The 144,179-nt window shown below is 40.2% G+C and overlaps 1 protein-coding gene across 1 annotated transcript; it reads left to right on the forward strand.

Moving 5' to 3' along the window:
- Positions 1-35,701: 35,701 nt before the first annotated feature.
- On the forward strand, positions 35,702-38,790 carry OTUD1 (OTU deubiquitinase 1). The gene has a single exon (XM_060003775.1). It carries the CDS (start codon positions 36,086-36,088, stop codon positions 37,538-37,540), a length of 1,455 nt encoding a protein of 484 aa, XP_059859758.1. The 5' UTR covers positions 35,702-36,085; the 3' UTR covers positions 37,541-38,790.
- Positions 38,791-144,179: the final 105,389 nt, after the last annotated feature.

Genomic DNA, 144,179 nt, shown 5'->3' on the forward strand with positions numbered 1-144,179 from the left:
TTTACTGGGTGTAGCTTTTATGATCCAGCTGAATCCTTTTTTTGCAAGACTTGCAACAAATTATTGAATCAACAAAGCGAAACAAGTCTGTAGCATTCCAGAAGGATCCCCTAATCTAGATATAAAATATGCAAGTTGCAACTAATCTCCACAAATGCACATAGGGAGGACTGTGCTAGACCAATTTAATAAAAAGGCTAATGCTGGCAAAGTGCATTTAATTTGGTACAGTTTCATCAATTAGTTATACTTGACAAAATCAGAACATAAAAATATTTTAAAATTTGACAGTTTGGATTAATGAGATCAACTCAATGGACAATCTGCTTAAACAAATCTTATGCGCTATTAAGGTTATTAAGAAAATTATAAGCTGTGGTCTATAGTCTGACATCTTAAAGATTAGGAACTCAAAGCATTTTTATAATTACACCCTGAAACTTTATTCACCTTTTCACTGTTGGGTATGATCACACGGGCAAACACAGATGGGATTTCTGAAAACTCAAGAATAAAAAGAATTGTGAATCATGAGAAAATGGCTCTACATTTTAACTTTTATAGTACTTATTTTCCCCCAGTTTTATTGAGATGTAATTGACACAGAGCTCTGTATAAATTTAAGGTATCCCACATAATGACTTGACATATCTATCTATATATATTGCAAAATGATTTAGTACTTTTTTTGCATTTAATTTCTGTAGCACTTAATTTCTTAGCTTTGGAAAATTTTGTACTTAAAGCAAATACTTCTTGAAAGGCAATTATTAAATTGAGAATAAGAGAGTCTACAAGAAAATAATGACACAAAAAGTTCACTTCCGTTTTTATGTCAAATATTGAAACTATATTGGTGCTTAACTATATATTGGGGTTTGTTAACTGCACTATTTTGAAACACTTCCATGCCTCCCCCGCAATTTTTATTTTGAAAACAAATAAACCAACAGCAACAACAAAAAAACTACAGAAAAGTTGAAAGGATAGTACAATGAAGACATATATTCTTTACCTAAATTCACCACTTTTTAATATTTTATCACATTTGTCTCACCTATTTATCTATCTATACACATATTCATACAAATATATATCTGAAATATTTTGACTTGATTAAATTCTTTGCTATTCATATATATACACACATACACACATGTGGAAGGAAAGAGAGAAAGGGAGAATTGTTTAAGAATAAGGATATCTTTTCTAATTTTACTCTTTTTGCCTTTTTTTTTTTTTTTTTGGCCGAGCCGAGCAGCATGTGGGATCTTAGTTCCCCAATCAGGGGTCAAACCTGCTCCCCCTGCACCGGAAGCGCTGAGAAGGATATCTTTTCTATAACCTATCCCAGTATAATGATCATACTTAAGAAAATTAACATTAGTTATATAATACCATTTAACGTACAGTCCATATTTGAATTTCCTCTGTTGTTCCAAAAAACGTCTCATAGCTGGGTTTTCTGTTTTCCTAATCTGGGTTCCAACCAAGATTGCACTTGGTTATTCTTCTTTAGTTCTAAATTTAGAGCAATTTCCCTGCCTTGAAAAACAAAATTCTACATCAGTGACTTTTCTTCCCCAAGAATCTTGAACAATGTCCCACCTTTTGGATTCCTCTAACATGTTTCTTCATTATTATATTTAGATTAATCAAATTTGGTGGATATACTTATGTTGCTGGAAAGCAGTATTTAAAAACAAATCTTGAAATTTCTTTTCTTGATATTGTTGCTCCCCTAAATTTCTGGTGTATCAATAAACAAGTTTTGTTTTTAAAAATTATTCTATATAATAAACGGCACGGTCCTACTAGCAAATGGAACATGTGTTTCTTTAGTATATGTAGTTTTTGTGAGGCCAGAAGATGTGTCTCACAGACTTTCATTTTAAACCTTCCTGGGACTGCCCTGGTGGTCCAGGGGTTAAGACTCTGCCCTTCCAATGTAAGGGCTGTGGGTTCAATCCCTGGTCGGGGAGCTAAGATCCCACATGTGGGCGGCACAGCTGAAAAAAAATTTAAAAAAAAGAAAGAAAATAAACCTTCCTAATACCAAGCAAATGCCCGGTATACATAGTTCTTTACTCTCACTCATGCAGTGAGCACTCTTGGGCACGTATACACAGCTCATCATCTGAACCTTAATGAGTCTACACAGTTGTTGAGAACACACACCATGAGAATAAACATCAAGTAAACAACACTACAGATAAAGGTACATGTTGGCTTATGACATTCTGATCTTTAACAATTGTTCTTATTAAAATTGCCATGTGCCTTTGAGTTTCTGGCCGTCACAATTAAACCTATACAATAAGCACAATTCCCTATGACTTCCCCCAAATTTACTAGAGTTTTTAATGAAGCAAGGTTGCAATAGGGGAGATTAAATCTTCTAATAATTAATGAATTGGTCTAAACATCAACAGAAGTGGATTCTCGTCTCCATCAGTATTGTCAAGATCATTACTGAATCCCATTTCCTGGGTTACCACAAGGTTTATTACTCATCCAGATTATTAGGATCTGATGGAGATCTTTGACTTAACTTTGAGGTTGGGATTTCACCAGCTAACTTAACATTAACTGTTCACTTACAGAAAGAAATAATCGTAGAATCGTGAAACTGATAGAAATTTCAAAAGGACATTGTATACATTTCTTATCATTAGGTCAAAACTCTCCTATCTGGCAGCTGAATATCTACCCTATTTGGAACAATCCTTTGCATAGTGGTTTTCTATGGCTTTTTGGGTAAAGTACTCCATTGTGAGGATATTTTATACTTACCTTAAATTCTTTCTATATGTAACCGAGCAGTACCCCATGGGAGCCTTCCTGGGACAGGCTTTCCCCCATATCTTCTGCTTTAGATCCTCTCTGAAATACCTAGATAATAGTATTTGATGCACATTACTTGAGTTGTTTTGCAGATGTAAAAAAAAACCCTCTCCAACAAATGGTAGATGTTAACTTCTTGATGACCATGAGCACACAACCCCCAGGCCTCCTGGAGCCTAAGGACTGATGATGTTAACCCCTGTGACACCCCCACCCCCCCACCTCACCATCAGCCAGTCAGAGAATGGTGCACAAGCTGATCACATCCCCTTCGACCCACCCCACCCCCATTCCCCTGGCCCCCACTTACCTGGCTTTTTTTTTTTTTAATTGTTAATGATTTATTCATATATTGCTCACAAGGGTTCTCTTTTGGTCAGTTTAATGATAAACTGTCTCCAATATTTATGAAAATCTTATGCTCAATCTTTGGGGTTTTTTTCTTATATTATCTACAGAGATAGAAATCTTATATGGGCAATAAGAGTTATAAAGAATTTCCTTGCCATGGAGTGAGTTGTATATAACAAATTGAGTTCGAAATGTACCAAAGTGAAATAAATTGGATTAGAATGAATCTATTTAGAAACTTTATTTCATTTGAATTCAGATTCACTATGAAGTCAGAACAGTGCTGGCTTGATCTATTATGGCTTCTAAGACCACAGCACCCTGTGGCCCCCCATGAGCTCAATGCCATGGCTCGGGGCTCAGTAGGGGCTGTCTCCCCTACACCCACCCCCACTGTCCCCTGCAGTCTGTGGCAAAAGACATCCACAGTTCTTTCAATTCAGTTCAACCAACCTTTATGGAGCGTCAGGCTCTATGCTTGGTGGGTTTGGGGATTTTTGTTTGTTTGTTTGTTTTGTTTTGTTTTGAACATCTTTATTGGACTATAATTGCTTTACAATTGTGTGTTAGCTTCTGCTGTATATCAAAGTGAATCAGCTCTACATATACATATATCCCCATATCTCTTCCCTCTTGCGTCTCCCTCCCTCCCACCCCTCTAGGTGGTCACAAAGCACCGAGCTGATCTCCCTGTGCTATGTTACCTGGCTTTTAAAAGTGCTTTGCCAAAACCCTTCGGGGAGTTAGGGGCTTTTAGGCCATGAGCCACCTGTCTACTTGTATGACCTTGTACTAATCCTTTCTCTGCTCCAAACTCTGACCTTTCAGTTTGTTTGGCCTCACTGTGTGTCGAGCACACGAACTTGCGTTAACATATATGGTAGCTTAGAGACAATAGCTATCCTTAAGTTGAAAGTTTTTTCTCAAGTTTGGACTCACTTTTGTGGCTGCAGACAGAATAAATAACGTCTCATTAGCCTTTCCTCATGGGTCTTGTTTCCCAAACCTTTAATCATTTTTATGGTTTTCCTTTAAACTCTCTCCAAGTTTTCCATCCCCTTTTAGATACAAAGCCGAGAATTAAATATAGTATTTGCAAGGATATGATTAGTACCAAATTTAGAGGACAATTACTGCACAGTTCTTACATTCTGTGCTCTAAGATTTGTTAATTGTTTTCAAAAATTATCAGACTTTCCATAAAAAACAACCAAGATCCCGAGGAGTAGTCTTGAATACTATATGGTCATGTTTTAAAACTCATGTGACCTTGGTCCACTTTAGTGGAACAAAAGCCGTCAAAGCCCACCTAAGGGACTTCCCTGATGCTGCAGTGGTTAAGAATCTGCCTGCCCACGCAAGTTCGAGCCCTGGTCGGGGAAGATCCCACATGCCACGGAGCAACTAAGCCCGTGTGCCACAACTACTGAGCCTGCGCTCTAGAGCCTTCGAGCCACAACTACTGAGCCTGCGTGCCTAGAGCCCGTGCTCTGCAACAAGAGAAGCCACCGCAATGAGAAACCTACACACTGCAATGAAGAGTAGCCCCTGCTCGCCACAACTAGAGAAAGCCCGTGCGTAGCAACAAAGACGCACGACGGCCAAAAATAAAAATAAATAAACAAATATATTTATTAAAAAAAAAAGCCCACCTAAGTCTCACTTTCAGTGAAAATGTTACTCAAAACTGCAGAAACATCTCAGAAAGAATTATAAGGATAATTCCTTTGAGCCACAATGCATTCATGTCTTAAGGTCTAGTTACTGCAAAATTACAGGCCCAGAAGAGCTGATGCAGATTTACATTACTGCTTACTCTGGAGTTAACCAAACAATGCACAACTGCTACACGCGTTCTGAGGCAGCTACACCGAAGTATTTTATATTTAAAAGGCAGATGACCCAACATTAAAAATCACAATGAACTCAGAACTCTGTTGATCATGACCTGATAACATGGTAACCTTCTGGAAAATTGTGGAAATTTTAATCATGTGCGAGTATGGGTTTGCAGTGAGAGCCTCTGCATCATGGCCATGCATTTCGTAGCAGGGCAAGCTCCCGGTGGATAACTGAGGACTGTCTCTGGGAAACCCTAGCAATATGTTAATTTTCCTTGCTGGTAATATTAGCCGAGCTATCATTTACTCAGTGCTTACTATGTGTCGGACAGTTTATTACACCCACTGTACACATTTTCTCCTTTGAATCATATCAGCTTTGTGAGGGACATGTTATTAGTATAGCCTATTTATAGATGAGCCAATTGAGGCCCAAATATACATGGTTGTGAATGTCAGAAAGAGGATTCAGACCCAAGTATTTCCAACCCAGTATAAGTATTGCTCTACTGCCTACGCATAGTAAATTTCAGTAATTTAATCGTTTACTAAAAGCAGAACTCATTCTTATTTTAAAATGAAGTTCTCTGAAGATGTACAGCATTCATGTGTAAAGTCAGAAGAAGGGACTAGCGTTTTTAGATGGGTTCCTGGTCCCAGGAGCATGTTTTAAAACCACTGCTCTCCAGCACTTACACATAAAATAGATAAACAAGGATTTACTGTATAGCACTGGAAACTATATTCAGCATCTGGTAATAACCTATAATGGAAAAGAATTTGAAAAAAAATGTATGTAACTGAATCACTTTGCTGTATACCTGAAACAAATACAATATTGTAAACCAACTATACTTCTACATAAATAGATAAACAAATAAATAAGAACTACTGCTGGGATTTCTGTACTGGATGACCTTTTTTTTTTTTTAATTTTTAAAAATTTTGGCCATGCTGTGTGGCTTCAGGACCCAGACCAGGGATTGAACCCAGCCCCCCTGCAGTGGAAGGGTGGAGTCCTAACTACTGGACCACCAGGGAATTCCCTGGATGACTTTTAATGTTTTAGAACCTAGGCAAGGTTAAAAGACTGGAATTCATTTTAAAAGGCAGTGTCGGCTGTTGCTTCTCTGAAAGTGGCTCTGAGGACCACAGGCAAAACCTCCTGCCCATAAGCCCCAGAAGGAGGGGCCCTATGCATGGGGGACCTTGCTCTGCTCTTCTCCAGGTGTAACCTCTAGGTGAGGAGATGGGGCCAAAGAGATGCGTCTGCCCAACACCCATGCCTTCTCCTTCTAGATTATGCGCCAAAGTGCTCGGGACCCCAGGTTGATTTACAGGGTCTGTCCTGACTTCATTTGGGGTCTCTTTCCCCAGCATCAGATTGTGCAGCCAGGACCCTGGTGGGCGATGCTTAGTGCAGAGCCCTGATCCTCTAGAAGCACAAGAGCCTTCACTGTGTGGGAAGAGGAGGGCCAGCGAGGTCCCTGTGCAGCCACCCTTGGCCTCTAATGCCAAGGAGTCAGAGACACCTCTGAGATGGAAGTCTCGCCTTCTAGGTCATCACAAAGGTCTGTTCATCAAAGCATACAGATTGAATGCAATCTGTTTAACAATGTGCTAGCTTGGTGTATAGTCAAATATTTAGTCGTATGGCATGTGGGCTACCATTTTACTCACGCCCTGGCCCACAAATAACAGGGGCAGCCATGCCCCTGACTGCATGAAACAGTGCCTCTCCCAGAATCATTATGACTGTCGTCAAACCCAAGTTCCTGTTCCCACAGTGAGGCCAAACAAACTGAAATGTCGGAGCTGGAGCAGAGAAAGGTTAGTATAGCAAGGGTCAAGTAAGGAGGACAGGAAGCTCAGGCCCCCAAAATCCAGAGTCCCCAGTGGTTTTCGGGGAAGAGTTTTTATAGCCAAACTTTGGGCGGAGGGCTACAGGGTGACTTTCTTCTGATTGGTTGGCGGTGAGGTTTGTGCTCCAAGAATCTTGTGCTCAGCCTGAAGTTACCATCCTCCAGCTTGGCTGGGGTGGGGGGGGGCCTTAGTTCCTGTAGAAGAACTCAAAGGTATATTGTTATGTATATTCCTTGAGGAGGAACTAGGACTCTGTTTTCTCACTGCACTATTGTTTCTTCACTGCTTTTCCTTTGTTTGTGCATTCTCTCCCTTCCCTGATTAGAAACTGTTTGATCCACATCTGCCCTTTGGAACTCAGGGAAGGTCTAGGAGCCTGAAGCCTTTTCCTACAAACTAGAAACGGGGGACGAGGTAAGGCTTTTGTATCAGGGAGGACCCCTCAGGGTGCTGCTTGATTTCAATTACACTTATAACAAAGGCACACATGTTAGAGTGCTAATTTTCTGATGCACTTCATCAGCATAAAAATCCATTTTGGGAAGCAGTGGAGTCTTGGACTGCCAGACCCTATTTGAACTCCCACTGTCGCATCCCTTACCCACTTGACCTTGGGGAAGCTTCTTTTGTAAGCCTGTCTGGAAACGGACTGAGTCAGGATTAAATGGGAACATCCATGAAGTACTTTTGGCACCTGCTACATAGCAGTACTCACTGCAAGTGCTGGGACTAGCGGCTTGTAAATCCACAACTTTTGTCTTTGACCTGGTTTCACGTTACCATTCACATTTAGGGCCGAAGACTGTAGAATAATTAAGCTGAAAGAATATGTAGTCGTTTTGCTGAACATAATATTTAGGAGAACAAACTTTGGGCTTAAACCGACCCGAGTTCTGGTCTCCCTCTATCCCCTGCCAGGTATATAAGTCACTGAACCTCTTTGAGACTCAGAGTCCTCAATTATAAAATGACATCAATAATAGTAACTAATTCATTGCACTATCATAAGGATTCAATGAGAAAAATTTGCAAAAATGCTTGTCACACAGAAAGTTGATTATCTTCTTTAAGTGTTATACTTCAAACCTATATTGAATTGCATTCAATATAATATTCTATTGAATTTTATTCAAGAGACAATTTCTCTAATTTACTGGGATATTCTGAATATTGGTGAGGTCTACCAGATGAAAATCAAATTTGTGTGTAATTATTTGGTAAATTCAGGACAGATACTTTTTCTAAATGTTGTTGTTGTTATGTGGTTGTTTTTGTTTTCACTGGAGAACTGTATTATCCTCTGCTTTTGATTCCATTTATACTGCTGACAGAACCTTGTCTTTCATACTTGGACCTTCAAATGAAAGATAATTATCACCCAAACAAAATCATAAAATACGGTGTCATTTCCAGCCCTTTTAAAAGCCTAAGAAAATAGCAATCATATTTGAAGTCAAAGTAAAATGGGACAGAAGAGCTGAGAAAAAGAGAGGTATGTGCTTTTTTTGAAGTCTCTGGAACTTTCCTTGACAGTCACACGCATGTCTTCCTTTCTTCCTTGTGAGCACTTTGTGAAGAGCCGTGACCTTGAATTCACTCAGAGGGACACAGAGACCCATGGCGCTTGGCTCAGCGCATGGGAATTCCGCAGACGCACAAAGTCCAAGAACCAGGGCTACCCGGACACAGGCTGACGCTACATTTGGATTGTGACTAGTACAGTTTGGAGAGATAAAGCGCCAGAGACTCGGATTCCCTTTTCTTTTCTCCTTCCTCCTCCAAAGAGATTATTTAACAGTCTGTTTACACACCTAGCACTTGCTCACTCTAATAATAGCCCCTGAGCCTGAGTCCTCCTGCGTCACTGCCTGTCATACAGCGTCCTCAGCTGTTTCCACAACGTGCGTGGTTGGCTTTTGGTGCTATCTGGAAACGTCCAGGAATGTGCAGGGTAATCGGTGATTTTAATTTTAACCATGCATGACGTGAGGGATCTTCTATTTATCTCCAGTGACCTGTCTTTAAAATACAGAGTGTAAGGATGAAAGAAAATCAGGAGAAAACTTTGGTGTGAACCCCTGTGCAATAATATATGTAGGTACGTACAAATGTATTTTAAATATATTCACACAAAATGCACATTACTACTATTACTACAACATGTAGTAGTATCAATTTGCTTACACAATTGGGACAAATACCTGTATAGATTAAAACTGTTATTCCATGGGCTTCTGGGGTGCTGAGAGTGTCCAGTTTCTTGATCCTGTGCTTGTTACATGAGTGATTTCAGTTTGTGAAAATCCATTGAACAAAAGACTTACTGTGTGTGCATTTTTCTGTATTACATTTCAGTAAACAGTTTTATTTATTTATTAATTTACTTGGCCACGCCCTGCTGGCATGCAGGGTCTCCCCTCCCGACCAGGGATCGAACCTGAGCCCCCTGTAGTGGAAGGGCAGAGTCTTAACCACTGGACTGCCAGGGAAGTCCTCAACAAACAGTTTTAAACATTTACTATTTAATCTCAGTTTTTTGAGGAAAAATGTGATCAAGTGTGACAGCACACCATATACACAAGACAATACATATCTGAACTGTATCAAAGACCAAATAATGTTTGAAAATTTTACAAAGTCCAATAGACCTAAATCTCTCATTTAAAGGGGGTTCTATTTTATCTTTGAGAAATTTCCCTCCCCAAAACCAAAATAACATTTCTTATCTCCTCACAATTATAGTGATGTAATGAATTGAATTTTAAAATAACTCCTCCCTTTGGTCTAACATATTTTTGTTGTAAAAAAGTCTTAAAAACTAAACTGGTACGTATTCTCTGCAGGGCAATATCTATAAAAATACAAGATGTTCATGAATTTGATGAAGAAACTTTGCTTTAGGAATTATTCTAGAAATACACTGCGAAGTCTGTGGCAATTTTGATATTTAGTCATTCATACAGTCAACATGCAATTGACATATTTATTGAGTATCTACTCCATAGTAGGTATGAGGCTGGGTTCTGGGGATACATTAGTGAACAGGACAGCTGTAGTCCAGCTTTTTTTTTTTTTCCAAATTTATTAGTAACTTATTACATTATAGAGTATATGCTCCAAGTAAAAGAAAAGAATTTTAAGATTGGTTAGTAAATACTTAGGTATTTTAAAACTTCACATAGTGTCTGTGTATAAAGAGATTTAAAAAGTAAGGGTAGTATAAGATTGAGAAATTAAGGAAAAGCAAGCTGATATAAGTACTGATACACTTACTGATGAGCCTCATTAAGAAGTTGGACAGTAGGGATCCTTGTTCCCCTCTTCTTGTCCCAAACATGGGCAAATGTCTAGGGGAAGAGCTTTCATTACTGCACTGCAGATGCGTTTCTGTCTTTCCATCCAGCCTGGCCACTACTGTTCTGCCTCTTCCAGGAAGGCACTTCTCCATCACCAAAACTGTTGGACCTGGGATTCGATAATTCCTTTCTTAGCCTGTTTGTATGGGTTCCCTTTGTCCCTGAGTCTCTCAGGGGTGACACAGAGGGTCCACGTGGAGTCTGCACATAGGTTGGGTTGTCTTTGTGGTCCAGCTTTGATGGAGGACTCCCACAAATTTTATATGTCAGAAGAGAACACAGATATCAAACAAGTCACATAATTCATGATTTGGTTACACATTTAATTTAAAATTACAAAAAAAAACCCCAAACCCCACAACATCTAAAACATGACAAATTATTCAAATTATATTTAATCAAATATTATTTAATCCCAAATGAAGGAGAAGTACAGGCCATTATGATTATGAAAACATGCAATTAAAAGATGTGGACCAGTCTGGAGAAGTGAAATAGGAAAAAAAAATTTGGAATGAACTAAAGATCACGAAAGTTGAAAACCATTTTGACAAATCTGTAAATAGAATCATATTCAGCTGTCTTAGAGAATTAGACAGCTGAAAAGCATGTAAATATGCCCAAGATAAATTATAAATTTGAAAAAGCAAGTTGCAAAATAGTGTGTGCTGTGGTGTTGTCCTATACTTGTAAATGAAAACAGTTATAACGTACAGTTTTATGTATCTAATACATAATGAAAATATAAAATATGAATATTTGTGTGTGTGTGTGTGTGTGTGTGTTTGTGGCTGGATGTTCACCATAATCTGCTTTTAACTTTTGCCTGGGCATCTGTGTAGACATTTCCCAGCTTTCTTTGCAGTGAGGTGTGGTCAAGTGACTACAGTCTCACAATAGAATATGGCTTTGAGTAGTGGGTGGGTGTAGGGTCTTGCACTCTACTTTCTCTTCTTCCTTTCCACCAACTGGAACGTGGACTTGATGGTGGCCTATCTCTAACTATGACAATATCATGGGGATGGCAGAGCAATGACTTGGAAGGAACCTGGGTCCTTAAATGACCATATGGAGTAGAATTTCCCTAACAGCTGGAAATTTCCCTAACAGGTGGAATTCTCACCTTAACATTTTTAAAAAGACTTTACTTTCTTGAGCAGTTTTAGGTTTACAGAAAAATTGAACAGAAAGTCTGTACTCATCATCCCCCCAACCCCCCTCTCAGTTTCTCCTATTATCAACATCACGCATTAATGTAGTATATTTGTTGCAGGGGATGATTATTATTAACTAAAGTTCATAATATTCATTAGGGTTCGCTCTTTGTGTTGTAGACTCTATAAGTTTTGACAGATGTAAAATGACAAGTATCTACCATTATGATATCACACAGAGTAGTTTCATTTCCCTAAAAATGCCCCGTGCCCCACCTATTCATCCTTTCCCTGCCCCCCTCCTCCAGGGAAGCCTAAATGTGTTTTTAAAGTCATTTATTCCCTTTGTTATAACAGCTTAATCTTTATCCTAATGTAAATCTTTGTAATTTACAAAGTCTTTACTTTATCCTAATGTAAAGACTTTGTCCCCAGGTGGGGTTTTAGGAAATTATCACTTTAGGATATTTATTTTACTGACAGGGGCTCTCCCTGGCTTAACTTGAATTGGACTCCTAAGCTTGATCTTGGGTTTCGCTCTCTGTCCTCGAGGAATCCAGTTTGAGCCTGAACACTGCTAAATCAGTTTAGAGAAAATACCCCACCCTTGGTATCTGATCAAATTCCTCATTCCCCACCCTCCACATTTTACCATTCTGGCCTGCCTTCAGCAAGAATTCTGTTGGGTCTAGTAAGAATTCCTTACCGTCGATGTTTCCTCTTAGTAATTTTTTGTCCACTGCCACCCCAGCCTGTTCCTTGCATGTGAATTCCCACTCGTTCTCGTTGGAGTGGAGTCTCTCCCTCTATGAAGCCCCTCCCCACCCCTTGAAAAAAGTCTGTCTTACCATCTTTAATAAGTGTCATGAATCATTTTTAACGCTGTAATGTTTGAATTTTTAATGATTACTTATGATTTTGTGACTGGAAAAATAATATATATACACATGTAGATTTACAAATTGTCTTAAATTCAGAGGGATCAAAAGTAATCACGAGGGCTTCCCTGGTGGCGCAGTGGTTGAGAGTCCGCCTGCCGATGCAGGGGACACGGGTTCGTGCCCCGGTCCGGGAAGATCCCACATGCCACGGAGCGGCTGGGCCCGTGAGCCATGGCCGCTGAGCCTGCGCGTCCGGAGCCTGTGCTCCGCAACGGGAGAGGCCACAACAGTGAGAGGCCCGCGTACCGGAAAAAAAAAAAAAAAAAGTAATCACGATATTAATATGAGTTTAATCTACCTACAGTGCTGTTATAACCGATTGACAGGTGTTATACAACTGAGGCCAAAACATGCAAATATGACTCCGCCCATGTGCAGGTAACAGCGCAGGGGAGTAATACAAAGAGAAGGCTGCTTTTAAAGAAACTACACAGTGAGATAAAGATATAGAGTAAAAGCCGGAGAGCCTGGCAGCTAAACATTCGTTGACCAGAGGCGAATCAGCTTGGAAAGGCTTAGATCTGGGACACTATCACATAGAGCGATGTTTTTCGAAGGCTGTGCAGAAGCCATTTCACCCTGGAACGCAGGGTTGAATAATCCCACTGGTAAGGGTCAGTGGTATGAACCAGTAAGCTTTAGGAGAGGGATGTAAAATTGTTTCAAGATAGTTTAAGAAATGTGAATACGCACCACTATTCTGCAAATACTTTGTATCAAGACTTTCTTACTTTTCGCCTAAAAGTTTTGTTTGTTTGTGTATTTTTAATTCAACACACCTGGCTGACTGTGCCTTAAGGACACTCTGAAAGGAAAGTTGCCTTTCAAGGCTGTTATTGGTATTTGTTCATGCTTATTGGCTGCTTTTGATGGGTCCAGTACAGAACTAAGCAAGTCTATGTGTATGGTCTCATGTCATCTGCACAACATCTGACGTAGATATTAATATTAAACTCATGCCAGCTCTCCCAACAACCCTATGAGGCGGTTACTATTATTAGAAGATCCATTTCACAAATAAAGACCCTTCCCAAGGACGCATAGCAAGTAAGTGGGCAGAGCCAGTGTTTGAAGTCAGGTTTGTTTCCATTCCAGGCTTGAACTCTTACTCACATTGCTTTGTCTAAGAAGAAATACAGGGGAAACGTTCTTGAGAGGATGGCCTCAAGAAGGAAAACCCCCTAATGGCAGACGCGTGAAGCTGGTGGACCTTCACTGTCCAGATGGGGAGGCTAAGTCATGTGGCTCTCAGTCACATGCCTGTGGCTGAGCCAGTGTGTGGAACCAGGGCCTCCAGATGCAGAGGCCTTTGCCATTTCTCTCTGTACTTGCAGACGTTTGTGTGGTGGTGATGGGAAGCTTATCTGCCTACCGGAGAATGTCTGTTAAGTCCTCCATTGTTGGTGAAAGACACCAGTCAGGTCCATGTCTTCCATGCTCCTGTTACTTAACATTGAACTATGTGTCTCTCTGAGCAAGAATTCCATGTCTAAAGTTATTACTGTGCTACACCCATCATTTTAAGCATCATTTTAAAATTTTGCTAAATGTATAATCTAGACAAAACGCTTGATTAAGAGCAGGTGGTTGCCAGGGGACGCGAGACGGCATTCACAGAGCACAAACGTCTTCCTAATATAGTTTTTCTAATAAAAAATAGAAAGCTGAGAAAGCAGTAAATTTAACTAGGGTGAGGGAATTGAAAAAATAAACCATGTTTCATGGACTTTTTTTTTTTTTACCATGTTCAATACCATTATTTAAACTCCAGTCAGTATCACAGCCATCTTCTGATGGAGTCAAACTCTTAGAACTTGCCTCTGTGTATGTGGAGTGTCTTACACCTGTGTTACTGTTAACTATAAATAGATGATCTTCAAAACTACTTACTGATCAGGTGTGCAGGATAACTGCTCTGTCACTAAACATGCCTGTGGTGTCTTGTCAGGGACACAGGACAGAATACCACAGAAAGGCTGAGAGAAATGGACTCTAAACTCACCTGGCCCAGAACGTTCTACACACACACACACACGTGTCTCTTTCTACATGAGACAAAGTGATACCTAGTTGCGTTACCAATTAACGTATCTTTCTAGAAGCCCCTCTAAGCATTCCTCATCATACAGTTTGGGGGAAGACACTAGTAATCCCTGAACACCCTCACCCAATACAGACTTCTCCCCTGTGGTTTGCTGTTGCAGCCCCTCATCTGTTTCCCTTGAGAAAGAAAAAAAAAAAAAAATGAGGAGCCACCACAATTCAGAAGTCCAGGCATTCACAGCTGGGCCATGTTTTTCTGCTCTTAGACGTAAACAGTCTCACGGCACATCAAGCTCAGACCAGGCTACTCTGAGACCAGGATAAAATGAGACAAAGCCAGGCCACTATACAAGCCAGAGAATAGCAAACATTCGCTCCCTTAATGAATGTGTAATGGCTGCGTCTGTACCTTGGCAGAGAAACACCCCCGCTTCCTGGCAGCATCCAACGTGGTGCGAAGCCCCACTTCCTTAGACCCTCCCCCAAGTCACCCAACTGGGTTCTTCCAACCAGATTTTTTCTAACACCCTCTCATGGAGATGCTCTGCAACTCCACATGGTGTGTGTTCTCTTTGCTGTGACGAGTAATAAACCAACGTGTTCAGCCACAGATGGGCTTTGGCTGCAGGGAACTGACCCCTCACAGAGTGGACTAAATGTTTTAATGATTTTATCTGTTTACTTTTTCTCCCATTTCCTCAACTAGACCGCAGGCTTCCAGAGGTCAGAAACCATGCCTATTCTGTCCTCTATTATATTCAAAGTACCGAGGCCTTATCTGGACTGTAGTAGATGCTCAGTATTTGCTGACTTAATAAAAGAAGGTTGGCACGGGGCGGGGGGGGGGGGTAAGGGGGTGGGAATCGGGAGTAGATTCATATTCCCTGCATTCCTCACATCTCTCCTATAAGAGGAATTCAGCAATTAGGTAGTTGTCAGCCCGTGGGGAGGAAGTACTATCAACATACACTGGAAAATGTACATAAAACCACATTATAAACCATACTTACTCTTATCCTAACATTACTGTTAGCGGTAACAAAAGCCATTCCCTTCAAGTTTGGATTTCAACTGTTCCCATCAATAGCTGTGAAGATGTTTTCTTAGTTCCCCCTCCTATATTCTTTATTGTTTTGCTCTCTAATTACAAAAGCAATACCTATCCATTTCAGTATTTGGAAACTGTGGAAAATGTAGACATAGGAAGTACAGAAAATAAACCCATGTCCTGTTCTCAAAGCAGGCTCCTTTTCCCCAAATTCAAGTTTACGTAACCTCGTGGTTTGGAAATTGAGACTCAATATTTAAGTATTTAGAGATTTAAAGAGCAATGCAGATTATGTGAGGTGTTTAAGAAAGGAATTTTCGAAGGTATTAATGAGAGGACTCAGGAATGCCAGCATCCTGCCCCGTCAATCAGCCAATCACCTTCCTGCCTCTAAGGCTTGCTCATCCCACCCTGAATAATGGCCACAGGAAACAAAGTTTCCCTTTATTATCTGTGCCTGAGCTTCAGAGAACCTGGGTAAAACTAGGCTGGCATTGGTAGTTAGGCATAGAGCAATAGGACAGGTAGGGATGGGACAGGAATGGTGGTGGAGAAGTGGTGGTGTGTGCGGGGTGCTTCCTATCTCTGACTGCAGTCCAAGTCTTGTGGCCAGCCTTACATACAGTTCAGGAACTGTTAGCCCTGACCAGCAGGCTCAGAAATACATATCTATATCTATATCTATATCATCTGTCTTTTCCATTCCCTTTCCATCCATGATAATTCCTTTTATTATCTTCCTAGATGGATTGCAATCCTTTGAACGAGTTCATCTGACCAAATTGCATATATTGGGAGAGCATCCGTTGCAATTGTGTAACTCCTTTCTTCTCTTACAAAATCGAGTCATATATTTACCAGACAAAAATCATTATCAAAAAGTTGATAATATAAAAACCGCACAGACCAGTGCTGTGGTTCTGATGTCAATAAGCAAAAACGTTAGTTGATACCAACAAACAATATTGTAAGTAATTCACAGACACTTTAGCACTATTTACTCATTACTGCTCACTACAATTTAGCGGTCACTCTGTACTTATGCATGACGCTAATTATGTGTTAGGTTGATGAAACTGGGGTTGTTAAAACTCTAGCATGTTGGAACACACTAGTAACCATCTGCTCCATCTAATACATCTCAGGAATCCCTATGATGTCATCAGCAGCCAATCAGAGCTTCTGTTGGCATGTAGTCACTCGACTAAATAACTGTTTACTCCCTACCATGTGCCAGGCATGTACTGAGTACTGTCCCAAAGTAGATGAATGAAACAGTCCCTTTGTGGAGAGCTCATAGTGAATTACCAGTGTAATAACCACACTGTCAGTGTATTACAATAAAAAGCAAAGAAATTGATATTTAACTGGTTTGTGTAACCTTATGAAATTATGATTTTTACTCATCTTTTAAAAATATTAGAAATAGTGCTAATTCCCCACTATTAGGTTCCTGGACTCCTGGTGGGGACCACTGATAATGTCACAAATTTCAGAAAATAACACCAATGTCTCAGTAGGTCAGAATCTCTATTCTCAGTTTTATTATTATTAGCCTATGGTTTTAAAAAGTCTTAAATATGAAAAGCTCTTAGTTACCAGTTATAAAATGAGGAGAAACATAATACTTTGAAGTTGTGAAACATATCTGAATTAAGTGGTATCGCTTCCAACTGGATCCCAAGGTGCTGAAGTTCTTACAGTTTTTATCAGGATGGTCTTGGATGCAAAACTCCAGTCATCGCTGTCATAAACTTAAAGTCACTCTTTAAAATAAGATATTATTTAAAAACTTTATATATTAGGAACCCCCTTTCTATTCCTGTCAAAGATCATCACTCCCTTTACTCAATTAATTGCTGATCTGACTCAACTAGATAAACACAACACTTACAGAGTAACACACTCCATTTCAGTTTCATAAGGTTTTCAGATGGGTCTTAGAAATTTCATTCCAAAAAGCACCCAAAGATCTTCAGAGTCTGCTCTAATTAGACTCATCTTCGTCATAAAGATCTACTCATGAGACTGAATGGAATTTCCTTTCTCCCCAGGAAAGACCTTGGACCTGGGAGTTGTATGGTGCAACAATAGAGTGTTTGCTCTGGAGTGGCCCTGCCTAGGGTTCAACCCCTCTCTTGCCACTTACTGTATATTCTGTATTTTAATTTTCTCACCTGTAAAGTGGTATAAATAATAGTGCTTATCTCATAAAATGATTGTGAGGGTGAGCTGAGCTAATATATGGAAAATTCTTAAACAGTGCCTGGAACATACTGAGGGTTCAATAATGTTAGTCATTAGTATGTGGTTTTACTCAAAATTGTTCTGTTAAAAATGGTATTTCCTGATGTGAAGGTAATCAGAAAATTTCTCAAGTAGAGGCTTGAGGAGAGGTGGACTCCCCAAATAAGTGTTTTTTTAAATTTAAAAAATTTTTTAATTTTTTATTTTTATTTTTTTGCTGTACGCGGGCCTCTCACTGTTGTGGCCTCTCCCGTTGCGGAGCAACAGGCTCTGGACGCGCAGGCTCAGCGGCCATGGCTCACGGGCCCAGCCGCTCCACGGCATGTGGGATCTTCCCGGACCAGGGCGCGAACCCGAGTCCCCTGAATCGGCAGGCGGACTCTCAACCACTGCGCCACCAGGGAAGCCCTTTAATTTGTTTTTTAATAAAGGTCCTTTGATCTTGGCTTATTAATGAGTAAACAGAGATCCAACAGAGAGTGCCTTTCTTCCTAGATGGCTGTTCAGTAGTAATGCAAAAATTGCTATGTACTTAAAAGTTTGCTTCCTGAGGCTAGTGGGTTTTTTCCCCAAGTATCAAATAAAGACTGATAGAATTTACTGACGTAGTAAGAATATTCTGCCTACGTCTAGCTATCATACTCATAAGGAATCCATTAAATGAATCAATATATGTTCATGGTAGCCAAGACGCAAAGAAATTCAATATCCCTAATGTTGTAGAGAAGGGACCACAGTTTTAGCAACATTTATTGACTCATCTTGCATCTCTCTGAGTCATTTGTAACCTCCCAAACTCTTAAACTTAATCCTCTTCTGAGAAAACGTCCAAGTAAGTGATACAGTGCGGTATTTTTGAGGCTCTGATCTCAGTTACAGAGCAAGAGATAGAGGAAATTTCTCTCTGGAAAAAAGAAGAAAAAAGTTCTATAGAAAAGGAGAAGTTTCTATTTTCCACCAACTATTTTGAGATTGTTTTCCTATCCTCGTTTTTTTTTAGCTCTGGAGACTCGTGAGTACCTGAATGGGAAGGAGAGATTACATTCAGATTTCTTTTAAAAAATGACTTAGCAATCCAAAAATGTTTAACCAGAAGCTATTTTAATAAGTGATAAATCTTTACATTAGTGAGATTTACAGAGTGACGGCAGTTTTGTGGTGCAAGCCAATTTAGTATAGTGTAGGTTAGAAAGTCTTATGGAACGACAAGAATAACTTTTTTCTATTTGGAGGATTTACTCAAATATCTCGGTGGAGATTTCTTCCTTTAGACTCTCAATTTCATTTTTTTAAAAATAAATTATTTATTTTATTTATTTTTGGCTGCATTGTGTCTTTGTTGCTGTGTGCGGGCTTTTTCTAGATGCGACGAGCGGTGGCTACTCTTAGTTGCGGTGTGCGGGCTTCTCATTGCAGTGGCTTCTCTCGTTGTGGAGCACGGGCTCTAGGCACATGGGCTTCAGTAGTTGCAGCATGTGGGCTCAGTAGTTGTGGCGCCCAGGCTTAGTTGCTCCGCGGCATGTGGGATCTTCCTGGACCAGGGCTTGAACCCGTCTCTCCCGCATTGGCAGGCAGATTCTTAACCACTGCACCACCAGGGAAGTTCTTAGACTCTCAATTTTAGAACAGTAATTCCTGACACAAGAAAGGGGAAGAAGCAAAACGCCTATTTAGTTATTTGGTTTTTAAGAGAAAAATAGAAAATGTTCAACTCAATTTACTCAGGTACAAGGGATGTATGTTTTATTCAAGAATTAATGGTCAGTTAAGGGAATGAGACACATTTTGAGGAAGGAAGTAAGAGGATAAAAACTGTGTGTTGATAAAATGCCTAGTAATTCATTCTCTTTTAGCAGCTTTATTGAGATATAATTCACATACGGTACAATTCACCAGCTTAAAGCATACACTCAATGTTTAAAAATATACTTACAAAGTTGTGCAACCATCACTGTAATCCAATTTTAGAACATTTTCACCACCTCCCAAAGAAACTTTGTACTCATTGGCGGGCACTCCCACTTCCCCATCCCCCCTCATTTCCCCGCCCAAAGACCTAGGCAACCACTAATATACTATCTGTCTCCATAGTTTTGTGTTTATTTTGGTTAAAGATTGTCCAGCGGTGAGAAGTTTATCTTTTTTTTTTTTTGGCCTCGAGGCATGTGGGATCTTATTTCCCCCACCAGGGATTGAACCCGTGCCCCCTGCTGTGGAAACGCGAACCCTAACCCCTGAACAGCCAGGGAATCCTTATATCTAATTGCGGTCTTGATTTACATTTCCCTAAAAACAATGGTGTTGAGTATCTTTTCATGTGCTTACATTTCCTTTGGAGAAATGTTTATTAAAACCCTTTGCTTATTTTTAAAATTAGTTTGTCTTTTTATTGTCGAGTATAAGAGGTCTTTTACACATTCTGGAGAAACCCCTTATCAGATATGTGATTTGCAAATATTTCTCCCAGTCTGTGGGTTGTGTTTTCACTTAGTAATTGTTCTTTTGACCACTCCTTATCCCTGGAAACTCCAAGTCTTCAATCCAGTTCAAGGCTACATCAACAGATCCGATTTTTTTTTTCAGCAGGCGTCTAATAATCCATTCCCACTTCACTATGTCTTCTTCCACGAAAACAAGTAGTTCTGGTAAATTTGCCTCCTTAATCCTTGGCTTCCTTCAGAAAATGTGATCTCAGGTCTCCGTGGGAAAGCGTACACACAGTCTAAAGACAGGTACTCTCCTTTATTTGTAACAAGAAATGTTTTCAATTTTCTGCTTGAGAAGGTGTTCCAGACATTTGGTTCAAAAAAAATTCAGAAGGCTAAAAGTCTCTCTCTCATTTTCAGGCATTAATTTTGAACTAAGTCATTATCTGAGGCTTGTCACATTGTTTTCATCAAGAATAAAGAATAGGGAATTCCCTGGCGGTCCAGCAGTTAAGACTCAGTGCTCTCACTGCTGGGGCCCAGGTTCGATCTCTGGTCCGGGAACTAAGATCCTGCAAACCTCTTGGCCTGGCCAAAAAATAAAATAAAATAAAGAAAAAGTTTTACCACTCAAGAGTAGAACTATAACCAGGTATCATGGTATATATAAGTAAATTCAAAGAAGAGTCCTAATTAAGGACTCTTCTATAATAATGAGTGCAATTAATTACACTCATTATTAGTATCTATTTTAAGGTTTAAGATTCATCTACCCCTTTTAGTTCTAAATGTATATATGAATATTTATATCCCTCTTATGACATGATAGATGTGATTAGTTTCCTTGGGTTAAAAAAAAAAAAACCTACACCAACATTAAAGATACTCTAACCATGACATATATAACTAGATGCCTATTAACCTACTATTAAAAATTAATCATAAGCATACATAGTATTTATAATTTCTTCTTTGCTCCACAGTCCTCAAAGTTTAATACAATGGAGTAAATATACTTTCCCATTTTATAGGTCATGAAATGAACGCATAGGCTGCAGTCTAAGATGTGAGAGGCATTTATATATGTACACATAGTAAATATAAGGACAGATTTGTTTTGTTTTAGTCTTTTTAGCTATATGTGAACTTCCTCAAACTGAAAAGATGTATTGTTTTCATGAGGAAAGTGCCAGTTCCTCTTTAAACATTGATTCATTCAACAAACATAGTATTTTTTTTAAACAGCAATATTGCCTTTTATTTATTTATTAATATATTTATTTATTTTTCGCTGCATTGGGTTTTCGTTGCTGCATGCGGGCTTTCTCTAGTTGTGGCGAGCGGGAGCTACTCTTCATTGCGGTGCGCGGGCTTCTCATTGTGGTGGCTTCTCTTGTTGTGGAGCACGAGCTCTAGGGCACAGGCTCAATAGTTGCAGCACAAAGACTTTGTTGCTCTGCAGCATGTGGGATCTTCCCGGACCAGGGCTCGAACCTGTGTCCCATGCATTGGCAGGTGGATTCTTAACCACTGTGCCACAAGGGGAGCCCAACAATCATCGTATTAATGGAGAGCCTAAGTGAAGATTCAACAGGGAAAAGGAACTGATCATTTCCTGATCTTTACAAAGCTTGTCTGTAATCCAAGAAATGGGCAAGTAATGAATGGTAACCAGACTTGCATGGAATAAGCATCACCTAAACTGAGACCTCATGGGTGAATCAGTTATCCAGATGAAGCGTTCAAGCAAAGGGAGCAGAACGTGCAAAAGCCTAGAGGATAGAGAGACAGGGTCCCGTTAGGGGACTTAATGTCATTTCCTATGACTGGAGGATAAAGGGGAGACAAATCATGAGTGTTGGGAGGTTGGGGCTGAAAAGGAAGCCAAGAGCCTGACAACCAAGCCCACTAATCTGTTAGGAAAAGCCATGGGGAGCCGCACAGGATCTGAAGCAGAGGAGGGTAACAGGATGAGATTTGTAGTTTAGAGATATAAGAGTAATGATAATAACAATAATGATTGCTAATATTTATTGTGTTGCTAACATACCAGACAGTATGCTATGTGTTTTATATCATACATTTTCTAATATATATATTTTTAAAAAATATTTATTTTATTTGTTTATTTTTTTGGCTGCATCAGGTCTTAGTTGTAGTGCAAGGGGTCTTCGTCGAGGCGTGCAAGATCTTTCATTGCAGCACAGGTTCTTCCTTGTGGTGCATGGGTTTCTCTCTAGCTGTGGCGTGTGAGTTTTCTCCCTCTAGCTGTGGCGCGTGGGCCTCAGGATGTGTGGGCTTTGTAGTTTGCAGCACGTGGGCTTCTCTAGTTGAGGCACACGTACAAGCTCAATAACTGTGGTGTGCAGGCTTAGTTGCCCCGTGGCATGTGGGATCTTAGTTCCCCGACCAGGGATCAAACCCGTGTCCCCTGCATTGGAAGGTGGATTCTTTACCACTGGACCACCAGGGAAGTCCCTCTAATATATTTTCAAGTAAGATGACTGTAGCTGGCACTAAAAGCTGTATACATTTTGTTATAATTGTCAGAAACTGGAAAGGAGAAACATTTCAGTTTACTTAAGTAGGGCTTTGTTCAATAATCACCAGTGCAAGTGTGACTTTATGTGAAGAATGGACCTGGCTTTAGAGAACATAATTTGAAAATGTGAACAAACAGGATACTTTTCATTTTGAGAACATAGGATTATTGGGGGAAAGTGGTTAAACTACAGAGTACTTTTAAATAAGTTTGAATTATTTTTATTTCCCTATAGTGCAGTTTTGTGTCAGTGTAATAACTGTGTGCGTGTGTGTGTGTGCGTGTGTGTGTAAGTGGTAAATCGGGATTTGGTGGAAAGGCCTTGGAAGAATGTTACAAATGTGTGCCTTGGATGGAAGTATACATAAAGTTTTGAGAAGACATAAAACTATCAGGAAGATAGCATCTTCATCCTGAGCTGTTTCTCAAAGACGTTGTTGAAATGAAGAGCTATAGAAACTATTATGAAGTAACTTTGCCAGCTATAGTCTGGACATGCTTCCAGAAATGACATAAAAATATTTAGTAACCGAAAGGATACAAGTACCAATTAATCAAAAAGTATTCAGATCGCAGAGCTGGAGGCTCCCTGCTGGTTTCTGGGTGCTGCGGATATCCAGGGGGGTTGAAGAATGCACCATAGATGTTAGAGCAGCTGGGAGACCTTGGAGGTCATAGGGAGTTGGCTGTTTCTCAAGGAATATGGAACTATTTCAATATTTTATTACCAACCAGTATGACCACAGCAGTAGGTATTGGCTTAATATTAGCTGTACATGTTCCTAGTTTTAGTATGATAGGAAGAGCTATCCAAAGACAGCAAGATGGTAAGCATCTGCACAAGGTACACGAAAAATGTGCTCAGAGAACACTGCATTTGAAAACAATCAGTAAATTTAACATCCTTCAAATAGTCTTATGTTCCAAAGAAAATGAGTCAGAACCTCAAAACAGCCTAAGCGGAACCCAACTTTTTAAAAAAAGTGTATCATTCTTCATGATGGAGATAGATTGCACTCAACATTGGAGGAAACATAGCTTCGGTTCTTCACTAAATAAGGACATAAAATTGTCAGAATGAACTCCCATTTTCAAATATTTATTGAGCTCTTAGAATACACAAGAACGTCAAGATCAAAAATAACATTCTGCATTAGTAAGGACCTTTCCCTTGTCAAAGTGTATGTCGGGAGGTGACAGAGTAGAAGTTGGAAAGCGAGGATGTTTCAGGTCTGTCACTTGCTGCTGGGTGATCGCCGACAAGTTAATGTACTAGAATACTGGTTTAACTGCTTCCATAGAGATCAAAATAACAGTGGCTTAAATAAACTACATTACTTTGTTTCTCTCTCACTGAAAAGTCCAAGCTGGTAGGCAGCTTCATGTGGTCATTGGAGGACTAGGGTTTTGCCATGCCATAAGGTGTGGTCTTACCTGCATTGTGGAAGCTGACCCAACACTACATCTGTGTTCCTGCCTACTGGGAATTGGGAATGGGGGGAATATAGGGCAGTGGAAGGTATTCCTTTAAAAGGCAGGACCTACAAAGTACACTCATCAATTCTAGTCACATTCCATTGGCTATTATTCCACTTGGCCGTACCTAGCTGCAAGGGAAGCTGAGAACCGAAATCTCTAGATGACTAGTCATGCACTCACCTAAAACTATGGAGGTTCTAGTATTAAAAGGAGAAAGAGGGAGTCCCCTGGTGGTCCAGTGGTTATGACTTGGTGCTTTCTACCATGGGCCTGGGTTCAATCCCTGGTCGGGGAATTAAGATCCCATAAGCCACGCCTCATGGCCAAAAACCAAAATAAAAATAAAAGGAGAAAGAAAAACTTGGTTATTGGGGAACAATTAGCAGACTCTGCCACCTTTAGCTACTCTGAGCCTCAGCTTCACCTTTGTGAAATGTAGACAATTGTATTGAATGATCAGTGTGTAGAAAACACCTAGCCCAGTGCCTTGCACATGCTCAACAGTAACCCTAAGTCTTGGGCCTGTGGGTGTGTTTGATGATGCAGCATAGGTCAAATCCTGGACCTGGTTTCATGGAAGGCTGGGAGAATGGACCCAGGCTTCTAGCTAGGGAGGAAATGTCAGAAAAGGCTATTTAGGGACTTCCGTGGTGGTCCAGTGGTTAAGACTCCATGCTTCCACTGTAGGGGACGTGGGTTTGCTCCCTGGTTGGGGAACCAAGATCCCGCATGAGGCACACACGTGGCCAACAAAAAAAAGGGAGGGTGTTTTCAAAGAAGATGCTGGGCAGTGAAAAACATGACAAATGCCCTCTATAGTGTATGTGTGCTGTAGCTCATTTAACTTGCACACAATTATGACTATTAGCTTATTAGGCAATTGTGATTTTAAATAGGGTGTGCTCTTTTTTTTTTTAAATTGAAGTATAGTTGACATACAATATTACATAACTGGCAGCTGTTCAATACAGTGATTCACAATTTTTAAACATTGTACTCCATTTATAGTTATAAAATATTGGCTATATTCCCTGTGTTGTACAATATATCCTTGTAGCTTGTTTTATACACAGTGATTGTACCTCTTAATCCACATAGGGTGTGCTCTTAACAAAACTGTGAAGTCGACAGTGTGTTTGACCTCGCACTTAAACTCTTAGCATCATTTTCTTCAATCACAGACTCTCTCTCTACATATATTTTTCTGTGTTTCATCTGAGAAACTTGCTCTTACCTAATCACCTTATCTTTTTTTTTTTTTTTTTTAAATTTTCGCTGGGTTGATAGAAGAAGGGAACTCTCTTGAGGCCTCCAATTCTGTTATGTATTTGGTTGCTCACAGTTTGAATCCAGCCCAGGTATTGTTACTCAGGCATTGGTATTGAAATGCTCTAAGAAATTGTATTTTGGGGGAAGGCTAGGATATTACATAATCCAGTTACCCCATTTACACTTTTTAATCTTCTTTTAAAAGCTGTTTTCGTATCATTTCTTATGGCATAAAGTCATATAATTTTAAGGTCAAAAGGAATCATGGAGATCATTAAACCCTCATCTTATAGATGAAATAATGAAGGGCCAGGGAGATGTAATGATTTGCTCCAAGTCAATCATTTAGTTTTGACATTGAGAGTAGAATTCAGAGCTCCCAATTCTAGCTTCTATTAGCAAATTATAAGACTCCTACACCAAATATCAGAGAACCTGGGTTTTCATGGATATAACAGAGGAATGAGGGCTGGGGGAGAGAGTAGGAAAACATATGAAAATAACTATTTTCTCTTCAGTCAGAATTGATGGCGTGACCACACATGCTATTTTGTCGGGGACGCTTCTGATTTACCCCTAACGTCTGGAATAATTATTAAGAGGAACCCCTTTCCCTCTCAAAAGCTTACCGGTTCAGAACATAAATTATAGGTGAGCTCACTTAATGAAAAACTTCTTTGTCCTTCAATGATTCCATTTGCTCAGCAAATGTATTGATGTAAAAGAGTTGGCTTATACTGTAATACAATGATTAATCAGAATAAAACTGAAGCTGTAATGCTGTGGTTTTCCAATTCCAAGTCACAACCATTGGTGGGCCACGAAATGAATTTGGCGTTATAATCCTTTAAAAGGAGGAAAAGAATAGTACATAAAATAGAGTGCATATACTTAGTAAAGGGAAGAGGGGTTTTTTGTTTGTTTGTTTTGAGGGGGAGGGGGACTGCACCACTCAGCTTGCAGGATCTTAGTTCCCCGACTAGGGATTGAAAGAGCCGAACCCTAACCACTGGGCCGCCAGGGAATTCCCCTTGTTATCTTTTGAAACTTGTTTTGGTTATACATACATATAGTAGTGTACTTGTCCTCAGTGGAAAACCTATTTCTTGTTGTGGGCCGCAGTAAAAAAAAAAAATGGGGAAGCCGCTGCATAGAGAAATCCAGGACTTAAAAAGAGCTCTACAAAACTAGATGCAAGCTCACGGTGGTTTATACCACTTTGCAGTCAGCTACTAGAGGAACTGGCTGTATCAACAAGGTAACTAAAACTGACACACTTTGAGACACAGTAAAGAATAAATATTAGAGTTTTCACTGAAATTATAGAGTCAGAGGAAGCAATAATCACCTTAAAGTGTATAGTTTTTAGTTGCTTTAGTTGTCTTCATATTCCAAGGTATTATTAAGCAGATGACAGAAAACAAATCCACCTGCTACAAATACTATTTGGCACTTACGGAGTGCCTTTATGTGAGACTGTTACGAGATTTCTAAAAGACTCAAGGATAACTGATTTATTAAAATGCTATTAGAGAAAAATGTTGTAGAAGTGTATTTTTAATATGAAAGATATTTTGACATATCAAGTAAAAAACAGTATACTTTTCTTTTAGTCATCATACCATAGATACGGCATGGTATCTATGGTATAATCCCATTCTTGTCAAAAATAGTGTGTGTGTTTGTGTGTGTGTGTGTGTGGTGTGTGTGTGTGTGTGTGTGTGTGTGTGTGTGGTGTGTGTGTGTGTGTGTGTGTGTGTGTGTGTGTGTGTATCAGGATTCGTCAGTCTTGGTACTGTTGACAATTTGGGCTGGATAATTATTTGTTGTAGGGCTGGCCTATACACTATAGGACACGTAGAAGCATCCTTGGCCTCTACCCACTAGATGCAAGCAGCAGTACCACCACGCCCAGCCACCAACACACACACACCAGTTTCTCCAGTTGTGACAACAAAATATGTCTCCAGACCTTGCCAAGCCACCTCAGTTGAGAACTACTGATACAGATATAACTGACTAAGGAGTTGTCTCTTGAGTGGATGGACTTTTTTTTTTTTTAATTTGCTGTCTCTTTCACTTGTTTAGATTCTGATTTTTCTATGTAATGAGCATGTATTATTTTCATAATAAAAATCCCATAAAACTGTTTTTATATTGAAAAAATGTATTGGCTTCATAGCAGTTATTTTTATAACTTTGATGACTGAGATTCTTAAGCAGAAAGATGTTCCTGGAAAATCAAGTAGGAAGCTCACATGTACAATTGCTGTGGTCAAGTATAATTTCTTTCATTTTGTTTCCATTCATTCTTTCATTCACTCATTCAGAAATGTCTACTTATTAGCACCATGTCTGTAAGTGTACATATGATACAGAGAGAGCCTTTAGAAATACAGTAAGTGCTATTTTCCGTGTCTCACAGAAAATTGGAGTTACAAAATATATTTTGTCGATACAACAATTTCCAAAACAAATCAGATTCACTGACATTCAAAACCTCCCCATGTTTTGAAGGTTAGCCTTCTCATGAATTACCTTCTAAAATGTTTATAAGAAATTGTCTCTCACATAAAGGTGCAAATGTAAGTGCAAAGATGTACTCTGTGACACTGCTTGACAAGTGACAAAGTTAAAACAATCTAAATGTCATTAAAAATATATTATCACACATCCACACTTTGGAATTTTTTTTCTAGACATTAGAAGAATGAGGTAGAGCTGTATATTGTCACATGAAAAATGCTCAGTATAGACTAGTTAAGGAAAAAGCATAAGGCAGAGAAAATATGCACAGTATTATCCTACTATGAAAAAATTTTACAGGCACATATGTATATGGATATACAATCTATATATGCTTATAAAAGTTCCAGAAATATCTAAAACAAATTGTTAACAGCGCTTCCCTCTGGAGTGTGAAATCGGGGAGATGGGATGGAAGGGAATTTCACTTTTATTTTTACACGTTTGCATTGTGTTACTTTTTTACAACATATATATACAATGGAATACTACTCAGCCGTAAGAAGAACGAAATAATGCCATTTGCAGCAACATGGATGCAACTAGAGATTATCACACTAACTGAAGTAAGTCAAAAGAGAAAGACAAATAGCATATGATATCACTTATATGTGGAATCTAAAATATGGCACTATTGAACTTGTCTACAAAACAGAAACAGACTCACAGACATAGAGAACAGACTTGTGGTTGCCAAGGGGGAGGCGGGTGGGGGAGGGAAAAGGATTGGGAGTTTGGGATGAGCAGATGCAAACTAGTATATATAGGTTGGATAAACAACAAGGTCCTACTGTATAGCACAGGGAACTGTATTCAATATCCTGTGATAAACTATAATGGAAAAGAATATTTTAAAAAAGAATGTAAGAAAGAAAGAAAGAATAATAAAACGTGATTTATTAAAACGTGAAGTAACTTCATGTCTACCCTCCATCTTTTCCTTTTCTTAAGTCTTGGCAAAATACTTACATAATGGTTGGGCATTTTTACAATTGACTTCTTAGTCGTTACGGGTGTATCACTCAGCCTGGCCTTCTACCCATATAGAGGGAGGGCAGTGTGACAAGGTACCTCCTCCCTCCCCATTTGTCTCTAAGAGGGGTAAGCCACGCTATCATGTTCATTTGCTTACAGCTATTTAACTACTATGCAAACATTGAAGATTGTGGATATTTAACATGTTGGCCTACAACTACCAGACAACTGGGTTGTAACAGAACCACCCTTGGCAACAGATTATCGCATACACTGCATTGTTATTTAACGTTGGTGAGTGTATGGTGTCGTTTTCCCTACCTTATATTAAGTCCTTTATAAACAGGAGCTGTCTTAATCCATTTGGGCTGCTATAACAAAATACCACAGACTGGGTAGCTTATAAACAACGGACATTTATTTCTCATGGTTCTGGAGGCTGGAAGCCTGAGGGCCCTCTTCTGGGTTGCAGATAATCTTGTTTTGTCCTCACAAGGTGAGAGGCGTTAGGGACCTCTGGGGCCTCTTTTATAAACACTTAGCCCATTGCTGAGCTCTCTACCCTTGTGATTTAAGCACTTTTCAAGCCCCTACTTCCTAATACCATCTTCTTTGCAGGGATTTCCACGAATGAATTCTGGGGGGATACGAACATTCAAACCATATCATTGACCAAAGGCTATATTTCTCATTCTCCCTCTGCAACTAGCAGGACTAGTTATTATTAGTAGATCTCATCATTATACTGGTTAAGGCAACCAGAAGCAGGCAACAGAGCACGGAACAAACCGTGTCTGGTCTAACTACCCCTTTCCTAACGTAATCCCAAATCTGATGAACGGAATTCAGGAAACAACTCAGTTGTGGGGCTTCTCCCCTTCGTGCTGGAATGATTCAAACACTGTGTGTGGGAACTGATGATTCTGTGCAAATGATGTGATCTGAACCTCTACGCGAATGACAGCTCTGACTTCCTTTCTCTCAATAGTCCACTGAATCCACAAGATGAAAAATGCCATTGCATAGGTAGCGACTTGAACCATATTCTAATCACCAGTGGAACTGTGGGCTATTTATCAAAAGGATCTGAACATTTTCCAAGCCTAAATATAGGAGTCAATGATATGTATACTCTCTGGCTTTTTCTCCATTCTTTGTTCTATTTTTTTTCCTACAAAAAGCAAAAACTTCTTGATTACCTGATCTAGTTATCATCAATTGATTTACATTTGCTGGAGTTATAAGATCTTTAGATAATAGGATTTTCAGCGATACTAATATAATTTCAGAAGAGCCATAAGGTTTAAATAATTGAAAGGAGCTTTCCCTTCTTCCCGAAAATTTCACTTCCAGCCAGTGACATGTCAGCAGTGGAAATATGCTAGAGAAAGAATATTGTGGTGTTTTCATGAGGTGGTGCCCTTTATTTATTTGTTCACTTTAAATTGTCAGTTCAATAGCATGAATATATATCAACCTACACAATACTTCCCAAGTTGCTTGCCTTTATTCCTTATGTTCCATTTTATTTGACAATATTCAGAGAAAACTTACTGAGGGCCTGATGTGTCTCAGGCACTTTTTGGAATCTTTCCCACACATATTATATATTTTAAGTTTGGTTGGTTCTATATATGGTTAAACTGGGACATATTCCCATATGCTTTATGCATATTAGTGCTCATTAAATGTTTATTGAAAAGAATATAAAATTATTTTTTATATCATGATGACTACATAAAAAGCTCAAGAAAAAACAAAATTATAAATTCAAGTAGCATTTCAGTAGCCCAGCTCTTCAAATATCCCTTTCACTTGGGCATAAATGATTTGGTTTCAGTAAGTTTCAACTCCTTTATATCATATAACAATTATGCTTAAGTGCTATATAGAATACTGTGCATTTGTTAGAAAAATCATTAAGATACATAAGATGCCCATGATTTAGGAAATAATGTCACAGAGTAAGTGTTGCTGCTGAGACATTTATGAATAATACGTAATCATCTTTTTATATCAAGCACTTAGCACAGTACCTTGCTCATAGTAGGTTTTTTCTTTCAAAGACAGCTTCATTTAGATGTAATTCACATGCCATAAAATTCCTCTTTTAAAAATGTTCAGGACTTCCCTGGTTGGGCAGTGGTTAAGAATCCGCCTGCCAATGCAGGAGACGTGGGTTCGATCCCTTATCTGGGAAGATCCCACATGCCATGGAGCAACTAAGCCTGTACGCCACAACTACTGAAGCCCGTGTGCCTAGAGCCCGTGCAGCAACAAAGACCCAAAGCAGCCAAAAATAAAAATAAATTAAAAAATAATAAAAAAAATATTCAGTTTAGTGGTTTCTAGTGTACTCACAGAGTTGTGCAATCATCACCATAATCTAATTTTAAACATTTTCATCACTCCAAAAAGAAATCCATTCCCATTGGTAGTGACTCCCTGTTCCCACTTCTCCCCAGTTCCTGGCAACTACTAATCTATTTCCTATCTCTATAGATTTGCCTATTCTGGACACTTCATACAAATGAAATTATACAACATGTGGCCTTTTGTGTCTGGTTTCCTTCACTTACACTAATGTTTTCAAGGTTCACCCATGTTGCAGCATGTATCAGTACTTCATTCTTTTTATGGCTGCATAGTATTTCATTGTGTGGATATACCACATTTTGTTTACCCGTTCATTAGTTGATGGAAAACTGGGTTGTTTCCACTTTTTGGCAATTATGAATAGTGCTACTATGAACACTGATATATACATTTTTGTGTGGACATACATTTTCATATCTCTTGGTTATATGCCTAGCAGTGTAATTACCAGATCATATGGTAATTCTATGTGTAAACTTCTGAAGAATCACCAAATTGTTTTTCAAATTGCTTTCAAAGTTCCATTTTAAAATTCTACAAGCAATGTATAAGGGTTCTAATTTCTCCACATTTTCACCAACACTTGCTATTGTCTGTCTTTTTTTATTTCAGCCATCCTAGTGGGTATGAGGTAGATCTCACTGTAGGTTTTTATTTGCATTTCCCTAGCGACTAACAATGTTGAGTATTTTTTCACGTGCTTATTGGCTGTTTGTATATCTTCTTTGGAGGAATGTCTGTACAAATCATGCGTCCATTTAAAAGCTGGGTTATTTGTGTTTCTACTATTGAATTATAAGACTTTTTAATACATTCTTTATATTTCAAAGTCCCTTATCAGATATATGACTTGTAAATATAGTTTCCCATTCTTCAGTTTGTCCTTTCACTTTATGGTGTCTTCTGAAGCACAAAATTTTTAGTTTTGATGAAGTCCAACTTACTATTTTTTTCTTTTGTTGTTTGTCTTTTTTGGTGTCACCTCTAAGAACAATTGCCTGATCCACGTGCACTGAGATTTCTGCCTCAAATTTCTCCTACGGATTTGATAATCTTAGCTCTTATTTTTGATCCATTTTAAGTTAATTTTTTGAAGGTCCAGCTTCATTCTTTTGTATGTAGATATCCAGTTGTCCCAGCACCATTTGTTGAAAAAACTATTCTTTCTCCCATTTAATTGTCTTGGCACCCAGTCAAAGACAATTGATCATACACATATGGCTTTATTTCTGGACTCTCAGTTCTATTCCACCAATCTATATGTTTACCTTTATGGCGGTACCACATGGTCTTGATGACTGTAGCTTTGTAGTAAGTCCTGGAATTGGGAAGCACGAGTCTTCCAACTTTATTCTTTTTCAAGATGATTTTTCATATTAGGTTTGTAAATAAATGATGATTTAATGGGTGACTAAATGAATGAATGTTAGCTTTTTTTTTTTTTTTTTTTGGCCGCACTACGCGGCAAGCAGGATTTTTAGTTCCCCAACCAAGGGATCGAATCTGTGCCCCCTGCAGTGGAAGCCTGGGATCTTAACCACTGGACCGCCAGGGAAGTCCAAATTGTTTGCATTTTTAAAAGTTTTATTTTGGTAGGAGGGGAAGAGGTTAGGAATTTTTTTTCTTTAAAGGAATGCAGCTAAGATACATACATACATGTACGTATCTTCAAAAAACATGCTGGGATTGGGTCCTATTTTACAAAGATGCCTTTAGTGGTTAGGTTTCTGCTGCCTGGGCTGCAGGACAGAATCTGTGTCTGAATTCCCTGTAATTGGCACCATGCTGGGAGCAAAGCTGGTGCTCAATAAATATTCATTGATTAAATGCCTTGTCCTTTTTGTTTTGTTTTAACCTATTGATTGTCTTGTTGCTAACTTTTGGTGGCTAGTTGCTGAAATTTTCTGTTTTTTCTAGCCTATTCAAGAAGCCTATTTTTCTAAACTTCTGCCAGTTTTCTGCATGGCACCGAAATATGCTAGACAGATGATTTTCCAGAAGACAATCACTAGGAATTCTTTTCAGATAGCACTTCAAGGAACTGAACTTGCCTCCCCCTCTTTCATACCCTAATCTCTTTGCTATCACTTGCAGGCCTTGCCTTCTCTTACGCTCCAAGGGCAGAAAACAACTCCCATTTCCAAGACTGGCAATCATCCCTGCTTTGAGTCTCTTGAAGTACCATCTCCTCTAGGAAGATTTTCCAGACCAAGATACAGAGTGGACACTCACTCTCACAGTGAATATGCATTGAGGTATAGTCTACCATCCCCACACAGACTAAACAGAAAAATTCAAAAAGAGGCTTCACGTATATTAAAGTTTTGAATCCTCACATCTTTGTTGATATTTGTTCCTGTTTTAAAAAATAAATAAAGAATAGGCCCAAAAAGGGTCCCACAACAACAAACCAAGACTTAATTGCAGTTTCAACCTTCTGCTGAAATGTAATCTTAATCATATATGGGAAAAAAATCTGAAAAAGTATATCTATGTATGTATGTATCTATCTATATTTATCTATATATCTGAATCCCTTTGCTGTACACCTGAAACTAACACAACATTGTAACTTAACTATACTCCAAAATGAATTAATTAAAAATAAATAGCTATGAAAATTTTTTTTTAAAATGTAATCTTAACCGGTTTGGAATTATTCTGATTGGCACCATTGAGCTCACCTGTCACGTAGGCCTTCTCCATTCCCCAGAGGAAGAAGCAGTCTGCATCATAAAACACACTCACACGCTGCCACCCCACACCAAAGTCCTGACCTAAAAATAATTTTCTTCTTTTTTGCTAATAACGCCCTTACCCCACCCTTCTTCCTATAAAAAATAATTTCCATTTTCTACAACAGGTGGAAGCACCCTTCTAGCTGCTGGATGGGATGTTGCCTGATGGAATTAAGCCCGAATCTCTTAATAAAGCCAATCAGATCGTCAAATTTACTCAATAGAATTTTTTTTGACATTCCTAATTTGGTACATCAGACCTAGCCTGTCTTCTGTGTACCTAGTCTTGTTTTCTTTTTTCCCCCCTGTGTTTACTCCAGTCTGTTCAAAACACATTCTTGCTTTAGGATTTGCAGTGATGAAATCTAAGTAATTTCCCTTTTCTAGTTAGCCAGTGGGGTCTACAAGCTCCCAATGGGGTGTCACCAGAAGCTGAAAAGACGGTTAGACTTTTAAGTGGTTGTTTTTCCTTCTGAGTTGATTTGCCTAACAGGTTCATGTGACCCGAGCAAACGCTGCTGGGATCCTGCAGTCACACCCACCACAGCAAATTAAAAGCCCTGGCTGAGGTCAGGAGACCGGGATCGTAATTCTGGCTTCTCCAGTGTCTTGGGAACTCCTCTTCCATTAATTCATTCATTCAGTAAATATTAATTAGTTCCAATTACGTGCCAAGCTCTGTGCTGGGGTTCGTGACTCTAACAAACCTTTGGTTTCCAAGACTAAGTCTTCCATTCATGGAATTTACGTTTCAGCGGAAGGGTCGGGGGAGGCGTATGCCACAACGTAAGCTATTTCCTCATCAGTAAAACGGTGGGACAGCTTCCTAGGTTCCCTTTGAACGTTTAGGGCCTGTTAGTTTAGCATGTGATCAAAGCTCAGAATATAGCAAGAGCTGCCTACTACTATACAGTCAGTACACGGTTGATCATGTGCGTATTACGGCTTTCCTTTAGAAACAGGGACAACTAACACAATTGGGTAGAACTATGTTCAAAATTCTATTCAATTTCAACACATTCGCGATGCATCACGACCCTCTCTACTTTGCCTCTGACCCATGGTTAGCAGCTGCCCCTAGTTTCAAAAGGCTCGGTTAGGCATTTGGTATTTCGCCCGTCTTGTATTTGCTCGTCGTCACGGGTTAGGGCTGCAGAAAAGTTGGTTTCGGTTTAGCAGGGCAGCAAGGTGCTGGGGAGAAAGGGAGGCGTCACGCTACGTTAACAATACAACCCAAGGGACTGAATGAAAAAGACGGCAGTGGTGCTATGACCAGGCAGAGGCCGTGCAGGTTTCAGAGCAGCTCTCCGTTCTCCATATCGAACCCGGAAGCTTCTTCCAAAACGCTCCCTTTCAGCATTCTAGCCCGCCCCAAGAAGTGCCCATCCCGCCACGACCGCTGCAGCAGCCCAGAAAAGCGCGGCGTCTAAAACTGCGGCTGAGGTGGGGCAGCGGCAAAGATCCCCTTCACCGTACAGAGAGCTCCGATCCTCCTCGCTCGCCCGCCCGCGCGCCCGCGCCGCGGGCCACGCCCATGACGTCGCCGAACAGGGCGGGGCGAGCCGGAGTGGCAGGACGAACCCCGGCGGTTGAATGGGGCGACGCGACGAGCCGCGCATTCCAGCGGGGGCACGTGACGCGGCCGCGCGGCCTGAGGTAAACAACCGCGGCCCCGCCCCCTGGCCCCTCAGCGAGCCGCGCGCTGCTCCTAGCCGGTGGGACGTGCTCCAGCAGGGCGGGCGGCTTCCTCCGAGAGTCCCCAGCGGCCGCCGCGGGCCGGAGCAGCTGCAGCGGGCGCACGCGTCCCGGGTCTGCGGGCCGAGCGCGCCGGCAGGGGTCGAGCGCGCGTCCCCTCCCCGCCCCCACCGCGTGCTGTGGCGCAGCAGGAATTTGGCGGGGCCCCGGGCGCTATATGCGGCTCCTGACGCGCCGGCGGCCCTTTGGTCATTGCTATTCTCGGGGCACTGGGTCACCGCGCTCGGCCGGCCCCCTCTCCCGGGCCCGGAGGGTGTGTCCCCTCACCGGGGCTCGGCGCGCCTATAAGGGGCCGAGCGGCGGGCAGGGACATGCAGCTCTACAGTAGCGTCTGCACCCACTACCCAGCCGGGGGCCCTGGTCCCACGGCCGCAGCCCCCGCTCCGCCCGCCGCAGCCGCCGCCGCCGCCGCCCAGTTCAAGGTATCGCTGCAGCCCCCGGGACCCGCCGGCGGCGCGCCGGAGCCCGATACCGGTGAGTGCCAGCCGGCCGCGGCCGCCGAGCCCCGCGAAGCCGCCGCCGCCCCCGCCGCCAAGATGCCCGCCTTTTCCTCCTGCTTCGAGATGGTGTCTGGGGCCGCCGCCCCCGCCTCGGCCGCCGCCGCCGGGCCGCCCGGCGGGTCCTGCAAGCCGCCGCTGCCGCCGCACTACACGTCCACGGCTCAGATCACCGTGCGGGCCCTGGGCGCCGACCGGCTCCTGCTGCGCGGCCCGGAGCCCGGCGCCGCGGCGCCCGCCGCCCCGCGCGGCCGCTGCCTCCTGCTGGCTCCGCCATCCGGCGCCCCGGTCCCCCCGCGGCGGGGCTCCTCGGCCTGGCTCCTGGAGGAGCTGCTGAGGCCCGACGGCCCCGAGCCCGCCGGCGTGGACGCGGCCCGCGAGGGGCCCGAAAGAAACTTCCGACTGAGCGAGCACCGCCAGGCCCTGGCCGCCGCCAAGCACCGCGGCCCCGCGCCGCCCCCGGAGAGCCCGGAAGCCGGCCCCGGCCCGTGGGCCGAGGAGCGCCCTGCGGAGAGGAGCCTCCGGGGCTGGGACAGGGCCGGCGACCGCGTCCACCCTCCTCCCAGCGCCGACGAGGCGCGGCGGCCCGACCCGGAGGCCGAGGCGCCTCCGGCGCGAAGCGGCGAGGCGGTCCCGGGTGGCGCGGCCGAGGCGGCGATCGTCTCCAGGTCGGATCCCAAGGATGAGAAGCTGGCCCTGTACCTGGCCGAGGTGGAGAGACAGGACAAGTACCTGCGGCAGAGGAGCAAGTACCGATTTCACATCATTCCCGACGGCAACTGCCTCTACCGAGCGGTCAGCAAGGCGGTGTACGGGGACCAGAGCCTGCACCGGGAGCTGCGGGAGCAAACGGTGCACTACATCGCCGACCACCTCGACCACTTTAGCCCCCTCATTGAGGGCGACGTGGGGGAGTTTATCATCGCCGCTGCTCAGGACGGGGCGTGGGCCGGGTACCCTGAACTTCTGGCCATGGGGCAGATGCTGAACGTGAATATACATCTAACTACTGGTGGGAGGCTGGAGAGCCCCACGGTGTCTACCATGATTCACTATTTGGGCCCAGAGGATTCCCTAAGGCCTAGCATTTGGCTCAGTTGGCTCAGTAACGGACATTACGACGCGGTGTTTGATCACTCCTATCCGAATCCGGAGTATGACACTTGGTGCAGGCAGACTCAAGTGCAAAGAAAACGCGACGAAGAACTCGCCAAGTCCATGGCCATATCCCTATCCAAAATGTATATTGAACAAAACGCATGCTCTTGAAGTGTCTGAACCCCTCCACCCTGGGAAAATTGCAGACCTAATTTGTGTTTGGAGAATTACATGAACTCTAATCAGGGTAATAGCACTTTTAAACTTTCAAGTAGATTTACTGTAGGTGTAATGCCTTAATCATTTTTTTGAATGTTTTCTCCTCAGAGCTGAAGGTTGCTGGGCACCGAAGTGATGTTTCATGATAGCTTTGGGTGATCCTACTGCTATTTATCATTTGCTGTATAAAGTTGGCACTACTTAATTTGCAAGCTGGTTTCTCACAGTGTAAATTTTGTTCATTCCTGGTAATCTATTTTCTATAAGAATGTATTTTTGCACAACATTTTTAACAATTGGTGTATCTTCATCTATGATGTGTTCCATTTTGACACACAGCTTTCCGGCATAAATCCAGAGAAGTGCTTTATATGAAGTTTATTATTTTGGACAGAGTTTGTGATTTAGTATTTTTTGTTGTTGAATTTGAATTTTACAGTTCCTAAGTAATTATTTAAAATGGATATTGATGCATTCATATTACCAGATGATTGGCCCGTTCCGTTTTGATGAAACAGATTTGTTGTTTGGAAAATCATTATTTTTCTAGAAATGGTCAACCTTTTAAAGAGAAAATACTTAAGGGGAGGTTATGGGAAGAATTTTTTTTTTCTTTAAAGAATAGTACCAGCTCTTACTTGAATGAAAGTCTGATATTTGCTGATGGCAGAGTGATTATTCTGTACTCTGGTTGAGGTTTAGAGTAGATTGTCTGGTGCTCTCAATTGTTTTTATTTATATTTGTCATTTTGTTGAAAAAATAATTTTAATGTGATAGAAGACTTTGTGACGAGATAAGCCTCTTGCTTTATATACAGCCTCTTGGATTCACCCGAGAGATTGAAAAACTAATGGCATAAATGCCCCCAACCAACCTTGGCAGTTATTTTCCGGCAGAAGAATACTGTCTTCATAGTCTGTTCCTTTTAAATTCTTTCACAAGGCAAAATAGGATTGCCCTGTATTATGTACAAATAAAAATGTCTGTATACAAGAGCTTGTATGGTTTGCTGGGTCAAACAATGTTTCCAACCTAAAACCTATCTCATTTCCACTTTAACTACTTTTAGTCGTATTTATTAAGTAATGCAGTTTGTACTTTTTTATTTTGTAACATTTTGTGATTTTTTTGTACAATATCGTATTTGTACAATTGAGCAATTCTCAGCTGATGGAATGAATGAATAAAATGTGTAATTTTACTTTTACGTCTTTTTGGTTAAAGTGATTTTTAAATGATAAAGTGACATCTATAGGAACCTTTCTTACATGTATGCAATTTTTTTTATGTGTAAAGATGTCAGAATTATGAGAGGTTTCTTAAGTTCTCACGTAAACAGGATAGGACAACCAGTAATTTCAGAGGATAAGTCTTAATGAAATGTAATTTAAAGGTGGAGTAACTCAGGAAATTGCTCTCATTATTTCTCAGTTTTAATTCCTATCCAAGACTATAGATGTACCAATGGCTAATGAACAGGGAAATGCAAGTATTGTGTTAACCAGCACAATGTCTAAGTATAGTTTTGTGTGCCACTCACTGTCAGCACAGATTTTAATGTTTTAAAGAGTAAACAAAGCAGTGGCCTAACTTTTATCCAGTCTGGCCTTTTGAGATCAAGGGAATGCATTAATTTTAAGATGTGTTATCGGATTTAGTTGAGAAGCATGTCTGTATACATAATGCTGGTAGTGTCTGTATACACAGTGCTGGTATGCCTGTTGCAGGATATGCACAGCTAGTTTGGATTTTTTAGTTTTCAGTTGATGTCATGGTAATAGACAACTGACTTTGAGTTCCTTGCTTGACTGTGGAAGGATGGTCAAGGACCAATGGAGGGACTTCCCTGGTGGCGCTGTGATTAAGAATCCGCTTGCCAATGCAGGGAACACGGGTTTGAGCCCTGGTCCGGGAAGATCTCACATGCCGCAGAGCAGCTAAGCCCGTGAGCCACAACTACTGAAGCCCACGCGCCTAGAGCCCGTGCTCTGCAACAAGAGAAGCCACCGCAATGAGAAGCCCGGGCACCACAACGAAGAATAGCCCCCGCTCGCCGCACCTAGAGAAAGCCTGCGCGCGGCAACGAAGACCCAACGCGGCCATAAATAAACAAGGACGAGTGGAAGGATCCCGTTGGTTATCAAGGAAAGGCAATTGGTCAAAGGTTTAAACGTTACCTTATCATGAATCTCTGGTTTTTAGGTAAGGTAAGGTTTGCTTCATGGCTTCTCTAATTATGTAACTTGGGAAGAAAGAAATACTTTTATTTGAATTACGCAGCTAAATGTTGTTTTCCCCCTTTTCTCCACCTTATTTAGAGACATATAAAATTTGGGGATGCTTAAAGTTTACAGAAGGAATGAATAGACTTAATTAGGTATAAGTTCCTAAAAGGCATCTGTAAGCCCATTACTATTTTGAGGAAACAGTTTCCTCTGTGTTGTTCTGTTTCATTTTCAAATTAGGATCCCAAGTCCTTGATTTAGATTCCCAAGGAGGGTGATACGTTTAAACAGAACTCGGTGGGTCCCAAGATTGTATTACGTGGCACCATGTTACTTTGGTTGTCTTGCCTGAAAGGTTTATGTTTTTCTCATCCTCTTTCTATAGTTTTTCATTGTCGTCGTTGTTTGGAAGAAATGTAATATTCGTCACTCCCTGTGCTACATGTTTATTTTCTACTGCCATACCAATTTTGTTCGTTAGTAGTAGCAGTTCTGGATCACCGAGGACTTGAACAGTGGAAGGTGTGGAAATGTGGTTGACTCTGATTTCCTTTTAGCAGACAGATTTATTAAACAGTTCATTCCTTCAGTTACTCATGTAGCAGCTAAGAGGCTCAAAACCGTGTGAAGGAAGCAGTTGATGCTGTGAGCTAAAGTTTCTTTAGAGTTTACTCCCCCATAAATTATGATGGGGGAGTATAGAATCTATAAGTAAGTCCAATTGTGTTTTCTGGTAAAGTAGTATGAAAATCATACTAGTAATTTAAACTTTTATTAAAGGGGTACCTAGATAAAAACTCTGAGACAAATAACTATTAGTGTGATTTTTTTTTTTTATTACTGTCATTTAAAAACTAAAATGGCCTAGTAGGTCAGGATTTTGGTGAAAACCTAAAGCCCAATTCCTTGATCCTCTTGTTCATTTTGCACTCACATTTTTCTCTTAAGCTAAAACAGACTCATGGTAGCATTTTTTAATTGAACTTAGTAAACCACTATTGATAAGCTGCATGAGGGCGCTTTATGTAGTAACATTTCATTAGGCACAAAGCCTTTTCTCAGAAGCCACATTTTATAGAGGAGAGGAAATGCATTAGCATCCTTTGAGCATCAGAATCGGTTATCTTCAGCTTGGGTAAATATAGTCATACTGCAATGTTTTCGTCATAATTTTTGTACTGAAAAAAAAAGGGATTGAGATAATCTCACTACTTTATGGGTTTTTCCTCTTTCCCAAAGAGATGAGAAAGTTTAAACTCTAAAATTTTACCGTGCTATTCAGTGTGCTCAAATGAAGGAAGAGCATTGAGAATAAAAATAGATTTCAGACCTTTGGACATCGGATAAATTCATATGTAGGTAAATGTAGTGGAATAATTCAAGAGTGTATACTTCAAATGTGTAACGTATTCAAATTTAAGGTATTTGTCACATGAGATCATAAGTCCAGACCTTATTATTTATTTATTTTTAAATTTTTATTGGCGTATAGTTGATTTACAATGTGTTAGTTTCAGGTGTACAGCAAAGTGAATCAGTTATACATATATCCACTCTTTTTTTAGTGTTTATTTCTTTTGACATCCCTAGAGTATCTATAACTATCTCAAAGAGGCACTGAGAAACTAGCTGGCATTTCATTCAGTTTCATTCCCCAAATGTACTAAGTGCAATGGGCATGGGCTCTATTATGTTCCCTCATGAGTTTCCTGGTTTCCAACCCAGTACCTAGCAGAGTAAATGTTCAGTAAATACTCACTGAATGAAGAAATTTTTTAAAAAAAATAAGGCATCTCATTATTACTTAACTTTGCATACCTTTTATTGAATGGGCCATATCTTTTTTTTAATATAAATTTATTTATTTTATTTTTGGCTGCATTGGGTTTTTGTTGCTGCATGCGGGCTTTTCTCTGGTTCCGGCAAGTGGGGGCTACACTTCGTTGCAGTGCGCGGGCTTCTCATTGTGGTGGCTTCTCTTGTTGGGGACCATGGGCTCTAGGCACATGGGCTTCAGTAGTTGTGGCACACGGGCTCAGTAGTTGTGGCTCATGGGCTCTAGGGCACAGGCTCAGTAGTTGTGGTGCACGGGCTTAGTTGCTCCATGCCATGTGGAATCTTCCTGGACCAGGGCTCGAACCCGTGTTCCCTGCATTGGCAGGTGGATTCTTGACCACTGCGCCACCAGGGAAGCCCCTGAAGGAAGAGATTGAAGGGAAGTATGAGCTTGGGAATATTTAGTTGGTGGATGTGAAAATTAAATAAAGATGATTTGACCCTACAATTACTGGGAATCATCACTGCCAAAGTAATTCTGAGCATTTTAATCTGAAGTAGTATCATAAAAAGGGTATTAAAGTATTGAATTCTATAATGGGGAAAAAAAGGTTTTGAAAGCAAAAATTAGAATTTATTGATTTTATCTTTGTGTCATCTTCCAAATCTTGAGGCCTCAGCTCAGAAAGATTATTTAAAAGTAGGACTTCAGGGCTTCCCTGGTGGCGCAGTGGTTAGGAGTCCACCTGCCGATGCAGGGGACGCGGGTTCATGCCCCGGATCTTGCCGCGGAGCGACTGGGCCCGTGAGCCATGGCTGCTGAGCCTGTGCGTCCGGAGCCTGTGCTCCGCAACGGGAGAGGCCACAACAGTGAGAGGCCCGAGTACCGGGGGAAAAAAAAAAAAAGTAGAACTTCACTAATTTGAAGTGATTTTGAAGGTGTTGCCATATCCAAAGGGAGTTGCTCTGACTTGCTTTAGGGGTAACATCCAACCCAAGTCCAGTCTACAGCAATTCCTAGTTTTGCTATGTTTTCTTTCTGTGGCTTGGTTGGGGAAGAAATGTTGCACAGATTTCAAGCATGCTTTAGGACTGTTGTGTTCAGTAGTCCTGGCTCCGTGCTTATGCCATTGGTATGGGGCCTGGGCAAGTAGCATGAATCAGATCAAAACAGATCTATTGGGAGAAAAATCAGTGTATTTCTTCCTACTGTAAATTAGGCCAGTGGCGATTATTCTATGAGTAATGTTCAGAGAGTTCACGGTCATCAGATTATTCGTAGTAAAACGTTATCTAGGCTGCTTTCTCACAAGTGAATTTTCTAAATAATTGAACAGTCCATTTATGTGTAAAATAAAAAATAGAAAGACTGCTTTTGATAAAATTCTTTAAAAAGTAATCTATGGGGCTTCCCTGGTGGCGCAGTGGTTAAGAATCCACCTGTCAATGCAGGGAACACGGGTTCGAGCCCTAGTCCGGGAAGATCTACGTGCCGTGGAGCAACTAAGCCCGTGCGCTACAACTACTGAGCCTGCGCTCTAGAGCCCATGTGCCTAGAGCCTGAGCTCTGCAACAAGAGAAGCCACCACAATGAGAAGCCTGCACACCGCAGCAAAGAGTAGCCCCTGCTCGCCGCAACTAGAGAAAAGCCTGGGTGCAGCAACAAAGACCCAGTGCAGCCAAAAATAAAGTAAATAAAATAAATAAATTTAAAAAACCACTATTCACTTTATAGCAGTATACCATATATACTCAATATTTTTTTAAAAAGGAATCTATGGTACACCTATTTGCCTTTGTAAAATAACAATACAGTTTAATCTTCCCTTAATGACTGAGGGGCCTCATGATGGCATGGGTCAATGGCCGTGAAGCCTTGGCAGATTGCTGAGATGTGACAGTCCCTTTGTACTTTAAAGGCTCTCAGAGAGTTGGGACTTTTATCTTTGTGTTTTATTCTTTCCTGTGTCCTCCCTCACTTTCTGATTGTTCCTCTCACCACTATCTCTTTCCAGCCTTAATTCTCCATCATAATTTCCTATGTTGAATTAGAGACATGATCAAACATGCTTGTCAGAAGTGACTCTAAGATAATAGGATATGGGTTTCTCATTTGCGACCAGGATGCTCTGCTATGAGTAATGTGCTTAAGCTTTAGTTTTTGGTCAACCAGAGAGCTTTTTGCCTTTGTCATCTTCTTTGCATTCTTTAGTGGTATCCTGGACATGCTGAATTTGTCTGATTAAGGGACTTGTGAATGTGTGCACTGGCACATTAAAACAAAAAAACAAAACAAAACAACATGGGTTAGTTGTCCTAATCCTCAAAATTGGAGTTGACTTGTCATTGCCTGGTTAGTATTTTGCTCCATCTCTGGCGTATGGAATCCTTTATAGCAAGTACCTGCCATTGTCTTCCTTTTGCTTATGCATTTTTATCGATAGTGTTTATGTTTCCTAATGGTGTTTTTAAAAAATATATCAAAGTTTTAACTTTTTAAATAGTCAAATGTCTTGAATTTTTGTGATTCTTTTTTGTCTTCCAGTTTTATTGAGATATAATTGACATACAGCCTTGTATAAATTTAAGGTGTACAACATAATGATTTGACTTACATACATCGTGAAGTGATTACCACAGTAAGCTTAGTGAACATCCTTCATCTGACAGATACAAAATTAAAGAAATAGAAAAAATAATTCTTTCCCCTGTGATGAGAGCTCTTAGGATTTCCTCTCAACAACTTTCTTGTATAACATACAGCAGTGTTAATTATATTTATCATGTTGTACATTACATCCCTACTACTAAGTTATAACTGGAATTTTGTACCCTTTGTCTTCATCCAATTCCTCCTCCCCTGATCCCTGACCTCTGGTAACCACAAATCTGATCACCTTCTCTGTGAGTTTGTTTGTTTGTTTGTTTTTGAAGTACAGTTGACCTACAACACTACATTAGTTACTGGTGCACAACATAGTGATTTAATATTTCTATACCTTTCAAAATGATCACCATGATTAGTCTAGTTTTGTATTTAGTTTTCCAGTCCACCAAGATGTGCTAATGATGAAGTAATTCAAATATCAGGTCTTCATCGAAGACTCCAAATCACAGTACACATAGGTCTAGTACAAATAAGAATTAAAAAAAATTTCCTCTCTCTAATACTTCTTTAATAAATGTATATTATGTCTGCATTGTGTAAATAAGTCAGTCTTCCTCATCCTGGCCTTCCCTTTCCTTGAAAGTAAAATTTTTTTCCTCATACTGATTAGAATGGTTGAACAGGTTCAGTAGGCACCTTGCATTAGTATGCTGACAAATAGAATTTAGACAATTTTTGACAATAGGCAATAGAATGACAATTTTTTAAATTAATTTTTATTTTATATTAGAGTATAGGTGATTTACAATGTTGTGTTAGTTTCAGGCATACAGCAGAGGGATTCAGTTATACATCGCTTCTCGGCCTTTTGGCTAAGATCAAGTGCAGTTATACTTATATCCATTCTTTTTCAGATTCTTCTCCCATATAAGAATCTTCTCTCATATAGGTTATTACAGAATATTGAGTAGAGTTCCCTGTGCTAGACAGTAGGTCCTTGTTGATTATCTACTTTATATATAGTAGTGGGTATGTGTTACTCCCAAACTCCCAATTTATCCCTCCCCCTCACCTTTCCCCTTTGGTTACCATAAGTTTGTTTTCAAATAGACAATGACAATTTGAAAAAAGTCCAGTGGTGTATGTGCATTTTATATTTTGAAGCAGTTAAAGTAGAACCCTCTCCCTCTCTTCCCACTCCCTGCCCTACTGCCTCCCAGCCTTTTATACTTTGAATTGGAATGATTTTAGGAAGTGTTGATGTCAAGTAGGTTGGCAATATGTAGAGAGGCAGTCTCAGTGATTTTGCTTGAAGTAATGATTGAGTCTAAACGAATGTTCCACTTAGATGAGAAGTTCTCTGAATAATTTTAGCAATGGACTATGTGGTTGCATTTCTTAGCTTATCAATGTACAACAAAGTGGTGTGCAAAATAGGTAATTGTGGAGGGAATTTATACCAATGTGTCACAGAACACCTGTGCAGCCAATGTGTGAAATAAACTCAAATAAGGCTTTCAGTTCTAATGACAAACAGGAAACATTCACGCTTTTCGTTTCTTGCAGTGAAATTTGAGCTATACTGGTGATGTAATAGGAATGAAAGAAGTAGAACACAGGAAATTCTTGGCTGTCATTTCACTGTCTTTGCCATCTTGTTGAAAAGCGCAAACCTGGGGGAGTAAACAATTATGCCTTTTACTTTAAACAATGCTCATGTCTCTGTAAACGATAGGTGCCTAAGACAGACACCCCAGTAATTCCAGGTATATACAGAATTCCTTAGTAATTCCAGCTTATACAGAATTCCAGGACAATGAAGAGAGAGACTTAAGATGTATGTTGAACTTTTCCATAGAAGATAGTTCTCTGACAGATTTTTCATTACTTTTTCATTTTATGGATTGACTGTTGGCAGATGTCACTGCTACTCAGAATTGTGGCAATTTGTAAAGAGACGGCTATACTGATTTAGAAAACAGCTTGACCCTACAGGAATAGACAGCATAATTTTAACAGTTAAGCTAAGCTGTTGTAATAAAAAGAAATTAAGAAGAAAATTCTTTAAGAAGAGAATTATAATATTGAAGTATCTGGGAATAAAGTGAATAAAATGTGCATTAACTTGTTTTGCATTACAAAGATATAAAAGTAGAATTAATAGGGCTTCCCTGGTGGCTCAGTGGTTGAGAGTCTGCCTGCCCATGCAGAGGACACGGGTTCGTACCCCGGTCCGGGAAGATCCCACATGCCGCGGAGCGGCTGGGCCCGTGAGCCATGGCCGCTGGGCCCGCGCTTCCGGAGCCTGTGCTCCGCAACGGGAGAGGCCACAACAGTGAGAGGCCCCCGTACCGCAAAAAAAAAAAAAAAAAAAAAAGTAGAATTAATAGTTGCCATAATTTAGTGTTCCTGATCAGCTCCTCAGCAATGTGTTTGCCACAGATTAAATATATACATGTTGCAAAGACTTCCATATTTTGAGAAGGCTGCTATTCTTCTATTTCTATTCTTAATTGTTCTTTAGTATATCAGAAAGATCTCAATAACCTGGCCTTCAACACAAGCCTTGGTTTTCTTCAGAAAAACAGTATATAAAACTTTTTCCTCTTTAGGTTTTTATGGATCATGCTTCTTTAAGATGTTGCTGGGTTTACTTTTCCCTCTTTCTCTATTTTTTAAAAAATTAATTTTTGGCTGCGTTGGGTCTCTTGCTGTGCACGGGCTTTTTCTAGTTGCAGTGAGCGGAGGCAACTCTTCATTGAGGTGCGTGGTCTTCTCATTGTGGAGGCCTCTCTTGTTGCAGAGCATGGGCTCTAGGTGCACGGGCTTCAGTAGTTGTGGCAGGCAGCCTCAGTAGTTGTGGCTCGCAGGCTCTAGAGCGCACGCTCAGTAGTTGTGGCACACGGGCTTAGCTGCTCCGCGGCATGTGGGATCTTCCTGGACCAGGGTTCGAACCCGTGCCCCCTGAATTGGCAGGTGCATTCTTAACTACTGCACCACCAGGGAAATCCCCCTCCTTCTCTATTTTTGAATTATTTTTCTTTTATATTGTCCTGCTTGGCTTTCTTTTAGAATAGTTTTATGTGGTCTACTCTGCTTAAAATTAGGTGGTCTTTCCTAATTTTCACTAATTTACTAAGTCTTTAAAAGAAAAAAAGGAAACTTCACCTCAGCCGCTAAAAAAGAAAATAAACAAATATACCATTAGTGGGTACTTAGTGGGCTAGAGGCTCCGTATAAGAGTCATATGTATAATTTAAGGATGAGGCTTCCCCACTCAAGGTTAATAAGAATATTCATATGCATGGGTCAGAGCAGCCAACCGCAAAGATAACTCACCCCAAGAGATGGTCACTAGAGTTCTTTTTGAGCAGGATGGGGTGGTTCTCCCAGTTAAGTCGGGGCAGCTGTACTACAAGCATATTCTTAGCAGGAGTAATCAAAAGTAATTGATATAAAGAAAGCCATAACTGACCTGAGTATCTATATCTAAATTATCTATCTATATGTCTGTCTGTCTATCCATCCTGTTGCAGGAATGTACTGTCACAAGACAAGAGTGGTGGTCTGTATGATGCCTAGAGAACAGACAGCCAAGGAACACAGATGGCAATACATGGGTCAGTGTATCTCTACTTTTATTGAGGTGAGAAGGTGCTCTGGGCAAGCCATGCTAATATGCTGAATAGAGAAGAAAAATAAAGGAAAACAGTTCTTGGAAATAGGAAGTAAATAATCATTCAACAAATTCATTCAACAAATATTGACTGCCTGGAGTAGGTACTGTGCTAAGTACTGTGTAAACTCATAGGTTATATGGTAGATTTTTAATAACTAGAGGCTATAATAATTGTATCTTGCACAAATTAGTTTGCTCATTAAGAAAGGTCTTTGGAGTCAAGTTGGCTGGGGTTCAAACTGAGGCATTTTACGTCCTATCTAAAGCAAAAGAGGGACACTGACAAATGAAAAAGAAACAGCAAGTGAAAAGAAAAAGCAAAGGAGACAGAATGCAGTGAATGGAGGAAAAGCTAAAATAAGAAAAAAGTAAATCTGTAATTGACATCTTCAGAAAAATAAGATCAAGATCCTGGAGAAGGAATTGCTATATTTAGAAAGAACCCTTGTGAATTAAAAATAGCACAGCTGAAGTTAACATAGCACAGGTAAAGTTTGGAAGATAAATTGGAGGAAATCTCTCAGAAAGTGGAACAAGGAGACATGGAATGGAAAATAGGGACAAAATAAGAAAATGAGATTAATCTTGGAGGCCCAATATTTGACTAATAGGTTTTCCAGAGGTAGAACAAAGACAATAGTTGAGAAGAAAGACTATACAAAAGATTTCCCAGAACTCAAGAATAGTCGTCTCCGGATTGTAAAGCCCCACAGAGTGTCCGGAGGGTCTTTGTGGACAGCCATACAGGTGTGTCTATGGATTAAGATGAGACTAGTGCTCCCTAAAGTGGTGCAGTGAACAACATGTACAACTGTGTGTGGCCATCAAATGAATGCAAAAAGACCCATGCCACAGCATTTCAACTAGAAATTTCAGAGTATTAGGCATAAAAAAATAACCTCAAATCCTTCAGTGAGGAAAAATAAGTCACATCCAGAACCTTAGGAACAAGAATGGCATCAGACTTCTCAAGAGAAACATCATAACAGAAGACCATGGAAAAATGCTTTGCAAATTCTGAGGGAAAATTATTTCCAAGCTATAATTCTATACCTAGCTATGTCAGTTAGTATTCTTAATTGTCAACAGCAGAATCTATATAGTTAGTTTAAGCAGATAAGAAATTTATTGACTTCAGATTGCTTAGGTGGTTTACGGAATTTTCTGGTGAGCCAGAGAATGCAGGCTTGTATACCAAGGTGCCAGGTCCACACCCAAAGACCACTGTGGGAGCTGCACTTGAGAAGACATCTCCACTACCACACCTGACACAGACAGCACAGCGGGCAGCATGATGAAGCAGCTTCACTCTTGAGCCATACCTCCCCTCCAGACTAGATGTCTCTATTTCGATCATTTGCCAAAAAGATGGTTTCTGCAAACAACTACTATCTCACATTGCTTACCTCCGAACTGAAGTCTCATAGAAGTATGTGTCATTAGAAGAGCTTAGGCTGCATACCTCCTTCTCCCAACCCCAGTAGCAAAAGAGCACATTCAAGATTCTACCTTGGAAAAGTGAGACTCAAGGTGTGGGAAATTTACCAAGGGAAGGTGATTAAAAGATCTTGGGTGGTATTGAAAATAAACAATATTTACTACACGCACCAAACTATTAAGAATGAGGGTAGAATAAACACACTTTCAGACATTCAAGTCTCAAAACAACATACCACACCCTCAACTTTTCTCAGAAATCTGCTGAAAGAAGTTCTACCTATACGAGGCTGTAAACCAAGGAAAATTAAGACACAGGATCTGGGAAACAGGCATCCATCTCAGATGAGACAAAGGGAATCCCCATAATGGTGGTGGCAAGAACCTTCAAGTTAAAGACTGGGCAGTGGGTCAGCCTGGAGCAGGAGAACTCTGGGCTTCAGGAGGCCTGGCTGTAAGAAGACAGTTTACCTAACGAATGTGAATGTTGTTGGTGGGGATTGACACTGTGTTGAATAGTTTTGGGATAGACCAGTGAGAGGAACAGAAAACTAAGCAAATGGAAGAAAAGACAATTACTACTTTTAGGGCAAACAAAAAGTTTTACAAGGAAAGGAAATATAACCAAAACCCATTAAGTATATGTATTGAACTGAGAAAGGTAATTTCATAATCATATACACCCTGAATATTGATTTAGCAAAAATGAAATATATAATTATATTGGGACCAGAGGGGGAGTATATGTATGTGTGTGGGGTGAGGTAAGAGTTAAATTCTTGTTTTCCATAGTAGAAAATTAATATATAATATCTAAGTGTAACAATCAAGAAGAATTTAAGTATTTCTATTAAACTTAATGGTACATGTGTGTATATGAATATAAATTACATTTATATTAATAATTCACATGACTATAATATAAGCACACTATTTTGTTTTATTTATTTATTTATTTATTTTTGGCCTTGCTCTGTGGCTTGTGGGATCTTAGTTCCCTGACCAGGGATCGAACCCGGGCCCTTGGCTGTAAGAGCGTGGAGTCCTAACCACTGGACCACCAGGGAATTCCCTAAGCACATTATATTAAAATATAGAGGCAGAAAAAGACCTATATGCATAAAACTATAAGATACTGATGAAAGAAATCAAAGATGACACAAACAGATAGAGAGATATACCATGTTTTTGGATTAGACAAATCAATATTGTGAAAATGACTATACTACCCAAAGCGATCTACAGACTCAGTGCAATCCCTATCAAATTACCAATGGCATTTTTCACAGAAAATTTAACAATTTGTATGGAAACACAAAAGACCCCGAATAGCCAAAGCAATCTTGAGAAAGAAAAAAGGAACTGCAGGAATCAGGCTCCCTGACTTCAGACTATACTACAAAGCTACAGTAATCAACACAATATGGTACTGGAACAAAAACATGGAACAGGATAGAAAGCCCAGAGATAAGCCCACGCATCAATGTTCACCTAATCTATGACAAAGGAGGCAAGAATATACAGTGGAGAAAAGACAGTCTCTTCAATAAGTGGTGCTGGGAAAACTGGACAGCTACATGTAAAAGAATGAAATTAGAACACTGCCTAACACCATACAAAAAATAAAATGGATTAAACACCTAAATGTAAAGCCAGACACTACAAAACTCTTAGAGGAAAACATAGGAAAAACACTCTCTGACATAAATCACAGCAACATCTTTTATGACCCACCTCCTAGAGTAATGGAAACAAAAATAAACAAGTGGGACCCAATTAAACTTAAAAGCTTTTGCACAGCAAAGAAAACCATAAATAAGATGAAAAGACAACCCTCAGAATGGGAGAAAATATTTTCAAATGAAGCAACTGACAAGGCATTAATCTCCAAAATATACAAGGAACTCATGTAGCTCAATATTAAAAAAACAAACAACCCAATCCAAAAATGGGCAGAAGACCTAAATAGACATTTCTCCAAAGAAGACATACAGATGGCCAGCAAACACATGAAAAGATGCTCAACATCACTAATTATTAGAGAAATGTAAATCAAAACTACAATGAGGTATCATCTCACACTGGTCAGAATGGCCATCATCAAAAAATCTACAAACAATAAATGCTGGAGAGGGTGTGGAGAAAAGGGAACCCTCTTACACTGTTGGTGGGAATGTAAATTGATACAGCCACTATAGAGAGCAGTATGGAGGTTCCTTAAAAAATTAAAAATAGAACTACCATATGACCCAGGAATCCCACTCCTGGGCATATACCCAGAGAAAACCATAATTCAAAAAGATACATGCACCACAGTGTTCACTGTAGCACTATTTACAATAGCCAGGACATGGAAGCTACCTAAATGTTCATCGACAGAGAGTGGATAAAGAAGATGTGGTACATATATACAATGGAATATTACTCAGCCATAAAAAGGAACGAAATTGTGTCATTTGCAATTGTGTCATTATACCTAGAGATGGTCATACACAGTGAAGTATGTCAGAAAGAGAAAAACAAATATCGTATTTTAACGCATATATGTGGAATCTAGAAAAATGGTACAGATCTTATGGTACAGATGATCTTGCAAAGCAGAAATAGAGACACAAACATAGTGAACAAATATGTGGATACCAAGGGGAAAAGGGGGCAGGGGATGAAATGAAAGATTGGGATTGACATATATACACTACTATGTATAAAATAAATAACAAATGAGAACCTATTGTACAGCACAGGGAACTCCATACTCTGTGGTGACTTAAATGGGAAGGAAATCCGAAAAAGAGGGGATATATGTATACGTATGGATGATTCAATTTGCTTTACAGCAGAAACTTACACAGCAGTGTAAAGCAACTATACTCCAATAACAATAAATAAATAAATATAAATACACACACACAGAGAAAATAAAATATAGAGGCAAATAACAGAATAAAGTTAAAAGAGCGAAACTAGTTACCTCTGGGGAGTGGGAGGGTTGTAGCAGGGACAGTTGTTTTCCATTTTAAACTACTAAACTATTTGATTAAAAAATATGTAAATAATAAAAATTACAGAGTAAATTCAGTATATTAAAGATTCTTGCAAGCTCTATGTCACAGATTCTAGCTCAGTGCTGTTTTTTTTGTTTGTTTTATTGAAATATAGTTGATTTACAATGTTGTGTTAGTTTCAGGTGTACAGCAAAGTGATTTGGCTGTAGGTATATTTTTTTCAGATTATTTACCATTATAAGTTATTACAAGATATTGAATATAGTTCCCTGTGTTATACAGTAGATCCTTGTTGCTTATCTATTTTATGTATAATAGTTTGTATCTGTTAATCCCAAACTCCTAATTTATCCCTCCTCGCATTCCCTATGGTAACCATAAGTTTGTTCTCTGCGTCTGTGAGTCTGTTTCTGTTTTGTATATAGATTCATTTGTATTATTTTTTAGATTCCACATATAAGTGGTATCATATAATATTTGTCCTTCTCTGTCTTATTTCACTTCATATGATATTCTCTAGGTCCATCCACCTTGCCACAAATGGCATTATTTCATTCTTTTTTATGGGTAATATTCCATTGTGTCTCTTAATTCCATACGCCTATCTCACTTCTCCCCTCTTCCCCCTCCTCACTGGTAACCACTAGTTTGTTTTCTGTATCCGTGAATCTATTTCTGTTTTGTTATATTCACTAGATTTATTTTTCAGATTCCACATATAAGTGATAACATAGAGTATTTGTCTTTGTGACTTATTTCACTTAGCATAATACTGTCTAGGTCCATCCATGTTGCTACAAATGGCAGTATTTTATTCTTTTTATGGCTCAGTAATATTCCATTGTTATAGCACATCTTCTTTACCCATTCATCTCTTGATGGACACTTAGTTTGCTTCCATATCTTGGCTATTGTAAATAATGCTGCTATGAGCATTGGGGTGCATGTATCTTTTCAAGTTAGTGTTCTCATGTGCTTTGGACATATACCCAGGTGTGGAATAGCTAGATCATGTGCTATTTCTATTTTTAGTTTTTAAAGGAACCTCCATACTGTTCTCCATAGTGGCTGCACCAATTTACAATCCCACCAGCAGTGTACAAGGTTTCCCTTTTCAGGGAGTGATTTTCCTTGATGTATCTTGGCTTAAGATATAATTTTGTGTTTCTTGTTATAGAATTAAACACGCTTTAACGTGTTAATTAAACACGCTTTAATTAAACACGCTAACGTGTTAATTAAACACGCTTTAATTAAACACGCTAAACATTTGTATTGAAAATACAAATATCTTAGATATGTTTTGGTAAGATCCCGTGGGATAATTCTGCTAGAAGTGAAAGGGTTTGGGATTTGAGATCAGATTTGTATTAAGACCTTGCCACTGGAAATGAGTGTGACTTTAGACAGGGAGAGAGTTCCTTATTCTCCCCGAACTTTGGTTGATGTCTTCACCTTTTAAATTGGGTGAATATGGTTGACACATTTTGGGTTTCTCAGTTCTCACCCCCTTTCTCTGGAAACTTCCCTTTGCCCTCGTCCATTGGAATCAACCACTGGCAAGACTTCTGCCCCCGCTTTCATGGCTGATTCTACCTAGGTGTACACGTCTGATTGCAGCCAGACTCAGTTTCTTTCATTAGGAAATTTGGCGCATCTGTGGGCCTGGAATAGTAACCTTTGAATTTAGGGGACCATATGTGTAATCTCTTCCACAGAGTCCTGGAAGAGCAGAGAAAGTAGGGAGTTTGCAGAAAGAGAGAAGCATGAAGTAAATGTGCAGAGAGATCTGGGTGATATATGGAGAGAGAGTCCTGAGATTTTCATTTTCTGACATTGACCCCTTTCGAAGGCCCCACTGCCTTCCTGCATCCTTGTAATAAATTAACCTTTTCCCCTTAAGCTGTTTCAAGTTAGTTTTCATAACTTACAAATTGAGTCTTATTTCACGCAGATAAAAGCAGCTGTCTGTACAGCTTATGCACTCCCCCATATTGCCTGGCCCTACCTCCACACTTGGACTTTGGTCCTTGCTCTTTGGATATTTCACCCATCACCTCGTCTCCTTGCACCACTGGCTGCCTTCACCTCCTCTGCAGTGTGGCTTCAGCATGGCACCCAGCATGGTGGGAGTTGTAGTCGTTTCAGTGACATTGGATTGGAGCCCCAGAAGTCTAATACAACTTCTTCTGGACTCCAAGGAAACACTGAAACATAGGTCAGAGGACCTGGCTTCTCCAGCACCTACTTTCCGGGCTAGGTAACCCAATCTGGAAGTGTGGTATAGTCCATCAGTTGGCTTTTGCTACAAAGCCCCAAACTTAATGCTTTTAAACAACAAACACTTATTTCTCACAATTCTAAGGATGATCGGGCCGTCCTTTTAGTCTGGGCTCATCTGGGACTGTCTGGTGTAGAATGGAGTCACAGGTCTGTTGGTTGGCAGGCTGACTGGTCTTGCCGGGTGGGGGGGCTTCACCCACATGTCTGGCAGGTGGGTCAGTGTCAGCTGAGACAATTCCGTGAATGTCTCATCACCCAGCAGATCAGCCCAGGGTCATTTTCATGGTGTCAGAAGTTCCCAGCAGTAAGAGAGGGCAAGCCCGGATGCTCAAGCACTTTTCAAGTTTTCTGTTCAGCATCGTATTTGCTAATGTCCCCTTGGCCAAAGTCACATGACCAAACCAAGGTTCAAGGGCTGGAGAAATAAATTCCTCCTCTTTTTTTTTTTTAACATCTTTATTGGAGTATAATTGCTTTACAAAAATTCCTCTTGTTAGGAATTTCTGTGCATTCACATTTCAAAGGGCCATGCAGTCAGGAATGGGAGGAATTACTGTGACCATTCTTGCAAACAATCTACCGCAGGGTGTTAATGCCTGCTTAGGGTGAACTTTGACATTAGAAGGTAGAACGACAAGCTCCACAGACCAAACCCTCTCTCTCTTCTTCCTCCTCAGTGGACTATTCTGAGGTGCACTGGTTCCACATACTCACCTTGGAGATGTCCTGGGTGACCGTGTAGCTGTCTTGGGAGATTTCCTTCCTCCCTTATTCCTCATTCCCTCCCCTTGTTGCCCTGGGGTTGTACTCGCCCACAAAGCATTGCAAAGAGGGTTTTATTCAGCTTTGTTTCATAGGTATTCTGAGTTAAGACACTATTATATCAGATTCTTGAGAAGATTAAAGGGTACATGTTTCTGGGATCTACTCTATAAATTATAACTTTTATTATTCTTATTACTAACAAAAATATTTCACAACAGTAAAATCTGAATGAACTTTAAGAGCTGAGATTATATAGGCGACATTCTCAGATCACACTGCGGCAAAATTAGAAATTAGTAAGTTTAAAGAAAACACAACCTGATGGAAATAAACAAGCAAACAAAAGACGAAACCCACAAAGGCTCCTACACAGTATCTGGTCAATAATACAAACAACAGACTATTTACAAAATAGATGGAAAAAATAATATTTAAAAATCTCCATGGGGACATCCCTGGTGGCTCAGTGGTTAAGAATCTGCTTGCCAATGCAGGGGACATGGGTTCGAGCCCTGGTCCAGGAAGATCCCACATGCCATGGAGCAACTAAGCCCCTGCACCACAACTACTGAGGTTGCGCTCTAGAGCCCACGAGCCACAACTACTGAAGCCCGCGTGCCACAACTACTGAAGCCCACGCGCCTAGAGCCTGTGCTCTGTAACAAGAGAAGCCACAGCAATGAGAAGCCCACGCACTGCAACAAAGAGTAGCCTCCGCTTGCTGCAACTAGAGAAAGCCCGTGTGCAGCAAAGAAGACCCAATGCAGCCAAAAATAAATAAATTAATTTATTTTTAAAAAGTTATATAAAAATAATCTCCATGGTATGTAGCCAGAATTATCCACATGATTAAATTCCTTATTCGTCTTGATAAACAAAAAAGAAAACAAAAAGACATAATGTATTTGACTTAAAATTTCAGAGAAAAGAACAAAAACATACCCAAGGAGAGAGACAAACAAGATAGCGGGGGTGTGTGGGAATCCGCTTTTAGTGGCTCATGAGAGCTGCTTGTCCAGTTTTCTGGAACTTGGTGAAGTGGTTGTTAAACTCAGGCATTATTTTAAATTGCATTATATAAACTTAAATCCACTGTATAAAATACAAAAGCAATAAATACTCAAGTCATCACTTCCTATTTTACTCCATTTCACTATTGTATATGGCCTTGAGTTCATTTATGTCTTCGGATATGTATGGTGGAAATACGAGGTGATAGTGTCCTGCTGAGCTGCTATTCCCAATTCTGCATTCACTGATATCCCATTGGTGGCTGAAAATCAGCCACGGTGGAAGCCAGGGTGGAAGTATTTACACCACGGTATTTGGCAGTGCTACCAATCAGTCATTGCTTTCTTCTCCTCCTCCTCCTTTTCCACAGAGCTGTTGTTAAACATTTACCAGCTTACCACTGACCAGAGGTAAATAATCTTTTTTTAAGGAACATGAATTTTCCAGCGTGAGATTAGAAGAAAAATTAAGATAAAGCATTAAGATATTTATAAAGTTTGCACTCATTTCAGTGCTCTGGGATGCTCTAAATCTCAAGGATACATTTCTTTGGTTGGGATGCTTGCAGTTAAATCAGTTCTAATTAATGCAAGATGGACCTTAATACTCAAGAGTGACCCAGATCCCAGACTGTTTCTCTGGATTGCTGATGAGTAAGGACTGGTAATGAGTAAGTAACTATAGATGTTTCTAGCCAAGTCTCTGGATGCCTCTGGGCTACCCAGGATCTAGAAATGGGGGAAACGTACAGCTGTATAAATATGGATTTTGGTCAAATGAAATACTCTTATACATTTTTTTTTCTATAAAGCATGAGAAAAATTTAACTAGGTTGATGAGTATTAGTGAAAAAAATAATGTATAGCAACAGTGATTAAATCTCCTTTTCAGTGTGGTGGTTATTTTCTTTGGATTTGAAATAATTCTTAGTAAAAAATTCTTTACAGCAATTTGTGTTAAAGACATTTTAACCTGTAATCTTAGTTTGAAAAATAAATTAATGTTAATTTAAAATAGAGAATTAGGTTAACAGTGTTGGCTTGAATAAAAAACAGTGTGAGGGCTTCCCTGGTGGTGCAGTGGTTGAGAGTCCGCCTGCCGATGCAGGGGACGCGGGTTCGTGCCCCGCTCTGGGAAGATCCCACACGCCGCGGAGCGGCTGGGCCCGTGAGCCATGGCCGCTGAGCCTGTGTGTCCGGAGCCTGTGCTCTGCAACAGGAGAGGCCACAACAGTGAGAGGCCCGGGTACCGCAGAAAACAAACAAACAAACAAAAAAAACAGTGTGAGCCAGCATATGTAGATACCAGTAGTTTATTCCTGTTTGTGTTTTCAAATTCAATTTGAATTAAATTTGGGAAGAAAAGGTTCTCATAATTCACTTTGTATACCTGATTAAGTTTTCTTTAAGTTTCACCATGTTAACATTTAAACGTAACACAGAAATGGATTTTGGAGGAAGAGAAATTACAGCATTATGAAAGTTAACTGACACATTTTCTCCTTTATGCCCAAGTTGTGTTATGCTCCTGTGAAGCAAAGAAAAATATATTATTAGAGCAATTTATCCCTATATGAGAAGTATTATATTTGAGCGGGCTATGCCTCAGTTTTTAAGAACTACTCAATTTATGCCCAAGTTTCTTTTGGCCTATAGTATATATTCTATCTTTTAATTTCCTCACTTGATTTTTTTTAAGTTACTATTAGACTTTAGATTTTCTGTTTTAAACCAAGACTTTTCCTTATGCTAGTGATTATTTTTAAAAATTCTCTTTAAATAATGGTAAGATTTATTTTCAAAGCAGTTAGATTTTCAACTCGAAAACGATCCATTTCCAAAGATGTCAACGAACCAAGTCTGACATCTGAACTTTCCTTTTAATTTGTTCTTGGCATTGTTGGCTCTTATGCATTCCCTGGGTTTATTAGAGCATGGGAAGCTCTTGTGACCCTCAGTTGATGTAATAAAACTCGTTAATGTAAATTTGTCTTATTGTTCTGCACATTTGCCAATTCTGCACACTCGAGTCGTTCAGATCTAAATTTAAAAGATTGTATTTTGAAAGTAACAAGCTAAATGATCCTTTCTAAATATATTAAAATATTTAAGCATCTGGATTTACTTTCAGTCTAGATTAAAGATCTCTGGGAAATGGGACTCTAGATTTTTTTCATTTGCCTTTGAGAGATAATCTAGCTGACTTATAATATATATGAAAGTGGAGTTTCGGGCTGAATGGGATCTAGTGAGAATCGGGCTACTGTAGCAAACAAAATAGGAATAAAGGAAAGACATTGTGGATCATACCTCATCCTGGATCATGAAAATATATCATTGATCTGATTAGGTAAGAGCTCAATTTGAGCCTTTAAGCATGATTTGAAGAGTCTCCTTCGAGAATCCAGATAGCTCGTTCACTTGCCTAACCAAGTATAAATAAATATTAGTTAAATAAGAGATAGGTAAGAAAATCATAATCTAGAATAATAGTCTATGTTTTCAAACTAAACTTATATTTTTTATCTGAAATCTTGTACTTTTCTAAATGTAAATTTAAGTAACAATCTGGGTTACTTTACTCTGGGATTTACCCAAGTAAAATTGAGGGCTTTATCTGCAGTCTATTTTTGTATCATGATAATTTACCCATTGGGGGACTTCCCTGGTGGTCCAGTGTTAAAGAATCTTCCTTACAATGCAGGGGGCACGGGTTCGATCCCTGGTCAGCGAACTAAGATCCCATATGCTGCGGGGCAGCTAAGCCCAGTGCGCCACACCTACTGAGCTTGCACGCCTCAACTAGAGCTGGCGTGCCACACACTACAGAGCCCACACGCTCTGGAAACTAGAGAGAGGCCTGTACACCATAGTGAAAGATCCCGCATGCCTCAGCGAAGATCCCGCGTGCCGCAACTAAGACCCAACGCAGCCAAAAAGAAAATATAAATAAGTAAATAAGTACTAAATTAAAAAATAAATTTACCCATTGGAAGCAAGTTTGACATCTTGAGGATAAAGCAGTGTCTTCTGATGAGGGTTCCCACAACAGAATCGGCACTTTAATAAGCCTGCCCATCGTCCAACTGAAATCCAGTAACTGAGTAATGTTTGTCAGCTATTCACAGCTCATGCCTGTACTGACACTTCTCAGTCTTTTAATCTAACTGCTGGCTATTGACTTCATTAAATGCACTTGTAGATCAAAAATGTAGTGAGCTTAGCAAAATGACAAGCAATGACTGTTTACTTAAATTCTAAAAGCAGATTCTTTTAAAACAACACCTTTTGTATGAATTTTAAAGAACCTCTAATTGACGTTATGATTAATTAACAATCAAATCTGTCATCACCAGAAGAACTACTACTGCTTGATTGATTTTAACTAATAGGTATCAGCCAACTGATATCCTTGGTACAAACATGATGCCCTCATAGAGTATATATTCTGGACATGATGGCAGTATTTTGCAGTCAGTTGTCAGCCAAAAAAAGAAAAACTAAGAGTCTTTCACAAAATACCAAAGGGGGTTGGGTGGGAGTGGAGTGAACTTTCTTTGCTTGAACACAGCAGAGATAAAGATGAATAATAGACATGTTTACCTGCACCGACGACCAACTAGTAGCCATCCAGATGAACACATGAAAATAAATTTGTTATGTTCTGGCACTATGGTTTTTGGGAAACTGATTTCTATCTGAAAAGTTAAGAAAGTGTTATTCATTCATTTATTCAACAGATATTTATGCAATGAGATATTATATGAGTGGAGATGTAGGCAGAGGACAGGCCATATAGAGTCTTGTAGGCTATGGCGAGGAGTTTGGACTTTATAATCAGCAAATCAGGAAGAAGTTGAAGGATTTTATATTTTATTTTTCCTCCATCACTCAGGGCTCCTCTCTCCCCCCCACCCCACCTCAGGGCTCCCTCCAAGAAGTTGAAGGATTTTATAAGACAGTAAAAAATAAAACCTTTGACTTAGTGTTTAGAAATATCACTGTGCTGAGTAGAGAATAAACTGCAGTAAGGTAAGAGGAAGGGGCTATTGCAATAGGCAGGGCAAGAAGGGTGGCAGCGTGAATCAGATGAGGGGCAATGACCACGGAGAGAAGCTGGCCGACTCAGGTTATATAGGTCCAGAAACTGATAGTGAGTGAACAGAGACTCTGAGCTCCACCCAATACCTAGAGATATTTTTCTTAGGTGAAAGGTGATCCTTACCCTCTTTTATTTTTCACCTGAAGTTTTGGAAGAGATCTATACATCATTGCCATCTCATCTATCTATAGTAAGGTACTGAACAGAAGTATACTACTGGGTATGCAAAACAGACAACAGAACCTATAGACTCATTAAATATTAAACATGATGTCCTGCCTTAACTTTTTAAAGTTCCAAGTGAATAATACAGGATACAGTTCCTGTGTTGCTGTCTACTGAGTGGAGCTGTATCACGCAAGGAGGTCACACAGGGTATGAAACCTCCAGGGACAAATGGTAAGATTGCCTGAGCAGCGGTCCTATATTCCGGGAACATCACCAAAGGATTTCTGATTCTGGTATAGGAATTTTGAGAAGTCAATCTGGTTGAGTTTTTTTTGTTGTTGTTGTTGTTGTTGCGGTACGCAGGCCTCTCACTGCTGTGGCCTCTCTCGTTGTGGAGCACAGGCTCCCGACGCACAGGCCCAGCAGCCATGGCTCACGGGCCCAGCCGCTCCGCGGCATGTGGGATCTTCCCGGACCGGGGCACGAACCCGTGTCCCCTGCATCGGCAGGCGGACTCTCAACCACTGCGCCACCAGGGAAGCCCGGTTGAGTTTTTCGATTTGGCGATTTCAGATGAGGTTGGTGTGGCTGAGGAGAGAAGTCATCACTTCTTGGCATTCCTGCTGCCTGCTTAGCACTCCATGTTTAAACATGTATTTTTTATCTATTTGAGGAGATAATTCATACACATGGGAAACAATGAACAAAACAGCTTGAACACTGAGTATCACAATATGGTGGTAAGAGCATGGACTTCAAAATCAGACGCAATAGCTTTCAAATCTTGCTTCTTTCTCCTACCAGGTGCATGATTTTAGATTAAATTAAAATGTAAATTCTTAACCTCATGAGTCTGTCTCTTTTAGCTTTATCTGAGGGAAGAAATGGAGATGTAGATACCTTTTTTCCCCCAGTCTGTTAAGATTAAATAGAAAAAACTGAATGGAAATTAAAAGAAAACTTGAACAATAAAAGGTACTTAAAGTACGTTTTTAAGTTTCAAGAGAGTGATTTTGATTTCAGAGCAAGGAAAGCTTCCTTACATTGAAGGAGTTAGGGTAACAGTTGATAAGGAAATAGCACACCCATTTGTTCCGATTGCCTCGAGGTTGGAGATGCATGGCACAAAGTTTAGACGTGTTAGTTTTTGCATTATTGAATAATCAGAGACTAGGAAAGCATAAAATGTGCAAATAAGGCAAGTGTAAAAGGAATTAGAAAGGGAAAGATGAGTACAAGCTTTTAGTAAATAGGAAACTATTAGTCTCAGAAGGTTGATTAGAATGTGGATAAGCCTGTGGGAGAAGGGGTGTGACAGGAAACTGGAAATATCTATTACCTTTCTCTTCTCCACTGCAATTCTCTTCCCCGGCCAGGATCCGGGCTAGGAGAGCGAGCCAAACCAGATGATCTTTCTGTTTTCCTTTTCCTGGTTCAGTTTCTGAAGGACTCTGAGTCTCAGCCAGAGTAACTCAAAAGGTCTCTGCTTTCAGCAGCGGGTTCTACTGCCAACTTCTGTCTCCACATCTGCAAAATCAAGGTAGGCTTTTCCACTGCCAAAGGCACTGGACAAAAAGCAGAATGACCCTTTGATGTCTTAGAAGCAATGCTATGTAGGGAGCTCCTATGTTATGCAAAGAAGTTTACTGTGTGCTTTCTAAAGAAAACTGAATCGGTGTTTAATCTCAAAGGCATTAGAGAGCTCGGAATCTAATCTAAGAAACTATGAATATGTAAAATGAGATCGCCCTGAGATTCAAATGGTAAAATCCACCTTTCATGGATTGGTGAAGAGGGGCACTTACTCTGCGAAATGAAGCTGAGACAATACTGCATGGAGCTGCTGTTAGGGGTAAATGAGCAAATAACACTCAAAGCCCTTAGAACTGTACCTGCACGCAGTGTGTGTTCAATAAATGCGAGCTGTTGTTGACTTCAAGCAGTGTTTCCTAATTTGCCTAGTGATAAAAATTTCTTGGAGGGATTTGTTACATTTAAAGATTACCAAGCCCCTCCCAGAAAATAACTCTATTTCAATTGTTCTGAACAGGGTGTGGGAAATGTAATCCTTACACTTAACAAATGTCTCAGAATTCTTTAGATTTCTCGAGTTTAGAAAACACCACCTTAGTCAAAAGGTACAAACTTCTAGCTATAAAGTAAATAAGACCTGGGGATGCAATGTACAACATGGTGACTATAGTTAATAATACTGTACTGTATATTTGAAAGTTGCTAAGAGAATTGTTAAGAGAGTGGATCTTAAAAGCTCTCAGCACAAGAAAAAAAAATTATAACTATTTGTGGTGATGGATGTTAACTAGACTTTGAAGGGGTTCAGAATAAGCCTCCCTAAAATGTGCCACTTTGGCATGTGGATTGTTTTGAGATGAAGACAATCAGCGTCCCCCAAAGACTCAGGAAGAGCTTTTAATCTCGCCCTTAACTACCTAAAAGAATTTAGATAGGGGGCCTGGCTCAGAGAGAGTGCTATTACCAGAGATAACTTTTATTGGAATGACCTACCTGATGGCAGAGCAAACATCTAACAACCAAACACCTGCTCTTATTGTCCTGTGAATGACCCTCCTTCCCTTTGAAGCCCCAGGCCCCTGTCCCATTCTTTAGCTCAGGATGGCATGTAAGCCTTGACTGTCTGATTTGCCTGCCCTTGGATCTCATATCTTTGGGACGCCCAAATTAAATTTGTTTTTCACCTGTTAATCTGTCTTATTCAACTTAATTATTAGACCAGCCAAAGAACCTATAATATAGATGACATTTTTTTCCTCCCCTACAATTTACTGTGGTGATCATTATGCAGTATATACAAATATTGAATCGTTATGTTGTATACCTGAAGCTAATATAATGTTATATGTCAATTATACCCCAATTTAAAAAAAAGGAAAGACTACCTTAAAGCAATGGTTCTCAAGGTTTGGGTACTTCAGAGTCACCTGGGTACTCCACCCTTAGAGTCCTGGGTAGGAGTGAAGAATCTACATGTTTACCGGAGTCCAGGGTAATTCTGATACTAATAATGATGCAAATGGGTTTTTCCCACTGAAAATAAATGTGCCCCTAAAGAGATTAACTGATGTCTTGTAAACTATTCCCAAACTTTAGTTCTTGGTGCAAATATCAAAATTATGGGGTGGGGGGCTGGGGAAAAGGGAGGTAGGTGGTGTCTTAAAATTCAGATTTCCTGCTGAGATGTTTAATCAGTAGATTTGGGGTGGGTCCCGAGCACCTGTATATTTTACGTTTCCCAGGCAAATCTGATGTGCATCCTGATTTGGGACCTATTAGACTCTACCCCAGAGCAAAGCAGCTTGATTGGTATATAATGTGCCTTATGAAAGAATATGTCGACAAGAAATGATTTGAATTACTTCAGATCCGTTATTCTCTGTGACCCCTTGGATTTCTATTTGTGTTTAATTTAAAAGAGTGGAAAAGAGTGTGAATTGCATACACACTACTATATATAAAATAATCAACAAGGACCTACTGTAATGCACAGGAAACTCTACTCAATATTCTGTAATAACCTATGTAGGAAAAGAATCTGAAAAAGAATGGATGTGTGTCTACTGTGCTGTACACCTGAAACTAACACAACATTGTAAATCAACTATACTTTGAACTGCAAAGTGTACAGGCATACCTCATTTTATTGTGCTTTGCAGATACTGTGTCTTTTACAAATTGAAGGTCTGTGGCAACCCAGCATAGAGCCTGTCTATCGGTGTATTTTTTCCAACAGCATTGGCTCACCTCAAGTCTCTGTGTCACCTTTTGGTAATCCTTGAAATATTTCAAACTTTTTCATCATTTTTATTAAGTTTGTTACAGTGATCTGTGATCAGTGATCTTTGATGTTACTATTGTAAATACTGTAATTGTTTTGGGGCACCATAAACCACACCCATGTAACATGGTGAACTTAATTGTAAATGTTATGTGCGTTCTGACTGCTCCACCAACTGGCCATTTCCCCATCTCTCTCCCTCTCCTCAGACCTCCCTATTTCCTGAGACACAACAAATATTGAAATTAAGCCAGTTAATAAGCCTACAATGACCTCTAGGTGTTCAAGTGAAAGGAAGAGTTGCACGTGTCTCACTTTATTTATTTTTTAAATAAATAAATATTTACTTATTTATTTATTTTTGGCTGCGTTGGGTCTTTGTTGCTGCACGCGGGCTTTCTCTAGTTGCAGTGAGCGGGGGCTACTCTTCGTTGCGGTGTGCAGGCTTCTCATGCGGTGGCTTCTCTTGTTGTGGCTCGCGGGCACGTGGGCTCAGTAGTTGTGGCACGTGGGCTCAGTAGTTGTGGCTCACGGGCTCAGTTGCTCCATGGCATGAGGGATCTTCCTGGACCAGGGCTCAAACCCGTGTCCCCTGCATTGGCAGGCAGATTCTCAACCACTGTGCTACTGGAGAAGTCCCCATGTCTCACTTTAAATAAAATCTAGACATGATTAAATTTAGTGAGGAAGGCATGTCAAAAGCTGAGACAGGCCAAAAGCTAGGCCTCTTGTGCCAAACAGTTAGCCAAGTTGTGCATGCAAAGGAAAAGTTCTTAAAGGAAATTGAAAGTGCTCCTCCAGTGAACACATGGATAATAAGAAAGGGCAACAGCATAACTGCTGATATGGAGAAAGTTTTATCAGTCTGAATAGATGATCAGACCAGCCATAACATTCCCTTAAGTCAAATCCTAATCCAGAGCAAGGCCCTGGCTCTCTTCAATTTTATGAAGGCTGAGAGAGGCGAGGAAGCTACAGAAGAAAAGTTTGAAGCTAGGAGAGGTTGGTTCACGAGGTCTAAGGAAAGAGGCCATCTCCATAACATAACAGTGCAAGGTGAAGCAGCAAGTGCTGACGTAGAAGCTGCCTCAAGTTATGCAGAAGATAATTAATGAAAGTGGCTACACTAAACAACAGATTTTTTTTTTTTTTCCGGTACGCGGGCCTCTCCCTGCTGTGGCCTCTCCCGTTGCGGAGCACGGGCTCCGGACGCGCAGGCTCAGCGGCCATAGCACACGGGCCCAGCCGCTCCGCAGCACGTGGGATCTTCCCAGACCGGGGCACGAACCCGTGTCCCTTGCATTGGCAGGCGGACTGTCAACCACTGCGCCACCAGGGAAGCCCTAAACAACAGATTTTTAATGTAGATGAAACAAACTTCTGTTGGAAGAAGATGCCATTTAGGACTTTCACAGTTATCGAGGAGAGGTCGGTGCCTGATTTCAAAGCTTCAAAAGGCCGGCTAACTCTCTCAGGGGCTAATGCAGCTCGTGACTTTAAGTTGAAGCCAATGCTCACTTACCATTCTGAAGATCCTAGGGCCCTTAAGAATTATGCTAAATCTACTCTGCCTGTGCTCTATAAATAGAACAACAAAGCCTGGATGTCAGCACAGCTGTTTACAGCATGGTTTATTGAATATTTTAAGCTCACTGTTGAGACCTACTACTCAGAAAAAAAGATCTTTCAAAATATTACTGCTCTTGGGCAATGCACCTAGTCACCCAAGAGCTCTGGTGGAGATAGATGTACAATGAGATTGATGTTGTTTTCATGCCTGCTAACACAACATCCATTCTGGAGCCCATGGATGAAGAAATAATTTTGACTTTCCAGTCTTATTATTTAAGAAATACATTTTGTAAGGCTACAGCTGCCATCAACAGTGATTCTTCTGATGGATCTGGACAAAGTAACTGGAAAACCTTCTGGAAAGGATTCACCATTCTAGATGCTGTTAAGACGTTTGTGATTCACAGGAAGAGGAAAAAATTTCAACGTTAACAGGAGTTTGGAAGAAGTTGATTCTAACACTCATGGAATACTTTGAGGGGCTCAAGCCTTCAGTGGAGGAAGTAACTTGCAGATGTGGTAGAAATAGCAAGAAAACTAGAATTAGAAGTGGAACCTGATGATGTGACTGAACAGCTACAATCTCTTGATAAAACTTTAACAGATGAAGAGACATAACGCTGTTGCACATTTAATAGACTACAGTGTAGTATAAACACAACTTTTTTTTTTCTTTTGCGGTACGCGGGCCTCTCACTGTTGTGGCCTCTCCCGTTGCGGAGCACAGGCTCCGGACGCGCAGGCTCAGCGGCCATGGCTCACGGGCCCAGCCGCCCCGTGGCATGTGGGATCCTCCCGGACCGGGGCACGAACCCATGTCCCCTGCATCGGCAGGCGGACTCTCAACCACTGTGCCACCAGGGAAGCCCTAAATACAACTTTTATATGCACTGGGAAACTAAAAAATTTGTGTGACTTGATTTATTGCAGTGATCTGGAACTGAACTCGTAATATCTCTGAGATATGCCTGTAATATTTTCATTTGTTAAATGCAAATTTTAGCTCATATGTGAGATATTTTATTAAATTTGAATAATATCTTCAAAATTGAAATTGCTTTTTTATTTTGAGCATAAATTATTTGTTTTAAAAGTAAAGAAGAAGAAAATAATGATTACTAGTGATTATTGCACCATTATTACTTTTTGGCATATAGAAGGGGATGTTAAAAATGATCCACTGGGCTTCCCTGGTGGTGCAGTGGTTGAGAGTCCGCCTGCCGATGCAGGGGACGTGGGTTCATGCCCCGGTCCGGGAAGATCCCACATGCCGCGGAGCGGCTGGGCCCGTGAGCCATGGCCGCTGAGCGTGAGTGTCTGAGCCTGTGCTCCGCAACGGGAGAGGCCACAGCAGTGAGAAGCCCGCGTACTGAAAAAAAAAAAAAAAAAAAAGATCCACTAAAAAATAAAATGATCCACTCTGATTGTTCAATATGCTAGATGTACTAGATATGTCACTGGTTCCCAATTACCACTGTTCATTTTAACTGAAATAGAACAGGTTAATCAGAGTAGAGAGAAAACAGACTTTATAATGTAAAGATTAATAAACCAAAAGCTCAGAAGAGTCGGGAGGCCAGGAAGGGGACCTCTCACACCCTACAACAATAGTGCAGCCCAACAGGAAAAAAGATGACTTCCTTTTCTTGCCTGGCAAGAGCTCAGCCAATGAGAGACTGCCACACTCAGCCAATGAAAAGACACTATACTTTGACCTCTCATTTCCTCCAATGGACTCTTTGTTTACTATAGCACTTCCGACTTTCTTTTCCCCTCTTTTAAAGAGTTCTCTGCTTGCACAGTGTTTCAGCGTGGTTATGGCAGTCTATTTGTTTTAGGCAATAATCAACTTTCTGTCTCCCTCCTCTCCCATAATAATTCAAGAAAAGCCAAGGAACCAATTAAGACCTCCAGGTATGCTTTGATTTGTGACCTACGAGTATCCTTCACAGACCAGAGGAGCTTGTTTCTTGAGTGTTTGGCATTTCAAAATTTGTATATGCTTGTAAAATGGTAATTTCAGCAGGAGTTGCATTTTATTTTATTTTATTATTATTATTATTTTTTGGCCATGCCACACGGCATGTGGGATCTTGTTCGATTTCCCGACAGGGATCGAACCCATTCCCCCTGCGTTGGAAGCGTGAAGTCTTAACCACTGGACCACCAGGGAAGTCCAGGAGCTGCATTTTAAATGTGGTAAACATGTTGAAGGGTATTTTAAATTTGTTGATTGTCTATCATCTTGTGGAAAAAAGGTTCCTAATTGTTCTTAAATAAGCATATTGTCTTGGCACTGAGTAGTACAATTTAGGAAGTAGTGTAAGATACTGTCACTAAGTTTAATTTAAATCGTAAAGTGTTTTGCATGTTCTAATGGCAGCACTTAGTGAAAGTTATGTTTGCAAACCGCCCAGCGGAGCGGCTGGGCCCGTGAGCCATGGCCGCTGAGCCTGCGCGTCCGGAGCCTGTGCTCCGCAACGGGAGAGGCCGCATCAGTGAGAGGCTCGCGTACCGCAAAAAAAAAAAAAAAAAAAAAAAAAAGGTAATTGCTTTAGGACCTGGCCAAAATCAGGGATAAAGAACTTCTCTTAAAAAGCATATTTTTGATTCTCTAGGGTTAACAGGGAGCGGGACTTCGCGGGCACCAAAAGTTAACGATTTAGTCAAAGGGTTTTTCAACTGTCCTCTTTGTTTTCTACCCACAACTATGTTAAGCTGTACCCAGATAGTACGCTCACTGATTTTCAGGCATCTACAAATGAGATATTTCTTCATAAAATCTTTAAACAGTCTTAGACTCTTATTTACTCCGGCAAAAGTGAATACAAAGGGATTTGCCTGCAGCACACAGAGGGGCTCTGTGACCCAGCTGAGCGAGCTTCTCCTCTAAAGAGTGGCAGTGTTCTGCCCTTACCATCTCCTCTAGAATAGAAAATGTCAGTGAGAAGACAGCCAGCCACCGCTCTCCTCCCACTGGGGGCATGTTCACTGGGCAGTTTTTCCGTAATATTTACCCTAACTGGCAAGGGTACACATATTTTGAACTGAGAGAAAATTCTTACCAGCATTTTGCAAACATAACATAGTCTTCCCTTGTTGCAATATTTGTCTTCTGGGGAAGAACTTGCAGAGCCTTGTGGTAAGTTGCTTAATAGGAGTCATGGTCTGTTAATTCCATTTTTTTTTTTTCTCCCTAAGAAAGAGGGAAAAAATAACTGGTGAATATCAGGGTTCCTAGGCTCATACAGGAGCATTGGGCCAAAGGTCTCTCAGAACAGCAGTGTTTTATCCTAAAATTTAAAAATTGGCTTACCAGAGCAAGGCTGTTGACTAGAGTCCATGGACCTTAGAGGAATCTTTGGCTGGACTGCAGGGTGCTGGAGACCCCTCTAAAAAAAGGTGGCAAAATTTTTTTTTGTGTGTGTGTACGTTTCATCAGTTTTTCTAAAGCTTCCCTGACCTTCTAAAATAATCTTCTTTTGCAGCATTCCAGCAGCTAAAGTTTGCTTCTCAAATTATGATTAAAATTAATTCTTAACTGGCATGTGAAACTTACATGCCATTGCCTAATTCCATTTTTTTGGAATGTTAAATAAAACAAACACCAAGGAAACAAGCGCAATACTAGAATATGACTGAGGCTTGCCCTGTTTTTTCTTGTTTTAATTTAGTGGAGCTATATTGATTTCAAGAGCTTTGCACTGAAGCGAATGGAAATGCCCCCAATTGAAAGAGAAAGATATCGAATTTGTTTCAGTAAATGTAGGTACTTTGTGGCTAAGGTTCTTGGTTTGTCAAATACAATCAAAATTACATACAATATTTGGTGATATGGAAGAAAAGATTGAGTTTTTAAATATGAAGAGCCTTTTCTTCTGAGTAGAGAAATTGGGATCATTTTTTCCTTTCTTTGAGTTTTTCTATATTGCTTAGATAAGTTTTAAAAGATAGGGTACTTTTCTCTATTCATATAAGGGAAACCCTGTTTTAGATACTGTTAATAAATTATAACACCATTAATAGCAACAATTTGACCACAAATAGTGATGAGAAAAATTCTGAAATACTAGGTGGACCTTTAAGTAGAAATTTTATAAGATTTGGGGAAATTGGCACCTAACATGTCAGTTTAATGGAAGTTTGCTAGCTAAGTTTTTGGGTAAGTTTACATATACCTCTTGAATACTTTCAAACAGGGTTTAACTTGGTGTTACCTCATTTTAGTTAAAAGCATTTAGTCACTCCAGGAGCTAAACGGAAGGAATGCCTATACTTAAGTACGCTGGTTTGTTTTTAATGTGGTTCCATAATGTAATATATTAAGCTCTTACTAAACTTCTGGCCCTGTGTATGCCACATGAGGCTTTATGAGGCTTTTCTCATCCAAGTTTGACAACAGCTTTTATGTGATAGGAATTAAAACTATCATCTCTGCTTTGCAGATGGAAAAACAGGACTGGAACCCAAATTCTGGGATTCAAGAGCCTGCACTCTCCACTACACAAAACTTATTTTAAGTAAAATTAAATAGTAAATAACCAAAGTAAGGAATTACTTTTTTTTTTAATTATGGAAAACTTCATGAGTTAAAGAATTGTATAGTGAACCCTCACGTACCCATCCCTCAGCTTCAAGGATCATCAACACACGGCTGATCTTAGTTTCTCTATAGCCTCTATCTTCTGCCCCATCTCTATTATAAAGCAAGTCTCAGACATCATATTACTTCATTTAAGAGAATATTTAAATTAAATAAAGATACACTTATCCAGGTGAGAATTATGATCCCATGTTACATAAATATTAACGATATCTGGGAATTTTTAAAAAGTACATTCTCTTGTATCATCTCATTTAATTCTCATCATAATCTTTGAATTGCTGATGTTTACTCCCGTATTGGAAATGAGAAAACTGTGGCTTTGAGAGAGATTGTCATCTGTACCAAGTTATAAAACAGATAATGACAGAGTTTGTACTGAAATTTAAGCTGTCAGATTCTAAGTCTCAGCCTCTTTCCTCCACACAATTGCAGCTTTACAGACTGTTATGAATGAACTTCAGCCACATCACTATGTGAGCGAGAAAGGGTTCATGCATTTTAAAACCTGATCTTCTATTCTCTGGGGGATTTCTGGAGTTCATTCTCCTTAGACCAGTAACTGTGTTTAGTCCCGTGTTGTAAAATTGAGACTATCGGAACCTTGCAGGAAATTACTCTTAGTACGAACAAGGCACTGGGTTTGGACTGGATTTATACGTAATTGGCACATTCTCTGTCCCGGTTAAGTCAGTTCACTTCTCTTTGCTACAGTTAGAATTGATACTCTGACTTAGTTCCTGAAAGCTGTGTTTTGTTTTTTTTAATCTTTTTTTATATTTTTTATTTATGAAAGCTGTGTTTATACATTTACTTTTGTGCTTAAACTTGCTGTGTTTTCATGGGATACCAAGATGAATAAAGCAGATTCTGGCCTCAAGAAACTTACAATCTAATGGTAGGGAAAAATATCTATTTACATAAATAAATATAATACGAGCAAATAAAAACATGTCACAGTCATGTACAGATAAGTTAGCAAGTTCAGAAGATAATACAAATATCCACCGTTCATGAAAGATGCCCTGTTAGGCAACAGGGATGTGGGTTATTTATTTTAATGCTTCAACACACACCTTAAAAGGGAAATACTATTAACCCAGCTATAGATGATGAAGTTGAGGCTCAGGTGGGAGGTGACAATGGAAATTGGCCTTCAGGTGTGGGGAGGGTTTGCATAGCTGGTGAGCTGGTCATCCCAGGTGAGGGAATGACCACATAGAAGCATAGAAAGAGCCAGGGATCTGGGAAGCGGAGAAACATCCCAGGTTCAAGAATCAGGGAACAGCGACTAGAATGGTCAAAAGCATATTCGATGCCTCTATTTGTAATGATAAGGAAAGACACTGAGTGGGTATGTATTGTCAAGTGTGGGCTGAACAAGGAAAGTGTTATTTCAAAGAAATTTCTGTTGATCCGTGAAATCCCCATAGACTGGAGGCATTATGTGAATGTTTTGGGGAGGCCATGCCCTTAAAATGCATGAAACTCTCTGATTTGTGCTCTTAATTTTCACCTGTGGTACTTCCTTTTTTTTTTCATTCTAAACAGTCTGAGGTCATTGCTCTGCTATAAGCAACTTGCTAGCAGCTGAACTTTAGATAAGGCCTTGTAAACCACCTACATAACTATATATTACCTACAAAGAATAATTTGATATTAGTTAAGCCAACGAAGACATTTTGATTTTATATTGTTTAACCACCTCTGTTTCATTTGGTAGTGGCCTAAGCATTTATTTTTATTATTATCCAGGTGTCTCTTCTTTTTTTTTTTTGCGGTACGCGGGCCTCTCACTGTTGTGGCCTCTCCCGTTGCGGAGCACAGGCTCCGGACGCGCAGGCTCAGCGGCCATGGCTCACAGGCCCAGCCGCTCTGCGGCATGTGGGATCTTCCTGGACCGGGGCATGAACCTGTGTCCCCTGCATCGGCAGGCGGACTCTCAACCACTGCGCCACCAGGGAAGCCCTAGGTGTCTCTTCTTTTAATTAAATTTGATTGGTAAAGTTTTCTAACTTAAGAATTAATAAAGGGACTTCCCTGGTGGTACAGTGGTTAAGAATCTGCCTGCCAATGCAAGGGACACGGGTTTGATCCCTGGTCCAGGAAGATCCCACATGCTGTGGAGCACCTAAGCCCATGTGCCACAACTACTGAAGCCAATGCACCTAGAGCCCATGCTCCGTAACAAGAGAAGCCACTGCAATAAGAAACCCACACACTGCAACAAAGAGTAGCCCCTGCTTGCCACAACTAGAGAAAGCCCACATGTAGCAAAGAAGACGCAACACAGCCACACACACAAAAAAAAAATTAAAAAAAAAGAATTAATAGAAGTTAAGGCAGTGAGACTATTCTGGATGATACTATAATATAGGTGGATACATGTCATAATACATTTGTTGAAACCCATAAAATGCACAACACCAAGAGTGAACTGTCACGTAAACTATGGACTTTGGGTGATGATGATGTGTCAACGTATATTCATTGACTGTAATGCAGGGACCATGTGGGTATAGAATTTGATAGTCGGGGAGGGTAGGCACACATGGGGGCAGCAGATATTTGGAAAATCTCTGTAGTTGCTGCTCCTCAGCATGAAACAGAAATTGTTTCACTGTTTCATCTCAGAGTGCGGGAGTTTGCATCTCTTTTTCGTTATTTCTTAAAATTACGAGATGCTGTAGACCTATAAGAAGAACAGATGATAGTATAATGCACACTCAACATACTGATCACCTAGTTTAAGATCACAAACACAGCTGAAGCCCCACAAAACCCTATCGTTCTTCCCCACCCTCCCCAGTTTTTCTACTTTTACTATACATATGTAGCCTTAAATATTATGGTATTTTGGGCATGTCTTTAATTTTTAAATAGATTGTATTGTACTGTGTGTATCCTTCATAAAACCCTTTTATTCAGTTTGTTTAACAATATATATATATCTTTTTTTATACATGATCTTTTATTTTTTATTTATTAATTTTTAAAATTGAAGTATTGTTGATTTACAATATTGTTAGTTTCAGGTGTACAGTGTTTAACACTATATTTTTGAGATTTAACCATGTTGATGGATGTAGCTCTATTTTGTTCACTTTTACTCATATATGGCATTTTATTAGGTGAATAGACAAAAAAATTTTTTTAACTGTTCTCCCATTGATCCGCTGTTTCAGACTTTTCTCAGTGTCAATAAAGAGTGTATTGGAACGAGGGGAAGATGGCGGAAGAGTGAGACGCGGACATCACCTTCCTCCCCACAGATACACCAGAAATACATCTACACGTGGAAGAACTCCTACAGAACACCACTGAACGCTGGCAGAAGACCTCAGACTTCCCAAAAGGCAAGAAACCCCCCACGTACTTGGGTAGGGCAAAAGAAAAAACAGAGACAAAAGGCTAGGGACGGGACCTGCACCAGTGGGAGGGAGCTGTGAAGGAGGAAAGGTTTCCACACACTAGGAAGCCCCTTCACGGGCGGAGACTGCGGGTGGCGGAGGGGGGGAGCTACGGCGCCGCAGAGGAGAGCGCAGCAACAGGGGTGCGGAGGGCAAAGCGGGGAGATTCCCGCACAGAGGATCGGTGCCGACCGGCAGCCCGAGAGGCTTGTCTGCTCACCCGCTGGGGTGGGCGGGGCTGGGAGCTGAGGCTTGGGCTTCGGTCGGAGCGCAGGGAGAGGGCTGGGGTTGGCGGCGTGAACACAGCCTGCAGGGGGTTAGTGCGCCACGGCTGGCCGGGAGGGAGTCCGGGAAAAGGTATGGAGCTGCCGAAGAAGCAAGAGAATTTTTCTTCCCTCTTTGTTTCCTGGTGCGCGAGAAGAGGGGATTAAGAGCGCTGCTTAAAGGAGCTCCAGAGATGGGCGTGAGCCACGGCTAAAAGCGCGGACCCCAGAGATGGGGCATGAGACACTAAGGCTGCTGCTGCCGCCACCAAGAAGCCTGTGTGCGAGCACAGGTCACTCTCCACACCCCTCTTCCGGGGAGCCTGTGCAGCCCGCCACTGCCAGGGTCCCGGGATCCAGGGACAACTTCGCCGGGAGAACGCACGGCGTGCCTCAGGCTGGTGCAACGTCATGGTGGCCTCTGCCGCCGCAGGCTCGCCCGGCACTCCGTACGCCTCCCTCCCCCCGGCCTGAGTGAGCCAGAGCCCCCGAATCAGCAGCTCCTTTAGCCCCGTCCTGTCTGAGCGAAAAACAGACGCCCTCCAGCGACCTACACGCAGAGGCGGGGCCAAATCCAAAGCTGAGCTCATATGAAAAAACCATATGATCATCTCATTAGATGCAGAGAAAGCTTTTGACAAAATTCGACACCGATTTATGATAAAAACCCTGCAGAAAGTAGGCATAGAGGGGACTTTCCTCAACATAATAAAGGCCAGATATGACAAAGCCACAGCCAACATTGTCCTCAATGGTGAAAAACTGAAAGCGCTTCCACTAAGATCAGGAACAAGACAAGGTTGCCCACTCTCACCACTCTTATTCAACATAGTTTTGGAAGTTTTAGCCACAGCAATCAGAGAAGAGAAGGAAATAAAAGGAATCCAAATCGGAAAAGAAGAAGTAAAGCTGTCACTGTTTGCAGATGACATGATACTATACATAGAGAATCCTCAAGATGCTACCAGAAAACTACTAGAGCTAATCAATGAATTTGGTAAAGTTGTAGGATACAAAATTAATGCACAGAAATTTGTGGCATTCCTGTACACTAATGATGAAAAATCTGAAAGTGAAATCAAGAAAACACTCCCATTTACCATTGCAACAAAAAGAATAAAATATCTAGGAATAAACCTAGCTAATGAGACAAAAAACCTGTATGCAGAAAATTATAAGACACTGATGAAAGAAATTAAAGATGATACAAACAGATGGAGAGATACACCATGTTGTTGGATTGGAAGAATCAACATTGTGAAAATGACTCTACTACCCAAAGCAATCTACAGATTCAATGCAATTCCTATCAAACTACCACTGGCATTTTCCACAGAACTAGAACAAAAAATTTCACAATTTGTATGGAAACACAAAATACCCCGAATAGCCAAAGCAATCTTGAGAACGAAAAACGGGGCTGGAGGAACCAGGCTTCCTGATTTCAGACTATACTACAAAGCTACAGTAATCAAGACAGTATGGTACTGGCACAAAAACAGAAATATAGATCAATGGAACAGGATAGAAAGCCCAGAGATATACCCACGCACATATGGTCACCTTATCTTTGATAAAGGACTCAAGAATGTACAGTGGAGAAAGGACAGCCTCTTCAATAAGTCGTGCTGGGAAAACTGGACAGCTACATGTAAAAGTATGAGATTAGATCACTCCCTAACACCATACACAAAAATAAGCTCAAAATGGATTAAAGACCTAAATGTAAGGCCAGATACTATCAAACTCTTAGAGGAAAACATAGGCAGAACACTCTATGACATAAATCACAGCAAGATCCTTTTTGACCCACCTCCTAGAGAAATGGAAATAAAAACAAAAATAAAAAAATGGGATCTAATGAAACTTCAAAGCTTTTGCACAGCAAAGGAAACCATAAACAAGACCAAAAGACAACCCTCAGAATGGGAGAAAATATTTGCAAATGATGCAACTGACAAAGGATTAATTTCCAAAATTTACAAGCAGCTCATACAGCTCAATAACAAAAAAACAAAGAACCCAATCCAAAAATGGGCAGAAGACCTAAATAGACAGTTCTCCAAAGAAGATATACAGACTGCCAACAAACACATGAAAGAATGCTCACCATTATTAATCATTAGAGAAATTCAAATCAAAACTACAATGAGATATCATCTCACACCAGTCAGAATGGCCATCATCAAAAAATCTAGAAACAATAAATGCTGGAGAGGGTGTGGAGAAAAGGGAACGCTCTTGCAGTGCTGGTGGGAATGTGAATTGGTACAGCCACTATGGAGAACAGTATGGAGGTTCCTTAAAAAACTACACATAGAACTACCATATGACCCAGCAATCCCACTACTGGGCATATACCCTGAGAAAACCATAATTCAAAAAGAGTTATGTACCAAAATGTTCATTGCAGCTCTATTTACAATAGCCCGGAGATGGAAACAACCTAAGTGTCCATCATCGGATGAATGGATAAAGAAGTTGTGGCCCATATATACAATGGAATATTACTCAGCCATAAAAGAAACGAAATTGAGCTATTTGTAATGAGGTGGATAGACCTAGAGTCTGTCATACAGAGTGAAGTAAGTCAGAAAGAGAAAGACAAATACCGTATGCTAACACATATATATGGAATTTAAGGAAAAAAAAATGTCATGAAGAACCTAGGGGTAAGACAGGAATAAAGACACAGACCTACTAGAGAACAGACTTGAGGATATGGAGAGGGGGAAGGGTAGCTGTGACAAAGCGAGAGAGAGGCATGGACATATATACACTACCAAACGTAAGGTAGATAGCTAGTGGGAAGCAGCCGCATAGCACAGGGAGATCAGCTCAGTGCTTTGTGACCACCTGGAGGGGTGGGATAGGGAGGGTGGGAGGGAGGGAGACGCAAGAGGGAAGAGATATGGGAACATATGTATATGTATAACTGATTCACTTTGTTATAAAGCAGAAACTAGCACACCATTGTAAAGCAATTATACCCCAATAAAGATGTTTAAAAAATAGTGTATTAAACATTCTTTAACTTTTCTCCATCTCTTATGCAAGAATCTGTTTAGGGATACACACGTGGGAGTGGAATTGCTGGGTCCTAGGGTACACACATCTTTACCAAGACCAGCTCTGGCCAAATCGTTCTCTAAAGTCTGTGCCAAATGACAGTTTCCCTGAACAGTGTTCCTGTTGTTTCACATTCTTACTAACTCTTACGGTCAGAGATTTTCATTTTTACCAATCTGATGAGTGTAAATAATATACTTTATTGTTTTAATAGTAATTTCCCTGACTGCTACTAAAGTCAAGCATCTTTTTATATGCTTATTTGCCATTCTGGTTTCCTGTTCTGAGGATTATATTATTGTATATTTTTTCTCATTTTTGAGGTTGTTTATCTTCTAGTGATCTATAGGAGTTCTTTATAATATTTGGTCACTAATATTTTTTCTCTCAGTCTGTGGCTTCTGATTTTTAAATATCTTTTAATTAACAAATCATTTGTTAATTATTTAAAAAAAAATTCTGTTTAATAATGTTTTACATGCCCTTGGATCATAGTTAGTTTCCAGATTTTTTCCCTAAGTGTTTTAAAGTGTTTTCCCCTCCTATTTAACTTCTAATTTATCTGCAATTGAATTTTGTAAATCATGTGGGATAGGGATCTAATTTTATTTGATTTTTTCATATAAATAACCAGTTAGTCTAGCATAAGTTATTGAATGGAATTTTCTATGCTGGGAATTTTTATTAATCCCATATGGGTTTGTTTAGCTTCCTGAAATTAAGGGATCAGGTTATTATCAGTATCTGGGAAAACTTAAGACATTATCTCTTTGAATATTGTCTTTGCTGCATTCTTTTTATTTTCTTTTTCTGGAATTCATAACTATGTTGGACCTTCTAATTCTATCTACCATGTTTTTTAACTTCTGTTTCATATTTTTCACATCCTTCATTCTCTGTCTTGTCTTCTGGTAATTTCCTCAGGTTTAAGTTCCGTCTTATTAATTTTTTTCTGCAGCTGTGTCTAATATGGTGTTTAACATTTCCATTAAGTTTTAATTTCAGAGACTCTTTCATTTATATAACTTGTACTTTATTCTTTTTCAAATCTACCTTATATTTTTTGCAGTGTCTTATTCTTTCATGTGTTCAATTTTTTGTCTTTATTATACTTATTAATACATATATGTCTATTATATGTATACTTGCTTCTTGTCTCTGAAAATTTCGTTATTTGAAGTTCTTCCACCATGTGTTGAGTAGTTTGATTTTCAGTATGGTTGACTTGTTTATTTGTAAATTTTGGATTGTGAGCTCATCTTAAGTGGTGGGAATCTTGTACAATCTCCAGAGCAGTTTTTAACTTCCTCTGCTAAGGAGGTTTCCAGGTTGGCAGGACTTTTTGTTGCTGTGGTGGTTAGCTTTGGGGCTCAGACATCTCCAGACAATGGAACAGGCTCATGATTATACATTTTAGAGAGAGAATGGTTTTTTCCATCCGAAGTCTAGGCCAAGACAAATAGTCTTCCTTTTTTGGATGGCATTTTGTTGTCGTTACCGTTTACTTTTTGCAGGGGGGTAAAACCTTCTGGAATCTCTCTTGACTCAGAAGCCTCAGTTCAATCTCCCTTTCCTCAAAAAGGCTCAAGGTCTTATCATTACTTAGGATTGAGAACCTAACCATTTGGCTGCAAAAACATGTAAAACCCTGTAGAGCTGTCTAATATTACCAGCTTATTCTTATCTTTCTAGTTGAAGTTTCTCAGTCATTTTTGGCCACTGTGTATTTCTCTTGCCTTATTATCTTTAGTTTTATAGAAGTAGCATTTTTAGTTTTTCCCAACTCCAAAACTGCCAGAAAGGGAAGTCTTTCTGCTTAACTCTCAAAGCTTAGGCTATTTAGCTATGAGTCTTGGGTTAGAAAGGGAACGATTTTTTTAAAATTAATTAATTTATTTGTTTATTTTTGGCTGCATTGGGTCTTCATTGCTGCCCGCAGGCTTTCTCTAGTTGTGGGGAGCGGGGGCTACTCTTTGTTGAAGTCTGCGGGCTTCTCATCACGGTGGTTTATCTTATTGCAGAGCACGGGCTCTAGACGCACGGGCTTCAGTAGTTGTGGCAGGCGGGCTTCAATAGTTGTGGCACATGGGCTCAGTAGTTGTGGCTTGCGGGCTCTAGAGCGCAGGCTCAGTAGTTGTGGCGCACGGGCTTAGTTGCTCTGCGGCATGTGGGATCTTCCCGGACCAGGCCTCGAACCCGTGTCCCTGCACTGGCAGGAAGACTCTGAACCACCGCGCCACCAGGGAAGTCCCGAAAGGAAATGATTTTAACAGTAATAGAGCCAATCACAGAGCATAATATATATGTGTTTACTTTAAAAGTTGATAGTGTGCCTTTGCCTGCCTAGAACTGAAGCTACCTAGCATAGACAGTTGCGGTAGTAAAATATCCTAGGAATTGGGATTATGCACTCGAACCTAAAGGATGTTTCAGGCTAATCTCTTCCTTTCTCATCAGTGGTCTTCTTAAAGCATGTGGGTAATTGAAACAATCTGCATTTTGACTGTGAGTGGTCTGCAAATGAAGTGACTGCAAGTTAGAAATAAGACCATGTTGGGTCAGGTTGATCTCGGAGAGGCAGCAGTGAGTGGTGGCGTGAAGGGAGATCTTAATTCCCTGCCCAGGAATTGAACCTGGGGAGCCTGGTTGAAAACTGGGAATCCAGGCCACCACACCCCCTGGCTCTTGCCCCCAGTGAAAAATGCATTTCTCACAGAGGCAAAAACTGTAAAAACAGGTACAAAGTTTATTATTAGAGACACAGCTCAACAGCAAGGGGGAGAGCACACAGAGAAGCTGTTTAGTTAAGACAGAAACAAGGCAGAGATGCTCACCTGGAGAGGAAGGGTGTGGGCATCCTCCCTAATGAGGACGCTCAGTAAAGAGGTGGTTAAATCATTCATATAGGGCAGTTCTTCCAGGTCTTTGTTTACCTTTGGCCACTTATCTGGTTTCTTTTTCTGCACCTGCCCTGCCCTAAGACCCTCCCCAACCTGTGTACACAACTTTTTTCCAAGATGGATTTCAGCCTATGGGATGGCCTTAGCATCACATATTATGGGGTGGTGCCCCCTCCTTTTGACCCCCAAGGAGCATTTCTGCACATATGCAATGTTTCCCTTGCCCCAAGGATGGGAAATGTATGACCTCTTGACCTTTTAATAGGGTTTAGCCCCTCTCTGTTCCTGCCATAAAAATGTCCAGTGTCCGGTTATCTACCCTATTCCTGTTGCTGTTTCTTATATCGAAGTGCAGATATCGAAATATAGAGAGGAGTCCGTTCATAAATATGTAGTCCTGGAGCCCGTTTGTCTCTTGCCTCAGAAAATGTAAACAGGGGGCTGGTAATGAATGTCCGGCCTGGAGCCCATCTTCTTCTCAGTCCAGGTAGTGTGAACAGCAGGCCAGTTGTAAATGTCTAGCCTGCAGCCCATCTATCTCCTGCCTCAAGGTGGTCTTTAATACGTCCGGTGATGGAATGAGATGTTTCTTGATCTTGAGGGCATACCTATTTACTTAGAGTTTCCTTAGAACTGGAAGGACTCTGGGGGGTCACCTGGTCCCACCCCCAATACCTGACTTTACAAATGGGGAATCTGAGTAGCCCATTGTTCTTATTAAGTGGACGTGCATCTTAATGGAGCTCAAAAGGCTCACAGTCTGAATCTGATCTGATCTCTTTTTTGCAGATAATTATGACCCAAGGGAAGACTGTAGATATATCTACAGTTATACATATATGCTCCCTTAGAAACAGAATCCAGTTATTTGTATCAGTTTTCTAGAAAATGAACTTTTCAAGTTCTGCAAGTATGGTTTACTTGGCCGGAGAATGCATATGGACACCAATTTACATCTATTAATTTGGCTGAGAGATTAAAGCAAGAGTACGGTGTGGGTATTGCCCTTCATCTAGCTACACCTCTCCTGAAAGGACACTGCAGTGGATTCTGAAGCAAAGTGTTCTTTTGAGAAGAACTAATCAGAACTGAAAGATAATTCAAATCTTAATAGAAAGTTCCTATGCCTTTAAGTGGTTAAGGGACCTCTAGGTATAAAGATCAACAGGAAGTCTGTTTCAAGGTCACTTGGACCTTGAAGCGAGCTGAAGCGCAAGCAATCTCCACGTGGCTCTTCCCATGGCCCAAAACTATTGTGAGGTGGCTCAGAAATCACAAAGGACACCCTCTGAGTGAAGACAGAACGGCAGATATCCATTACTGCCTTGTTGGGGCATCTCTGACGTCTTCCCTCCAGTCCCTGAGATGTCCATGGGACCCCAACAGTCAAGTGTGATGGAAAATTCTGTGGGATTATTTTGCTTCTCCCATGACTGAGTTGCTTAGCAAGGCTGAGAAGCTGCCATGATCCCTAGAATTCAATTTGTGATTTCTTTGACTCCATAAACCATGAATGAATGAATGATTCATTTAAAAACACTTAATGAGACTCTACTAGACGCTTGGGTTGAAGTGACAGAGGCAATTAAGAAATGGTTCCTGACCTAAAGGAATTCACTGGAGGCAGAGGGTTCCATAAACCATTTCAATATGATATGATGAGAGTAATGTGAATAGAGGAGGGGCACAGATCCAATAGTGGGAGCGTGGGGGAGAGGGTCAGGAAGGGATTCCCAAAGGAAGTGACCTCTGACCTGAGTAAGAAGAGAGTTGCATGCACATTTACCAAGTGAAGTGTCCTCCACCATAAGAGAAAAGCAAAACTCAAGTGCCCTTTGGTTAAGAACACAGCAGGTATGGCTAATTCTTGAGGTACGATGCCCCGTTTGATTATCCTAGTTTTGTTTCGATTATCTTGGTAGCTGAACCTCTACTATTATGTGAAGTTATTTTCAGAAGCAAATGCATATCACCTTCTAAGTAGCTTGGCTGTTTTATATCATCATGGACTCCTAGACAGTGCATGCTCCATCATCCACTGCTGGACCAGGGTTGACTGACTTGCCAGGAGATGCCCTGAGAGGGTGACAATGGACATTTCCTGTTCAGTCTTTCTCTTCTTAGGCTGCACATCTCTGGGAGAGACTTAGAGTGGCTGCAGCCTGAGTCTAAGCCTGGGGTCACTGTGAAACTAAATGACCCTTATAACTGCAGTTATTAGAGCAAAGATATGACCATTTGCTTTGGACTCTATGCAAACAATGAATTGAAATGAAGAAGGGTAGCTTTAGGATGGAGGCATGGAAACAGATGGCAAATTCTTAGAGGTTCCAGGGACAAAGCATTCTCCATCTCCATTCTGATGAATTGATAACTTCCCACAAGAAATTTTCAAAATTCTGAATTTTATCGTTGAAAGGAAACAATTTAATTCAACACGAATTCATTGACTGCTAACTTTTGGACAGTTGCTATAGGGAATGCTGGGTTTACAATGATGAAAAAGACTTGTTTCTGCCCCAGGTTACTTACAATGTAGACGGACTCTTAAACAGATAGCCATAACGCAATGATAGAGTAGATTTGGTTAATTTGTAAAAAGATCATATCCCCGTGATCTTATTACCACTGATTCCCTGACCAGATATGATAAAGTGTAGAGGAGATAGTTAAGCCCTGATTTTTTATCCCAGATATACCCAGAGCTATTTTTCCTTCCATAATTTTGCTTGCAATTCACACCTCCAGATCCCAGTCATAATTAATAATCTATGGAATTGCCCAAATGCATGCAAACTCGCTTCTCTAACTTACAGAATTAGGCTCTGTCTCCAAGGTTCCTCTGTCCCTGGACCCTCAACTCTGCTTCATGTTCTCCATTCCATACCAACATTAATCTTGGGCCATATTTATCTGCAATCCTTGATCTTGTCCAATTCCCTCCATTCAAAAATCATTTACTCAGATTCTGCCATTTATGAACCCCTGTGGATTTCAACAAGTTGTAGCTAAAATAAAAAATGGAAAAAGCACCTATAGGAGTTGCATCCTGGGTGGTTTAGCCCCATAGTGGAAATTGCAAATGAGAGCCAGGATCTTAAAAGAACTGAAGGTGGCAGTAGAGGAATAAACATTCTGTCTGGTCCTGGGACTGAAAAAAGCCAAGTAAGGAATTCTAGCTTCACTCCATTTTCTCTCACCTTTGTATTATTTCTCTTCATGTTTCCATTTCCCTTCTTTTTATCCCTAATTCAGCCATCTATCCTCTCCGATTCTTTTTCTCCAGGTCTTCCCAGTTGTTTTTGAAGGCTTCGTACTGGGAAAGATACCCTCCTCTCCCATCCAGAAATATTAAATCTGCCATCCTTTGCCTTTTCATCCCTTTAAACCTTACTAAATAAATGGACGGACTCTAAGAACATATTCTTTAATGTAAAACATACCAAAACAACACTGGGTGGGTAAAATTCGCAAAGATGTGATTTTAGGCAATTACCTGTAGGATTTTCAGCCAGTGGCTAAACTACGTCAGTGACATTCCCAGGAGGATCTACATCGGGGATCAGCCAACTGTTTCCCAAGGGTCCAATCTGGGCTGCTATTTGTTTTTGTAACTAAAGTTTTACTGGAACAATGCCATGCTCATTTGCTCACCTATAGTCTAGGCATCCTCCTTTTCCTTCCCCACACTGCCACTTCCAGACCTTGCAGGATGGAATGACTGATTGAATGGAAGCAGTACCCACTCATTTACTTGTTTTAGCATCTATTAAAAAAATGACCATCTTGGAGGTTGTAGCTACTGTGCAGCTCAGGTGTTTGCAGGTGTTTAAAGTACACTTTTGAGCTAGCGTGGGAGAAAACCACAGGCCTAGGGGGTCTGCTAGGACCACTGGCTCCTGCTGAAGGCCATCCCTTCTTCACTCCAGGATTCGGTTGTACCTTATACGCGTGCATGGAGACATCTCTCCTTGTACACCTTCAGATTTGAACTTGCATCACACCAGCAAAGTATTTCTAAGTAATCTAGGTCTTTTGGAAGCTCTGGGGTCAAGAATCCTCAAAGACCTTCTGAGGAGTTTTGAAGAATTGGGCCCCTCCTTGACTGTCCTTTGCTCAGAACTGTGATCCCCTGCGTTGGACTCGGACGGTCAAGGCAAAATGTGAGTGGCAAGAGCCTCACCACTTCCTTACTTTTAACTGATGGTGAACCGTAAGCCACTTGGCTCAGCACTGGAAATGCTCACTGAAGCTTTGACAGAAACTCTGAGCAGGCGCCTGGCTTTTCAGGAAACCACGTCTTCTTGGCCAGCCAGTTCTATTCTGGATGTCTGGGATGGGTGAAGTGGCCACCAGCACGTGGCGCAGCTGGGACTCACCTGGTGGATGAAATCATTCATGGTCTCACCTTTGCCTCTGATCTGCTGAGAACCCACGGGCAAGTTACTTCCTGCCGTGGACCTCTCTTCTCATCTGTAAAATAATGGGACTGGCTCAAGAGCTCCTAATGCTCTTTCCCAGCTCCATCACTCCTGGAATGCTGTGGACTTCTTCTTTTTCCAGTACCGGTTGTTCTTGCAGCTCTAAGTGAACGCAGCCCAGCCGCTCCCTTCACTTGAGATAATATTTTTGTTGCAATCTTCCCCAGTCTCCACCCCAGTCTTGTGGTTTTTCTCTTTCATATCATTGTTTTCTTTCTTTCTTTTTTTTTTTTTTGCGCTACGCGGGCCTCTCACTATTGTGGCCTCTCCTGTTGTGGAGCACAGGCTCTGGACGCGCAGGCTCAGCGGCCACGGCTCACGGGCCCAGTCGCTCCGCGGCATGTGGGATCCTCCTGGACCGGGGCATGAACCCGTGTCCCCTGCATCGGCAGGCGGACTCTCAACCACTGCGCCACCAGGGAAGCCCCATATCATTGTTTTCTTATTCATATCTAAGCTGGGTTGGTTTACAAACGTTCTGGAAAAAAATTGAAATCGACTCGGCATACATTTATTGTATGTAAATCTGAGCCACACACTGGGACACAGACAGGAAGAGACAGGGCTCTGTCCCCCAGCCCCGCAGAGCGGGGTAGAAATGGCAGCGAGCTCCTTTCCTGAAGATTCCATCTTAAACACCCCAGGCGCTCATCAACATTCCCTCTCTCTGCCATCCTGATTTTATTTCTGCATTTCCAAAAGGATATAAGGAAGTTACCAGTAGTTATAAATACCAATGGTGGTATTTCATCTGTTTCTTTGATGAAAAGACAATATGTACCTTCTGTCTGGGATTAATGTGGTTGGGCTACTCCCATTTTGCAGAACTGTTATCTTACTGTGACAATATTTTTAAACAATGGCCAAAACGCTAAGTGAAAAGCAGGATGTTCAAAATTCTGAGGACTCAGAGTTGGAAGGAAGGCTGCCCAGGGACCAGTGGACCAGCGGTGGTCTCTGAGAGGAAGGGAGGGAGAAGTCGACTTCGGTGACTTAAAAGGCACCATAGCTCCCTCTAGGGGTGGTAGTTATTCAATTACTTTGCTGACCTGCTGCACTTCCCCTCCGAGAATAAACTCTTATTTAGAACAAAGGAGATCTGCCTATTCCCAACTTTAAGAAAGAACTAGAGGGCTGGGAAATGACAACTTCCCAGGTGTCCACAGTGAGGTTTGTTCTGTGACCTGGGTAATAGGTTCAGAATATCCAATTGTCACGTACTTCACTGAAAGCACAAAAATGCTTCCAAGGAAAAACTTTCAGTGATTTTTGAGTGGGCCTCACCTCTGTTCCTCTCCATTGTCTTAAACCTTAGACAATTGAGAACATTACACTTTACACATTTTATAGTTGCAGTTTTGTTGCTCTTTTTTCTAGTAGGTTTATGGACTGATTATTAATTATTGTTAATATTTATTATTAATAAATGACTATCCAGAAAAATCATATTGACTTCACATAGGATTTGAAAAACACTAGAAAATGTGGTCGCTACTAAAGAATATTCAATTAGAAAAAATAAAAGCCATTTTAGGCAACATCTTTTCTATGTAACTTATCCCATCTATTTTTACCACCAACTCCGAGCTCTCATTTCCTCTCCTGAATTGCTGGCTCTTTGAAAGCAGAACATCCTCGCACAGAGAAGAGTGTAATAAATGCTTGGTTTAGTGCCATGGATTTTAGAAAAGCCCTGTGATATAAGCAATTAAGCCAATCATTGACCTACCTGTCACTCGACAAGAGAGGTCAAGTGACTTGCCCATGGTCGTCCGGCCAAGAAGTGGTAGGGCCTGGATTCAAACTCAGGCAGTTTGGTTTGAGTTCCACCTATATAGTCAGGTGTATGAATTAGTATATACCCCTCCTTTGCCTCTCCCCATTCCCCCACTTTGTCTCCGTTCCCCTTGATAGCTCTGATGTTTACACTGATATCTAAGCGTCCTGCATGTAACCCATTTACTGGAGTTGGGGGGGAGCAGATTTCATTGCTGGCTACTGACCTGGGCATGTGGACTGGGTCGACACTAATGCTGGGCTCCCATTCACTGGCCAGAGCTATTGCATCAGGGGAAGGCAGTAAACCTGAAGGCCATGCTTGCTGAGGAATTTCTGGGAGAGAAATGTCGTCTCTTCTGGAAAAACTTTGAGTAACCACCTTCTTTCTCTGTCCTTAGATATGAATGGAAGTATAGCCCAGGCTGTTGCGAACAGACAACCAGGAGAGCCAGAAGGGAAGCTGACATTGCCAAGGACAGACAGCTGCAGAAGTAAACCTGGTCTTGGATGACATGGAGAAACAACTCCACCTTTAGGGTTCAGTCATGTAAGCCACTGTATCTCTTTTTGATCGTTTAAGCCACTTTGAATGGTTTTATTTGTTTTATTTTTTAGTTACTCAGTGGAAACTATTCATGGCAATAATTTGGGAAGATTCTCTTTCTCAAAAGCTAACTGGTTAGAACTTTGACCAACTATAGTTGTTAAACCTGGAGAGAATTAATTAGATCTCAATATTTAAGAGCTATGTGATCACTGCTGGTTCATGTTATATTTACAATTCTGTATTCAAATAAAACCTAAATGTCAGGTGCTCGAACACGAATGTAAAAATACCAGGACCTGCTGTTGCTGTACTGCAGCTGAACCTAAATTATGCCTCCCTTAGGGAGAATCAGTACTTTTCTTTTAAGCCAAACTCAGATTCTTACATGTACTTCCAAAAGACAAATAATAAATGGCCAAGGAAAATATTTTAAAATTAGGGGAAAAAATGCTACTTGTCTGTTATTAGAGTTGGAAAAATCATCCCTTAAGCTCCTCCTATAGAGGATCTTGTTTCTTCCATAAGTAAAGCCCATTAAATAACTTTTAGAGTGGAAGATTCAGATAGTTGGTGATTACAAAACAAATAATTCAAGGATAAAGACAAATAATCCAAAGATAAAACCAACATCTTGAAGGAGAGTTTCTTTAAGATTTCAATGGTCCCAAACTTTAAACTTGGGGCAGAGCTTCTGTTAGTACTAAGAAAGCCTAGAGAACCAGGTATCTCCAGAACAATGGGAGGGCATGTTGATTCTTCTTGGTTAGGAAACACATAAGTCCCCCTTGTTCCAAAGTCCCTGTTGTGCTTTCTTTTCTCTGACAGAATCAAAAGGCTTAATTCTTTCCTTTCCAGCTTGGAGAGAACCCATTTTTCCTTTACCTCCTGGTACTCTATCCTGAACAGTCCAATAGAATTATAAGATGCTCATTAAAGTTGGGAAGAAAGAATCACTTCCTGCATTTGTTTTCTTTGTATCAGAAAGAGTAGAGGGTCCCAAGCTCTCTAATGTAATGGACGCAGTATCCTGAGCATCCTGCATTTCAATAACTTACTATAAAGAAGAATGGCTTGATTTTCAAGGTCCCTGTACTACATTGAGCTTGAGCTCTGGCTGTGAGCCACTTGCTTCTAAGAGACATAAATAACCACGATTGCCAGGAAGTATAGCAGGTAATCTCTACAAATGCCTGAATAAATTTAAATGAAATACAACCCGAGACTCCGACGATTTAGACTCCTCTGAATACTGTGTTCTCTGTCAGCTGGCAAGATTTTAATTTATTTTATTATTAAATTTTTATGACAAAATGTAACATAACTCATTCATTTTGTCCATTAATCCTCTCTCCTTCAGAAAAATGGCATACATGATGATGACCTATATTAATGTAATTGTCTCCCATGTGTAGTATTATAGTGATAGTCTATAAGTAGTATATGTTTGTAGAAATTAATGTATAAAGCATATAATTACAGAAAAAGGTATAAATCTTTAAAGTTTTTTTTTTCCTGCTCATATATTGAATTAATATTTCAGCCATTTGAGCCACCTAGTGGTAATATCCATGAAACATGATTTTTTATATTGAAAAACGATGTGAAAGATTTAACCGTTTTCAACTTACTAGGAATGAACTAGAGTGAATCATAACCATTATATATAACATTCAGATTTTTGAATTAATGTTTATTTATTGGGAGAAGATTGAATATTGGAAAATAACTTATAAAAACATAATCTTTGCTTATTTTGTTTCTTCTACTAGAAGCCACATAGCCAAGAAAATGAAAATTATAAGAGTAATTGATGAAGGGGAAGTTTTCAATATGTATAACAAAGAAATGGCTGTCAAACATTTAATGGAGTAAAATGACTAACACATTTTAGAACTGATTGTATTCAAATGTAACCTTAGATAAATGATGTTGGGTGTCGTCACGTTTTCCAAATCTGTCTTCCAGCCAATCATCAGTCTTGTGTTTTCTTACTTTCAAAGAACAGAAGGGTAATCACCAAACTGCTCAGTGACCCATTAGAAATACTCCATACTCCGATTACACCAGGGTTAATTGCAGATTTCTTTTACTGGAACTATAGATCAAACTAAGTTCCGTGTTGACTCTGTTCTGGTGTAATAACCTCCAGGAGACCTAAATCACTAAATACCGCTAATTTCACATGTTAGAATCCACATTCATCTTTGCCTTGTTAACTTTTAAGGAGGTTTTCATTTTATTTGTTGATCCAAGAATGTCACATACTTTGGTTTCCTGCTTTCTTAAGTTGCCATATGTCTCTAAAGAGGTTTTTTTTGAAATCAGAGTTAGCACAAAGAAATGATAGATTTCTCCTCTTTGAATTCACCAAGCTTCCTACTTGGTAGGATTGCAAAACTGTCATATGAAACCAGCAGTGAAAATATTCTCTCTTTTTGGCAATCCTGCTTGTCTGAACTCTGACCTCCTCCCATCTCATCTGTGCTTTCATTAGGCGAGCAGAAGACAGGTAGTTTCACAAGTGATTCCCGGAAGGAAAGGTATCTAGGCAAGTTTAGAGGAGTGAAGAGTGTCAGCCTGGGAGTAGATGAGACCTTAACGAGTGATTGAGCAGAATTAAAATGAAATAGGCTTTAAAAGAGGAAACGCTTCCCTGGTCTGTAAGGCACACAGACAGGTCTGCAGGGGAGCGAGGTAACTGAGGGAGGATTCGACAATGAGCATATGGTAGATGTCTATTATTTTGCTTTTTTTTTTTTTTTTCTGGGAATACCATCTTTCTGGACAAATGTGTGGTCATGAGGTTGATGCGTTTCCTAGGCTGGCCAATCAGAGAAACTTCTTAGGCATTTTGAACTGAGGACCAGTGAGAATGCGTCTGAGAGCTCCTCTGGAGTGAATCCTAGGAGACGAGAAGTGTGGTGCTGCCTCCTGCTCTGTGGAGAAGGTTAGTCCAGGAGGGGAGAGGTGGGATCCAAGGTGCAGAAAGGGACAGAGACACCAGACAGAGAGCATGTCTGAGCCAAGCTTCTTGGAGCCAATACACTTCTCCTTTCGCCTCAACTAGTTTGACTTGGGTTTCTGTCACTTGCAACCCAGATAATCCTGATTAATACAGAGCAGAAGCCGCCTGCACACAGCCAAGTGGCTTGTTCAAGTGTCTTGGTGAATGGAACATGCTGAAAAGTGAGGGAAAAGAGTAGGATCAAGTAGATAATGATCAGGGGAGCCCGCCAAGACCCGGTATTGACCAAGGCAGGATACGTGACCTCATGTAATAGCCATAAGGCACTGAGAGAAGGTGTACCCATGTGGGTGTTGGAAGAAGTGCAGAGGGATATGGAATTTTTATAGACCACATGCGTCCTCAATATTCTTTTTCATCATTAAAATGTGTAGCAATACTTTGTGATGACTAACTTTTACCACTGGGAAGTACCAAGATACCTAATAAAACTTTCTAGGGTGGATCTGACGCTAGCTGTATCAATACTGATACCCTATTTGAGTGAAACTATCAAATGTACCCACCTCAGTCCTATCAGGTGACTCACCTATCCTCATCCTCATTCCCACTCTCACTCTTAGTTCATTGGATAAATTCAAATTTGAAAAATGTAATCTTCAGGAAATTACACAAATTCCAAAATGACCTTCAAAAACCCGTGAAAGACTATAGAACAGTAAGTAAACCGATCCGGAGAATATGGGGGAGTAGGACTTTCCTTTGTTCTGGGTGCAATTTATTTATTTTTTGACTGTGCCATGCAGCTTGTGGGACTTTAGTTCCCCGACCAGGGATCAAGCGCGTGCCCCCTGCAGTGGAGTCATGGAGTTCTAACCCCTGGACCTCCAGGAAATTCCCTCTGGGTGCAGTTCCATTCTTTTTTTTATTAAAAAAAATTCTTTTTTAATTGAAGTATAGTTGATTTACAATGTTGTGTTAATTACTGCTGTATAGCAAAGTAATTCAGTTATACACACATATATATATTCTTTTTTTAGATATTCTTTTCCATTATGGTTTATCATTGGACACTGAATATAGGTCTCTGTGCTATACAGTAGGACCTTGTTGCTTATCCATTCTATGTGGAAAAGCTCACATCTGCTGACCCTCACCCTCCTACTCCATCCCTCCCCCAACCCCCTCCCCCTTGGCAACCACCAGTCTGTTCTCTATGTTCGTGATTCCGTGTCTGCTTCATAGATAGGTTCATCTGTGTCACATTTTAGATGCCACATGTAAGTGATATCATATGGTATTTGTCTTTGGGTACAGTTTCAGTGTGGCGTGGTAGACATATGTCAAGGCTAGGGTCTGCTTGTGGTCGGTTTGGTCTTGATTCTCATGCTCCACAGGCTCTTTGAATGAACTTATCTACTCTCACAATTTTAGCTCCCACCATTGTGCTAAGGGCTCCCATATTTATGTCTCTAGTATTGAATTTTTTCTTGAATTCAATATCTAATTGTATATTGAACATTTCTTCTTAAAAGTCCCGTGGAAACCTCAACGTCAGTGCGTCTAACAACTAAACTCTTCCTGAATTCTTCATATTCCCTGGGTCAGAGAGTGGTCTCACAATCTACCTGGTTGCTCAGCCAGAAACCTATGAACCATCAGTGACTCCTTCGTTTTCTGACCTCCCCACATCTTATCAGTCTCCATGATTGTTCCACGCTATCCATTTATTATTTCGAGTGTGGCTTATTTCAACAGCCTCTTAACTTTTCTCCCAGCCTTGAGTTATCCAGCACTGAATATCATCCTCCTTTCTGGGGCTAGCTTTCGAATTTGAAGAATCTCAGAATGTTTAAAAAAACCTTTCATTACTTCCCTTGCCAAAGGACTGTACATTCTTCTGTATGGCTTTCTTTCCCTCCAACATGACCTTTAGCCGGTCCCTTCCTACCTCTCTACTTTCCAGCCACGTGAATTGCTCCCTGAATGAGCTGTGCTCCTTTTTGCCTTGGTGCACACACAGCTCCTTCTATGAATACCGTCCCCATCGTTCCAGCTTGCAGTTTCACATTTAAGCTTTTTTGGCCATGCGGGATCTTAGTTCCCTGATCAGGGATCGAACCTGCACTCCCTACAGTGGAAGCTTGGAGTCTTCACCACTGGACCACCAGGGAAGTCCCAGGTACTCTGTCCTTGAGAAAGCCTTTCCTAACCTTCCTACTCTGTGCGTCTATGTCTTCCCAAATGTGCTGTCAACTCCTTGAAGCTAAAACCAGCACCCGGATACTGGATGAATAAACAAAGAGAGTCTTTTAGTCAACCCATCCGTTCAGAGATGAATCAAACCATGCACCATTTATTCATTACCCCGTTTGGAGTTTACACGCTGGGCAGCATCAATTCGGAAACAATAAGAAAAACGAAGGTGGCAGTGCTGTATTAGTGTTGATAAAAGACACTGCAAAGGAGGAGCCATTATCTGCCCGCTTGTAGCAGAACAGATCGGTGGGTGAGAGAAATGAAAGATGGTAACAGAAACTGACATAAGCTAGGGTGGGAGGAGCAAGGCAGTCATCTCATTCTGATAGAGTGATTCCTGGGTGGAGACTCTGCTCCATTGTGAACTTTAAGCAGCTGTAACAAACACCGGCAGATGTCTAAATGGGCAACTTTAAAAGCCTTTGATTGTCCAAAAAAGACTGGAAAAGGATTTTCCAGGCTCAAGAGAAGAGGAGCTGTCTGGGATCTTATGAGGACTCAAGTGGAAGAGTGGATACAATTTGGATTTTTATGCACTCAATTCAAAGTAGTTGGCCAGGTGCCTGTTTCCAGTCTGTTTCCTGTTTTTGTCTCTATTTAGGCTGTTTCTCTCTTGATAACAGTTAGCAATTAGCTATCAAAGTAGCATTTGCCTTTCTGTGTAGGTCAACTAAATTAATCTCAGGATCTCTGTCTCTTTCCTCTTGGGACCCGGACCCAGCTGAATTAGCTGCTGGAGACACCCTGGTCATTATTCTCCACAAAGGGGAGCTAGAGACACACTCCAGGGACATAAAAAGGGATGCAGCGTACTGGTCAAATCAGAAAATTTCAGCAACATTTATTTAGTACCGACTCAGAAGTTGCTCCAGAATTTCTACGAAAAAGGGAATTAGGGGCAGAATTCATTTGAAAAGGGAAATGAGTAGGGGTTGATGGAGATATGGAGATGATGGAATGGTCGGGTGAGGCTAGATCCCTCCTAAGCTCCGTGAGCCCCGTTCTTGTGTTGCCATGGTAACTATTTTCTTACTACATTGTGCTGGTCGTAGTGGGAGATGGGGGGAAAAAACACAACTAGATTAAAATGAACCCTGCCCTCGAGCAAATCAGAGTTTGGCCAGGGCAGATAGAAAAACTAACAGGTTTAAGAGTCTATTAATCAACCTAGAACAACTTTCTGAAGACAGCTGAAGTACAGGAAAACCCTACTGTAACTTGACAAATGAGGGTACCAAAGTTCCGATAGTGTACATATGGAGTCAACAGGATCGTGAGATAAATCAAGTAACGAGGTGAGCCTCTGCAGCTGGTGGACCACGCCATTTAAATTCTTCCTGGTCCCACATGCCATTTGGTGCCACTCTGGTTAAATATCAATGAGGAAGATTCTGGGTCCTGGGTCTGGCTGGACTTTCAGGACAGCAGCAGGGATTCCAGAAATCTCTAGGTCACTTGATGCCCACTTCTTCAGCCCGGTGTGAGGGAAATTGGCCTGACAGATTATTGGGGGTGTGGCGATGCTACCTTTGTACCCTTATTTTCTGTGGCACAGTTTCTCCACCCAGTCTTGCCCTTGATCGCATGTGTCTCCCCTCCAGAAGATGAGAACTTTGCCTGCCCTGCCCCACTCAAAAAGCAAGGCTGAACACGGATGAAGATACTTGCCAATGTCCAGCTGCATTGTATCTGAATTTACATTATCATGGGATTTTAAAAAATATTTCTTGGACTTTATTTATTTTTATTTTTTTGGAGTGTAATTGCTTTACAATGGTGTGTTAGTTTCTGCTTTATAACAAAGTGAATCAGTTATACATATCCATATGTTCCCATATCTCTTCCCTCTTGCGTCGCCCTCCCTCCCATATCATGGGGTTTTTAGGTATTAATGTTCTCTTTGAGTTGAAAGAAATCAGAGTACTGTCCTTAGGAGAAAAAATTAAGATATAATTATTGTACAAGGTGGATATGTGTGAATAATAATAACTAAGGATTATTGAATCTTTACTATATCCCAGGCATTGTTCCGAACAATTAATTTGCGTTATCTTATTTATTCCTCAGAGAGGCCCAGTGAAGCCTGTACTATTATTATCTCCACTTTAGAAATGTGGAAATTTAGGTATAGAAAGATAATTTGCCCCAAAGCACGTAGCTACCAAGTGACAAGTCTGGAGATATAAACTCAGCCAGTCTACTCTGGAGACCATTTTTTAACCACAATGTTATTTTGCAATGAAAGAGTATAGGTTGCCATTTTTTGGTTTTGTTTTAAAATTGCTCAGATTCACAGCTGGACCATAATAATTAAAATCTCAGTAGCTAGCTTTGTTCTAAGTGAAAAGAATTTCATTAGGGTAAGAAAACCCTGCAAACACTTAGAATTTTGATTTCTCTTTCCAAAGAAATTCTGATTTGATTTTTACTCCTAGCTTTTTTTTTTTTTTTGGCCGCGCCATGCAGCATGTGGGATCTTAGCTCCCTGACCAGGGATCAAACCCGTGCCCCCTGCATTGGAAGCACAAGTCTTAACCACTGGACCACCAGGAAGTCCCTCTATTCCTAGCTTCTTATCTTTTCCCAGAAGCATTCTGCAACCTTACTTGTTTTTTCTTTCCCTAGAATTTTCCCTTTTTCTCTCTCTTAATTTCTTCCTCTTTCCACTTAAATATGCCCATGTCTGTTGCATCCTGGGGAAAAATCCATAGAATAATCTACTGGCGGCTGTACCTATTTCCTCTAGTTTTTTGTTTAAAGACCCAAGTCTCCCTTCCATTCCCACTTCTACTCCATTCCCTCAAGTTTATCTCTTGAAGACCCAGGTAATCTCTGTGAAGATAGAAGGCACTTGTCATTTGCATTGCTTCTGGCTCTTTTATCTTCCCTAATACCATGAAATCCAGCTCTTCTGCTTCTTTTTTCCTGTTCTTTTTTTCATCTCTCATCATCCTCCTACCTACTTTACATTTCTCCAAAGCTCATTTTTCCGAACTTGGCTGTTCTTTTGATGTGTTCTTCCCTTTGGAAAGGTCATTCATTTTCAAAGTTTATCTGTCTATACCTTAGTAATTTCCTCTTACCCAAATGTCAGTATTTATTTCCAAGTGCTTCCTGTAAATTTCCATCTAAGTATTCTATTGTCACCATTAAGCTCAAAGTGGATAAATTTTAGTTCATAATCAATATTCCCTATGTGAATTCTTGTGATAATAATGGAAAATGCCTAAGCAGCATATACACGAAGGCTGGCACCATGCTAAGCACTTTTTTTTTTTTTTTTGTGGTACATGGGCCTCTCACTGTTGTGGTCTCTCCCGTCGCGGAGCACAGGCTCCGGATGCGCAGGCTCAGCGGCCATGGCTCATGGGCCCAGCCGCTCCACAGCATGTGGGATCTTCCCAGACCAGGGCACAAACCCGCGTCCCCTGCATTGGCAGGCGGACTCTCAACCAGTGCACCACCAGGGAGTCCAGCACTTTTTATGTATTAACTCATTTAGTCCTTAAAGGAATTATTATCCTATTTTACGGATGAAGGAACTCGGGCCTAGAGATGTGAAGCCATGTGCCCCCAGTTGACATCACACAGCTACAAAGTAGAGGAACCAAGGTTCACCCAGGCAGTGTTGTTCTAAGAGCCTTTACTCCTAACCACTGCTCTATATTTCTATGCTATGTTTTCCAAGTCCCCACACTCAAAAGTGTATTCAACAGCCTTCTTTTTTCTTCCAGCCCAATTCATGACTTCTTTACTTTTCTTTCCAAATGTTTTTGGTGTTTACATCCGTCAGGGGCTGCAGAGACACAAATGGCCCATTAAAAAAAAAAAGACATTGAGATAAAATTAAAGAAACCATAAAGGGATGGGAAAGCTCCCAGGTGCTAATACCATTGGGGTGCTCTTATCACCCGTAGTCTTGAAAAGGAGTAAACAATGTTATGGGAGTCCAGAGAGAGCTGTATCTAATGAAGGGGGACCACCCACCAGTTCCTAGAGAAATGCAACCGTTGCTAAATTCTCATGAGGAATGGGATGGGGTGGGGTCGTGTGTGTGGGGAATAAATACCCCAACTTTTTTCTCCTTGTGTGGCTTCCAGTTTCCCACTTGTGCTTCATTACCTCATGCCTGGATCATTATCGCTGTCCCCTGAGTGACCTGTCTTCATTCCTGTCCACTCTGTCCTGCTGTCCGATCAGCAGACTGCTCTCTCTAAGGTACCCCTCCATTTTTCTTCTCATCACCTTCAAAGGCTTGTCATTGCTCTTCAGCCTAGTGTTGACAGTCCTCCAAATCCTGAGTCTAATCCTTTTCTCAGATGTTATCTTCTGCAGCTCTCCTAGCCGTGCGCTCCCCTTGGCCTTATTGCTGTCCTCCTTTCTACAAACATGCCATTCTCATCCCTGCATCAAATGCGTTAGCTCATATCCCTTCATATGCTGGAAATACCTTTGGTCTTCTATCCAAATGCTATATGTCTTTCAAGGCCCATCCCTTCTGGAAAAACTTCTCTGACCACTCCTACATACACGGGCCCCTCTGTCTTCCCAAGTTTCTGATGAATTGTGGGTAACACCTTACCAATTGGGTCTTCATTGTTTCTATTGGTTTCATAAACATGTCCCTTGTCTCCCCTAAATGAGGGTGAGGATTCCAAGGGTGTGGTTGATGGTTTGTTGGTGTGATGCTCATTTTCGCAGGTGTAATAGTTTGAAGGGGTACAATTCAAGCAGTGGAGGTCAGGGGTGGGGGACAGTTAACATGCCAGTACAAAGTGATCTATGGTCTAAGTCCCTTACTGTAAAGTCAAGGCAACCCCACCCTTCAATTTCCTCCCTCTCCTGGCCAAGTTCCAGGTGCTCTCCTTTGTTGCCAGAAGCACTTCAGGTCAAGTGCCCAAGGTCATCTCCACTGTGCTCCACCTTTGCTACTGTAGGCTGTGGGTTGGGATTGATCGGTGTTCTGTAGGCATCTTTCAACGTTCATTTCTACGTGGGGATTGTTCCTTTCTCTGTGGTTGGTGTTCTTCTCACTCTTTGTCGTGTAAGCTATCCTATTTGCCAAGAGTTGCCTTTGGAATGAGATTATTTGGTTCACTTCCCTGGAGAATTCTAGTCAACTGACCCCTAGCTAGTGTTTCTGGCTTAAGTTGATCCATGTCAACTGTTCCCTCATGTAGGGCAATGCCTGGGAGATGACCTTCTTTTCTCTTCTTTGCTCAAGAATCTCGGCGCTGAAGGTTCTGTGAGCTCTGCCCAGCTGAGAACACTTTATGGAACCCTCTGTAACACGCTTGCACAGACCTGAGCTCCCCTGGCCAGCATGATGACTTATTCTCACAGGACGCTTCCCATCTGTCATCTACTCTGAGGTCTACAAGTTGATTTTTTTCTCCTTCCTTTTCCCAATCTCATACTTTAAGACTCTAGAGTCTCCTTTACTGATACTAAGAAGGCTTGAAACTTGACCTTTTGACAGCTAAGTAGAGGCAGGATGAGCTACTGAACATAAATGGACTTATTCCATTGATAATTTGGATGGTTTCTCTGGCCTTATGTCTGGAAGCCTTTTTCATCTTTTTGTATTTTTCCACCCTGTCTTTTTCAATGAGTGTTTCTTTTTTTTATTTTTTATAAAGCAGATTCTTATTAGTTATCTATTTTATACATATTAGTGTATATACGTCAATCCCGATCTCCCAATTCATCCCACCACCACCACCACCCCACCACTTTCCCCCCTTGGTGTCCATACATTTGTTCTCTACATCAATGAGTGATTCTTAAGATGATAGGTTCACCAAGAGCTTAATCTGAACTGGAGGAATTTACAAAACCAATCCTTAGAAAGGCCAAAGGGTTTCAGAGGGAGGGAGAATTTGCATAGTGAAATCTATTATAATGGCTATCTTGGGGTCTCCTGAATTAAGTATGCACAGTTTAAAAAGCTAATAATTCTCTGTGCCCATTAATTCTGGAGCAAAGAAATGTAACACTCATCCTTTTCTAGGCTACTGTAGTTTGTAATTAAGTGATGAAATGTACTCTTCTCCAAATCAGCAGCAGTTAGTTATCTAGATGTTTCTTTCTATCAAGTAAAAGCTATGTGGCTTTTTTAGAGATGACTGCAGAAATGAAAAACATCACCAGACTAGGTAAATCAAGACAGGGAATGGAGGAAAAAAAGAACCATTTAAAAAAGCAATTGAGGGACTTCCCTGGTGGTCCAGTGGTTAAGACTTCACCTTCCAATGCAGGGGGTGCGGATTTGATCCCTGGTCAGGGAGCTAAGATCCCACATGCCTCGCAGCCAAAAAACCAAAACATAAAACAGAAAAAATTCAATAAAGACTTTAAAAATGGTCCACATCAAAAAAAAAAATCTTAAAAAAAAAAAGCAATTGAGTTCATACAAGAACATTCCTACTAAAGATTTTGACATCATGAAGGAACATATTTATCTGTCTATCTCAACTGTTGTAAAATTGTATGATGTGAAAGAGGAAGGCAGAGCTAGATGAGAACAGAGAAGGGGGCTGGGGAAAAATCCTTTGACAAACCCAAAGACCTTCTTTCGTTGAAATGGAAAAGAAAAAAACCCAGAAGTTGAACTTGGTGGGTTTGAGGGCTTGCAAATGCAACCAGCTGAAACTTTGTAAACATTTAGCATAAAACTCATTTTTAATCTCATAAACTTAATTTTTTCCCCTAGCATATGTGATGCATAAAAAGGAAATAAAACTTTAGTAAATTGAGCCTTACTTGTGCTTTATAAAAAAGAAATTGAATTGCTCTAATGGCAGCTGCAGCTGGCTTTCAGCTTCGAACAACCAGTGTAAATCTAGTTTTTAGTGCTTGATTTAGTAAACACTCAGCTGCAAACAGGCTTCGAAAACAACTCTGAATGCAGAGTTTTCCGTAAAGGCAGTTATGTAACCTCTGTGTGTTATGCCTTTAAAATATGTGAAGAATAGCAGAATCCCTGGTTGAGATATCTTACAATTATCCTTTACTCTATATTTATTATTATTTTTTAAAAAATTAATTGATTGAGTTTTGGCTGCGTTGAGTCTTTGTTGCTGCACGCGGGCTTTCTCTAGTCGTGGCAATTGGGGGCTACTCTTCCTTGCGGTGCGCAGGCTTCTCTTGTTGCAGAGCACGGGCTCTAGGCGTGCGGGCTTCAGTAGTTGCAGCATGCAGCCTCAGTAGTTGTGGCTTGCGGGCTCTGGAGCACAGGCTCAGTAGCTGTGGCACATGGGCTCTAGAGCGCAGGCTCGGTAGTTGTGGTGCACGGGCCTAGTTGCTCTGCAGCATGTGGGATCTTCCCGGACCAGGGCTCGAACACGTGTCCCCTGCATTGACAGGCGGATTCTTAACCACTGCGCCACCAGGGAAGCCCTACTCTATATTTAAATTTGCATGGACTTTGCTACTCACTATACATAGAGCTGGCACAAATGGATTCTCATAGGCCATAAATTTAAATGTATGTGTAATACTCATAAAAATTTTAAAAAGGTAGAGTACTAATATCCAGCTCAGAAGCCAGAGTTGAGTTTGACTTGTATCTGCAAGTGGTCGTCACAGCTTGTTTTTGGTTCTGTCCTTCTCTGAGCTTTATTATGCTCCCCATACATTGAGGAGCTACAAGAAATCCTTGTTCATATTCTGTTTAGCAGAGACTGCACGTGCTCAGCTTGCAATTTTTGCTAAAAATAGGGAGAAAAATCTTGTTCCTGATGAACAAGATGAAACATCCAACTGATTTTAAATTGACACACAAATAACTTATGATTCGAATGCCGGTTTATCCTAAATGCTTCTCAGTGACCTGAACTGCACAGGAAAATTTTGGGTTTTGGTTGTTGTCGTTTTTTTTCAATCACTCTATATAGTCACAAAATGAGAGTTGGCCCCTTATGATGTTCCTGCTAAAGGAATCTTTTAAAATAATTCTGGCTAGGATGGCCCGGGAACAATATGGAATTAGGATAAATCCGTGCCTCTTCCTCTCTTAACCATCTTCCAATAGCTCAGGCTTATTTTCAGCTGACTGCCAACCAGTCCTGCTGAAGGATAAGTAGTAAGGTACTTACTCTCTTTTTCAGGGACATTTCCAATTTTAGAAGAGAACCTTGAATGTGGAAAAGTCCTAAGACCCCAAATTTGTGCTGTTTGCAGGACAAGTTCTGGGGTTGATCTCCTGAGCAGAGGGCAGTTTTTTCTTAGGCCAGGTCTGGATGCAGTGGCTGGACTTTGGAGAAGTAAATTCACACACACCCTCTATCTTTTTTCCCCACCATCTGGTTGTTCGGCTGCCAGCAATTGGAGCTTATTAAACTCCATGAAATGTGAAAACAAGGCTGCTGTACAGCGTGGTAGGTGAAGAGAGTCACAAGCAGATGAATCTACTCGTGGCTCTGCTTTGACCAGCTGAGTGACCTTAGGGAAGTCACTTAACCTCTCTGAGCTTCTGTCTGGCCTACCTTTCAGAGCTGTTGCAAGATCAAATAAAAACATGAGAAAGCACTTTGAAAACTGTGAAGTACTTACAATTCCAAGGGGCTTTGAATATTCAAGGCAGTGCAGGTTACATATATAGTGGAGAGTATCTTCTTTCCTAGGAGAGGGTAATTATTCCCTATACCACTGAGTTTCAGAGAAATAATATGAGCAAGTAACAGATCCTGTTCTGCCTGTGGATGAAAATCTGGATCCTGGAGAAGATTAGATCACTGACTATGCAAACAATTAAAACGGGTGAAAGCACCACAGAAATACAAATGAAAATATTTAAGGTGAAAAGAGTTGGGTTATTCCAGGTGTAATCTGTATTATACCCCTACCCAGGCAGGGGTTCAAAAAATATCATGTCTCTTTTTAATATTCAGATTAATCACTTGAGAGCCTACCTGTTTATACTGGAAGTTCAGCATTTTTCTTTTCTTTATTTTCATTTTTAAATTAAATTTTAAATCAAAGCTTTGCAGGCATGTAGTTTAAAATGGCAAATAGTAGTAAAAGATCTATTACAAAATTTGTTTCCTGACTCAACCCATCTCACTTCTTCTGGTCCCAGTCCCCAAAGGCAATGACTTTCAACTCTTTTTTTTTCTTTTTTTAAAATTTTTGGCCACATTGCAAGGCTTGCGGGATCTTTGTTCCCGGACCAGGGATGGAGTCTGCGCCCTCAGCAGTGAAAGTGCAGAGTTCTAACCACTGGACTACCAGGGAATTCCCATGGGAGGAAAATTCAACTCTTTTAAAGCCCCTCTGGGGGCTTCCCTGGTGGCGCAGTGGTTAAGAATCACCTGCCAATGCAGGGGACATGGGTTCGAGCCCTGGTCCGGGAAGATCCCACATGCCGCAGAGCAACAAAGCTTGTGCGCCACAACTACTGAGCCTGAGCTCTAGAGCCCACGAGCCACAACTACTGAGCCTGCATGCTGCAACTACGGAAACATGTGCGCCTAGAGCCCGTGCTCCACAACAGGAGAAGCCACCACAGTGAGAAGCCCGCACACCGCAACGAAGGATAGCCCCCACTTGCCACAACCAGAGAAAGCGCACGTGCAGCAAGGAAGACCCAATGTGGCCAAAACATAAATAAATAAATAAATAAAGCTCCTCTGGCCTTTACACATCTCCAAAGCTCTAAAAACTATGCATATATTGCTATCTCTTTATTTGTCCATTTTAGATGTTATCTATTAAATTATCATGAAAGATATAGCTACCTCTTTATTCTGTCATCATTTTGTTCCTCCTTTCTTATCTTCCCAGTATAGTTCTACTACTCATTTTGGTTAAATTAGTATGATGATTGTTCTAATATTCTTTATAACTGAGCATCTCTGTGTATGTGGTTATTTTTCCTTCCTTTATATTTTTCATAAAGTTAAGAATCCCTTTTTGTTCATTTGCTGAATTTTCTTTGTATTTATTTTTATTTCCATTTCTTCTAATGACCTTTTAGTAAAACTTTCCACAAAGTTTATCACAACAGCTAATCTATCAGTTCTTATATATACATTTTTGAGACATTGTCCCTAGAGATCTTCCTAGGCTGGCTGGACAGTAATCATCTTTGATTACTTTTGGGCCCATTCCAGGACTGGGTGGGCTTTCTGAACTCATCTTGTTTTTTGTTTCTCTTTGTGGATATTATAGCAGAGGAAATCAGGGTGGCAGCCATTGCCATGCCATTCTCTTGAATCACATTATTTCATTCATCTGTATACCTGGTGCCCAGTTATTATTAGGACTTTTTCTTCACTATCATCTTGAAAATTCCCCTTTTTCTCTCACCTGTTCTGAATCACCTCTTCCCTGAATCCTACATATTCCTTCTCCTTTTACTCCCTCACCTGGTGAAGGCATCTTCAATAGCTTCCTGAGAAAGTGTACAGAAAAGCAAGTTTTTTGAGACCTTACATTTCTAAGAGTGTTTTAATTTTACCTTATCTATAATTTATGGCTGAGTATTGAATTCTAAGTTAGAAATAATTTTCCTTTAGAATTTTGAAGACATTATTTTATCGTCTTCTGGATTCCAGTGTTGGTCTTGTAAAGTACAAAGCCATTCTGAATCCTGACACTCTGAATATGGCCATTTTTTCCTCTCTCTCTAACTTGCAGGAGGTTTTCTTGGTCCACACTACAGGCAGACCTCGTTTTATTGTGCTTCACTTTATTGTGGTTTGCAGATACAAATTGAAGGTTTCTGGCAACCCTGCATCGAGCAAGTCTCTTGGCACCATTTTTCCAGCAGCATTTGCTCACTTCACGTCTCCTGTCACATTTTGGTAATTCTCGCGATATTTCAATTTTTTTCATTATTATTGTATTTCTTATGGTGAGCTGTGATCAGTGGTCTGTAATGTTACTATGGCAAAAAGATTACAACTCACTGAAGGCTCAGATAATGGTTGGTATTTTTTAGCAACAAATTTTTTTTTTGTTTTTGCGGTACGCGGGCCTCTCACTGTTGCGGCCTCTCCCGTTGCGGAGCACAGGCTCCGGACGCGCAGGCCCAGCAGCCACGGCTCACGGGCCCAGCCGCTCCGCGGCACGTGGGATCCTCCCGGACCGGGGCACGAACCCGCCTCCCCTAGCATCGGCAGGCAGACTCTCAACCACTGCGCCACCAGGGAAGCCCCTCAACAAAGTATTTTTAAATTAAGGTATGTACATGGTTTTTTAGACATAATGCTATTGCACACTTAACAGACTATAATACAGTGTAAACATAACTTTCCCAGTACATGTGTACTGGGAAAGCAAAAATTTCGAGTGACTTGCTTTATTATGATATTCACTTTGTTGTGGTGGTCTGGAACCAAAGCCACAGTATCTCTGAGGTATGCCTGTATTCGGAATTGCTGTGCTTTACGGTGGGTCAGTTTCTTCCACCGTCTTGGCTACTTAGTCAGCCTTTCAATCTGGAAACTGATGCCTTTTAGTTCTAAAAAATTTTGCTTATGATTTCCTCTCCCTTGTTGTCTCTGTTTTTTCTGATAATTTGATAATTCTGATGCCAGACTTCCTGGAATTGTTTCTTAATTTTCTTATTTCTTTAGTTGTCCTTCTATTTATCTTTTCCCCCAGTTTTCTGGGTCTTGTAATCCTTATATTAAAACTTTTATTTATGTTATCATTTTTTTATAATTTCAAGAAAACTTTTTGTTTTCTGAGTGCTCCTTTTTGGAGGATTCTGTTCTTGCTTCTGGAATGCAATATTTTCCTTGTGCCTCTGAGGATACTAATTACAATTGTTTTAAAAGCATTCTGCTCCTTGCATTGTTTGTTTCCTCCAAGTTGGTTTTTTGTTTTGTTTTGTTTTCTGTTTGCTCTGATCTTTATCTTCCACATTAGAGAGTTTTCTCATACGTCTGGCAGCCCTTATTTGTCTTCTCATGATCGGGATTAGAGAACTAAAACTCTGATTAGAATCTCTGCAAATGTGGCTTGTTCATTTTGATCTTCATTGTGGGGTCATCTTCACTTGGGTCATTTGGAGGGAGGCGCTCCATGTTAATATTTTGAAACATTTCTCTTTTTCTCTGTTACTGTTTTGCTAGTCTTAACAAAATTTTTGCTGAAATTTCAGGATCAACATAGTAGCATGCACTACAGTATCTTATAATGCTGTGACTTTGAATAACTTTTGTTGTTAAATAAGACATTTGTGAATCTTGTTTCTTTTGTCTTTTACTGACCTTGTAAGCAACTTAACTATAAAGTACAGCTTATTACATAGTGCATTTTGGGATTATTCTTTCTGAAAAAGAGATTTTTCCATTGCAAATAGGAAAAACAATGTCTTTTAAAAAAAAGAAGTATTTCCCAGTCTCCTTACTTTGACACACATGATTTTCATCAGCTGCTCTTCTCTTCTTGGCAGCAACCATTTGGAAAATGACAGACTCACACCATCATCATCCCTTCTCCCCACCATCTGCCTTCTCTCCAAGCCAATAGACAGTATACCTCTTCCTGCAAGGCAAATCCAATCAGTGCTTATCCTCCAACGGTCAGACCCTACTAGTGGCACATCCATCAGCAGCACAAGAGTTGCAGATGTCATAGGATGGAACCAAGCTGAGATAGATGCCTTGTCTCCCTAGCTGTTAAGGAAGAGGATTTGTGATATTAAGCTTTGGGCTGTCCTGCCTTCCTGAGCCTCCCTTTCCTCATCTTTAAGATGGGGATAATATCGCTAATTTTCAGGGTGGTCAAGAGCATTAAAACACATTATTAGGCTGGAGGCTGCTCAGAACTGCTTTAGAGCAATTTTAGCATCTGGGCCTTTTAAAGGAGGTTTTTGCGGGCCCTGAAGCATGCTTACTCTGCAGAAGGATGCAGGTGCTGCCCACTGCCCTAAGATGTGGATTCTAAGACATATATTGTTTCAACAATTACTCACTTCAAGGTATTTCTTTATGAGGTTATTTTGTTACTCATAAAAATTTCATTGCAGAAAAGAAAGCCAGGTAATGAGAAATAATTGCATAATTCCTAGTGGTGTTGTAAGGAACAAATAGGACCAAACTGCCATGTTCATTCTCTTCTCCCTTTTCAGCCAAGCATTCTGTCTGATGGACCCCAGTGAGTGGTTTTTAGCAGTTCATACTACGAGTAGACTGATATACATTAAGTATGTCTATTTGGTGGGAAATTCAGGCCCCCATCTGGGGAAGTGATGCCATAGCATGAAAAGACCATGAATTCTAGAGCCAGTTTGGCCTGGGTTGGAGTTCTATTTCTGTCCCTGCCTTTTTGACTTGTGTGAGTCACTTATCCGGACTACAGTTTCCTTGTCTGTGAGATGGGGTTGATGATACTTTGCAGTGTTGATGTGAAATTGTCATCATGAAGTATCTGGTGCATAGTTGGTGCTTAACAAATATTAGTTCCCTTTTTTCTTCATTCTGTTATAAAATAGTTTTTTGTTTTATTGTATTTATTTTATAACATTATATATATTTAAATGTGTATATTTATTACAATATCAAATAACTGTTGTCATTAATTTCTGTATTTCCTTGTGGACTTTTGACACATTGGCCTGAGTTAATCTTTCGAGCAGGGTACAAATTACAGGCATCCATGGGGTTATTACCACTGTTACTCAAAACGGTTGCCCACTGACCATGAGGTGAGCACTACATGGGGACAGATAGCCTTGGGCTCTCTTTCCTTGTCTGCCACTGCCATTTCTCAGTGACCCCCAAAGTCATCACTATAACAACAGGACGTCTCTCCTATGAATGGCCTTTTCCTACCCTGGGATGAGATGAGCACAAAGGAATATGTATCGTATTAGTTACGAATGCATGCGTGTTAAATTCTCTTTCCTAAGATAATATTTGTGTACTTAGTGCTTTAGTTGAAATGAACCTAATAGTCCTTCCAGCAGCATTCATTTTATTATTCCATCTCTCTATGTATTTGTATTATCTATGATTCTCTCAACATACTTTTGTTCCTAACGTCAGATAATTATCTGCATTCTTTTTGGGGGAGGGTGAGGAGAGGATTTCAATCAGCTTTGAACTTGCTAGGAACCATGTATGTTGCATGTCTAATTATTTGAGCTTTTAAATGAGATGTTTTATTAAAATCCAGATATATTGCATCCGTAGGACCCCCCCTAGCCACAGGAACTGCAGGTAACTTGCCATGCATTTATCCAACAGTCCCAGGGTGGATGGGCAATATATTTATAAGGAATCTGTTAAATCGCAATTTTTTTTTTTTTTTTTTTGGCTGTGCCGAGCAGCTGGCGGGATCTTAGTTCCCCATCCAGGGATTGAACCTGGGCCCTCAGCAGTGAGAGCATGGAGTCCTAACCACTGGACCACCAGGGAATTTCCCACAATTTGAATTTTTAAGTAGACCCCCAAATATATTCTTAATGTCTGCTAAAGACTTCTGCCACAGATTTTTTTTTTTTTTAAGAACAGTTATAGGGTATTTGAGAGAGTATCTAGTCCAGCTTTTTCTTAAAGACGCCATGGATTCTCAAAGGGCAAAAAGAGAGAGGTCACAAAATGCCGTACAAAATGCCACTGTGTGTGTGTTTGTGTGTTGTGTGTCCAGCACCGTATGGGCTGCATTTACAAGCGTAGTGTTAGACTCTCCCCAGGCCTTGCTGGGAACAGGGTCTGCCAGGAGCAAGGGAAGGACAAGTGCCTGAGCCGCAGACCACTTCTTTCTAGTCTTTATGACTATCCCTTGTGTACAGTTCTCAGTAACTCCCTACTGGTTGGCAACTGTTAGGCTTAGAAACAACACAGTAACCATCAATTAATAAATTACTTAAATACGTGTAAGAAAATGTGTGGAGTACAGAAATAGAATAAGGTTAGAAGCATGGGCTTCAGAGTTAGAAAGACAGATTTCAGCCACATCACTTACCAGCTCTGGAGGGTCCTGTATAAGTTTTTTATCTTCAGTTTCAAACCTAAAAAAAATGGAGATAATAATAGTTCTCAATTTATAGTATAATGAAGATCAAATGAAATAATGAGTGTATGTTACTTAACATAGTCTCAATACATATTAAGTTTTAAACAAAAAGTAAGATAAATGATATTTATAATTTTAATTTACCATATCAATATTTCATTAAATATCCCTCGAGATACTTCTCTATGTATGTGAATTCACAAGGCTATGGAAACCATTTTTTATGTAAATGGGATCAAACTATATATTCTATTCTATTGTCTGATTTATTCATTTAAGTATACGTTGTAAGACATTTTCCAAGTCAAAAAAATCTACAGCATCTTTTCAAATGGCTGTAGTGAATTTTATTTGATATGCCCATCATAATTTATATAGCCATCCCCATCCCCTGATGTGTGAACCTTTAATTTGTGTCCATTTTTTTAACTAAAAAATTCTGGAATGGATATCCTGATGCGTACTTTTGGGGGAGGGTGCACATGTGCCTTTTTCTCCTCAAGGTAAATTTCAAGAAGTGGGATCACAGGACCCTTAAACACTCTTATTTTAACTACATTAGTCCATTTTAAAATCTCTGCTGGAGACCAATGCAAAGTCTGGTTTTGATATTTTTCTCAAAATGTTCCTCACTAATATATTGCACCTTATTGTTTCCACTTATTTTTAATTAGATAAGTTATACATAATTTTGGGTAAAAAATCTACACAGATATAGCAAGATATCCATATCAATCTCCTCAAAAACAACCAACCAACCCACCACTGGTATTAGTTTCTCTATTAGTAAATGTAAGTCTGTCCCATCTTTTGGAGCTACTTATGTAGCTACTTATGTAGGCATATGATGATTTAACCACGTTCAAAAATACGGGCATTTAAAATGTTTCCAAATTTTCACTTTTGCAAGTGATACTCCAGATGAAATCCTTATCCACGCTTGTTATCTACATGTAGGAATATGTCTTCAGAACAGATAGCTAGAGTGGAATTGCTGGACCAAATTGGATGCACAAATAAAGCTTTAATAAATTGCCCCACAGTTACCCTCCAACAACTCTGACAAATGTCTGCCCCTACAACAACATATGAAAATACTCATTTTTCCACACCCTTGCCAATAGGATAGTATCAGTCTAAAATCATTTTTGCCAATTTGATGGATCAGCAAATGCTGATTTTTAAAAACTTTTATAGGAATATAATTGATTTACAATGTTGTGTTAGTTTCAGGGTGTACAGCAAAGTGAATCAGTTATGCATATACATATATATATGCATATACATATATATACATACTCTTCTTTAGATTCTTTTCCTATATAGGCCATTACAGAATATTGAGAAGAGTTCCCTGTGCTGTACAGTAGGTCCTTATTAGTTATCTATTTTATATATAGTAGTGTGTATATGTCAATCCCAAACTCCCAATTTATCCCTCCCCCCCTTTCCTCCCTGGTAACCCTATGTTTGTTTTCTACATCTGTGACTCTATTTCTGTTTTGTAAATAAGTCCATTTGTACCATTTTTTTAGATTCCACATATAAGTTATATCACATGCTATTTGTCTTTCTCTGCCTGACTTACTTCACTCAGTATAACAATCTCTAGGTCCATCCATGTTGCTGCAAATGGCATTATTTTGTTCTTTTTAATTGTTGAGTAATATTCCATTGTATATATGTACCACATCTTCTTTATCCATTCCTCTGTTGATGGACATTTAGGTTGCTTCCAGGTCCTGGCTTTTGTATATAGTGCTGCAGTGAACATTGGGGTACATGTATCTTTTCAAATTGTGTTTCTTTCCGGATATATGACCAGGAGTAGGATTGCTGGATCATATGGTAGTTCTATTTTTAGTTTTTTAAGGAACCTCTATACTGTTCTCCATAGTGGCTGTACCAATTTATATTCACACTAACAGTGTAGGAGGGTTCCCTTTTCTCCACACCCTCTCCAGCATTAATTGTTTATAGATTTTTTGATGATGGCCATTCTGACCAGTGTGAGGTGATAGCTCATTGTTGCTTTGATTTGCATTTCTCTAATGATTAGTGATGTTGAGCATCTTTTCATGTGCTTTTTGGCCATCTGTATGTCTTCTTTGGAGAAATGTCTATACAGATCTTCTGCCCATTTTTTGATTGGGTTGTTTGTTTTTTTGATACCGAGTTACATGAGCTGTTTATATATTTTGGAGATTAATCCCTTGTTGGTCACTTGTTTTGCAAATATTTTCTCCCATTCTGAGAGTTTTCTTTTTGTCTTGTTTATGGTTTCCTTTGCTGTGCAAAAAAATGCTGATTTAAATAATATTTTACATTAATAATGAGATTGAATGATTTTCAAATTTTAATGTCTCATTTATAACGATTATTAATTTCTGTTTGGTTGCTTTTTCCTTATAGGTATGTTTGTATGTGTGTGAAGGTGAGTGTGTTCATATATCAATTCTTTGTCTCTTATATACGTTGCAAATATTTTTTTCTAGTTATTATTTGATTTTTAACTTTGTTAATAAGGTCTTTTCTTACATGGTTTTATGTCATACAGTTTATTTAAAAATGTGTGTGTGTGTGTGTGTGTATGTGAATGCTTTCTGGTACAAGGTAATAAACACATTCTCCTATATTTTCCTTGGATTTTTTAGCTTTACATATTATTAATAGCTTTATTGAGATCTATATCACCTATCATACCATTCCCTTATTTAAAGCAGTTCTTAGTTCTCCTATTCAATAGTTCTTAGTATATTTACAGAATTGTGCAACCTTCACCACAGTCAATTTTAGAACATTTTCATCTGCCCCCTAAAAAACCCCGTGCCCATTTGTAGCAACTTTCCATTTCCCCTCAACATGCCCCTACCTCCCGACCGTAGGTGATCAGTTTTTGTTTCTATAGTTTTGCCTATTCTGGACATATATAAATGGGGTCATATTATATGTGGTCTTTTATGACTGGCTTCTTTCACTTAGCATAATTTTTTTTTTTTTTTTGGGAAACCACTAGCACATCTCAGTGTAGCTGTACCACTTTCCTATCACATTATGTACATCACAGTGCTACATGCTTTTTTTTGTTGTTGTTGTTGTTTTTAATTTTATTTATTTTTGGCTATGTTGGGTCTTCACTGCTGCATGTGAGCCTTCTCCAGTTGCGGCTCGCGAGCTCTAGGCAGGCGGGCCTCAGCAGTTGTGGCTCGCGAGCCCAGTTGCTCCGCGGCATGCGGGATCCTCCCAGACCAGGGACCGAACCCATGTCCCCCGCATTGGCAGGTGGACTCCTATACGCTGCACCACCAGGGAAGCCCAGCATAATATTTTTAAGTTTCATCCATGTTATAGCTTTATGTTTTTATAATTAGATCTTTAACCTATCTGGAATTTATTGACTTGTATAATAAATTGGGTTAATAATGTAAATATAAATATATATATATACTATATAATATAGATTGTTGATCTTTTTGAAAAGCTTAGCCAGTTGTATCAGGACTATTTTTTTTTAACATCTTTATTGGATTATAATTGCTTTACAATGTTGTGTTAGTTTCTGCTGTATAACAAAGTGAACCAGCTATACATATACATATATCCCCATATCTCCTCCCTCTTGCGTCTCCCTCCCTCCCACCCTCCCTATCCCACCCCTCTAGGTGGTCACAAAGCACCGACCTGATCTCCCTGTGCTATGCGGCTGCTTCCCACTAGCTACCTATTTCACATTTGGTAGTGTATCTATGTCCATACCACTCTCTCACTTCATCCCAGCTTACCCTTCCCCCTTCCTGTGTCCTCAAGTCCATTCTCTATGTCTACATCTTTATTCCTGTCCTGCCCCTAGGTTCTTCAGAACCATTTTTTTAAATTCTATATATATATATGTTAACATATGGTATTTGTTTTTCTCTTTCTGACTTACTTCACTCTGTATGACTGACTCTAGGTCCATCCACCTCACTACAAATAACTCAATTTCGTTTCTTTTTATGGCTGAGTAATATTCCATTGTATATATGGGCCACATCTTCTTTATCCATTCATCTGTCGATGGACACTTAGGTTGCTTCCATGTCCTGGCTATTGTAAATAGAGCTGCAATGAACATTGTGGTACATGACTCTTTGAATTATGGTTTTCTCAGGGTATATGCCCAGTAATGGGATTGCTGGGTTGTATGGTAGTTCTATTTTTAGTTTTTTAAGGAACCTCCATACTGTTCTCCATGTATCAGTACTATTTACTTAAGATTCAGGCCATCCTTTTCCCACTAATCTTTCTCCCTCATCTATACGGATGGACCTGTGTCTGAACTAGGTTTGTTTATTCTTGTGCTGCCATCACACGATGGTGAGGACTGTAGCCTGATAGTATAGTTTTGCTATATAGTAGCGCAAGTCTTCCCTCTTTTTCCTTTTCCTAAAATTTTCTTGGTGATTCTTTCACATTTTTCCCTTCCCTTTGAATTTTAGAATTGGCTTGTCAAATTTCATCAGAACTTTGTTTAAATTTTTATTGGAACTTTGTTGAAATTGTAGATTAATTTTTGAAGAATTTTTAACTTTATAATATTGGGTTTTCCAATCTTTTAATTGAATTTATGGCTATATGTTTAATTCATTAGAGGGAGGGTAGATATTCCACCTGGAATTAGCTTTTTAATTGGTTATTGATGTCTAGGAAGGTCACTTACTGAGATAGAAACTGCACGGGGGAGGAGTAGAGTTGGATAAAAAGATAATGAGATCTGCTTAGATGCATTGTGCCTGAGCTGTTTATGAGAAATGAAGACAGAGATGTATACACCAAATATTGTACCCCTAATTTTGGTGACGTTTTTAGAATGGCAATGGAAAGGCAAATGGTCCATAAGTTCTTTTGAAGAAGAATATGATATTGAGACCAAAAATGAAATTATTGGATTTGAAAACAAATCCCATAGCTTCTCACATAGTTGCGAATTTCTTTTTTTAATAAAGGGGAAACAAAACACCACTAACTGTTTGATTTGACTTACTTCATGAAGAAGCTACTGGAATATTCTTGAACTCATAGCTGGTCAAGCTCCCTTCAGCCTTCCCCTTTCTCCAAGGTCTGGTTGCAGTTGTATTTTTCCATTACCCCAGGTTTCAGCACAGCAGGTTGTAATCTGGGTTTCCTAGGCAACCTAAGTGGTTAAAATGAAGGTGATGATAACAGTAGCCAGTGATATTCCTCTTCCCTGTACACAGCAACTCTTGTAAGATCCCTAATTTCTCAGTTTGAAGTCCTTCTCACATATCTCAAAAAACCCTCCAGGGCATCTTGGTGGATTTCCAAGCATGGTCCTCTTAGGTTCCTCACAGAGTCTGACTTCTCCCCCTCTGCTGCTGGGCCTCCTCCACGGTGACTTGATGCCTGTTCTCTGGTGTCCACCAAGACACTGGGGGTGGGGGGTGACACATGGCCACATCCAGCACAGGGTCATGCTGCCTTTCAGTTGGGCCACAACTGACATTCTGCATGCTGTGTCAAAGATGCGGTAGCAGATGCACAGAAGCCCTGCTGTATTCTCTAGTGAAGTGGGGAGACTCTTCCCTGTCTCTAAACCTCATGTAACATTCTCACCTGGCCAGAGGAGAACCGTCTTGGGCTCTCAACAAACACCTGTCTGCATGGGACGGGGTAGCTGGCTGTGCCGAGTGACTGCACCGTGCTCAGCATCTCCTGCCTCTCCAGTTGTCCAGCTGGGTGTGGGCCCCTGACCTTGAACCAAGCTTGTGTGCCTGATTACCAGTCTCTTCAGTCTTGGTTCCATAGATTTTTGGTGTCCCATCACTGGGCCCGTCCAGAAATGATGAGAATGTCTGAATCCTAGGATGACGACTGTTTAGGTTCAGGCTGGAACCCCTTCTGCTCATCTAAGGAAATGATTCTGAATCATGTATTAAGTTTGAATCATCCTAATAGGCCTGTAGCCATCTGCTCATACTTGTACGAAAAGAGACAAATTGTGGTTTGGGGCATATGGCTTTTGCTATTAAAGCTTATTGTCTTCTTTTAATGGTGAAAACGATACATTGTTTAAAACTAAGGAAATGTTATATCATGTGACTAAATGTACAATGAAATACTATATAAGTTATATTTATGATCTGATGCTCAGACCAAAGGAATGAATATGAAGGCAGGAATGGATGGAGCGTGGAGAAAATTGTGGCCATGCACAAAAAAACCAGATTATATCTTGCTTATCACTTTTTTTTTTTTTTTTTGATTGGGAGTGGCTGGAAGTTGTCAGAGAGAGTGCCTGGATGGCCATTCTTCCTTTCACCTAGTAGTGAGTATTGGGAACTACTTTCGCTGTGTTTGTCCTTTTCTTCACTTCAAAGGGATAAAGAGGTTTGGTGACCTCAGCGTGACCAAGTCTTCAGGACCTGCTGTGGAGGACACTCATTATGACTTCTCTGCTTTTGATTGATTTGAGCTATTGGAAACACAGAGAAGTTAATTTTAGAGAGTACCACCTTGACAATGTTAAAGTTTTCCAACAGTCTGTATAGATAGAAAGGTGGATCTGAGACGTGAACTTTAGAAGCATGCTGTTCTAACTCAACCTCTTCTTTAGACAGAACTTCCAGTCCATTGTTCAATCTATTCTAACAATATTTCAAAGACAGCCTGTGGTTACATAACCCCATGGCTCACAGGCATTATTATTTAGGAAAAATTTTCCACCTTTTGAAATGTAAGGCACTTATTCCTGTTCCATCTTTAGTGAAAATGACAGACAAATCGTTATTTGGCCTTTCTGGCTCCAAATTGCATGTGGAAAGGGATATAAAGGAAAGTACATACAATTTTTTTTTCTTTTAAACAACAGAAATTTATTCTTTCACAGTTCTGGAGCACAGAAGTAAAAAAATCAAGGTGGTAGCGTGGTTGGTACTGTCTGGAAGCTCTGAGACAGCATCCATTCCATGTTTCTCACCTAGTTTGTAGTGGCTGTCGGCAGTTCTTGGTGTTCCTTGGCTTTAGCTGCATAACTTAAATCTTTGTCTTCATCTTTACCTGGACTCTATGTCTCTGTGCCTTCTCCTTTTTTGTCTCTTATAAGGAAACTTGTCATTGGATTTAGGGCCCAACCTAAGTCCAGGATGATCTCATCGTGAGATCCTTAATGGAATTACATATTTCCAAATGAGATCACATTCCTAAGTACTGGGGGTTAGGACCTGCCACAGAAAGTACATAAGCTTTGATGTCAGACAGACTTGAATTTAAATCCTGGCTTCACCACTTCCTAGCTGTGTGACCTTGGAAAAGTCATTCAACCTCTCTGAATTTCTCTTTCTGCAACTCTAAAGTAGAGCTCAAATGTCTATCTCAGCAGGTAGTTAATAGGAGTTAAATGAAATGATAGATGTAAACAGGGCTGTTGAATACATTATGTATTCAACAAATGCACTTGACCTATATGTTATTTTCAAATGTGCCCAACATCTAAGTCACTATTTCGTATTGATCTTGCTGCTTATGTAGCTGGTGATGTCAGCAAGGAAAGTTCATTACAATCAAGGAAGTCTCTAGAAATCTAGTTACAGCCTGAAGATTGGACTGATACCAAGGAGAATGAATTATTTTGCAACCTAAGATTAGTTCGGTGAAAAAGATTAATGAGTCATATTATACAATCGACTCAAGCTAATGACAAATGGATATGTTCTGGCTTTTAGCTAGAGTTGATTTAATAATATTTGTGCAACAACAGCATTAAATTCAAAATCTGTTCTAGTGGATTGAACTTCACCCAGAACTTTCCTCTCAGAGATGAGGTCATTTGGGGGCAGCCCCTGTTCTGTGGAGGTTCAGGGTCCTCAAGAACCTGTTCAATCCTCAAACACCCTGTGCTTTCTGCTTCCTACTGTGATGTAACTATGAGATGACTGAAGCTCTCATCTACCTATTTGCATGAATTATGTTATCTGGAAGAATCATAGATTAAACCAGAATCAGGCATTGATACCTTCATTGGCATTAATTTATCTGGTTAACCCTAGCAAAGATTAGAGTCCTGAGGTAGGTTGTGCTGGAGAAAAACAAGTCATGATGGGAGACTCAGACCCCTGGGAAGAAGTGGGTCATCTACAGGGGCTGAGCAACGACTGGTGGTGAGTATTTATTACCCTGAGCTATCAGAACATTCTGCTTACATTTCTATTGGTATTTGGGTCAATGATGCCTTGTTTGGACATTCCTGTTTTCATATTCCTGTCATTCCCACTAAGTTATAATATCTTCAAGGGAAGAGAGCTTCCCTTTCATATTTGTGACTTTTCCTCAGAGCCATCCTTGCATGTAGTAGGTATTCAGTAAATTCCTGTTGAATGAATAAGTCAATGGAAGTAAAGGGGATATGCAAAGTGGAATGAAAAGGCATTGAAGAAAATTTGGGTTTTTTCGACTAAGGTTGAACTTCAGAATTCTATTTCCATTTGTTGCTTCATGTAAACTATGCTTCTGTGAAGTCTTGTCTATTTTTTACCCCTTCCTTTTGATCTTTATGACCATCACCTCCAGTACATCCTAGCAGACTACCTCCTACGTGAGACATGTGACTGTCTCTGCTTTTTCTTTCTCACTGAACACCTGGCATCCAGTTGACAATGCTCAGAGAGACCAGGAAGAAATCCGCCACTTCATTCTAATATCATGTGAACAAGAAACAATCAGGGATCACCATGGTTACAGAGTGTTCTATCCTTAAGTTCAAATTACAGTACAAAAATTAATTCACTAATAAAGGCAAACAAATATTGAACACACTACCATACACCAAGACTGAAAATAGAGTGTTACCCAAGATAGATACTGCAGGGGACAACAGCAAGCATCTGATGAATACAATTTTGTTGCCGTGAACAACTTTTAAAATTTGCTCTGGAATATAGGAATGATTTCATATTACAGAAAAATTCATCTCAATGTTTCTTTCATTGGAATGGATTGCATTGATCCTTTCTCCTTATTTTCCCATGGGGGAAGAATATATCCTGATACTTTTTATAATAAAATTTTTTTTTAAGTTTATTTATTTATTTATTTATGGCTGCATCAGGTCTTAGTTGCGGCATGCGGGATCTTGACTGTGGCATGAGGGATGTTTCGCTGCGGCGTGCGGGCTTCTCTAGTTGTGGCACATGGGCTTAGTTGCCCCCCAGCATGTGGGATCTTAGTTCCCCAATCGATCCCCAGGGATCGAACCCTCATCCCCTGCATTAGAAGGTGGATTTTTAACCACTGGACCACGAAGGAAGTCCCTATAATTAGAATTTTTATCTTGAGGTAGTTGTAGACTTACATGCAGTTGTAGGAAATACTACAGAGAGTTCCCATGTGCCCTTTAGACAGTTTCACCCAATGGTAACATCTTGCAAAAGTACAAAACAGTACCACAATGGGATATTGACGTTGATACAGCCTAGATGCGAAGTATTTCCATCACCGCCAGGGCCCCTCATATTGCTCATTTATAGCCGCATCTACTTTCCTCCCGCTCACTCTCTTTTTAATCCCTGGAAACTAATCTGGGCTTCATTTCTATAATTTTGTTGTTTCAAGAATGTTACATAGATGAAATTATACAGTCTTGTAACCTTTTGGGATTGGCTTTTTTTCAAAGTAATTCTCTGGAGATCCATCCAGGTGGTTGCATGTATTCATAGTCCATTCCCTTTTTAAAAAATAATTAATTAAATTATTTATTTTCGACTGCATTGGGTCTTCGTTGCTGCGTGCGGGCTTTCTCTAGTTGTGGCGAGTGGGGGCTACTCTTCCTTGCTGTGCACGGGCTTCTCATTGTGGTGGCTTCTTTTGCTGCAGGGCACGGGATCTAGGCACGCGGGCTTCAGTAGTTGTGGTACGCAGGCTCAGTAGTTGTGGTGCACGGGCTTAGTTGCTCCGCGGCATGTGGGATCTTCCCGGACCAGGGATCAAACCCATGTCCCCTGCACTGGCAGGCGGATTCTTAACCACTGCGCCACCAGGGAGGTCCCAGTCCATTCCTTTTTATTGCTATGGTATGGATGTACTGTCGTTTGTTTAACCATTCACCCATTTCCAATTTTGGGCTATTACAAATAAATATACTATAAACATTCTTGTGTAGGTTTTGGTATGAACATAAGTCTTCTTTTCTTTGGGTTAAATGTTCGGGAGTGTGATTGCTAGGTTGGATGGTAGTTGCATGTTTAGTTTTTTTGTTTGTTTGTTTTAAGAAACTACCTCACTTTTCTAGAATGGATGTACTGTTTTACATTCCCACTAACGATGTATGAGTGATCCAGTTTCTCAGCTTTCTTGGCAGCATTAGGTGTTGTCATTATTTTTTATTTTATTTTAAAATTATTTATTTATTTATTTGGCTGCACCAGGTCTTAACTGTGACATGGGAGATCTGGTTCCCTGAGCAGGGATCGAACCTGGGCCCCCTGCACTGGGAGTGCAGAGTCTTAACCACTGGACCACCAGGGAAGTCTCTGTTACTATTTTTTATTTTAGCCATTCTGATATGTGTGTAGGGGTATCTCATTATGATTTTAATTTGCATTTCTCTAATGGTTAATGATGTTGAACATCTCATACGCTTATTTGCCATTTGTATAGCTTCTTCGGTGAAATGTCTCTTCATGTCTTTTGCCCATGTTCTAATTCTGTTTTTAATTTTTTTCTTTTTTTTACTGTTGAACAATTTAGAGAGTTCTTTATATAGCCTAGATATCAGTCCTGTGTCTAATATGTGGTTTGCAAATAGTTTTGTTCCCCAGTCTGTAGCTAGTTTTTTTAATTCTCTTAGTAGAGTCTTTCACAGAGTAAAAGTTTATAATTTTTTTTTTTTTTTTTTTTGCGATATGCGGGCCTCTCACTGTTGTGGCCTCTCCCTTTGCAGAGCACAGGCTCCGGTAAAAGTTTATAATTTTTATGCAGTCCAACTTATCAACTTTTACTTATGGATTGTGCTTTCAATGTCAAGTCTAAGAAGTCTGCCTAGATCCTGAAGAATTTCTCCTATTTTTTCTAAAAGTTTTATAACTTTACAGTTAAGTTTGTGATATATTTTAAGTTAATTTTTGTATAAAGTGTGAGACAGATTGAAATTTATTTTTTTGCCTGTGGTTACAGTTAAGTTTGTGATACATTTTAAGTTAATTTTTGTATAAAGTGTGAGACAGATTGAAGTTATTTTTTATTTTTTTGCCTGTGGATGTCCAATTGCTCCAGTACCATTTGTTGAAAAAGCTATCTTTTCTCCATTGTATTGCTTTTGCACCTTTGTCAAAAATCAGTTGGGCATTATTTGTGAGGGTCTCTTCCTGGGTTCTCTATTCTGTTCCATTGATCTATGTGTTTATTCCTTCACCAATATCATACAGTTTTGATTTACTGTAGTACAGTACAGATAGTATAGATTACTATAGTACATCCTGAAATCAGGTAGACTGAATACATGGATACCTAAACTAAAAATACAGTACCGTTCACAATCATTCAAAAAAATAAATACTTAGGTGTAAAGCTAACAAAACATGTATGGGACTTCTATGAAAAAGACTACATAACACTGATGAAAGAAATCAAAGAGGATGTAAATAAGGGGAGAGAGATACTGTGTTCATGGATTATAAGACTCAACATAGTAAAGATGTCAATTCTCCCCAAATTGATATGCAGATTTAATATATATCATTATCAAAGTTCCAGTGAGTTTTCTGCAAGCATACATAAGATTATGCCAAAATTTATATGAAAAGGCGAAGGAACTCATAGCTAAAATAATTTTGAAAAATAAGAATAAAGTAAGAAGAATCTCTCTTCTCTTTTTGGGAATTGATGACATACATATTAAATATTTTCTTATAGTTCTAGAGGTCCCTGAGTCTCTCTTCATTTTTTTCTCTGTTGTTAAGGTTGAATAATTTCTATTATTCTGTCTGCCAGTTCACTAATTCTTTCCTCTCTCTTCTCCATTCTGATATTGGAATCCACCCAATGGGCTTTTTTTTTTTAAGATTTTTTTTTTTTGATGTGGACCGTTTTTAGTCTTTATTGAATTTGTTACAATATTGCTTCTGTTTCATGTTTTGGTTTTTTGGCCGCGAGGCATGTGGGATCTTAGCTCCCCAACCAGGGATTGAACCTGCACCCCCTACATTGGAAGGCGAAGTCTTAACCACTGGACCGCTAGGGAAGTCCCTGGTCTTTTAATGTCAGTTGTTGTGTTTTGTTTTGTTATTGTTTTGTTATTGTGCTTTTCAGTTCTAAAATTTCCATTTGTTTTTTCTTCATTATCTCCTAATTCTTCTTGGAGACAATTTTTCGTGCTAAGGCTTTCTGTTTTTTCATGTTTCAAATATGTACACAATTGGTCTTGAAAGCATTTTTATCATGGCTGCTTTGAAATATTTGTTAGATAATTCCAACATCTCTGTCTCTTGAGATTAGTATCCATTGACTTTTTATTAAAATTTGGACATTTTCATATTGTATTAGGAGACTCTAGATCTTATATAAATCTCTGTTTTTAGCTGGAAGTTTCTGACAGTGCTCTCACAGGGAAAGAGGACCCTTATTACTGCCAGGGGGATCTGGGTGGTCCAGATTCCCCATTTGGCACCTGTTGATACCAGAGCAGGGAGGCTCCTAGTTGCACCTAGGCAGGGATGGGAGTTCCAGCTCTCCAGAGATACTGCAGTGGGGTTGGCCTTGTTACCACTGGGCCATAGTGAAATTTTTGACTGTCCACTAGGCCTTCTCTGACATTACTTCAGTGGGGTATATTCACATGTTTTTAAAAAATCTTCCTTATAGTTAGGAAATGGATGTGACTAAATTTCCTTAATGCACTTTTTACTTTTCCATTGCTATCATTTCCCCGCTGATTAATTCTTTTATTGACAGGAAGCATCTTCCCCTGTCTGAGTCTGGCAGCTGCCTAGATGCTTTTTCTTCACCCATGATGAATTTTCTTGCGTGCAGCTACTGTTTTCTCTCATCTTTATTTCTGCTCCTCCTACTGTTTATTACAATTCGCCTCCTCTTTGCCTTGCTTCTCATTGTCTGTTCCTTTTGAAGGTTTGTTTGTATTGTGTGTGCTCTTTTCAGAACATTTCACTTTTAAAATAAGGGGGTTAAGTTGAAGTGCTGAGAAGGCACGTCAATGCACCCTGAGCTGAGATTTCTCCCGGTGAGTGGAGCCGGGCATCCCAAGCTGACAGGGGAAGGGTCAATAGGAGACGTGAGCTGAGGGGCTGATTTTGAAGACTAAAACCCATTTCCTCTGAGGAAAGGAAATAGGGCAAAACTATTTTGGACCATATTTCCTTGTCCCATACCACGTGGGTGGTATGGTGGCAGTCAGAAGCTATAAATAGATAAACTTTGCTAGGAGCATATTAAAGAACCATCAGGAAACGGCTGGCCTTGTTCATGATAGTTTAGAAAGTAGCATGTTCCCAGCTGATACCTTTATCTCTAGTTTCACTTTTGCAAATATTATTCATGGATATTGTCACCCCTTTGTCAATCTCCGGGATTCTCAGAGGTGTCCTTTTAATTCATGCCCCATCCTCCCTGCTCTGCACACTCTTGGGCTTCTGGATGGCCAAATCGGATTTCAGTGATTGATTAGCAAGTTCTGCTAATGATTTTGATTAGTTTTATTTGTTTTGCATGTAATTATCTTTTCTTGGTAATTAGAAGTTAGTCACAGTTTTCATACTTGATATAATTTTGGATAAAGAATATCCTAGTTAGACCTAGATATAGTTATAATTTCCAAGCAGTTATAGAACAGGCTATCCAAATTTATAGTGGTTGTATCTTCTGAGGGAAATAGTGTTGCATTTTGTCTTAAAATATAAAGCAGTTTTTGCTTATGAAAGATTACTGATAACACATTGATTGCATTAAAAAGGAATGTTTCTTGACAAATTATTTGCTAGATAAAATAGATATTAATTTAGGACATAGTAACCTTTTCTTTGGAGAGGATTTGAGCGAGGTGGGCTTTTGGATCTGTTTGTTAGATTAATCTCTTTTTCGAATCCCAGTTACACCATATCTGGTGTCTGGAAAAGAAAGAGTGCAGTGTCCTTGTCCACCTGTGTTTACAGACCCCAGTAAAACATTATATTTGTGGACTATAGCATTCATCTAGTGTGTGAGCAGGTCTCCCTTTATCCCCTTAGGGAAAATGAAGTGGTTATCTGGATTTATCCAGGTCAGCGGCAAAGCCGGGCTGAGCAGGGCTTTAGCTGATCCTTCTCTGAGTGTGTGGACAGCTGTGTGGCTCCCTGAGCCCCTGCTGAGAAGAGCAGACGCACCCGGGCACCCTGATGGGGTGCAGTAGCCATCCTTCTTTCCCTGGCCTGCCAGGAAGGCCAATGGGACGAGAACATTGCTGCACTTTTGACAGTGTTCATTCTGTCAGCCACGTTCCTTTGTAAGCTCTCTTCTGGAGGCACTAATGATGAGTATGAACCGCTTTCTACGACTACTTTAAGGTCATCTTAATTGGCTATTTTCGATTATAAAGCCTTTTAAAGAGACTAACTACATATTCTTTGGCACACAGCTGCATATTAATGGCATTTCCTTTGGAATTTGATGAAAGCAGCTTCGCCTCCAATTTTTGTATGATTTGATAGTGGTTACAGAGTAATGTAGACTAAAGCTCCCAGCGTGACACGAGTCCTCCCGTGAGCCAAGGGGAACGTCGGCACTGAGTGACTCCCATGCGTGTGCTTTATCGACTACCTGGCTGTCGTGAATGGCAGCTCGTGAGCGGGTGAGGGAGCCGCGCCAGGGGACTTGTCAACGTCGGCACTGATGCTGCCGGCTAAACAATTCAACTCCCTTCGGCTTGGTTTTCCCACAGATACTGCTGACTGTGATTGCTGATAGGCTGAATAAGGCTGGAGGTCAACAATCCCAAGACTGCTCTTAATTATTAAAGGATCAACACGTCTTAATGCGCACGTCCTCTGAACTGAGGGCCAATCAACGGGATTTCAGAGAGGGAAGCTTTCCCTTTCTCTTTAAATATAGCAAAAAGAAACAAACAAAGCAATTGTTAAGGGGAGCTAAAGGGTTTTCCCTGTATTTTGATTCTAAATTTGGAATTTAAAATATTGAACAGGGAAGCAGCTGTTACTTACCATCCAGACTCAAGCTGCTGTTTGAGTCTCTTTGCCGCCTTCATCTATACTTGGTTAATGGAACCCTGACCCCGTCCCACACCACGGAGCACTTGGACCCAACAGCACAGAGCCTCACTGGAGTCTTGTGTGACTGCCATGAATTAGTGGCTTCTCTCATCCAAAATTAAGCTCCTCGACGTGTAATTATCCATCCCACACATTGAACCTATCCCCAAGGTAAATGTTTCTGCAAGGCTAACCACTGATTGTAGCACAAAACAGATACAATGAGTTCTCCTCTCCCCACCGGCTCCCTGTCACCACCATCAGGCAAGTCGTGCATCCTTGCTCCGGTGGTTGGGCTGGGCTGCTGTAACATTTTTAAAAAATTGAAATATAGGGACTTACCTGGTGGTCCAGTGGGTAAGACTCCACGCTTCCAGTGTAGGGGACCTGGGTTCAATCCCTGCTCAGGGAACTAGATCCCTCATGCATGCTACAACTAAGACCTGGGGTGGCCTAAATAAATAAATATTTTAAAAAAATTGACATACAGTTGATTTACAATATTATGTTAGTTTCAGGTGTGCTGTAACATTTTTGGTGATTACACAAAGGCAAAGCTAGCCCGAGGAAGGGTTGGTGGTGCTTCCCCCCTTTTTTCCTTTCTTTTCAAAATTTGAGGGAAAGGTGTCAAATTTGTTAAAAACCATAAAGTTGGATTTCATTGAAAAATTAGGAAACCACTCAATCAAAATAGTTTACAGTCTACCAAAGGAGTGAGCAGCTGGGTGGGTTATCTCCAAACACATCTTACTTGCAAGATGATGAGACTACCCTGAAACTTTGGCTGCAGTGAGTCATCAGAAGTGTCTGTTCCAATTCTTAGTGAGACGAGGTTTCAGGGAGTCTGCCTGAGTACCACAAGTATGTGGCAACTTCCACATTTAGTTGCTGAGAGGTTGCACACTAATAGCAGAAAAGACAACAGAAACAGGCAATTCAGTCTGAAAAAGCAAGGCAACAAAATGGCCAAAACACAGAAAAAGGGAGGTTGAAACTAATTAATAAGCCTAGAAATCCAAATTAAAAATAGATTTTTTGCCTATCACATTTGCAAAGGTATAAGAAATCGTAATACCCAAGATCGGCAAAGGATAAAGGGGATTTACTAGAGTCAGATAGGCTAGTTTTGTTTCCTGGCTCTTCCTCTTACTAACAAAGGGAACTTGGGCATTTCATTTATTTTCTTGAAGACTGGTTTTGTCATCTGTAAAATGTAGCTAATATTAGTAACCACCTCACAGGGTTTTTGAGGGAATTAGTGAAATAAAGTGTTGAATATATCTTCTGGCACATAGTAAATACCCAATTAATATTAGAATAATAATAATTATTATCGGAAGCTAGAATCCTAATACACTGAAAGGGGAGTATAAACTGGTAAAACCTTTAAGAATGAACATTTGACATATATGTTAAAACCTTAATGATGTGTATACATTTGACTTAGCCATTCCACTTCTAGAAATTCGTTCTTAGGAAACAAGGCATAATGATACATTTTCAAGGATATCCTTCATGGTATTTTTTATAATGATAAAAATGGAAACAATTAAAATGTCTAAAAGTAAGGGAATCGTTAAAAATTACAGTTTGTCCAAAAACACTAATTCAAAAAGATACATGCCTCCCCCCTCCCCCTGCAATGTTCATAGCAGCATTATTTACAATTGCCAAGATATGGAAGTAACCTAAGTGTCCATCAACAGAGGAATCGGTACTTACCATAACCAGGTACCACAAATTGAGTGACTTAACCAACAGAAATTTATTTTCTCGCAGTCCTAGAGGCTAGATGTCCAAGATCAAGGTTTCATTCAGGGTTGGTTTCACTCTGAGGTCTCTCTCTTTGGCATGCAGTTGGCTGTCTTCTCTCTGTGTCTTCATAGGGTCTTCCCTCTGTAACTGTCTAAATTTCCTCTTCTTATAAGGACACCAAGTCATATTGGATTAGAGCCCATTCTAGTGAACTCATTTAACTTAATTACATTTTAAAGATCCTGTCTCCAAATTCGGTCACATTCTGAGGTACTGGAGGTTAGGGCTTCAACATATGAATGGGGGGGAAACAGAATTCAACCCATAACAGAAATCATTTGATAATATTTCTTGTCTGAGTGTTACTCTTCTGAGACATATGGTAAACTACGTGTCCATTCATTTTCCCTTCAGTGGGTTATTTTCAGCCCCTTTTCAGAGTCCCTTGAGGAAGACTAAAGACATGTATCTCTCTTGGAAAGTCTGCTCATTGGCCCCAGCATGGGCAGCGGTGGAGATTTCAGTTTGGGTGAAGGTTACCTTAGATTGGTTGTCCTAAATCACCTCTGGAAAACAGCAACATTCAAGGTTTTCCTGGGCACTTTGAGTCTGCTCCAGAGTGAACTTGGGACTCCTGTCTAGTCCACGGTCCCTAACTCACAGCTCAGAATGAAACATTCCAGGTGGACCTCCCAGGGAGGACTTCCTGAGGTAGAGTGTGGTGTCCCAGCATCTCACCAGATTCAGATGCATAGTCTGAAGATGAAGTCTTCTTCTGGGTTTGGCTGGGGCCACACAAGGAGAATGAGTCACTGGTGAAGAGCAGTAGTAAAAATGGTTCTATAACTCTATCAACCAGAAGCTTCCTTTATTACATAAATACAATTTACTTGCATTAAAACAGATTTAAAAAAAGAGATGACATAGAAGATTATTCTCAACTGGAGGATTGCTACAGTTTAAGATTAACGTAGAAGTGGAAGTGAAGCTAGAGACATCGAGTTCAACCCCATGTTTGAAAGGTTGGGAAACTGTTCCTCCAAGGCTGTCTGGATTTGCCTCCAGTCACACATCTGATGAGCACCTATGGCTGATCTCAAGTCCCGGGGTCACTGGTCAGCGTTATTTCCCTGTACTCCATTAGGGCTGGAGGAGCATGTATGCTGGAGGGAATGTGGGATGTAGGATTTAGGACCTGTGAGTTTCCACCCCAGCTCAGCCACTAAGCAGCTGCGTGCCAATGGGTACCCTGAATCCTCTCTCTGGTCTCCTGTTTTTTTTTTTTTTAACCTTCAAAATGAAAGTTGGATAATATAGTTCTTTTTTTTTTTTTTTTGCGGTACACGGACCTCTCACTGTTGTGGCCTCTCCTGTTGCAGAGCACAGGCTCTGGACGCGCAGGCTCAGTGGCCATGGCTCACGGGCCCAGCTGCTCCGCGGCATGTGGGATCTTCCCGGACCGGGGCACGAACCCATGTCCCCTGCATCGGCAGGTGGACTCTCAACCACTGTGCCACCAGGGAAGCCCCCCTTTTTTTTAATTTTTAAATTTATTTTATTTATTATTGGCTGCATTGGGTCTTCATTGCTGCGCGTGGGCTTTCTCTCGTTGTGGCCAGAGGGGGCTACTCTTCGTAGCGTGCATGGGCTTCTCATTGCAGTGGCTTCTCTTGTTGCAGAGCACGGGCTCTAGGCGCGCGGGCTTCAGTAGTTGGAAATTTTTAAGATAACTCACTCTATGTACCAAAGAACCAAATGTTACAAAAACTGCCTGCTTGTGTGCTGTGGTTCTTGGCAAAGGATCCTGGCTGAAAAGAACTGACAGTTATAGAGCATGATCCCTGCCCCCGGTCTAGCTCCTTCCACCCTCTGTTGTGGGCTTCCAGGGACTTTTGCTCCTGCAACCATTGGCCACTGAAACTAAGAAGTGAAGTAAGAGCCGTTGAAATGTCCACAGAGCAAAGAGTGGATCGGACCCCATCCTGGTCTGCTCATGATCTGTGCACACCACAGTCGTAAGGGAATTCATTAAATCACAGTGAGAAATCACTGTCACAGAGACCTGAAATACTCAGAATCTGCATGTCTTTCTCCCTATAAACAGACTTACATGGGAAGCCAAATAATAATTATAAAATTGCTACATGAGTATGGAATTAGAAAGTGGGGAGTTAATAGCATCAGGCTGATCCATTTCATAAAAGGGATGTTCTTACTAATGGGACCACAGTATTTGAAGTCCATTAGCTAATTAATACTCCTTCGTCCCTAGATGTGCTTGGATAGGCATTCTAACACCTACCTCAGTGACTCACCTTGTTCTGTATTTCCTAACTGACCAGTTCCTTTTAATGATTGATACATTCTTTATTTAGACGTGTCAGTATATTTAATCATATCATGGTGAAATTAGCCCTGCCTGGGAGCCATTCTGTCTCTTTAAAATGATGGTCATTCATCCATCAAATATTTATGGAATGTTTCCTGTGCACCAGGCCCTGTGCCCTGCATTAGGCCTGTAAGTGAGGCAAACAAGTGATACAGCCTGGTGGGGGAAATAACAATTACACAAGCAATCACAGTAACGTGTGACATATTACAGGACGAAAAGAGCAAGGAGCCATAGATCACATCTAGTCTAGGGGGCTTCTGGGAGAAAGGGATGCCAGATTTGACACCTGAAGGGTGGCGTAGGGAATGGCAGAGATGAGAAGAGTATTCCTGGTAAAGGGAGCTTCCTATGTGAAGGCTCTGAGGAGAGAGGGTACAAGCTACCGGTAAGGCACTGAAATACTGTCATCAGGGCTAAGATAGAAGGTGAAGATGACAATGGCTGGTGACCTCAGCAGGGAGCCTCATGAAGGATCTTAGCAGACCTGTTAGGTAGATTGGACTCTTTCCTAAAAACAGCGGGGGAAACTTTGGGGCATTTTAAGCAGAATGATGATTAGGTTTGCAGTTCAGAAAGATCACTCTGGCTGTAGCATGGAGAAGGGATTTGCAGGCAGAAAGATTAGAAAAAGTGAGGCCAATGAGAGGGTCATGGCATTACTGCAGGCAAGAATGGATGGTGGGTTGATAGGGTGAATCAGGGTAGTCACGGTGAGAATGGAGAAAATAGTGTTTTCAGATGTATTTATGGGGAAGAATAGATAAGGCTTGATGCCTAGATGAATCTGAAAGGCGGAGGCGATGAGGAATCAAGAACAACTACAGGTTTGCTGAGATAAGGGATAGTAGGGGAAGATCGGGTGTGGGGAGAAGATGATGAATTCAGGCCAGAACTAATTGCGTTTGAAGCATTCATGAGTCTGGAAGGCAGCTGGATACGTAAATCTGTAGCCCCGGAGAACTGTCGGAGCTGGAGATAAGATCTTAGAATCATCATCATCAGTACAGTCTTCGAAGCTACGAGAAGAGATGAGCTCATTTATGGGAAATATGGAGAATATAAGAAGAGATCAGCAGGAATTCCCTGGCGTTCCGGTGGTTAGGACTCTGAGCTCTCACTGCCGAAGGCCCGGGGTTCAATCCCTGGTCAGGGAACTAAGATCCCACAAGTTGCGTGGTCAAAAAACAAACAAACAACGACAACAAAAAAAGCAAAAAAGAAGAGTTCAGCAGTAAATTTCTGCTGGAATAAAAGCAGCCTGAGAGGTAGAAGGAAGTGGTTTAGATGAACAGCAATTCAACCCTCAGATCCTGTCCTGTGTGTCTGCTCTAGAACAATTTTCCTTTTCTGATTTTCTTAGCACAGGTTTCTCTGGAAAATATCCTAAGGCAGGTGTTAAAGTGGTGTTCATGCTTTATATAGTATGTTCAAACCCAGTGTAGCAAGGATGAGGAAAAAGGAAGAGAAGAAAGAGAATCAGAGCAAAATGATGCTCAGTGGGGACCAGACCATGAAAGATCTTACTAGATGTGTTAAGGAACCTGGACTCTATCCATGCTTCCTACCGTTGCTACCATTTCACAATGAGCAGGCGCCCCAGACTGCTGAGTTCCAGCAACATATCAGATGCCTGGTCCAACCACGTCTCCAGCAGAGCAAACACAGGGAACAGTGGAATTGTGGCACACGCTTGGGAAGTTGATGAAGGAAAAGAGCTGGCAAAAGAAGAAAAAGTAAAGAAATGAATGAATGGTTACTGGAGGTTCGGTGAAGCGCCCTTTTGTGCTCGTTGCATGAAAGTGTAGCTTCATAATACTAAACTCTCGTTTGAGGAGATCAGGTTATAAAATTTATGACGGCTTCCTGCACCTTCTGCCATTTGGCTTTTGGGCTCACTTACAATATAATGGACACAGTGCTCTTTGTGCCCCATAGGTCAGCAGAAGGACTACCTTCCTGCCTCTGATTATAGCATATTCTCATTTAAGAGTGGTCTTTCCTGATCTTTGCTTGCTTCTCCCCCACCTGTCCCTCCAGTTTGCACATTTGCCGAAAATCAAGCTAGAACTCACAGCTCTCCCTGTAATGTAACATGTCTGCGATGCTCAGTGTTAACTCACTGAATTGAAAGGATCAAACAGACTAAACTTTTCTAAACAAGAAAAGCCTCTTATGTTGAATGCTTCCTGAAAATTTGCATATTTTCATTTCACTGCTTTATAAATTATCACCAGGAAGTTAAATCTTTGTAGTCCATAAACAATATGGTGAAGTGCAATTCTTTTTTCTCTAATGGATTTGTTTTTAAAGAAACAAAAGCTTGGATTCAAATGTTTCAAAGATGTTTTCTATGATCACTTGTTATTTAAAACTCATTCATTAAACATCTGATGAATAGGTCTATTACATTTTCTTAAGCCGATGAAACACTTGTTTTGGAAGGATGGAATGAACAATCACACAACGATTTCACTGCAATACATCTTTGTAGATGTCCAGCGTTATATGGAATTGTGTCACAATTTGCTCTACAAATTGACAGGCTAGCAATCATTATTTTTCATGTATAAGCAGGAGTCCACCTTTGATCTTAATCATATTTTCAGCGGTGGAGGAGGTGGAGGTGGTGAAGCATTATTATTTTCCCTGCATAGAAAATGCCACAAAATAAATCATGTGCAGGGCTGTCATAACGGCCACAATGGTTATGACAGGAAAAAAGAATAGTTACAGCTACCCTTCAGTACACAGTGAAATAGTGAACAATCTGTTAAATATCTCTGGAGTCAATTAAACTGGCATATGATCAGTTTGGTGGCTGCCCAGCCTCACTGGGAGCCAATTAGAATTCCCCCAAAATGAAAATGGATTAATCTGGAAAAGCACTCTTCGGTTTACGAGGAAAAGCAAAACACATCATTGAGCTAAGAATAATCTTGGCAGGCATTCTCTGAAGGCTCTCGGTCAGCAGAGGACTGTGTAGTTGTGCCATGTTCACAGTGTTTTGACTGTTACTTCTGCAACATTTTAAGCCATCACTGCAAGGGAATTAAATTAGTCAGATTTAGCCTCCACAATGCGACAGAACCATTTTGCAAATTGCAGCCATTATTAATTTTGTTCCAGAAGCAGCCTTGCATGAAACATTCGTGTCATTTTTCTTTTCTTTTTGCATTTAAACTACAGATAAACACCACAGGTTGCTCCAAATGAATGCTATGAAAATGCTGAAGACTTTACTGCAATTTCTTTTAAAGTCAGCTCTTCAATTGTGAAAGATGTTCGAACAATCTAATGATGGATGTTCATTAGTTCACTGCTGTCAAGACAAGTTATTCCACATCTCTGGTACTGGTCTTGTTTTTGCAGTCATGGTTGAGTGGTTGAAGAAAAAACACTCCACAGAGCTCTCTCGACTGTGTCCAGACCGGCACCCGCTTGAAATATCATTGGCTTACTCAGCAGCATCAAAACCCACAAAAGCAAATAGGTTAGATCCATCCCAGAGACTTTTCTGCAGCAGTGAATGGATTTGCCCTCTTTAGAGCAGGGAGCACAGTTCCAACACAATTTTTCTTATTGGACCAGACTAAGGAATTTACTTCAAATGAGGTTGCTGGTTGTCCTGTGGAAGCTGTGTCAGAATAAATATTCACCAACTCTTCAGAGGCATAATTTGTTCATTCTCCCATGAAGCATTTGTGCCCCATGAACTGTACATAGCGACTTTGTTTAGACAGAAGAAAAATTCTTCTACTCTGTTAACACTTGTGTAGCTCAGGTAAGGTACCATTTTAATGAAAACACATCAACATCCAGTTCTTTGCAAAGGGCCCATTTTCACATGCCAGATGTCCTGAAGCAGTCGCTCTTTGTTACTTGTTCACAATCAATTTTCTTTTTTTAAAATTTATTTATTTACTTATGCATTTTTGGCTGCATTGGGTCTTCTTTGCTGCACATGGGCTTTCTCTAGTTGCGGCGAGCAGGAGCTACTCTGCGTTGAAGTGTGTGGGCTTCTCATCGCAGTGGCTTCTCTTGTTGCAGAGCACAGGCTCTAAGTGCATGGGTTTCAGTAGTTGTGGCACGCGGGCTCAGTAGTTGTGGCTCGCAGGCTCAGTAGTTGTGGCTTGCAGGCTCTAGAGCTCAGGCTCAGCATTTGTGGCGTACGGGCCTAGTTGCTCTGCGGCACGTGGGATCTTCCCGGACCAGGGCTTGAACCCATGTCCCCTGCACTGGCAGACGGATTCCCAACCACTGCACCACCAGGGAAGTCCCCACAATCAGTTTTATTAAGGGAAAAATTCCAAATGACAGATGTCACCAGTGAATGTCCACATCAGTTTAACAAAGAAGCGCTTTGAAATGTATCATTGTCGGTAACTATTTAAATGCAAAGCCTATACTGTTACGATTTGACAAGATGTAAAGCTTTTCAGATGCAGGAGGACAGTCACTGCCAACTGCTCATGTGGTAGAGCATATACTTCATCCTTCTCCGCATCCAAACCTTCCTAAACCTAAGATAGTGCTGGACATAATGGGCATCTCCATAAGAGGAGATGCTTGATGATGAAAGAGATGGTGACTATGGCCCAGTGCTTTTTATGGAGGTGACGGGGGTGTCTGACTGATTGAAAGAAAAGACTAGAGAGGCTGGATATGTCATGACCAGTAGGAACAGGATGGGATGTACCATCAAGAACAGACAACAGTGTTTATGAAAAAGCGCGAAAATTCATTCTTTCTAAAAATATTGTGTTCCTACTAAGTATAAAATATTAGGTAGAAATTCTAAGTGATACAAAATCGCTGTGGGATAACTTAGATTTCCTGATGTGGCTTGGGCCGAGAATGGTGGCATCTCATTTCTCTGTCTTGAAATTTAAGGACTGTCAACTGTGGGCCTCCAGTTAACAGAAGGTCTCAGTATTGGTTTATAATGATCTTGAAATGAGGTCGTTAGAACTGTCCCTAAAGCGGAGCACTTTGGGAGAACTTCTTCTATTCGACTGAGAATTAGGCAATAGGAGCTCTAGGGATACTAAAAATGACCTTGGGAGTGGTAGGTCATTCCTAACACCAACACCCCATGTGTGTTTAAAGCAGCCGTCAAGTATGTTAAGGCTTATATCTTATTCCTTCGTCCACTGACTCTGGAAATGTCAACACCATTTAGTGTGTGCAAGGTAGCCTCCATCTGTATATGTCAAGCTGGGACACCCCTCTTCTGTTGGCCCCATAAAGGGAAGGCTCCTTGTCCCCTAATATCCTGGACATGACAAATTCCATGTCCTCACTGTAAAGGCGTCATTCAGAAACTTGTTTGATCCTTTTCTCTTCATATGCCCTGCCCAGCTGACAAAGGTATTCTTATTTTTTTTGCCAGGGATAACTTCTTCTCCTTAGACTTTTGAATCTTTTAAATATTTAACATATTAAACCAAGTGCTACAGCCGAGCCTCCTCTTTCACTGGTATCAGGGATAATACTGGGGCAGATAGGGTTGGAAATAACTCCTTGTCAAAGAGACATTTTTTTCAATTCGGTCTCTGATTAAATCAGTGCTTCCAATTTATCATAGCATGTTAGTAACAAAACCAGTCAATTTTTTGCCAGGGCCATTCCATTTTCTAGTAAAATCTCCAGGACACAAAGAGTACATTTATCATGAGGGGATCATAAAGGTTCACTTTGACATGTCAAGGGAGACTGATTATATGTATTCTTTTCATGAGATGCTGAAAATCTATGTGTATGTCAGTATGTCAAGAAACTACAGCTCTTGACAACTTTCCTACCTCGAAAATTAGACTGCTGGCTCCCCCAATTAGGGGAAATTTCCACTTTTAGCTTGCTATGGACTGAATATTTGGGTCCCCACTAATTCATATGTTGAAATCTAACCGCCAAGGTGATGGTGTTAAGACGTGGGGCTTTTGGGAGGTATTTAGGTCATGAGGGTGGGATTAGTGCCCTTATAAAAGAGATCCCAGAGAAATTAAAAAAAAATTAAAAAAGAAAAACAATAAAAGAGATCCCAGAGAGATGTCCCTTCCACATGTGAGGTCACAGCAAAAAGGCACCATCTATAAACCAGGAAGTGGGCTCTTATCAGACACCAAATCTGCTGGTACTGTGATCTTGGACTTCTCACCCTCCAGAACTGTGAGAAATAAATACTTGTTTTATAAGCCACCTAGTTTTTAGTATTTTCGTTATTACAGCCCAAACTAAGATGTAGCTTAAATATAGTTCCTACTATGTTGTAAATAAATAGAATTTTTAAGCTTTAAGCACATTTATAATATACAGATAATTAGGAAAGCAAACACTTTTTACAGTTTTTATTATGGAAAATTTCATATACTCAAAGGTCGAGAGTATAGTATAATAAACCCACATATACCCAACTTCAGCACTTATCAACATTTAGCTAATTATGCCTCCGTCCCGCCACCCATTTTTTTGCTGCAGTATTTTAAAACAAATCCCAGACATCATGTTATTTCATACCTAAAGCTTTCATATGCATTTCTAACTAACAAGATCTTTCTCCCCCTATTTAAAAAAAAAGAAACATAACTACTATGCCATTACCATAGATACTAAAATCAACAATAATTTGTTTAATTTCATTTAAACCCAAGACAATATTCAAATGTCCTTGATTGTCTCAAACTTGTCTTTTTATGGTTGATTTATTTATTAGCAGGTTCCACACAAGGTTCCCATGCTGCATTTAATGAACGTTAGGTCTTTTTAATCCACACACCCTGATCTACTCCATTTATTCACGCCAGTAGTTTGTTAGAGAAACAGTCATTTATCCTGAAGAATGTCTCACATTGTGAACTTGGTCAATGCTACCTCATCACGTCAACACATTTCTTCTTCTGTCCTCCATATTTTTCTATAACTGAAATTTAGGCCTAGAAAACTGGTAAGATTCAGGTTGAATATTTTAGATGCAACTCCTTCCCGGGCGGTGTACGGTGCTTCCTCGGGTGTCACGTCACAAGGTGATGACCGTCCCAGTTATTTTAGTCACGCTGAGACTGGGTGGGGTGGGCAGGTGGTATTAGGTTAATGTCTCCATTATAAGTTTTGCCATCAACCTTCCCCCAAATGAACACCTTTTAATTACATGTTCACTGACAACGGATTCACTGTCACTAAGTTATGTACTTGAGACTCTTTGACCCATGCTCCCTTCAAACGCATCTCTGGTTCCTACACTACTCCTTTTATGCTTCAAAAAAGGCACTTTCTTTAACAGAGTTCTTTACTCTGCATTTCCCTCAAAGTGCTTACACAATTTTCTTTTTTATTGTCAGGTACTTTTCTTCATCCTCCTGCCACCCCCGCCCTTTTCTGTAACCAAACACAGATTCATCAGTGGTTTTTAAAATTTTTTATTTTATATTGAAGTATAGTTGATTTACAATGCTGTGTTCATTTCAGGTGTACAGCAAAGTGATTCAGTTATACATATACATGTATGTATCCTTTTTCAGATTCTTTTCCCATTTAGGTTATTACAGAGTATTGAGTAGAGTTCCTTGTGCTATACAGTAGGTCCTTGTTGATTATCTATTTTATATATAGTACTGTATATACGTTAATCACAACCTCCTAATTTATCCTCCACCCCCACCTTTCACCTTTGGCAACCATAAATTTGTTTTCTAAGTCTGTGAATCTGTTTCTGTTTTGTAAATAAGTTCATTTGTATTGTATTTTAGGTTCCACATATGTGATATTATATGATATATGTCTTTCTCTGTCTGACTTCACTTAGTAGGATAATCTCTAGGTCCATCCATGTGGCTGCAAATGGCATTATTTCATTCTTTTTTATGGCTGCATAGTATTCCATTGTACATATGTACCACATCTTCCTTATCCATTCATCTGTCAATAGACATTTAGGTTGCTTCCATGTCTTAGCTGTCAGTGTTTTAGAAACACATCTCTTAGTAAGTAAGGCCGAGGATGCACTTTAACTTGCACAATTGCAACCATGGCATCGTCCATATGATAGGTCTGCTGGGCCTTCATCTGTAAGGTTCTGTGGGTTCAAGTAGGCCACTTGGAGGAACTGCTGTGATTTGTCAGTGACCTTGCAACACAGAACCACCTAGAACTTTTCAAGTAGTGAGTGCTATTGAATAAACAACTTATAATTAACTATACTTGAAGTTTCAAATTCCCACTGTTCATGTGATACATAAATAGTAAATAACATATATTTGTATATAACCTACTGAGTCCCAGTCTTGGGAGCAAATAATTCCTTTGCCTGGGAAGAGTGGGTACAGAAGATATTTACAGTGGATTCAGAAAACCATTAAGAAAAAGGGTTTGGGGTAATAAGGAAGATTCTTTAGGCAACAATTCAACTGGGCAATATTTATTTTTCAACTAAGCCGTTACATTTCCATGAACCTGCTCCCACCTCTCCAGGAGGGGACACTCTGAAGAAGTAATAGGAACAGTTACCATTCCGTGAGTGCTTTATTGGGTGCCAATCACAGGAACAGACTTCACATTCCTGAGGTTCTGAGAGATTATATAACTCGTGCAAAATCACACAGGGAGTAACTGTCAAAAATTTTCATAAACAGAGGTTTCTTAAACGTAACACTACATTGTTTTTTTGCTGGAAAGGCCTGAGAAAAGCCACAACTTCTGCAGTTTCTACATTGTAGAGATTTGTGCAGCAGTCATTAGTAATAGAAAGAACTCTGAAGACAAAAGATTGTACTCTCAGGGCTAAACTTTGGGCAATTGAAGATAATGAGACAGAACTCTTTGCAATGACACGTTAAAGCCACCAAACCAGCACTCCCCAGTGAGAAGCACGTGATTAAAGAACGTGAGTTGAGGATGGAGAAGCAGGAATAGAAAACGAAATAGAAGCAGTGAGGTCATGACTCTGGCTGTACTGCTCTCAGCCAGGGTCTTCACCAAGAGAGAACAGATGAGTAGATAATCCCACACCCAGGCTGGACTTGGACTTCAATTATTTATAACTTGCTGCCTATATCTGTGATAATATCATTAGGTTTAATTATTCTCAACCAAATACATTTTCAAATTGGAAGACTCTCTTCAGTTATTGTATAGAGCAGCATCTGGACCAGGTGGACTTGACCCATATGGGTAGTCATTCTCTGGGTGCTGTAATAAAGTAGATCAAGTGAGAATCACACTTACAAAATAGTTCCAAAATAGGTATAATGTTGGAAAGACCCAGCTGTTACACCTGCATTAGAAAAACACACATAGACTTGTCAGATTGCTTAGTCTTAATTAATATAACCAGTAATTAGTAACCAATATAACCATCATAAAATGTGCAGTTCCTATGAAACTTCCTTACTTGACTACTGCAAAGATCATCCTAACTACATAACTCCTTCCATTTTAAAATCAAGGTTTAATTTTACCTGTGATACATGAAGATGTTCTCTCTCCAAAAAACGAAATCACTACTGACAATGCAAAAAGTCAACATTTATTCTGGGGTTATAAAGTAATTCCTTCTGAACAGATCTCCACAAGTAAAGGAAAGTTATTAATTCAAAGGAGCTTTATTTTTTTTCAATTAATTAATTAATTTATTTTTAATGTAAAAAATAATTTACCTTTAAGGCAGAAACATACCTCAGAGGATACTTGCAAACGAGAAATGGGGACAGAGGTGGGAAGAAGTGTAAGTTGCTATTTTTCCCATCTTAATTGGGAGACAACAGAAACCTCTTGGTTTCTGAAGTTGTTCCACTGGTGTTGGTATTGAGGGTATTGATTTTATTTTTTTAGTTATTTCCGAGATATACATTTTAAAGTAATAACTAGAATTATGACTTATAACATTATACCAGAACATATAAGATTTTTAGAAATTTCATGTAATGTTTGAAACATTTATATTAACATATTTCCATACAAATAACCCAAAGAAAGTTTAATATTAGTTGTTTTGTTTTGTTTGTTTGTTTATACTGTAGGTTCTTATTAGTCATCAGTTTTATACACATCAATGTATACATGTCAATCCCAATCGCCCAATTCATCACACCACCATCCCCACCCCACCACGGTTTTCCCCCCTTGGTGTCCATACATTTTTTCTCTACATCTGTGTCTCAACTTCTGCCCTGCAAACTGGTTCATCTGTACCATTTTTCTAGGTTCCACATACATGCGTTAATATACGATATTTGTTTTTCTCTTTCAGACTTACTTCACCCTGTATGACAGTCTCTAGATCCAACCACGTCTCAACAAATGACTCAATTTCATTCCTTTTTATGGCTGAGTAATATTCCATTGTATATATGTACCACATCTTCTTTATGCATTCGTCTGTCGATGGGCATTTAGGTTGCTTCCGTGACCTGGCTATTGTAAACAGTGCTGCAATGAACATTGGGGTGCATGTGTCTTTTTGAATTATGTTTTTCTCTGGGTGTATGCCCAGTAGTGGGATTGCGGGATAATATGGTAATTCTATTTTTCGTTTTTTAAGGAACCTCCATACTGTTCTCCGTAGTGGCTGTATCAATTTACATCCCCACCAGCAGTGCAAGAGGGTTCCCTTTTCTCCACACCCTCTCCAGCATTTGTTGTTTGTAGATTTTTTTGATGATGCCCATTCTAAATGGTGTGAGGTGATACCTCATTGTAGTTTTGATTTGCATTTCTCTAATAATTAGTGATGTTGAGCAGCTTTTCATGTGCTTCGTGGCCATCTGTATGTCTTCTTTGGAGAAATGTCTGTTTAGGTCTTCTGCCCATTTTTGGATTGGGTTGTTTGTTTCTTTAATATTGAGCTGCATGAGCTGTTTATATATTTTGGAGATTAATCCTGTGTCTGTTGATTTGTTTGCGAATATTTTCTCCCATTCTGAGGGTTGTCTTTTCGTCTTGTTTCCTTTGCTGTGCAAAAGCTTTTAAGTTTCATTAGGTCCCATTTGTTTATCTTTGTTTTTATTTCCATTACTCTAGGAGGTGGATCAAAAAAGATATTGCTGTGATTTATGTCAAAGAGTGTTCTTCCTATGTTTTCCTCTAGGAGTTTTGTAGTGTCTGGTCTTATATTTAGGTGTCGAATCCATTTTGAGTTTATTTTTGTGTTTGGTGTTAGGGAGTGTTCTAATTTCATTCTTTTACATGTAGCTGTCCAGTTTTGCCAGCACCACTTATTGAAGAGACTGTCTTTTCTCCATTGTATATCTTTGCCTGTGTCATAGATTAGTTGACCATAGGTGCATGGGTTTGTCTCTGGGCTTTCTATCTTGTTCCATTGATCTATGTTTCTGTTTTTGTGCCAGTACCATATTGTCTTGATTACTGTAGCTTTGTAGTATAGTCTGAAGTCAGGGAGTCTGATTCCTCCAGCTCCGTTTTTTTCCCGCAAGACTGCTTTGGCTATTCAGGGTATTTTGTGTCTCCATACAAATGTTGAGATGATTTGTTCTAGTTCTGTAAAAAATGCCATTGGTAATTTGATAGGGATTGCATTGAATGTGTAGATTGCTTTGGGTAGTATAGTCATTTTCACAATATTGATTCTTCTAATCCGAGAACATGGTATATCTCTCCATCTGTTGGTATCATCTTTAATTTCTTTCATCAGTGTCTCATAGTTTTCTGCATACAGGTCTTTTGTTTCCCTAGGTAGGTTTATTCCTAGGTATTTTATTCTTTTTGTTGCAATGGTAAATGGGAGTGTTTCTATAATTTCTCTTTCAGATTTTTCATCATTAGTGTATAGGAATGCCAGAGATTTCTGTGCATTAATTTTGTATCCTGCAACTTTACCAAATTCATTGATTAGCTCTAGTAGTTTTCTGGTGGCATTTTTAGGATTCTCTATGTATAGTATCATGTCATCTGCAAACAGTGACAGTTTTACTTCTTCTTATCCAATTTGGATTCCTTTTATTTCTTTTTCTTCTCTGATTGCCGTGGCTAGGACCTCCAAAACTATGTTGAATAATAGTGGTGAGAGTGGACATCCTTGTCTCGCTCCTGATCTTAGAGAAAATGCTTTCAGTTTTTCACCATTGAGAATGATGTTTGCTGTGGGTTTGTCATATATGGCCTTTATTATGTTGAGTTAGGTTCCCTCTATGCCCACTTTCTGGAGAGTTTTTTATCATAAATCGCTGTTGAATTTTGTCAAAAGCTTTTTCTGTATCTATTGAGATGACCATATGGTTTTTATTCTTCAATCTGTTAATATGGTGTATCACATTGATTGACTTGCGTATATTGAAGAATCCTTGCATCCCTGGGATAAATCCCACTTGATCATGGTGTATGATCCTTTTAATGTGTTGTTGGATTCTGTTTGCTAGTATTTTCTTGAGGATTTTTGTATCTATGTTCATCAGTGATATTGGTCTGTAGTTTTCTTTTTTTGTAATATCTTTGTCTGGCTTTGGCATCAGGGTGATGGTGGCCTCATCAAATGAGTTTGGGAGTGTTCCTTCTTCTGCTATTCTTTGGAAGAGTTTGAGAAGGGTGGGTGTTAGCTCTTCTCTAAATGTTTGACAGAATTCGCCTGTGAAGCCATCTGGTCCTGGACTTCTGTTTGTTGGAAGATTTTTAATCACAGTTTCAATTTCATTACTTGTGATTGGTCTGTTCATATTTTCTGTTTCTTCCTGGTTCAGTCTTGGAAGGTTATACCTTTCTAAGAATTTGTCCATTTCTTCCAGGTTGTCCATTTTATTGGCATAGAGTTGCCTGTAGTAGTCTCTTAGGATGCTTTGTATTTCTGCAGTGTCTGTTGTAACTTCTCCTTTTTCATTTCTAATTTTATTGATTTGAGTCCTCTCCCTCTTTTTCTTGATGAGTCTGGCTAATGGTATATCAATATTGTTTATCTTCTCAAAGAACCAGATTTTAGTTTTATTGATCTTTGCTATTGTTTTCTTTGTTTCTATTTCATTTATTTCTGCTCTGATCTTGATGATTTCTTTCCTTCTGCTAATTTTGGGTTTTGTTTGTTCTTCTTTCTCTAGTTCCTTTAGGTGTAAGGTTAGATTGTTTACTTGAGATTTTTCTTGTTTCTTGAGGTAGGCTTGTATTGCTATAAACTTCCCTCTTAGAACTGCTTTTGCTGCCTCCCATAGGTTTTGGATCATCGTGTTTTCATTGTCATATGTATCTAGGTATTTTTTGATTTCCTCCTTGATTTCTTCAGTGATCTCTTGGTTATTTAGTAATGTATTGTTTAGCCTCCATGTGTTTGTGTTTTTTACATTTTTTCTCTGTAATTGATTTCTAATCTCATAGCATTGTGGTCAGAAAAGCTGCTTGATATGATTTCAATTTTCTTAAATTTACTGAGGTTTCATTTGTGACCTAAGATGTGATCTATCCTGGAGAATGTTCCATGTGCACTTGAGAAGGAAGTGTAATCTGTTGTTTTTGGATGGAATGTCCTATAAATATCAATTAAATCTATCTGGTCTCTTGTGTCATTTAAAGCTTCTGTTTCCTTATTTATTTTAATTTTGGATGATCTGTCCATTGGTGTAAGTGAGGTTTTAAAGTCCCCCACTATTATTTTGTTACTGTCGATTTCCTCTTTTATAGCTGTTAGCAGTTGCTTATGTTTTGAGGTGCTCCTATGTTGGGTGCATATATATTTAAAATTGTTATATCTTCTTCTTGGATTGATCCCTTGATCATTACATAGTATCCTTCCTTGTCTCTTGTAACATTCTTTATTTTAAAGTCTATTTTATCTGATATGAGTATAGCCACTGCAGTTTTCTTTTGATTTCCATTTGCATGGAATATCTTTTTCCATCCCCTCACTTTCAGTCTGTATGTGTCCCTAGGTCTGAAGTGGGTCTCTTGTAGACAGCATATAGATGGATCTTGTTTTTGTATCCATTCAGCAAGCCTGTGTGTTTTGGTTGGAGCATTTAATCCATTTACGTTTAAGGTAATTATCGATAGGTATGTTCATATGACCATTTTCTTAATTGTTTTGGGTTTGTTTTTGTAGATCATTTTCTTCTCTTGTGTTTCCCACTTAGAGAAGTTCCTTTAGCATTTGTTGTAGAGCTGGTTTGCTGGTGCTGAATTCTCTTAGCCTTTGCTTGTCTGTAAAGGCTTTGATTTCTCTATCGAAACTGAATGAGATCCTTGCCGGGTAGAGTGTTCTTGGTTGTAGGTTCTTCCCTTTCATCACTTTAAGTATATCGTGCCACTCCCTTCTGGCTTGTAGAGTTTCTGCTGAGAAATCAGCTGTTAACCTTATGGGAGTTCCCTTGTATGTTATTTGTCGTTTTTCCCTTGCTGCTTTCAATAATTTTTCTTTGTCTTTAATTTTTGCCAATTTGATTACTGTGTGTCTCAGAGTGTTTCTCCTTGGGTTTATACTGTATGGGACTCTCTGCGCTTCCTGGACTTGGGTGGCTATTTCCTTTCCCATGTTAGGGAAGTTTTCAACTATAACCTCTTCAAATATTTTCTCTGGTCCTTTCTCTCTCTCTTCTCCTTCTGGGACCCCTATAATGTGAATGTTGTTGCATTTATTTCGACTATAACCTCTTCAAATATTTTCTCTGGTCCTTTCTCTCTCTCTTCTCCTTCTGGGACCCCTATAATGTGAATGTTGTTGCATTTAATGTCCCAGAAGTCTCTTAGGCTGTCTTCATTTCTTTTCATTCTCTTTTCTTTATTCTGTTTCACAGCAGTGAATTCACCATTCTGTCTTTCAGGTCACTTATCCGTTCTTCTGCCTCAGTTATTCTGCTATTGATTCCTTGTAGTGTAGTTTTCATTTCAGTTATTGTATTGTTTTTCTGTATTTTTTCTTTAATTCTTCTAGGTCTTTGTTAAACATTTCTTGCATCTTCTTGATCTTTGCCTCCACTGTTTTTCCAACGTCCTGGATCATCTTTACCATCATTATTGTGAATTCTTTTTCTGGAAGGTTGCCTATCTCCAATTCATTTAGCTGTTTTTCTGGGGTTTTATCCTGTTCCTTCATCTGGTACATAGCCCTCTGCCTTTTCATCTTGTCTATCTTTCTGTGAATATGGTTTTTGTTCCACAGGCTGCAGGATGTAGTTCTTCTTGCTTCTGCTCTCTGCCCTCTGGTGGATGAGGCTATCTATCAGGAGCTTTATTTTTGCAGCCATTGAAGGGGAAGTGTTGAGGAAGAATCCCCTGGAATTTGCCTAAGTTTTCGGTTTGCTTCGGTGGGGGAGCCTGGCCATGTGCTGGGTTAGTTGACAACTTGTGTCTAAAACTCACTAAAAGGAATTTCAGGGGTTATGTAATTTATTGCCTGTCTGGAAGCAAAACCAGCAGGGAATCCATTTCTCAGGGGAATTTGGCAACGGCATATATTTTTAAAAAAGACCAAAGAGATATTTTCTGTGTTTTTGTTCCCTCTAAGATTATTTCTCCTTCTGCAGATTCTATAACCAGAATAGTATTCATTCTACTATTTAAAAAACAGTAAAATTTTCTGTGTCATGATTCTGAAACACTTTTTTTAGCTCTGTTATCTTTTCCTGTAGGGCTGTCATTAAAGTATGCCAATGAGAAGAAAAACAAAATTAAAAGCTATTCTGAGAAATTAAGAATCTTTTTTCTTAGGAATTTTTTTTCAGGTGGAAGAAAAATTGGGGATTTGAGATTGCTTTCATTATCTTCAAAATAACAAATTGCTTTTACCTTTTTCTCTTTCTTCTTTTTAAACAGTTCAGACATTTTCCTTTTAAAATAACCTTCAGTTTAGAAGAAAGGCAATGTAAAACTTCAGTAAGGCAGAGGAATCTGAATAATGTTTTAGGGCAGTTATTCCCAGGGGATTTGGAGGACTAGGGTTAGATTTTATATCAGAATTGCCAATGGCTTTTTTCAAATTGTGTTTGCTTAGTAAGGGCAAGACAGAATTTGAAGGGATTGAAGATGATACAGAGAGGGCAGTGGCCTTTCCTGTGGAAACTGGTTAATGCTACATTTTGTCAGAATTGTTGAGGGGTTCTCAAATGAATGAACATTTGTCCAGGTTCCTCCCTCCCTTCCTCCTTTCCTTTTTTGGGGGGGTGGGGGGGGAGATTCTGTTGAACATCCGAACTCACTTGCTTCCCACCAAAGAAGTTGCAAAAGGCCAGGTATTTGTCCCCACCTCGCTCTCACCAGCGAAGTGCGAGAACATGCTTCAGCTTGACCAATCACATGCTCTCACTGGAACTTTGAATGAGGAGCGAGTGACACAGAAGCAGGACAGCTCCAGTTCCCAAGGCCAGTGGCCGAGCTCAGTGTCCAGAGCCGGGGGAGGGGGACCGGCAGCAGCAAAGGAACCCGCGTACATTTCTGGTCCTCGTTCCCCGGTCTTGCTGGCCAATTTTGGGAGCTACTCAATGTGCTTCCAGCACGTTCTTTTTCTGCTGCGTTATTTGGAGTGGGTTTCCGTTGCTAGCCATAAAATCTTCATGGACACAGGCTCTTTCTGAGATTTGGCCCTGAGCTCCTGTCACACGGCACAGAAGCAGTCACCTGTGCGGGTGGCCTTGCTCAAGTCTGACCTGTGCCTTTTTACCTGATTTCACTCAGGACACTTTTCTTGCCCAAATCAAAGCCCAAAGGAGAATGATGTAATCACCAAGTGTTCAGAGAACAGAGTCAAAGAAGCATAGTTTCAAGAAAAAGATTGATGTCACCCTTTCCAGCCCTTTCAATATTAGTTGAATTCCTATTCTTTTATGGAGAGCAGCAGTTCTGGAAAAGGCACTGGTGTCTTGAGGTTCAATGTTGGGGTTCACTTAGCAAGCCTTGTTGAAGACAAACCTGCCAGCAGCTGACAGTCACCTTTTCCTGTTTCCTTCCCACCCATCCACTGAATCCATTTCAGGGTGGCGAAAAGTAGCAATGCAGAGCGAAGGCTGGCTCTTACCTGCTGAGACGTTCTGAGATGGAGCCTCTGAAAATGTGAATATAATTTATCAAGCAGTGTGTGTTCAATGATTCAGAAAGATCCATATGTGCTTTTGTTTCAGCCGCTCTAATGAGAATGCGTCAAGTTCAGTTAGATCCTTCTATTATCAGGCTTGTTCCTGAGTAAAGCAGAGTGGCTGCTCTCCAGAGAGGCATGGTCTTCCTGCAGGGATGCGCTAAGTTTGCAGAGGGGTGTTCTTCATCATCGGGGACCTTTGGCTTAGGACTGAGCCCCCTTCCATTGTCAAAAATCAATCTATTCTTTTCATAAGGAATTTGACCACATTCCAGCATCATCATCCACCGCTGGTTTTTAGCAAGCAAAGGAAAAAGGTCTAAGGCGAGATCTTCAAGAGTGAGTGATTTTGAGGGAAGCGGTGTGGGCTGGAGCCAGAGGCCAACGCAGAACAAGAGGTCACATTGTTTAACAGACCACAAGGAAATGACATTCCTTTCCGGTCTCTGCTGAAACGAAGGTCAGGTCTTCCGGTTTGGAGACAACTGGTGTCCCAAGGGGACAGAATA

This window comes from Delphinus delphis, chromosome 2 (genome assembly GCF_949987515.2).
Source record: "Delphinus delphis chromosome 2, mDelDel1.2, whole genome shotgun sequence".
NCBI lineage: Eukaryota > Metazoa > Chordata > Mammalia > Artiodactyla > Delphinidae > Delphinus > Delphinus delphis.

What these genes read in the sequence shown, in the direction of transcription:
- OTUD1 (XM_060003775.1), top strand. Translation starts at nt 36,086, where the DNA reads ATGCAGCTCTACAGTAGCGTCTGCACCCACTACCCAGCCGGGGGCCCT.